General features: G+C 40.4%; 7 protein-coding genes and 2 long non-coding RNA genes across 12 annotated transcripts in view; 6 read left to right on the forward strand and 3 right to left on the reverse strand.

Annotated features, from left to right (window-relative positions):
• The first annotated feature begins 853 nt into the window (after positions 1 to 853).
• agxt2 (alanine--glyoxylate aminotransferase 2) lies at positions 854 to 14,720 on the forward strand. 2 transcript variants are annotated; one of them, XM_046067375.1, is made up of 14 exons: positions 854 to 1,127; positions 2,787 to 2,875; positions 3,122 to 3,312; positions 3,398 to 3,521; positions 3,623 to 3,717; positions 4,958 to 5,051; positions 5,501 to 5,594; positions 6,443 to 6,543; positions 6,775 to 6,867; positions 7,636 to 7,768; positions 8,299 to 8,387; positions 8,518 to 8,667; positions 12,625 to 12,782; positions 13,892 to 13,904. In XM_046067375.1, exons 1-13 carry the CDS (start codon positions 1,031 to 1,033, stop codon positions 12,769 to 12,771), a joined length of 1,497 nt encoding a protein of 498 aa, XP_045923331.1. In that variant the 5' UTR covers positions 854 to 1,030; the 3' UTR covers positions 12,772 to 12,782; positions 13,892 to 13,904. The 2 variants fall into 2 exon arrangements, with proteins under 2 accessions (XP_045923331.1, XP_045923330.1); XM_046067374.1 differs by lacking the exon at positions 13,892 to 13,904 and adding an exon at positions 14,071 to 14,720 and having other exon boundaries at positions 856 to 1,127; positions 12,625 to 12,723.
• A 7,615-nt stretch (positions 14,721 to 22,335) lies between these two features.
• Positions 22,336 to 30,402, reverse strand: dnajc21 (DnaJ heat shock protein family (Hsp40) member C21). 3 transcript variants are annotated; one of them, XM_046067538.1, is made up of 12 exons: positions 29,989 to 30,402; positions 29,221 to 29,314; positions 28,983 to 29,106; positions 27,868 to 27,999; positions 26,583 to 26,887; positions 26,339 to 26,505; positions 25,852 to 25,945; positions 25,110 to 25,274; positions 24,957 to 25,005; positions 24,700 to 24,836; positions 23,209 to 23,299; positions 22,336 to 22,977 (listed from the first exon to the last, which is right to left on the reverse strand). In XM_046067538.1, the coding sequence occupies exons 1-12, from the start codon at positions 30,083 to 30,085 to the stop codon at positions 22,816 to 22,818; spliced, it is 1,617 nt and encodes a 538-aa protein (XP_045923494.1). In that variant the 5' UTR covers positions 30,086 to 30,402; the 3' UTR covers positions 22,336 to 22,815. The 3 variants fall into 3 exon arrangements, with proteins under 3 accessions (XP_045923494.1, XP_045923492.1, XP_045923493.1); XM_046067536.1 differs by having other exon boundaries at positions 24,700 to 24,839; XM_046067537.1 differs by having other exon boundaries at positions 23,209 to 23,296; positions 24,700 to 24,839; positions 29,989 to 30,401.
• Positions 30,403 to 31,982: 1,580 nt separating this feature from the next.
• Positions 31,983 to 35,502, forward strand: bxdc2 (brix domain containing 2). The gene is made up of 10 exons (XM_046067234.1): positions 31,983 to 32,173; positions 32,543 to 32,654; positions 32,805 to 32,848; positions 32,932 to 33,002; positions 33,110 to 33,159; positions 33,250 to 33,323; positions 33,917 to 33,967; positions 34,341 to 34,442; positions 34,585 to 34,713; positions 34,835 to 35,502. Exons 1-10 carry the CDS (start codon positions 32,039 to 32,041, stop codon positions 35,075 to 35,077), a joined length of 1,011 nt encoding a protein of 336 aa, XP_045923190.1. The 5' UTR covers positions 31,983 to 32,038; the 3' UTR covers positions 35,078 to 35,502.
• On the reverse strand, positions 35,425 to 40,006 carry rad1 (RAD1 homolog (S. pombe)). Its single transcript, XM_046067235.1, has 7 exons — positions 39,835 to 40,006; positions 39,091 to 39,292; positions 38,691 to 38,799; positions 38,376 to 38,533; positions 38,036 to 38,136; positions 37,792 to 37,890; positions 35,425 to 36,224 (listed from the first exon to the last, which is right to left on the reverse strand). The coding sequence occupies exons 2-7, from the start codon at positions 39,283 to 39,285 to the stop codon at positions 36,047 to 36,049; spliced, it is 840 nt and encodes a 279-aa protein (XP_045923191.1). The 5' UTR covers positions 39,286 to 39,292; positions 39,835 to 40,006; the 3' UTR covers positions 35,425 to 36,046.
• On the forward strand, positions 39,883 to 42,635 carry LOC123981955 (UPF0729 protein C18orf32 homolog). The gene is made up of 3 exons (XM_046067236.1): positions 39,883 to 40,040; positions 41,367 to 41,582; positions 42,049 to 42,635. Exons 2-3 carry the CDS (start codon positions 41,403 to 41,405, stop codon positions 42,112 to 42,114), a joined length of 246 nt encoding a protein of 81 aa, XP_045923192.1. The 5' UTR covers positions 39,883 to 40,040; positions 41,367 to 41,402; the 3' UTR covers positions 42,115 to 42,635.
• A 1,743-nt stretch (positions 42,636 to 44,378) lies between these two features.
• On the forward strand, positions 44,379 to 98,389 carry dym (dymeclin). Its single transcript, XM_046066606.1, has 17 exons — positions 44,379 to 44,612; positions 45,698 to 45,904; positions 47,452 to 47,504; positions 47,713 to 47,806; positions 48,758 to 48,894; positions 50,144 to 50,216; positions 52,255 to 52,380; positions 54,600 to 54,739; positions 60,605 to 60,790; positions 60,925 to 61,103; positions 62,505 to 62,630; positions 62,771 to 62,884; positions 63,085 to 63,179; positions 69,475 to 69,574; positions 83,349 to 83,531; positions 85,354 to 85,467; positions 96,450 to 98,389. The coding sequence occupies exons 2-17, from the start codon at positions 45,765 to 45,767 to the stop codon at positions 96,597 to 96,599; spliced, it is 2,010 nt and encodes a 669-aa protein (XP_045922562.1). The 5' UTR covers positions 44,379 to 44,612; positions 45,698 to 45,764; the 3' UTR covers positions 96,600 to 98,389.
• Positions 48,556 to 50,587, reverse strand: LOC123981620. The gene is made up of 2 exons (XR_006827799.1): positions 50,533 to 50,587; positions 48,556 to 48,886 (listed from the first exon to the last, which is right to left on the reverse strand). It is a non-coding gene; the product is annotated as an uncharacterized LOC123981620 (long non-coding RNA).
• An 8,524-nt stretch (positions 98,390 to 106,913) lies between the features above and the next one.
• On the forward strand, positions 106,914 to 124,352 carry smad7 (SMAD family member 7). Its single transcript, XM_046067037.1, has 4 exons — positions 106,914 to 108,308; positions 109,272 to 109,325; positions 112,722 to 112,793; positions 123,698 to 124,352. The coding sequence occupies exons 1-4, from the start codon at positions 107,843 to 107,845 to the stop codon at positions 124,234 to 124,236; spliced, it is 1,131 nt and encodes a 376-aa protein (XP_045922993.1). The 5' UTR covers positions 106,914 to 107,842; the 3' UTR covers positions 124,237 to 124,352.
• Positions 124,353 to 126,958: 2,606 nt separating this feature from the next.
• The window catches only part of LOC123981541, a 78,815-nt gene continuing 62,012 nt past the window's right edge, over positions 126,959 to 143,761 (forward strand). Inside the window, exon 1 of the long non-coding RNA XR_006827788.1 lies at positions 126,959 to 127,254. This is a non-coding gene — a long non-coding RNA (uncharacterized LOC123981541). The remainder of the gene's footprint in view (positions 127,255 to 143,761) is intronic.

The raw sequence follows: 143,761 nt of genomic DNA on the forward strand, positions 1-143,761 counted from the left end.
GTGTAATTATCAGTAACGAGGCAAAAAGCATGCCAATCTGTCACTGATCAATAACATCTGAAACTACAGACAGCCACTGTTCCTCTACTGTATTTAACAAAAAAGGCCAAAAAATTGAAAGAAATCCCTTCATTTAAAAAGGGAAATTATCTTTTTCCAGACAGACACCAGTCTTTATGAATTGTTGTTTAATTGTTGTTTCTATTTCAGTGAATAACAAGAGAGAGCTAAGAATTCATTAGAAATTATACTTTAATTTCAGTCAATTAAGGCGAGACACCACTGTCAAATAGGCTTTTTTCTCAACTTTACTCATATCACAATGAAACTTTACAAGCTGAAAGTATACATAAATAGAAGATTTTTTAAAATTACAACTTTGTATGTTATTTATTTTTAATATGCAAATGAGGTATTTCCTCATTAAATGATTTTTGCATATCACACAAATCCATTTTCCAGCACATTGTTTTTGTTTTATTGTTATAATATACCAATAGGCCAGACATTTACAGAAGGGTTTATCAAAAAAAAAGAATTCACGGATTTATTAAAAATATACCTTTATATTATAGACCAGTTGAACTTTTTACATGAAAAATGCTAAGATGAATTTTACGCGATCTGCAGTTAACGGACTTGGTATTAAATAGACAAATAACTTTTAATAATTCAAGATTGTTGAATTCTGAAAATTGACAGATTTAAGCAAAATCATCATTTTGAACAGTGGTGTCTCGCCTTGAACGTTGTTTTTTTTTTGTTCTTGTTTATGTTTTTCTAACAATATTCGTTGTTAAAAATAGAAAATATCAGTTACTAAGCCTCCTTGTTAAGTGCGCACGCATCCTATGACGTAGCACTGGTGGAAACGGTTATGGACCGTGCGGTGGACTGGACACTCCCCATCCCACAAACCTTTTGCGGGCTATGCTTTTTAGAGAGAGAAAAGCTTGAAGTAGGTCGTGTGCTGAGTGTCAGACGGCGAAGTTAGTAGGATAGCCGTGTGCCCTCTCTGTACCTGCTCAACATGTATAAAGTTGTATCCAGTCTAAGTGGCCGCTGTGCAGTTTTAACAGGACAGTCCTGCTGTCGGCCCGGTTTGGCCAAATTCCACTTGGCAGGTGGTGAGTTACCGTGAAGAAGAAGAAAAACCAGAAAGAGTTAACGCTAGTTATGATCAGCTAAGCCATTTTACACAACCTGAACACGGGGTGTATTTAAGTTAGCTTTTAGGTTTGTCATAGTAAGGCAGTGCAGAAAAGGCACGGTTGTTAATAAGGTCGAGCTTCTTAATTATTTGACTTTAAACCGACCGGTTTAAAATGTTGTAAATGTAACTTTTGGAACTTAATAACCGCAACGAATTGCCCAGTTTTTAGCCTGTAACCCAAATTAACGTTAATAAATCCACAACGTTATCTAAAGTTAACTGGCGATATTTAAGTGGACTGCCAGTTTGGAGACTAATATTATTATACATAGCATATTATTGGAATTCTATTACTGATGCTTAATGCGTAAACAGCATTTTAATATTAGAGCTGGTGCATGTGGAGCCATTTTAACTACTTTAAATATGATCGGATAGTTTAATCTATAACACAGTGTAATATGTCTAAATTGACCACATGTTTTGTTTGTTAAATCCTAATCTTTAAAGTAACTTGTCCAGCTGTTAAATAAATGTAGTGGAGTAAAAAGATCAATATTTCACTCTGAAATGTAGTGAAGTAGAAGTAAATGGACTTTCTCCCACAGTTTATAGTGTTCAGTTTTTGTAGAGACTGTTTTACTAAGAGGGGTGTTGATTATGTGTTTTTGGTGCTGTGGGATGTACTGCCTATTAATGACAAAAACATCATTATGTTTTTATTATTTTGTTCACCCCATTCACATCAACAAGGGAAGGCTAAATAACAAAAACATCTCTCTGTATGCAATACAGTTAAATAGCATCACAAACCACATCCTCCAAATGGACCATGCAGTTAATAAACTCCTCTGTAAAACACTTTTAACAAAAACTTAACATTATTGCAGGGCCTTTGTATTAGACTTCTTTAGTTTTAGCTCGGTGCAGCCAGCTGAGAGTGCTGAAATCAGTGCAACCACTATCCAGTGATATGTAAATTACATTATGCAAACAAGGCGTATTTGATAGGGTGACCTACACATTTGAGTAACTACAGCAAATTATATTGCAGCAGATTACATTAAAAAGGTAATTGTAATACTAAATACAATAATTTTATTCTATTCTATTATGTCACCAGGACTGATTAAATTGAGGCTACAAAGAGGAACAGTTATTTAGACCTTAATCCCCACCATTACCCCATTACACCATTAAATAATCCCCACTCCTCTGTTTATAAGTTGAATGTTTCTCCAGGGGTGAAATACAGCATTCAGGGGGTTTTTTTGTCAAATAAATTGAAGAGTTGCCAGCCACACCAGTGCTCCAACCAAGGGTAAACATGCCAAACGTTATCTAGTGTTGCACAATGTGATGTCTAAGGTGAACTAAGTAAGTATCAACACTAAATTAAATGTGACATCTAATGTGTGTCTGTCTGTAGATAATAAGGGCGTAGAAAGAAATATAAGAGTTGGAAGACCTCTGGGTAAAATGTTACCAACAGGTTGTTTCATAAGTGACTCCAAAATGTCACAGAAATGTGATGTGAAGCTTTGACCAGCCTCGGCCAAGTTACGCAGTCAGCTCATGGAAAATAACTATCTTTTATTTCGCTGTCTAAACTTCAATGGCAATTATTTCACAGGTGCATTATGTCAGCAGTCAGCCTCCAAATACTCTCCCACAGGCGTCCCAGAGATGCCCCCATGCAATTTCAAACCAGAGGAATACAAGGTGATAGCAATATCCTGGAGACATACATTGTCTCTGTCGCGCCCTGTATTGTGTAATCACCTCTGTAATGGATATAAAATGTTATATGTCAAACTAAGTAAATATAAACATGCTGGTACATTTATTGTCAATATAAATTACATTGGTATTTTCACACTCACACCCACACAGCCTGTATCTTTGAAAGCTGTTTTCAAAGAAAAAAAAGATGATTTTCTCCTATCCCGTGTATTTGTCTTGGTCCAGGGTATGTCCAAAGAGCGGATGATGGAGATCCGCAGACAGAATTGCAACCCGATGATCATGAAGGTTACCTACTATAAGAAACCAGTGTTCATCCACCAGGGATACATGCAGTGGCTGTGGGATGTGGACGGGAGGCGATATCTGGATCTGTTTGCTGGTGTGGCTACTGTCAGTGTGGGCCACTGCCACCCGTAAGGTCATTTTTACTTTGCTGTGTCGCACAGTTAAAGCATATTTCTTTCTGATCACTTGTGTTCCTGACATCTGTGGGTACAGGAAAGTAACAGCAGCCGCAGAGCAGCAGTTGAAGAGACTGTGGCATACCACTAACATCTACGTCTATCCTCCTCTTCATGAGTATTGTGAGAAACTAGCTTCCTACTTACCGGATCCTCTTAAGGTACTGTGGGGGATTTGTTTTTTTGGACTGGAAGGCAGGAGGCTGGATAAACACGTAGGCTGTAATTAAAATGCTTGCTGGTCTGTGTTCCCTCTGTCCAGGTTGTATATCTGACCAACAGCGGCTCAGAAGCCAATGACCTGGCCATGTTGATGGCTCGACTTCACACAGGCAATTTTGACATCATCACTTTCAGGTACAAGTCTTTTTTAAGAATTTTGAATAGAGAGAGACATCTTTATGTGCTTCACAGTTACGTCAAAAGTATGTCATTTTTTTATTAGGCTGAAGATTCCAAAAATAGATCATTTTATGAAGCACAGATAGGAGAAGTGCACAGTTTGAATAAACACCAGATTGCAAGGTTAATTATTCTTCTACTCAGGAATGAGAAAAAATGTTCTTTGTAGACATGTCCCAATCATGTTTTTTTCCCCCCTATCCTGATCCCAGTCATTTAATATTGAGTATCTGCCAATTCCGAGTCCCGATCCAATACTAATGTATCTCTCCTTTTAAAAGTATCCTCCGGTGTGTTGCTTCAGTGCAGCCTTTGCCTGAGTTACGTGATTGAACTCACTGTATTTTGCTGGGTCAGTGCTCTAAGCTCACCTTTGTCCCAAGGAGCACATGTGCAAAGAAATTTAAGAGCACAGCGAAAAATGTTTAAGTTACACAGAGTTTATTAAAGAATTTATTATAATCACATTCATGCTGAGTTTGTGTGCTCCTTCGCCTAGTGTGTAACTAAGATGTGAAAACCAGTGGAGGACAATGGAAGTGAAGACCCTGATATCTGGACACAGCATGGGTCCAACATATTGTCAGACCTTTTTAAAATATAGAAACCATTTTTTTCAAAATTTGACACATTGAAAACTTTTTTTAAAACACTGATCACTGTCATGTTTTTGTATAACGAGTTGCTGAAGTGACCACAGCTCGACCCTTCCTGCTGGATTTCTCCCAGTGTTGCCGGTGGCAAGTCTGACTATGTTTTTAACTGATAGTTGTGGGGCGGGGCGTGGGGATTACATAGTAATCTTTACTCTCACTCTGTGCTTGTGAATATCTTTTTCCAGTCGGCACGTATCTATTTTCAAGGGACCGCACTGTATATTTAGGCGCCTTATCAAATTCGTAATGTTAGTGATGAACACAGGCTCTTTTAATCTCAAATATTTTAATTAAAAAGTAAATTTAATAAAATAAATTAATTTTGAGCTCCTCCGGCCAGTAAACGGCTCTGTATAGAGCAGAATCCGGTGCAACTGTAAGTATTTATTTGTACAGAAGCTCCGGCGATGCATCTGGCTCTGCCTGCTCCTCTGCACACACACACTCACGACACGCAAAGTTTTCACTAAAGTAGAATATTTTTCTACCACCTTGCAAAATACTGTCCAAAATGTTTCTGATTTATTTTTCTCTTCCAGAGGGTCATACCATGGTGGCAGCCCGCAGACTATGGGTCTAACTTCCAACGCAGCATATAAATACCCCATTGCCAATGGTTTAGGCTGCACAAATGTATGTATGTATTACAATGCAGTATCATAAGAAAAGTATACTTGACGATGCATATTATTATTTCTATTTTAATAAATGTAAATATATTATATGATGATATAAATAAACAGTTGTATGTATGGAAGATAAACATCTCACTGAAAACATCTGTGTTGTGTGAAAAGTAAATTGATATTTCATGTCCTCTAGGGCATAGACTTGGAAGCAGAAAGAACACACAAAATGTGTGATCTGTTTTTATTGTGTGCATTAATTGAACTAATTAAATTTCACATGTTTTGCATTAAACAGCTTCTTGACTTCTTGTTTTTGTATAGATTCCATAGATATCTGAAGTACAGGTGAATAATGCGGTGGCAACATTTCAACTTTCACGAGGATCTCTTTGTGCTGCGTTCATTATGAGTGATAATTGCTGTCAGCTGACTAGATTTCTGCCCAACAAACAGACCATGTGTCCTGATGTGTTCAGAGGTCCATGGGGAGGAAGCCACTGCAGGGACTCTCCTGTGCAGACCATCAGAGAATGTAGCTGTGCCCCAGGTACACAAACGCATGCACCCATGGCTCAGCCCACCCACATTGTTCTCATAAACAGGAAAAAACATGACCATTGAGATTAAGCATTATGAACCCTTTTGCAATATTCCTACAAACATTAACCTTAGTTTTTATTTAATCGGTTGTGTTCATGCACAATGAGGACATTGTGTTCTCATATTGTTCTTTTTCAATTGCATATGTATTTAAAGGCAGCACAACATCCACATTAAACTGCATCATTTGTAAGAGTGAATGCTTGACTTTTGAGAGTGTTTATCCAAGGTGGGGAAACATTTTCAAGTGTTTAGTATTTCTGTACCGAGCTCTGCAACACCTTAAAGGGATGTGTATTGTAATGAATTTATGTAGCGTTGCAATTCCCAAAATAGATTTCTTTCTATAAAATCTGCCGTAAAACAGGTAAGTTGTAACCCTGAAAATGAGACAAAAGAAGTATTGAATTGCCTGTATAGAGTTCAATGTCTCCTACTGTTGATCATTTACCTATTTTGACCTTTTACCATGTTCAGGTATTTTAGCAATGTAGTATGCCTGTGGCTCACCTAGAGAGTCTACCTGGAAATGAAATGGTCAGTACAGTACTTTCGCATACCTACGTGACTGCAATATAATATTAATATCAGTCACTAACAACCCTGCCGCTGTTGGTTAAATATAGTTGTTAGTTGATATAGAGGACAATATGGATATGGAATGAATAATAATACATTAAATAATTGCTCAGCCCCCTTTTGTGTAAAGACAGGCATTGGTAAAGCAATGTGTATTTGCATGATAATGTCTGTATTAGTTTAATATAAAGGACTTAACTTTGTTTGATCCCACAGGTCATTGCATGGCAAATGAACAATACATTGGACAGTTAAAAGAGACATTTGCTACGAGTGTCCCAAGTCAAATTGCTGCTTTCTTTGGAGAGCCTATTCAGGTACTATATGGTCTTAGATGCAGACAGTATGTTGACAGTAGATATTGTCTTTACAGTAATATTTGCAAGTAAATGGATTGAGTAAATTTAACTGATAACGGAAAGGTGAGAACAGAGTCCTTTGTTTTCACGCCATTGTTTTCACTCCATGTTTATTGTTTTCTCAGGCTCAGTGTGACGAGTGCTTGTGTTCATTAAGATGGGACTGTGGGATGTGTTTGATTTGTACAGGGAGTCGGAGGAGCTGTGCAGTACCCTAAAAACTACCTCAAAGAGGCTTACAAACTTGTAAGAGAGAGAGGAGGGGTCTGCATTGCTGATGAGGTTAGATACACATTTTTGTATATTTGAAATATTTTTATCCATTTACAATTCAAACTTCTATATTAATTGGAATAAAAATACTTGGGCATTACAGTGCAGTGAATTAACAGAGCATCTATTCTGCAACTATTTGTATGAACAATAATAAGTCTTTACTGTTTGATTGAATGTTTGGAGTAAAGAAACTCCTTTATAGTATGTTACTGTTAGTTCCTCTATTTTAACATCCATTAAACACTGAGCAACATTATCATTGATTTGGAGATTTGTTTTCGGCAAGTCCTATTCACTCTACTTATAGCTGTTTTGTTCTCCATCAACTCCTGAGGGAAATATCTGACTATTTAGATGCTAAACGCTCCACTCTGTTCACCAGCTATTCGCTAAATTTGTCTGTTGGCCTTTTGGTGCTGGGCAGGTGGTGTTCAGCGGGTTTATCAGAGCTTTTTCACTAAAAACAGCTGCCTGCTGCTGAGGGGAACTACAGGTGATAATTCTCTGTGGGTTTGTTCACATTACACATAGTCATTTTACCCATTTGTAATAAAAAATGGTCATTACAGCATGCTCATAGGACAACATGTCAGTGCAGAATAACTTAGCATAAAAGATAAGGATTTCTGCACATGTAAGCTTGCAGTTCAATGACAAAGTTGCTATTTTATGCCCAAGAGAGAGGCATATAAAGCAAACATCATATAACAAGGCTTTCTAAGGTTAAGCATTAATGGACTGCAATGGTGGAACTTGTGAATATACACCTGACAGGTCCAGACTGGATTTGGGCGAACAGGAAGCCACTTCTGGGGTTTCCAAGGTCATGATGTCATTCCTGACATGGTTACAATGGCAAAGGGCATTGGTAATGGCTTCCCAATGGGAGCTGTTGTTACAACACCAGGTGAGATAATACTTTAAAAGCCTTTGTTGAAAATCTGCTTCTATAAAAGTTACAGTTTCAAAGAGTGAGTATAGTGTGTTGTTATTTCCACTATTAAATTGGCGAGATGCATGGAAAGAGATGAGATGAGACAACATCTGTCTGGTTTCCCAGTAGTGATGGATGAATCATACAGATTAATTTTGTGAGTTGAGAGTTTGAATTAATTTCTCCGGTGACTTGATGTCTGATCACAGGTTGTTCCTTTTTTTTGTTGAGGTAGCTATTTGCTGCAGCTTTCTCACTTAATAATCAACCATTATATGTACTAACATTACTTCACTCAGAGAGCCCACTGTTGTTTTTTGATGTTGTTCTGAAGTCTTACTGGGTGTAATTTTCAAGGTTCAGAAACCATCGTGAAAACACTTTGATATTTCCACAAATCATTTGCAATGCATGCAGTCTGAGGAAATATATTTTTAGCTGAGATTTTAATTTGAAGAAGTAACGGGTGGGGGTGTAAGCTTGTTTACTCATGTGTTTTCCAGAAATTGCTGCCTCATTTGCCAAGGGGATTCACTTCAACACCTTTGGAGGAAATCCTGTGGCTTGTGCTGTTGCTTCATCAGTGCTTGATGTAAGAATCCATATTCTATTTGTACATCAGTCTTTTTTATCAGGAGAGAGAGTTCATTTTAATCAAAATTCAGTGTATTTCTGCGCGTTGTTGTTGTAGACTGCACAGTGAATTTATTTTTACCTTACAGACTATCAAAGAGGACGGTGCGCAGCAGATCAGTCTTAATGTGGGCACTTATCTGATGACAGAACTGGCAAAACTCAGAGACAAGTATGAGATTATCGGTGATGTCCGTGGAAAAGGCCTGCAGATCGGTGTGGAAATGGTCAAAGACAAGGTATTGAGTTTGTAACAGAAATGACACTCACTTCTCCTCACATGCTGGAACAACGTGTGTGTTTTGGGCCCCCCGGGGGTATGGTTCAGCATTGCCCCAGTTAACCATTAGCCTGAGCAGCAGCGACCATCCGTAATTGTGTAGAGAACAATCTCAGCTGCAGTACATGTACTATTGACTGAGGTTCCTGTTGATACTGGCAGATATTGTGTTTAAAAAAGAGCCAGCAAAGGGAAGAGTCAGTACAGAGGCCGAGTAGTAAATACATAGTAACATTCTGTGAAATGTTTCAGTTTTGGCTTTTTAAATCATTTCAAGCATTTTTGAGGCAATTGCAGTGCTGTTTGGCAAATATCCTGTTGTTGTTATTATGACCAATGTTACTCTTCGCCCCATGCAGTCATTGTGGTTTGTGACAATTTCCTACACTGCATAATATTTCAGTGTTTGTGAGTGTTGTGCCAGCAATATAGGTAGAAGGATTTTGGCCTCTCTAATGGGGCTGGGGCGATTTAGCGGGAAAGAAGTCGAATTACATAACATGCGTCGACACATCACAATGAAGCGCTGCAACAGGTTCTGGAGGGATTCCTCCAGAGAACAAGCTGCGGCTAAAAAATCTTGCCTATGACCAACTTAAGTTTGGGAGTATTTTAGACAGAAATCGAACAATGTGGTGCTCTGTAAAGCAGAACAACTTCTATGCAGCACAAACACTTGGAGAAAAAGCATCTCCAAGTGCTTTGTGAAGACGACAGCACAAATCCTGTTTACCTTTTGTCCCCAAGCAATATGTTAGAACTATCAACACGAGTAATATGTTTCTGTTAGAAGAAAACACTTAAAATGTATTTTTCTTCATCTTCCCCATGTTTAAAGTAATTTCTGCACCGCTGCTTACAGTATCGTAACGTTACACCATGCGTCATCTAATGTCAGGCCGTTTTATAATTTATGTTTACTTTTAATGGCCATTTATGAGTGAGAAAATGGCTTAAATGGCATAAGGACTGACAATGTGTGACTGTCACTGAAAACATCTGTGTTGTGTGAAAAGTAAATTGATATTTCATGTCCTCTAGGGCATAGACTTGGAAGCAGAAAGACTGAAGTCTGTAATCCGTTCCAATTATTTTCCTTGCCCCGCACTGATGAAAAAATGCATTTACCTGTGATTATCTTACTGCATATTACTCCAGTGATGAAATAAAGCCATGTTATAACCATTTTAAGTTTTAAGTCAGGTACTTGAGTAAAAATACTTCTGTCACTGCAATCCTTTTGAAATTGCGGTCCAGTATTTTTCTGATCCAGTATCGGACAAATATCATAAGACAGCAGTGACAAGGAAATAAGACACATTTTAAAATATGCTACTATTATCATTATTATAATGTGTTTTTTTACTCTAATTTTAATTTTACTAAAATATTGAAATATTATTGAGACACGTTTTTCATATTTATTTTGGATGAATTAATTGTTATATTAAAGTTGAGGTAGACAACATTGGAGAAACAAGCAAAAGACATCTAGATTTTGAAGTATCCAACTGAAAAAATCCTAAACCCCTACGCTCAAGCCTTCCTCTGCAGCCACCCCCAAAACGCATTTTCATTGGCAGTGAGTGCACTGGGCAGAGTGCATGCAGGTAGGCAGGTCAGCCCTGCCACAGATACCTGATTTTTTTCATTCAGAGCTTTTGATTTATTGATTGCTGTGAATGTAAAGAGAATTTCAACAAATATAACAATTGCTACAATGTAAAGTAGTGAGTGTACAGCTTGTATGACAGTGTAAATTTGCTGTCCCCTCAAAATAACACATCACACAGCCATTAATGTCTAAACCACTGGCAACAAAAGTGAGTACACCACTAAGACAAAATGCCCAAATTGGGCCCAATTAGCCATTTTCCCTCACCGGTGTCATGTGACTTGTTAGTGTTACAAGGTCTCAGGTGTGAATGGGGAGCAGGTGTGTTAAATTTGGTGTTATTGCTCTCACAGTCCCTCATACTGGTCACTGGAAGTTCAACAGGGCACCTCATGGCAAAGAACTCTCTGAGGATCTGAGAAAAAGAACAGTTGCTCTACATAAATATAGTCTAGGCTATAAAAAGGTTGCCAAGACCCTGAAACTGAGCTGCAGCACGGTGGCCAAGACCATACAGCGGTTTAACAGGACAGAACAGGCCTCGTCATGGTCGACCAAAGAAGTTGAGTGCACGTGCTCAGCGTCATTTCCATAGGTTGTCTTTGGGAAATAGATGTACGAGTTCTGCCAGCATTGTTGCAGATGTTGAAGTAGTGGGGGGTCAGCCTGACAGTGATCAGACCATACGCAGGAAACTGCATTAAATTGGTCTGCATGGCTGTCATCCCAGAAGGAAGCCTCTTCTAAAGATGATGCACAAGCCAGTTTGCTGAAGACAAGCAGACTAAGGACATGGATTCCTGTGGTCTGATGAGACCAAGATAAACTTATTTGGTTCAGATGATGTTAAGCGTGTGGGCGGCAACCAGGTGAGGAGTACAAAGACAAGAGTGTCTTGCCTACAGTCAAGCATGGTGGTAGGAGTATCGTGGTCTGGGGCTGCATGAGTGCTGCCGGCACTGGGGAGCTACAGTTCATTGAGGGAACCATGAATGCCAACATGTACTGTGACATACTGAATTTCAGAGCAGGATCCCCTCCCTTCAGAGACTGGGCCACAGGGCAGTATTCCAGCATGATAACCCAAACACACCTCCAAGACGACCACTGCCTTGCAAAAGAAGCTGAGGGTAAAGGTGACGGACTGGCCAAGCATGTCTCCAGACCTAAACCCTATTGAGCATCTGTGGGTCATCCTCAAACGGAAGGTGGAGCAGCGCCAGGTCTCTAACATCCACTACCTCAGTGATGTCGTCATAGAAGAGTGGAAGAGGACTCCAGTGGCAACCTGTGAAGCTCTGGTGATCTCCATGCCCAAGAGGGTTAAGGCAGTGCTGGAAATGAATGGTGGCCACACAAAATATTGACACTTTGGGCCCAATTTGGACATTTTCACTTAGGGGTGAACTCACTTTTGTGGCCAGATGTTTAGACATTAATGTCAGTGTGATCTGTTATTTTGAGGGGACATCAAATTTAAACTGTTATACAAGCTGTACACTCACTACTTTACATTGTAGCAAAGTGTCATTTCTTCAGTGTTGTAACATGAAAAGATATAATCAAATATTTACAATAATGTGAGGGGTGTACTGACTTTTGTGAGATACTGTATGTATGTATGTATGTATGTATGACATAGCAACCACTAAAATGTTCATCACTGTAATGGCAAGAAGGAAACTACAGCCTCAGATGTGAGCATTTAAAAACAAATTGACTCTGATCGCTGACAGTCTTAATAACAACACAATATGTATATATAAACTTGTCCACACACTTTAGATGCCCCTCACAAAGAAAGGGGATCTTATCTTGGTTTCCTAGACATTTTCTTTCGTTATATTCCACTTCCATTTCAGCATACAAAAAAACACAATTCGTGACGTATTGCCTCAAGTTGGAGAAATGTTACATCTCAACACTACATTTTAAAAAAATACAATTCAGTTTAAAATAGTAACTGACTGACCATGAGCAGAAATTCATCATCCCTTGAGGAGACCATTTTGTGCTGCCATGTTTGAACTGCATGTTTTTTACCCAACAGCTATAAAAGCCTGGAAATTGTAGATGTGGCTGACTAATAGTGGAAATCTTATGCACAAGTTGGCCTTGCCAATATTCAGATGTACAGCCTCTTAGCAATTAGAGGTTAGGTGCTTGAAAATTATTTGAATATGAATTATTACTGACACTAGCAGTTGGACTGTGCTCTTATAGTTAATTACTATAATTACCATGGTCACCTTAACACATCCAGCATCATTCAACCTTTCACCTCCTCTCTGTCCTCCACAGGCCAGTAGGGACCCGCTCTCTTCTGAAGCAATGAGTGAGATCTTTGAGGACGTCAAGAACATGGGAGTCCTGATAGGGAAAGGAGGAGTCTACGGACAGGTAGCAGCACTCACCATCTGTCCCCTCTGTCAGTTTATTTTTTGCTGAGTGAACGCATGGTATGAACACGGCTGGCATCTACATCACACAACGTGTTTTGTTGAATACGAACACGTTTGCATAACATTTTAAATAGAGCTTCTTTTTACCCTGCATCAAGAAAGATCCTCGTTGCTTTTGGTAGAGTCTTTACAAAAAGAATCACTCTGATGACATTTAAATTTCAGTATGGAAAATGTTGTCACTATTTTTTGATTTTTTTGTTTAGGGCTGTGCATTATGACCAAAATCTCATAACCCGATGTAGGTAATTTCATATCCAGGTAACGATACATATCACGATTTGGAAATTTTCTGTAAATTCAGTGTATAAATAATTTATATAAAATGACCACATGGAAAGGTCTATTACTTATTAAAAAAAATACATTATAAACTCGACTGTACTTTTGACCATAATCTCTCTACATACTGTTTGACATTATTCTTGCATAGTTTGAGTCTGTTGTGGGGACCTGTCTGCAGCATCATTATCAAAATATGGGTTTGGGCCCTCTTTAAGTATGAGCTACTCATCATGTCTTGGCTGATTGGAGTCCTTCTCCTGTTTGGAATTACCCTATTCTCTGTCATGTTCACTCTCCTCCATGTTTGTTTGTGTTGCCTTTATGAAAATTTCCTGCCTGCGTCAGGCACAGCCCTACTTGTGTGGAGCTCACCTTCTTGGGTAATTCTGCTTCTAGCTCTGCTCATCACTTATCAAAATTATAACTTTGGTGTGAAGCACTGGCAGTCTGAAATAACTGCACAGCGGCTTTTCTGGCTATAGAAAATAAAATACTGCAGGTACTTCACTCCTACTTCTCTAAATCCTACTAGGCTAAATTGTGATAGCACCACAAGATAAAAAACTGACGAAGTATTTATGCTAAGCCTCATAAAAAACGTGCATTGTATGTTTTGACACATTAATGTTGCTGTGCTAGTAGTTGAGGCCCTAAAGTATGTCTCAAATTATGTTTCCCTTTAAGAACATGAGAATTGTATATAGAACTCTTCAGAACATCCTCTTCTGTAATGTCTACTGCAATTACAGCACAATTGTTATAACGAAATAGGAAGCTTATGGGCTATTTCTACATTTCTGTACCTCCTGGAATTAAGTCAGGTCACAGAGCCGACATGGGCCCCGACTTCTACACAAAAGCGTCCAGTAAGGAATATTCAGGAAAATTCATGAATAATCAATGACTCTAAAAAGGAATGTCACCTGACCTGGTTACATTTTCCTTGTAGTCAGTATCCCTGGTGCACCATAATTTCCCCTCTTCTCTATTTTTCACATAGACCTTCCGCATCAAACCCCCTATGTGCATCACGGTGGAAGACGCAGATTTCTTCCTGGCAGTTTTTAACAAGTCCGTCCACAACTACATGGAAAGAAGATGAAAGTCAGCTGGATTGCTCAATGCCAAGGACAAAACCTGGAAACCGCAATGGCAGTGAATTGCATTTTTAAAATGTTACAAATGTCAGTATTAATCATTTTGACCTCATGAGAAAGACTACATCTGTTAATGCCTCGGCATAGCAACTGTTAAATGGAACTTTTTAAAACTATGTTATAATTAGAAGACTTAATTTATCTAATATACCTCACTAATTAAATTAGAATAACTTATCTTGTACAGTTGTCTGTGAAGGTTCTCAGTCATCCAGGTCATAGTTATCCAAAGAAGGTTAAAGTCAAGGGCACCTTCTAGTATCTTCAACCAAGTCCAGTTGCCCTTGACTTTAACCTTCTTTGGATATCTTGTACAGTGTTTCTTTCTAACAACTGACTTGAAGTTACTTTAGCTATTTTTGGATGTGCTGAATCGTGCAGATGTGACGTTGTATAACTGTTTTGTTGCTGATAATAGATGTGAATGTAATAATAATAATCTGTAAGCTGGAGGAACAGCCACTTGTGCTATTAAACATCGGTCACACTGCCACCTGCAGGTATTCATTTTATAGGTTCCACCTATAAGTTGAAGTTGAAGGAAGCTGAAGGCTGTGGTTTTAATTATCTTTTTAATCCCATATTATTGTACATAGATTATCCCTTTCTCTTGGTTCTGGATCAAAAGTAGACCCAAATGGCTTAATGGGTTATTGTCTGTAAACGCTCTACAGGGATGACTTACATGGGATGACCACAGCCCCACTAAAGGGCTACTAGTTTGAACTTCAAATGGCTTCCAGAAAATTTACATATTACAGTGGTTGAAAACTGTCTGTCCTTTTTGTACTTAGAAGTCTGAAGATTCAGTCAAAGACTTTCAAGCAATTGTGCTCTTTTTACCAACTGTGATACCACTCGATAGAGGGGGAATGATGTGTATTGCTAATCTAGCAGTGAATCTTCGATAACAATAGACTCCGTATGCAGAAACCACGCGCCACATTTGACTAATTGCTTACTTGCTTTTGAAAAACACTTTGAGAACTTTAGTCCCTGCTTATTCAGTTAAGAAAGTACTTCCTCATACTGCCTTAGATGCTGTTGCTGCACAAAAGAGGGTCGCATTCATAACCCAAAGAGTATACAAATATAACTCAAATATACCATCTGGGAGTAACTCAAGCCTCACCTTAAACAAAGGAGTTGATTTCAGAACTAGGGTTTCCCAAAGATCAGGGCTATATTATTATTTACTGTGTTGAACCCACGTCTACACTTTTACAGAAGCCTTGGGCTTTTTTGATACAGGATGGCTGTATTTGTGCCTGGGCTGGTAGCGTACAGTAAGAGCTTTTTAGCTGAAACGTAAGTGAGCTTGATGAGAAGGAGACATACAAATCTGAAAAAAAGAAACCCCCACGAAACTTTAATGACCTCAAACATAAATATGTTATGTTACAAACTTGACTCAGGCTTGTTGAGTCCACACACAAAAAGTTGGGAATGGCAATTTAGTGTATTCACTCAACAAAGTAAAATATGACAGGATGTGGAAGGAGTCAGTGTGGGAAGGTATGCCTGGATACATGTGTGTTATTTAAGAGGAAAATTTAAAATAAACAAAACAGTTGCCATTTGTGGAGACTATCCTCTGGTCATCAAAGCAGCTGCAACAGCAACAGCATAGAAAACAAGGAGGGTGGGCTGTTAGGGTGAGGCTGAGGCTACACTCTCCTCTGGCCTCTCAACAGGGAAGAACCAGCACCACCCAACACATCTGGCTAGCCTCCTTTCTAGATTTCTGAGCTCCCAATCAGTGAGCATTTAATGGAAATCTAGTGACCTGGTGCTAGTAGCTTGTTAGCTCATGAATTAATTAGCTAATTTAAGACCAGCTAATCTGTCTGTAAAACCCAGGAACCAGATATAGACATTCATCTAACTGTGTGAAGTTGCAGTATGGTCTACCACACTAGGTAACTTGATGTGGGATTTATATGGTGGCATAAAAATAAAGGCAACTGCATGAAATTAATTGATAGCAGAAAACGTTCTGCACACATTGCAGTAAAATACTTTTATCTCATTTGAAAGGAGTGGTTTTTACATAATCTCTTTTCTGTGGTCAAATTAAATGTTTCTACGGGAGGTAACAGCTTTAAATTATATTTGATCATAAAATATAATTTAATGCTGTCTGCCAGTCAGACCAGTTCTAACTGACCTTTTCCTGGCTGGGAAAAACTGGAACTATACTTTTTGTTGCACAACGTGAAGTTAATATGGTTAAACCATCAACCAGGTTGTAATTGGATAGTGACCGGATAATTCCGGATGTTGTGAAAATAATAGAACATACAACCATAAAGAACATCAGATGTGTATTTTTCTGTAGATAATAAGTAGCCTGGCTCCAGATCTCTGAATTACTGCCCACGTCTACAATTTTACAGCAATTCAATGGCAATTCAATCTGATTATCAGGTTACAATATACGGTTTCCTGCGATGGACTGGCGACCTGTCCAGGATGTACCCGCCTTTCGCCCGATGTCAGCTGGGATTGGCTCCAGCCCCCCGCGACCCTGTACGCAGGATAAGCGGTTGACGATGGATGGATGGAATATACGGTCTAGATTAGAAAGAAAGCAAAGAGTTTCAAAGTTAAGAGACAGATTGTCACAAAACAAGTCCTAAATGTCACAGAAATGAAACATAAAGGCTTTGAACAACTCATGGAGTTCTTCAAAAAAAAATCTCCTTTACATGTCTTTCTGAATTTCAATCAGAACCATGTCACAGGTTCAGGATGTCAGAAATCAGCCTTCAAATACTGCTCCGCACACCTCCCAGAGATTCCCTCATGCAATTTCAAATCAGAGCAGTACACGGTAAGAGTGATGTGGCATCCAGACAATGTCTGTCTTTGGGCTCGGTAATGGTTTGTCAAGTTGTTAGAGATGGTGCACTTAAATAGTCAGCCTAACTGAAATTATCGGCAATAGCCTTCAGTAAACACACCACAGTATTTAGATTGTAATTAAATGTACCATGTGGAGCTTTTGGCCACTATCTGTTAGCAAAGTGGTATGAGGGTGTATGTTTATAGACTGTTGGTGGATGTAAAAGATAGAAATGTACAAATAAACGAGTAGAAGAATTCTGTGAGTTGGTTTATATAAAGCAGGTTTTTAAACAATCACAAATACCATTTAACGTTTAATTTGAAATGCTTGTAAGGGCCTGTCGCTGCACAAAACTGACAATCCTACAGAGTACAGGGTTAAAACTAACTGAATAAACAATTACTTGATTACGATTACTGAGTCTACAGCTGAAATTAAAATGCCTGCTGGTCTGTGTTCCCCTGTACAGGTTGTATATCTGACCAACAGCGGCTGGCAAGCCAGTGACCTGGCGTTGATGGCTCAACATCTTATATCTTTAATCTAACATTTATTGAAAATGGCATCCCCAAAGTATGGAAGTCAGCCCATGTTAGACCCCTACTAAAAGGGGGCGTTCCCTCTATTTTAACCTGTTGAAACCTTTTTCCAGAAAAAACGCCTAAAATAACATACCCAAAATGAATCAGGAATAACTCCTCAACCATTTGGCCTAGATGCATAATTCTGGTCTCCTTTGAAAAGTCAGAAGCTAAGGAATATAAATCCATTGTATATTAATATATTTATTTTACTATTACAGACTACATGGAGATGCAATAAAGATATATGATATTTTCATCCTCGCCTGGTAAAAAAAGTTACATTTTAATGCAATAAACCATCAAAACCATCATAAGGAAGCTTATAATGCAACTGAATATCTTCTAATACACCTAGAATGCAATATGTAACTGTAAATCTGATGAAAATAAACTAAAATACAACAGTTATCATACAACATTTTCAAAATATACCAGGCGAATGTCCATATTTGGGCAATATTTACTGTTAAAATGTTGCTTTTATTGGTAGATATCTTTAAAACACTTTTTCTGTCCATACAACCAAGTTCCAAATGACAAAACAATGAAATATTGATAAAAACAGTGAGTATTCATCAACATTCCTGTCACCCCATGCTTTACAGGCCTGTAGATTGAGAACGGAACATCCCACAGTGATTGGGGGGGGGGGGTCATCAATCGATCCAGCTTGAGCAGACCTTTCATTCGGTCCGAACAGAATTAGGTAAAAAAAGCCTTCATGTTTGCTGCACCTTCTGCTAGGAACCTTCTTCAGAACTCGTTGAAATTGAATGCATTTATTCCTTAAAGACATTTTGTTTCAACTCTGAAGGTTATGGAGCAGGTGAACATTGGTCAATGTTGCTGTTTATAAAGTTGTATTCTGCCTTATACAACACAGGGGCTTGTCTTATATGTATACTATGTGTACTTGATGTCTTTCATATGTTGGAAACTGTTCTTTATGTTCTTTTATGCTGCGTCTTGGCCAGGTCTCTCTTGCGAAAGAGATTTTAATCTCAATGAGACTCACCTGGTTAAATAAAGGTTAAATAATTTTTTGTTTTTTTTTAATTGCTCGACTTCACACAGGCAACTTTGACATCATCACTCTCAGGTCAGGTCTCATTCGTATGTACTTCATAATAACATGAACATTTAGAAAGTGTTTTTTTTTAATCAATGCTTGATGGTAAAAGTAAACTCTGACAGGGCTTTAACACTGTAGAAGACTAAAATTCAAGAAATTCAAAGGCAAGGTTTGTCCTGTTGTCCTGTTTTTTATTGGTTTTGCAATGGTTTGTTCTTCCCATGAATTCAAGATTGTACTTAGATAGAAATAGATTCTTTCATTGGCCATGGATAGGGGAAGCACACAGTTTGACTCAACAGAAGACCGCAAGGTTGATGATTCCATTATAAACTAGAATTATCACCCCACTGCTGCATGTCTCCGCCAATTGGTGAAGTTGGAGTTAACATTTTTGTCTGTCCAGTCTATTTAATACATGCAATGAATACTTGGAAGGAACAGAATAAAAGGTATAGAGTGTATTTTATGGCTAAATGGAAGTTTTCACTATATTGATGATACATATGTATGATTCATGTGAATATATATTGTTGAACTGATTAATGAAGGATTATCTTAGTTGGACTGGTTAAACAAGTACACATGAACTCGGTGTGTGTGTGTGTGTGTGAAATCTGGAATAGTCCATTCTTAAATAAAAACCTATTTTTTGGTCACAACGACCTTTGAGTCAAAAGTGTTACCTATTCAGAGTCCAACCAACTGTGAAATATGGTCACAATCTCCCCTTCTGTTCCTGAGTAATGGTGTTGAATAACAGAGTCAAAAATGTGTTTTTCCAGGACATTATGATTTCATAGTGTTGGCCTTTTGGGTGAGAAAATGTCATCACTTCATAATTGTATCCTATTATTGTAAAATTGTGTCATACCACAACAATTCTTGAGTTATGTCACAGTGGCCTTAACCTTCCAGTAAAAATTTTCACCAATTCATTGTCCAACAAACTGTGAAATATCGTAATCAATTCAAGGAAGTTATGGTCAGAAATGTGATTTGTGAGGTCACATTAACCTTTGACCATTGACAACCAAATTTTAATCAGATCATCCTTGTGTCCAAGTGGACATTTGTGCCAAAATATAAGAGATTTCCTCAAGGCGTTCCTGAGATATCGCATTCACAAGAATGGTACAGATGGATGGACAACCTGAAAACATAATAGCGATCGCTGGCGCAGAGGCATAAAAATCTTGATAGCTTGATATCTCATACTTCTCATGAAGTAAATATTCAAAAAGCTTATTAGTGTTCCAGAGGGTCACACCATGGTGGTCCATATAAAAAACCCATCACCACTGGTTCAGGCTCCACAAATGTATGTATTCATTAATTTATTGCATTGAATGTCATGTGCAGCAATACACAATACAAAACACATTATAATTTATATTACTGAGGTTAAATATAATGCATATAACATGTATGTTATGTATGTGTATAACAAACATGATGAGAAGTTCTCTTGTGAGGATACCATGCGAAGGCACTGTGTAGCACAGTATGTTCATTAGTAAGTAAATGCAATGTTTATGCACTTGCGACATTCTCAGTCTTCAGTTCAGTAGTACCTTCAGTCTGTTGCTAGTCTATGTTCTGTTCAGAACAAACTAGCACAAGCACTGCACATAAGGTTAATAGCTCAAAAGCCTATTATTTACAGTTACTGATTGTTTCTGTGGCTTTTGCTGTCTTTTAGTAAGCTTTTAGCTACAAAGTAATGTACTGACTCAGTTACACCTGAGCTGTCAATTGGGCTCTCAGTCACCAGTGAGAAGATCTGCTAACTGCTAAAAGCTACTGATTTGTTCAGTGACAATGATGATTCAGTGTAGGCAGTTTGAAGATGTGCTGTTAGAGTCATTAGTACTGAATAGTAGAGAATTTAGATTATATTTTAATCAATCTCAGCTAATGCAAATGTACCATGTGTTCCACCCATGCTGCTACATATCATCCAAACACAAACCCAAACATGTGACACCCGCCACCAAACTATTTATGCAGCTTACTAGATAGCTAACAGTTACAAAACATTGCTTAGCATTAACGTTTAACAAGAACATGCCGCAGGCTGCTAGCCACTCAGACAAATAAAAAGGATAAGATCTACATTAATGCCAGTCTTTTGCTTACCAGCCATTTTAATGCTGTGAAAGCATTCCAAGCTTCATGATGATTTTTGCCTTGGTCCAAGGTGAAAGGACATTTGTAATGAAATGCATAATTTATGCATAGTTTTCCAGTTTATAGTTTATATTTCTGTAGACCTCAGTAACAACTTAAAGGACTATGTCCTCTGGTTAAATTACCTGTTGACAACAGTTAATTTGCCAAATGTGTCTATAGTTTCATGATTTTAACACAGATTTTAACTTTGGTGTTCTTTGACCTGAGAATTCACAATGTTCACAAATAACTAGCCACCTTCACACTAAGTGCTGACCTTGGAGAGGAGATTTGAAAAGCAACGGTGTGTATACTTGCTTATAAATTTAGTTTTTCCATTTGTAAGATGATGACTTTGTCATTTCTTCTTTCACAAGTCACACCATCTTGTTTGGAGTGACTGTATTTTTGCACATATTTTTTTACTTTTTTTGAAAAACCCATTAAACAAGTTAAAAATGTTTGCTTGGCATTTTTAATGCAACCCCTTCACCATGCATAAGCAAAGACTCGTGTTCCTATTAGTATTTGCTTGTGTTCAACGTGGCACATTTTGTCATCATTTTGTGATTGTTTGGCTGCTGCACCCTTTTCCTAAGACGATCTTTGATCATTTTACCTACTACTACAGCTTTTGCTAACTTAGGGAAATAAAATGATGCCAATATTTTTGCTTCTGTTGCCCAGCGATTATTATACTAGAAGAAAAATAGAAGAATATGGGGCAGATGTTTTTAAAAGTATATTCACTGCAAAGTCAACATGTCACCACTACAACTTCACACCTCCTCTTGCTAATCAAACAGAACATCAAGAATGTAAAAGCATTGCATACAAAACTTGTTCAGATTTATTCACAAAGCAGCACTGAATAAATCTGCAGTGCTCTTTAGAATTTAGTGTTCTTAGCTTTCACCATTTATCACTAAATTATTGCAACTGTAATCATTGTCTTTGAGAATGATTACAGTTGCAATAATTTAGTTTTCTACACATTAAAAAACTATTATGAGCCAATTCTAAATTTCAATACCTCCTTGAAACAATTCGTTCACAGAACACTAACACATTGCGCTTTGCACCGATAGATTTACTTTGCTGCAGGAATATTCCCATCTCCACCTCAAGTGCCAGAAAATGTCTGGAGTGCCTGCTCTGCTTTTAGTCTGCGACACAGAAAAAAGGTGCCTGACCTGGTTACGCTTGTCTTGTTTTCTCACCACTTCAGATCTTCCGCATCACAGTGGAGGATGTAGATTTCTTCCTGGGCAGTTTTTAACATGCCCGTCCACAGCAACATGGACAGGAAATCAAAGGGTCAGAGGAGTAACTCAATGCCAAGGACCAAACCTTGAAATACAATCATCATATGCCCTTTTGTTTTTTTCTGTCTCACCAATATAACAGCATAATAAAAAGGTACAGGCACATGTTTTGTCCAGACATACAACAGACAGTTGTTTATTGTTAATGCAAATCATTCCAGAGTGTTGGTATAAATATCAGCGTGCAGTATCACTTATTTTTATGATGCAGAAATACCACTACTGAGCTCTTCATGACAAACCAAGAGACAATTTCTGAAACAGTAAAGGATCTGTTAATAGGGATAAAGGCATGTCCTATTTTTCTACCGGTTTATCAGTACAGAAACACTGCGCAAAGTTTCAATCATTCCAATTTGGAAGACTCATAACTGCAGTCTTAAGTCTTAATCTCTCACAAATACACAACAATCTCACCGAACATGATTGTGTAACTTTAAAAAACAATCCGCTCTCAGTCAGCCAACCAAGTTTATTAAAGTCCACTTTCAAAGGCTTTTTCTGGTGTATCTTAGGTCTCAGAGCGTCGTTTCCTGTGTCCCCGCTGAGTAAAAGTTGGTCAGGTTCATCAGCCCATGAAAGATTTGTTATCTGTTCTTCTTCTTGTCTTTTTTGCTCTTGCTCACGGAGCTGTGAGCAACGTTTGAGGAGAGAGCGGAGGCGTGGCCGCTCGTCTTCAGATGGTCAAACAACTTGTTTCGTGTGGGGAACTCGTTGTTACAGGTCACACAGCAGAGGTTCACTTCCTTCTGGAGGTGGAAAAGGGGAATAAGTGGTTTAATAATAAAACTATTGATCACTGTCTTACAGTAAGTGCATTTTCAAAATATTCTAATGAGGTTCTTTAAAATAACTCAAAAAGGGATGCTGTTAAACTGAAAAGTGTGAAAGCATGTGTAAGCAGAAGACATTATTAAATGCATAATGATAAATACAAATCACACAAAATAGCATCAAGCTGTGGGTTTTACTGTACATACCTCAGAAAACTGCTCTCCTCCTGTGTTTGACTTGACATTTTTTGGCTTGTCTTTTCCTCCTCCCTTCTTTCCTTTTGTCTTCCCAGAGCTGCTGAGGCAACATTTAGACAACAAATAATTAGTCATATTCTAAAATGTTAAGGCAAACACCATTATTTTTTTTATAACTCAAATAATTCATGTTATCCTGCCTAATTTAATTCAGAAATGAACTGTGTTGCATCCCCTATTTGTCATTTTTTGTAATGCCACGTGCTCATGAAAGGATTTTGAAATCTATAGGATGAGATGAGGTTCCTGTTTTTCCAAAAAGGTTGTTTCCTCTGTTTTGAATAGTACCCCAAGAACTGAATGAGAACTTTTTTTTTTTTTTTTTAAATGCAATGTGGGCAAAATTATTTTTAAATCTTTGTTTGTCTGACATCAGGAACCTAATCTGAACCAAACAGCAATCAAAGGGAACAGGATCCCAAGTCCACAAGTCTAATGAGGGGGGCACACATTTTAAAAAATTAGACACTCAATTGAATTAACGCAAAATGTTTCTTTTAGCAATAGATCAAATATGAATGAATTAATGTGATGCGAAAGGTGTCGCTCGTATTGATGAACTCTCAGAGAATTTATCTCTTGACTCTGCAGTTCGCCTCATCCCTACCAGAGGCTGAAATTTTTACTGTGGGATTCCCGGGGAATGGGAGTCAATGTCACTCACATGACTGGGCGAGACAGGAAAAAGGGTCAACATTAGCTGGCAGGTCGCAAATAAATATGCAGTTCTTATATGTATAAACGCTATTTTCTGATTTTTATATCTTTTACTCTGTCATGGGAGTGGGACGGGACAGGCAGAGTATTTTTGTGGGAGTGGGATGAGACGGTCAAAATCTGCTCCCATGTCACCCTCTAATCTCTACGGAGCTTAACATTTACATTTACCTTTCAGCTCAATGTTTTGGTTTTACGACCCACAAACTCCACTCTCATCAAGCCTGTTTACACCAGCAACTTCCAGCAAAAAAAGCTCTAATAAACCAATTGCCCAGTACCAAACAGACAAAGTTAAACTAAATTGTAAACAGAGAGGAACATCTAGCAAGCTAGGCAGCTGCATATTTTTCCCCAAAACAGAGCAGAAAGTAAAGTAAATATTTGACTTATGTTTATCGGGATGTCAGAAACACAACTCCTAATGAATGCGAATGCTCTGTGGCTGCTGGATGTGTAAAAAAGCAATTGATTGCAAAAAATGCACGACTTTTCAAGATGACAAGTGTTGCATCGTCTGCTGCCCCCATGTGGCCAAAGCCCCATATCATTACATAGCCAGAAGTTGAAATCGTATAAGGAGAGGGAGCTTCAGTCTGGTCTAAAACTATCAAAATGCTAACTTTTGAACAAATCCAGACAGAGATAGAGAGAGACAGTAGCTGTATCTGTTATCACAAAGAACACTTTACAGATCTGGAGATGGCAAAAAAAATAAATGACCTCTTGACTTCTGTGGGAGGACGATCATCCTGCTTCTCGGGCTCTGCAGGGTCTGCTGACTTCTCAGGGGCATCTTCCCCGCAGGTCGTCAGCGTTGGTTTTGCCGCCTCCTCCTCCTCTTCCTCCTCCGGAGCACTCTGCTATAGAAGTAAAAAGCACGAATAGAGATGGGTTTTAAGAAAAAGGGACACATCACAGGCATTAAAGAGTACATTAAACCAGGCACAGCCACTGAAAGAACGAAAACTTTTACTCACATGTACTACTTTCTGCTGTTTCTTTTTCTTCTTTTGCTTTTTGGACAGCCTGTGTTGTTGGAAAGAAAAATGTGAAGAAATTATATAAAATCCAGCCTGACAACCAGGTCATTTACTACATTTTTTTCTCTCTGATCACATTCACCTACATACTTTTGCCTCGGCTTGTCTTCCTCCTCCTCCTCCTCCTCTTCCTGCTCATTTTCCTCCTCTCTTCCGTCCAGGTTCAAACCAAGTGAAACCTCTTCTTCCACTAGTTGTTGCCGCAACAAAGCCACCATCTCCCGGTGCTTTTTGGATTTTTCATGGTTTTTCATACTATAGAGAGAAAAGGAAAGAAACGATGAACATACTTGTAAAAGGCCTTAATAACACAGATTTAACATGTGTGAAGTGTATAAAAGCCCTTTGCAGATTTGTATAGTTACCAAAAACAGGTATTCATATAATCTCTAATAATGGTTATTTGACATTCCTTCATGTCCCATTTTTGCCTATGTGAAGTAGCAGTGAGTAAGAAAAAAAAAAAAAAAAAACAACAACTCACAAACAATAGCATAAACGGCTGCGAGCAAGTTGATGAGTCAGAACCGAATCGATAAGAAAATTCCCTCAACACATAAATAAGTGCAGACAATAGAAATGACTAACCTTCATCATTAAAGTTTGACTAATACAGTTTTTCCTCCATTGTTCAGATGCATTGTTAGGAACAAAAATCATTTTACAAATAGACAACAAAAAGAAAAGAAAACCATACATGAAGTCCACACGTGCAAGCATTTAGAACCCAAGATTGTTTTTTCTGTAATTTATATCAGGGCCATAGGTCACATTGCACCCGCCGTTTAAAAATCACTTACAGTTAAGTGAATGAACTTATTAAGTTACTCACGCTTTATCCGATTTGAAGGATTTGTCACAGGCTGGGCAGTACAGATCATCATAATAGTCAATTGTCAGTTCGTCGCCATCAGGCTGCTCTGCATCTGTGAATGAACATTTATGCATTGAAAAAGAAATTAGAGGCACTTCACACAAAGGAAAGAAAAGTACTTTATACTTCACTGATGATTAACTTCTATTTAAGCATTAATTAAAATCTGTGGCGATAACTTATGTGATTGACTTGCCTGAGGGTGTAAGCCGAGAACCACCTGCTCCCTTTAAAATGAATTAATTCAAACTTTAAATGCAACATTACATAAACTACCGTTTACTATGTATATACACGGCCTAACGGGATGTTGTGAGCACTTCTCCTTTGCCGAGATAATCCATCCACCTCACAGGTGCATATCAAGATGCTGATCAGCTGATCTGCTTATAACATGGACGGATATATCATTTGTGATAAATCTCAAACACGCTTCCTCACTGACCTCCTCCCTCTTCACTGTTCTTCTCCCGTCCGTCCATTTCCAGCTCTTCCTCCTCACTCTCTGATGCGTCTCCAAACTCCTCTCCATACTGAGCCTCTATCTGCTGCAGCTCCTTCTCTAGTTCAGACATAGCCGCCCAGCTCTGCTCCCTGTACTCCTCTGCCAGTCTTGGATAGACATACAGTACAGTATTACAAGTATGAAGAAGAAAAAACAAAATAAACACATTTATGCAACTACTTACTTGGCCTGGCTAAGCTTCTGTTTGCGCCTCAGCTCCTCCACCTTCTTGATCTTCTCAGCGTTCTGCTCCTCCACCAGCTTCTTGTGGGCCTGCACACGGCGGTCTCGCTTGCGAACAAAAGCCACGAGTTGTCGCACAAGCTCGTTGCGCTCCTTTCGAGCTTTCTCTCTGGTCTTCTTGTTCTCCTTCTCCATGGCCCTTTTCTCCCAGCGGTTGGAGGCCTGCCTGGTATCATACTCCTCCTTCCAGGCAAAGTTTTTACGTGTGCAGAAACTCTGCCAGTAGCCGTAAAACACATGCACTACCTGTAATATGTAAAATAGACTGATAAAGTACACAAGCCTACTTAAATACTTTTAATATTTTAGTTTTTACTCAGAGAAAGTAGAACAGAAAAAATGTGCTTACTATTTTATTCATGTAACTGAAGTGTATAAAGAACTCTTAGATCATCCAAAAGAGGAACAACCTTGAGACAAGTGTTTAAAAGGTTCAGTGTGTAAGTTTTAGTGGCATCTAGCGGTGAGTGTTGGTCTCATTTCCCAAGTTGTGAAGTCCTTTCTCCGACTTCAGTGTGTGTTCATGTGCTCTTACATCGGCATGTGGAATAAACATGGACGCTACTACAAAGATGTGTTGGATTACCATTTTCAGAGCATATAAACAACACGCATAAACATATTACATGTTTGCGAAATATATGTATGCAATATGTGATTTTGCACGAATCAAAGCTCTGTATACTTCTTTATGTCCTATGTAAACTTTATTTCTCTTTTTGCAAAAAAGATTTAAGAAGGAATTCTGATTATCCAAACACCACATGAATGCACCGCTCCCCCCTCCCTTTCTAAGCACACAAGAGAAGCTAAAATGGCCAACACGCTCTGATGGCTCTTGTGCTAAATAATAATAGCGTGGGCCTCCATTTGTCTAAATTTCTCTTCTTTTCTTACTTCTAATAAACCACTCGACTACTACTACTACTACTACTACTTCTTCTTCGTACGTATTCAGCGTAGTGATGAAACGCGCTCTGTAGAGCAGTTTGTCCATTCAGGCTACTGTAGAAACAAGGTGCCACAACATGGCGACGTCCATGTAAGGGGACCCGCGGTGTATGTAGAGAAAAATGGCTCATTTTAAGGTAACAAAAACATAACGGTTCACTATGTTGAGTCTTCATACACCACTGAAAACATAATTATGTATATTATATTGCTTTTCTGTCAATAAATCCTCCTAAATATTACACACAGAACCTTAAATTGTGGGGCTGACTTACGGTATCGTAGTCACTCTGCGAGTCTCCAAAGGGAGGAAACTCCTCCTCCTCTTCCTCCTCTTCCACCCTGCCATGCTCCTTCTCCTCCTTAACAATGGACTCAAAGAGATTCCTGTAAACTGTGTAAAAGCCCTAGGGAGAGAGAGTGGATGAAAACAAGAGGGAACAATAAATGAGAAAATAAATGTTCTGAGATGCCAGAAAGAATTTCTGTCCCCACAATCCCAAGGGTTGAAGCTGCCTCCACCAACCTGAACAACCTGTCGTTGAGGTGCTGGACTCTCATAGCTTTTGGGATTGAGACCAAAGAAATTCTGACTGGGTTTAATCAAATCGTGTGGGGTTTTGGTAGACTGGCTGTGTGTTCTTGCATGCTGAAAAGGTGACTGGATGTTTTTGTTTTTTTTAAGTAGGGCATAATGTCCAGCTTACACATAGCCTTGCAGCTGAAATTTATTTTGTCACTGTATTGATTTGCCTTTTGATAATCTCATTACTCCTTCCTTTACAACTAGGACAGACAGTCTGGCCTGTTATTTATTTGAGTGGTGCCACAACTCATGGGTTACATTGCCTTTTTAATATCAGGAGGCATCAAATGAAGTTGTTTGGTATGTGTTTTGATTTCATATATACGTCAGTCATACTTATCTCTGTGCTTGTCTCTGAAGATTCTCAGTCAACCAGGTCATAGTTATCTAAGGAAGGTTAAAATCAAGGGCAACTGGACTTCATCAGAGAACTGAAGAAGCATTTGGATGAGGGGCAAAACATCTTCAAGTATCTTCAACTATGTCCACTTGCCCTTGATTTTAACCTTCCTTGGGTATCTCTGTGCTTGTTGTGGATACACATGTACTCCTTTGGGAAAAAACATTTAAGTGTCTCCCAAAACCTTAACTGTTTCTTTTCCTCCCCACCTCAAAACATAACACGGACAAAGTAGAGAAGAGAATGTGTTACAAATATCATATGGTAATGTCACTTTGGCAGATTGAGATCATTGTTCTTTTGGTATTTTCTTTGTCTGTAGAAGATAACTAAAAAACCTGGTTTAAGTTGTTTTGTGAGTAATGAGCAACATGATCTTTGCACACATGACCACGCACACTCACCTTCTCGTCATCTCCAAAGCCAGAGTAGCAGGTGACTGTGAAGTACTGCAGCAGGTCAATGCTGTCATCTTCATAATCTCCACTCAGTCCTCCTTTCAGCAGAGCGTCCCTGTGGTTGTCATACCTGCCACACAGAAGGAGACAGAGGCACCAGCTGAAACATACTTAACCCACACGGTCTGTCCATAAAACAGTCAAGAAGAACTCTTTGCACATGTTGAAATAAATATGTACGCACCAAGCTCTCTCCTGCGGATCACTCAGGACATCATAAGCTGCCTGAATCAGCTTGAAGTGCTCCGCTGCCTCTTCAGCATTGTCCAAATTTTTATCTGGGAATTTCAGAAGGAAAGCACAGTTGTTGTTAGTGAAAACTTCTTTATTTATTGACAATTTTGTGAAGCTTGAGTTAACAATATGTTGATGCAAGTTTACTGAAAGTGGAAGGAATATACTGACAAAGCTGCAGTTTCAAGCATTGCCTATTTACAGTTTAGTAAAAAGGGCATAAGAAAGTTGCCAGGAGTTTAGTAAATAAACACAATGTATTCAATATGTAATGACTTGTTACAGACAACTACAATATCAAAAGTGGGTGCTTTATTTTAGTTAATCTCACTTGGAAAGCTTAAATTCAATACCTCCCCTTTATTTCACAGGCAAATACTGTACGTTTAACGTTACTATATTAAAGTTAACTTATCTGACATGTGTAGTTGCTTACTTTAGAGTATAAAGTTGTAATGTAAAACTAATTAAGTAATGCAATTCAAACTGCGTGTAACGTTACACCAGCCAATATAATAACTTCCCATCATAATGTAGTATCATATGTCACACCATTCACTTAACACTTTCAATTTACTAACAATATATACTTAAAATTACATTTATAGAAGTGATTTCAGGGATTTAACTTTAAATTAAGTAATTTTCCGATCTTCTGTTCTGCTTCAGGGATACCGTTCATTAACATTAAGTCTATAAGGTTTCTACCACTACTTACCTGGATGCCATTTCAATGCTAATTTACGATAAGATTTCTTCAAGTCATCGTCTCCTGCATCTCGTTTCACACCCAATATTTCATAGTGACACTTCATTGTTAGCTAACTGTAAAGAGAAACTTGTCTCAAGCATTAAATACTCAGTAAAATGTTGTTCACGTTGTACCCAGCGGTTAACTTTAGCATGTCGCTAACTGCAGCATGCTAGCGACAGTGCCGCATGTCTCTTCTATCTAAGTAATTTAGACTTTTCACGTGATAGCAACAATACTGTATTGTTTCGCCTTACATATTCAAATCTGCGCAAATCCCTTCATCACTAAGAGACAACATCTACACGATAAAATGCTTTAAAACCGGTTGTCAGGACCATATCGTTGCTGTATGGTGCCGCTACATCTCGCGAGAATAGTTCTTCTTCTATTTCTATTTTCGGTCAACTTTAAGCTAGTTTCACGTTTTTTCTGCCCTCTACAGTTCGAAATTAAATTGAGCTCTCATTCAATTGACATACTTCATATTTCTAAGCACTATTCGGGAAATGCCCAATGTAGTGGAATAAAACGTTCTTATATTAAATTATCTCAAAATGATCAATTATAATCTAATCAATTATAATCACACATCTCTCATCTACATTTTCAGTCTGCTAAACTGGTGGCTACATTTGCCCAACCTTTCACCCTCCTTCAGTCTTATCTGGATGTGTTACTGTTAGGTCGAATCTAGGTTTTGACCTTAACTGCAATGGCTCTACTACTGCTATTACACAACTTTTGAATGATTTTAACTTTTACTTTTTTGGACAAATAAAGAATAGAGAGTTCACATGAATGGTTCTCAGCTAGTAAACATTCATCCTCCCGGGGTCTCCTCAGGGCTGCATCGTTTACCCACTTTATACTTGTCTTGTACACAAACAACTGTTATTATAAAGACAGGTATGTTCTTATGTTTGCAGATGACTTGGTAATAGTCAGCCTTCTGCACAATGAGGAACATGGATTCATGACCCAGTGGTTGGACAATTTGTCACTTGGCGTGTCTTTTCTGCAGTTGAACGTGTTTACAACCAAAGATTTGTTCACTGACTTTCAAAGAAGACCTACTTCTCATTAAAGGGGAGTCTGTGACTGCAGTCCAGCATGTATTGTATGTATGTACTGTAGCGACTGCCATTTTTATTCATTGTTGTATTCATTATGTACTTACTTTGATTGACTGCTGTCTGTGAGCCAAATTGCCCCTCTGGAATATTAAAGCTTTATTCTACCGTCATTGGTTCTTCTATCTGATTCTTCTAAATTTTACTCATTAACACCTTACAACAACTTTTTAACTTGCAGTTCATTGGGTCATTACTGCTATGCCCATTATATTAAATAATATTACTTACCTGCTTCCATACCGTTACAACGAATCTGTGATTTTATATTACAAGGCTTCACAGATACCTGCATAAAGTTATCATACCATAGTGCTTTCTAGTGTTGACAGAGAGATTTGAAACGTCTTTGCAACTTTCTAGACATGGTGGGAAATTCTTGATCAAATTCTAGAAAATGTGGTAAAGTTATGAATAAACACTTAACTAAATACACGTAATATAAACAAAGCAAATAAATGACACGATTTAGACATCTTAATTTTCTGGTGAAACTTTTTAGATGTGTGTTGTGGGGGTGTGCTATACAGACTTGTGACTTCAGTATTTCACATATATACATATATATATTAACTTACTTTATGTTGATCTCTCTTGTTCTCTTGTTACTAATATTGTATGCTGCTAGGTTCGAGTGTGCTGTAGTTTCATTTCCACCATTTCAAATTACTTCATTTTCTTAATGGATGTGTACACATTCCCTAACTTGTTTGTATATTTTGTTACACTTTCAATAATAAGTAAGTAAATAAATAAGCATACTTTGTTTTTGACGCCATGTGTAGTATATGCAGTACCACCTCCGCGCCGCTAGGGGTCCCCCCCCCCCCTCTCTCTCTCTGCTCCGGACGGTGGTTTCGCGAGAGTTGTGTCGGTGTACAAACATGTCGGCGTTCAAGAGAAAACGTGGAGGACAGCTTGCTGGGAAAAAGGCGAAGAAAGTCAAATTTGTTGCAGATGCAGGTGAAGCTGAACAAGAGAAGAAAAATGAAGTCACAATCCCAGCACCGGTTTCGTCGGTAAGGGCTCGTGCTCGTTATTAGCCACTGAAGCTGGTGACTCGATAGCTAACTTAAGCTCACCAGTACTCTGGGGGTATATTTTCTGTAAATTACTTAACGTCATTGGTAAACTAAAACGGCGAACACCATGTAGCTGAATAGTGTAATTTAAGTTAATTTAATGTGTGTATGTTAAAAACAGTCCAGTCTGAAATCAATAACCGTTCATGCACAAAACAGGGCCAAGCACACTTTGATTTGTTCAGTCTGTTACTACTTTTAGGAATGAAGAGGTCCTCTGGATGCACATTGGAAATGTTTTAAACACACTATTAATTAGCGTGTTTTAGTTTATTTTGATCTTATGAATGAAATTCTCTTTAACAGGGTAAATGGACAAACAAGGAAAGGGTTCTCATTTTCTCCTCAAGAGGCATCAACTTCAGAACAAGACACTTGATGCAAGACCTGAGGACCATGATGCCTCATTCAAAAGCAGGTTAGTGCTGTGTGTCATTCATTTACAGTTTTATTTCAACCAACTACTACCACTACAAGTGCTGACACTTGTTAGATTGTTGCTTATTCTGATGTGGCAGCAGAGATATAAGTTTTGTCATAATAACGAGGTTTTTCTTTTGTCTGTTAGATACAAAAATGGACAGAAAGGACAAGTTGTTTGTTGTTAATGAGGTGAGATTCTTATTTCAAATTTGGACACATTTTTATATAATCACATGCATTACAGCATAGCTAAAGATCAGCTTTGTTCCCAGGTGTGTGAAATCAAAAACTGCAACAAATGCCTCTTTTTCGAGGCCAAGAAGAAGCAGGACCTCTACATGTGGTGAGCATTTGGTCTTCGTTACATTCTCTAAAATATTCTGCTGGCCTCTGTAATTACTGTTGTAGAACAAATTTAAAGTAAAATCAATAATGTTCTCACCTTTGCAGGATTTCAAACAGCCCTCATGGACCTTCTGCAAAGTTCCTGGTTCAAAACAGTGAGTTACTTCTGTACTACAGTACCAATGTGTTATAAACAACACCTGTCGTGTGCCATGGGGAAAAACTGATTTATATTGTCTCCACAGTTCATACACTGGCTGAACTCAAGATGACAGGAAACTGCCTCAAAGGATCCAGGCCGCTGCTCTCATTCGATCCTGTGAGTAGCACATGTTGTCAGTGATTCTGTCAATCATAATTAGGCTGTATTAGGGGTATATTTCAGTGATAGGCGGAAGTCGGCCACAAAGACCTGTAATTTTTTCCACACCACACCAGATGACTTCAGGGATTAGCACAACTAGGGCTGCAGCTAATCATTATTTACCGATTTGAATTCATTGTTTGATCTTTAAAAGGTCAGAAAATTGTGAAAACTGGCCATCACAAATTCCCAAATCCCAAGGTGATGTCAACCCAAACCCTAAACACAGTCAGTTATAAAAAGTATATATGATGTAAAGTGGGAAATCCTCATATTTGAAAGGCTGGTAGTAGCAAATGTTTGGCATTTATGTTTAATAAATTATATAGTAATTTATTTTTTGTTCTGTTGTGTAATTAAATAATCAACAGCAGCACAGATACAACTTAAGAAGACCAAATACATTGCTCTTTCCACTCTTGGTGCATGATTCTCCAGCTGTTCTGACAAACTGTTGGCCTATAATATGCTTTGGATGTAATAATGAAGGTCAGAACTTGTCAGACCTGAACAAGAGCTAAACTTTTTTTTGTTATTTCCTCCTATAGAAATTTGACAAAGAGCCCCACTATGCTTTACTGAAGGAGCTCTTCACCCAGGTGTGTATACAAGATGCATACGTTAATCCTGACCACACTTTTGGTAACAGCCTTGCAAAGTAGACTCAGTTGAGTTGAACTGTAGCCAGAAGATGACACTGTGGAAATGTGAGACGGAGCTGATCAGTGTTACATAACTTAAATATTCAACAATTTATCATTTAGTTGGCGCTGTGTATGTTTAAACTGAGAAAAACGGTGTTGGATTGAGCTGCTAAAACTCCCCAAGTTTACTTGTAATATAACTTGGACTTTGTCAACCCTGATAATTGTTTAGATCGAATGAGTAGGCTTAACTTTAGTTTAAAAGCTGAGTAGGTTGTATTTCTACATTATTTAATTTAGGAAGTACTCAATTTGTTTTCTTGTGCAGACATTTTCCACTCCACGCTACCACCCTAAGAGTCAGCCTTTTGTGGACCACGTCTTCACATTCACCATCGCAGACAACAGGATATGGTTCAGAAACTATCAGGTAATGTTTCATTACTCTTGGTAAAGTCTTCTATGCCTGCATTCTCATTTTTAGAAAATATTTCATTGTTCTTCTGTCGTGGGTTAGGGTTGTTCTTTCCGTTTATGTACATTTTATAATATTTTCTCTGTTCCACTTTCAGATCATCGAGGAGGATGCCTCTCTAGTAGAGATCGGCCCTCGCTTTGTTCTCAATCTCATCAAGGTCTTTCAGGGGAGCTTTGGAGGGCCGACGCTCTATGAAAACCCAGACTTCCGGTCTCCTAACATGGTAAAATCCAGTGCACGGTAGTTTATATTGTATGCATGGGGATGTTATTGAATCCCATTTAATGTCCCTGATACATTACCATGCTGCACCATCAGTCACTCCTCTCTTCACACACCCACAGCACCGGCGACAGATCCGACTGGCGGCGGCAGCCAGGGTGCGTGAGAAGCAGATGGTGAAGGAGATGCAGAAAATGAAGAGGACCGATGCGAAGGATGATTTGACCAGAGATGTTACAGCTGACGTATTCATAACACCAGCCGATGAGACGCCTGTTCACATTGAGACAGAAGCACCTGCGCCGAAACCGGTGAAGAAGAACAAACACAAAGCGTTCAAAAGACAGAGGATGGCACGCAGGTAACTGGATGGACTGGATTAAGCTGAGTGAATGGCTTACTGCTGCCGCGATGCGAAGAAAATGTGATAATGCTACGGTTCAGTCAGGTCTGAAGTCCAATATTATGAGCTTTTTGTCTTTTTTACAGAAAGACTGTGTAACACGTTATTATCATATGACAACACGAGAAAATCTTAAATATGCATATGTTGTGTTCAGTGTCTGTTGCCATAGTTTATGGATTCACACAATATATATTTAGCTCCCTCACTCAGGAGGATTGCAGTCTAGCTGCCATTAAGGCCTCTGTTTCTACAATACTGCAAACTATATTTGCCCATCCATTTTTGATAAAAGTAAATATTCCAGTGTAAAAAAACAAACATGTTTATTGCTTTTGAGTGATTACAGTTGTTTTGTAAGTCATGGAAATAAAATGATTTACATACTGTCAGTGTCATCTGCTGTATACTTCAGACAAATGGTTGTCAAAGGTGTCAGCATACACGTTCAACATGAGGTACAATTATGGCCATGTATGTGCAGAGAGACACTTTCAGAAACATGTACCAATGTAGCATTTCATAAATGTCTTATGGGTTGTTAACGGCTCACTGTATGAGTTAAAGGAAGGAAAGAGGAAATACTGAACGCAGACAGATGACTGCTGTAATCGGACTACAAACCATTTAGACTTGAGGGACGTCTGACGCAAAATACAGTAACTGTATATCACTTTCTGTATCTCTATGAAATTATAAGCTCAGCATTGTAGTGGTCTAACTACACACAGGCACATAATGTCACCCGTCTGGTTATCTTTCCACAAATCCAGTGACAAAGCTCTGCTGAAATGCAACCTTCCCACTGTGCCCATTACCCATTAAGTCCAGGTTTTCCTGGGTGCACCCACTGGCTGTACTGCCTCCTCTGGGAAACTGGCCACCACTGAAGTCAAAGTGTTTATTTAAAGGGGAATTGAGTGGACTGTAATCACTCCTCCTCCACGTCCTCGTCAGGACAGCAATAATATTCTACAAAGCAGATCTGTCCGTCGTCGTTCCTGACCAGGTACTGCAGAGAGAGGAAGCCCCTGCTGTCTGTCCTCACAGAGACTTTACAGGACAAAGCCAGGGCTTTTGTGGATGGCTTCAGCAGGGACATCTTGTACCTGTTAGCAGAGAGGACAGCACAGAATGTGGAGCTTTAATACAACTATTAGAAAACACAGAGACAAGAATATTGGCCAAAAGGTGGACATTATAATGCAAGGTGGACCTGGTGAAAACAAACAAATTGTCCTTTTTACTGGCAGATATTTTGTCCAGACAGAGTATGAACAGTACACAGGGGTAATTATTAATACTACTAATGGTTGCATGTGATTTAGTGAGTCAGGATGTCCATTTCCCAGGCATGAGGAATACAGTCCACTACATTCACAGAGCAACACAAGGCAACTAATTGAAAATAATTTCTGGGAAATAAATAGCACATAATTTCTGTTAATTCATCCACTACTTTCTCTGCCATTATTTTGTTGTGGATGTCATGTAACTTTCTCCAGTCCCCCTAGTCCATCTCATGGTTGCAACAGTACAGTTTATTATACTGTGCTCATTCGCTCGCGTGGCTTCTCACCACTGCTACGCAGACGATTCGCAGCTTTACTTATCCTTCCTGCCAGACAACCCCACCATCTCGGCACAGATCATGGACTGTCTCTCAGACATATCTGCATGGATGAAGGCTGGCCCCTTTAACTAAACCTCTCTAAGACTGAAATCTTGGTCATTCCAGCCACGCAATCTATAACATCAAACTACAAATTGACTCTTCAATCATCACTCCGATCTGGGTGGTGAGAAACTTGGGGGTCATGACTGATGTCCTTTTCAGACCATGTTACTGCTGTCTCTCGGTCGTGCCGCTTTGCTCTATACAACATAAGAAAAATCAGGCCTACCTTACTCAGTACGCCACCCAGCTAATGGTACAGGCCATGTTTTCCAGCTTGTGCAGTGAAACCCCTACAAATGGTTCAGAACACAGCAGCACGTCTGGTTTTTGATCAGCCCAAAAGAACTCATGTCACTCCATTACTGAGTGACCTCCACTGGCTACCTGTGGCCTCCCGATTCAAGTCATTAATGCTGCATACAGAGTGTCTGCTGGGTCTGCACCCATCTACCTAAACTCCATAATACAAGCTTACGTTCCTTCTCGGCCATTTTGCTCCTCCAACAAAAGCCGCCTGGCTCTGCCATCCCAATACACAAATCAATCTCAGTCCCAGCTGTTCTCATCCGTGACACCCCAATGGTGCAACAAACTACTATATGCCATCAGAGCAGGGGCGTCCCCTCTCTAACTTCAAGAAGCTATAGAACACATATCTTCCGAGAACACTTCCTCTTATAACACCTCTAACTCCTAACCTCTAACATGCACTTCCTGTGTTCTTCTTCTTCTATCCCCTTACAATTCTTTTATTGATTGCAATTTTTTGTTAACTCTTACTTCCTTCCCTAGGTATTTACCCCACTGATGCCATACATGCTATTAGCTCTTACTAGTATTTATTGCTGCCCTTACTAGTATGTATTGTCAGCTGTAGATTTCGTGCTGTATTGATGCTCTATTTGATGCTTGTATGATGTTCCTGAAATGTAAGTCGCTTTGGATAAAAGCATCTGCCAAATGAGTAAATGTAATGCATTGTAATGTAATATGCTAACCTGTTGGTTTGTGTCTTGGTGCATCCGAACAGCTCCATCATGTCAGAGTCTTTGGGATAATCATAATGGGCACTTCCCGAGTTCCCAAACGTCGACAACCTGAAGAAACAAACCAGATTTGACAGTTTAATTATTGAACAGATGATATGTGTATTTGAACATGGGTCTTTTGAGTTTTAGAAATATAATCATGAGCTGCATTATACTGTAGCTTTGAAAAGCTATTTTAGTTTTGACAACAAACCTGAAGTATGGCTGGCTGGGAGACATGGTGATCTGTAGCACCTCACTGGTCATGTCTAGCTCAGAGAAGGCTTCTTTCAGACTCTCGGACAGCAGGATCACCTTTGAAGAGATCCAAAAGATACATGAGTTGTAATTATGTACTGTTTTCATAGAACTTGCAGATATTGTCATATATATTCCTTATGGGTTTGTAAAGTAGTCATTGCAAGCAACAGAAAAGGTGTATTTTTACTGTTAATGTGTAGTATCTAAAGAGATGATGTGTATGAGTTTACTATTAGTTTTTTTCAAGTTGGCCACATTTATGTCTCTCATTATATGAAACACTGAAAGACCACCTTGTTTGTGACGTTGGTGCTACAGAACTCAAAGTCAATTGGCTCTTCTGGTTCTTGTGTGTTGATCTTGCACACAGTCACCACCCCACCCTCCTCCAGGAACAGGATCAGAGGGTAACCGTACCCCCTGTAGCACATCCGTAAGGCTGTGGATACTCCTGCAACATTACATAAGGGAGATAATGGAAATGCAGTGTCATGTCTGAGATGGATAATAATCTAACTATGGCTAAAGAGATTTACTGTGTTTAAACAGAATTTGGTTTCATTGTTTCCCTTTAGCTTACTCTCCATTAAGGTTTCTTTTGTCTTTACCTGGTACTGTGCTTCCTCCAAAGATATTAAGACAGTCCAGCAAAACAGTGAGGTTGACCTGAAAACCCACCAAATCTTCCCTTATGGTGAACTCTTGGAATATCTCAGCCTGGAATAAAGAGAAAGCATGTCACCATTATAGGGGATACATTTAATCGAAACAGCATTGTGGGTCAATCAAGACCCAACTTGATCACTTCCTTTGTGTTTACTCAATTATAAAGTATTATCATGTATGTAAATGAAGATGGGAGAAGTTTGCCTTCAGGGGGTTTGTCTTTTTTTTTTTTTTTTTTTTTTAACTTAACCTAACCAAGTAGTTTTGGTGCCTAAACCTAACCAGGAAGTAAGGCTTTCTGGCAAAAGGGCCTGAGGGCAAACATCTCCCAGGTACACACACCTGGATGAAGGCATTGGCTTGCAGACATTTGGAGTCCTCCACTGTGACCTTCAGGCCGTTGGGTGTGGCGCTGAAGATGGCATGGTCTTTGAAGGTGATGGCTTTCAGTATGTTGGAGAGATTGCGAGCATTATCCAAGCTGGCAACTAAAACGTATTGTTCACTGTCGTCTTGCGACTGGGTTGACAGAGGCATTGCTGCACTGAAATGAAGACGCGCAGGACTTTACAAGAAAAGTTTGGACGGAAAATGTTCTGGAAGGTGAAAAAAAACTGCACAAAACTATGAAATAGCAGCTAAATTAATATATCGTTAACATAGATGTCTCTTTCATTAGGACATGGATACTATTTTCATTTTTCCAATCAAGATTGAACTCTTAGCCGAAAAGGTTCATATAAAATGTACCACACATGCACAAAACTATGAAATAGCAGCTACATTAATATATCGTTAACATAGATGTCTCTTTCATTAGGACATGGATACTATTTTCATTTTTCCAATCAAGATTGAGCTCTTAGCCGAAAAGGTTCATATAAAATGTACCACACATGCACAAAACTGTCATTTTGCTGTCTGTTATTGACATTGTAAGCTAAGTTTGGCTATATGGCAGCGAATCACATGTTATTAGAGATTAACAGAACGTAAATAACAAACTGCCCAAAATTTCTATCTAGAATCCCGGATTAATACACTTTAAAACGTTTTTACTGGCAACTGTGATTATGTGTCACTTACAAAGTTGTAATTCAGACCCTCATACGGTTCTGTTTTGAAGAAAAGCGCCCTGCTTAACTAACAACTTCCGGTTCTGACCACGGAAGTAGCTTCTGCGCATGTGTGAGTCCATTCCAGAGACTTCGCAGCAGGGTCCAAAACACCTGAGAAATATCCTGGGTACAGCGGCAATACGTGACAACAGTGGTGTTTTGTGATCTAAAGAGGTGAGACTTATTACTCAGTTAAAGTCACATGGTTAGAAAATGTTGTGTAGTCTGCCGGTTAGTTATAGTACCTTCACCACCGAGTGATGGCAGTAACGTAAGCTAACGTTAGCTAACAGCTAACAGTCGCTCAGTTAATTAAGTTAACGTGATTTCTGTGTTCGCTGATGAGTAACGAGACAGATTAATAGCACACAAAAGGCTCTCTGTCTCAGGTTGGGGCCTCCACAAGGTTGACGATTAAGGTTGCCGAGCAGAGCTGAAAACACAGCCTCTCTTCTTCTTCGCTACGATTACTTAAACTAACAACGTTAGCTTCCAACATGAATTTCACTGACAGGTCGTGACAAACGTCACCGCTTTGTGAAATGGTATGGGAAAGCTTACTAGAATGATTCCGAGAATAAACCTCATCAAATACGCATCTTGACACTAGAATTCTGCTTGTTACTTTTACTTCTGAACTGTTGCCCCCTGGAAAGATCTAGTGTTGACACTGCAGTCAGGTTGGCTGATATTCATGTTTGTACAGCTCTACCATTCATTAGCTACTGTGAATGACCAGTGAAGTGTTTTTTTTTAAACCAGGCAAATTACTAACACATTCTTATTTAGGGACACATAGGAAGAAGGACAAACAGATAAATAAGAAAGAAACATAACAAGACACAAAAACACAACAAAGGGAAGCTGGGCAGCAAGGGTAACATATGATCAAATAGGACCATGGTGGAAGCTGTATGAAACACAATGTAAAAGGTATGAGTGAGTTTTCATAGAGGTGGACGCTACACAAATCAGCTTTAGGATCTATCCTCCTGTCCTGTGGTTGGCTAAATAATTATAATTGTTTCTCCAAATATAAGTTAGGATTGAAGTGATGTTATTTTGTTACATTATTTGAACATTGTTGCATCATTAATATTGAAATTGTATTATTATAAGTGTAAGTGTTATGATTGTGTGCACACCCTCTGTAAGTAAAAAACCCCAAACTGTTAAGAATTTACATCCAAATTTAATAACCACAGTAATTAATATTCAGGCCAACTCCTTTCAAAGCAGGTGGCACTGTAGACACACATGTGGGGGGTTTAACCAAACTTTTCAAATCTATTAAATGGCTACCTTATAACCCACAGGGATATCCATATTGACAATTCAGTTGCAGGTCTTGTCCAATAAAATAACATTTAAAATTAATCATTAAAAGTTTTACACCCCTGTGTTCATGAAGATTAGTTATTATATATATATATATATATATATATATATATATATATATAGACAACTTATGAATCTCTTTGTCTTCTTTCTCGGCTTCAGATTCATCATTTTCGGCGGCCTCTCTGAGCCACAGTCATGGTGTGCATTCCCTGTATTGTGATTCCTGTCCTGTTGTGGGTCTACAAGAGGTTCCTGGAGCCATTCCTCTATCCTTTCATTTCACCAATTATCAACACATTCTGGACCAAAAAAGCGGTCCAGGAGACTGGCACTACTGACCAAAAAGTTAGTGAAAAGAGTAATGGGACTTCAAAGGTAAGGGATAATAAGTACTAATGATTTTATCTTGTCATTTTAATAGTGAAACCCTTTTTCCTTTTATTAATTAATTTGTGTAGGGCTGGGCGATAAGTCAATATTGTATGTTTAATATGTAGAACAGTGGCATCCTGTTAAGTGTTTTATACATATATTTGTCAGAATAATATTCCTTTTAACACTGTGGTATTAATTCCAGCCGTGTTTAAGATACATTTTTTAAAAATCTGTATTTGTTGAAGAAAAACATAATGCTTCCACAACTCATCTACCAGGAACCACTTAAATACAGCTCATTCAGACACTTTGAATGTATTTAAAGTGGTTGAAGTTGGCTGGCTAAGTTGGCTTTCACTTGACCTAATCATGTCTAATAATGGTGTTAGTTTTGAGCCTCTTTCATGATTGCATGTTGTCGATGACGGCATTTTTTGAAAGACATTTTCTTTCTAATGTGTTTCAGCCTGAAATGAATGGTGAGGCTACTGCCAACGGATCCGCTTTGGCAGCAGATAAGAAGACAGATTGACAGCTCCGAATGTTTATGATGCATCTTACACAGTGTAAATATTTAATTAATATAATATAGAGAAACTATGAAATAACTTATGTCTTCTTTGAATAGAGTGGTTTTTATGACCTTCCAGCTTGTGTGTAACTTGTTTTAAATCTTCTCAGTTATATTTAAGTAACTGGTTATTGTTGATAAATTTTCCTTGTTAATCACAAATTCATACATGCATTTTCTGTATTAAATATTCAGTCTCAATGAAATAGTTTTATAAGTCAAACTCGCAGTTTAATGAATGAATAAAAGAAAACCTTCAAATAAAAAAAGATGCCCATTAATTGCTCTCATGCTTCCACTTCAGCTAGTTTGCTCACTTCATATTATGAAGTCATTAAGGGTTCAATTTAAGTTGTTATATAATACTAGTTGGTCTATAAAGCACTGAATAGTTCTGCTCCAACTCTCAGTCCTTTCAAATCAAGGTGTAAAACTTGCAATTTGCGTTTTATTAAATTAAATACCAGACTTTTCATTCCTAATAATTTGAATTGCCTTATTGAAATACAATTGCCTTGCTTTGAATGGGGTTTTAGAAGCTTCCCAAATTGTGTGTGCTTGATTTTGACTTTTTTTGTTAGTCACTCATTTTACAGTGACTAAGAAAATTGGCTGTTCTTTTCAGTGATTATCATGATACTGATACATATACATACATTTACAGCACCTACTTGGTTATTCTTGTAGTTTTTCACTCAGAATAGTATCTTAAGTCAAATTAGAGTTTAATCACTGAATTAAAGGATATGTTGTGTGAAGAAAAATGTTTATTGACTGCTCCCATACTGTCAAGTGCCTCCATTTCATCTAATTTGCTGAAAAGTGCATTGATGTTTATATAGAATATACTAAGACAGCATAAATGTGATAGCGGTGCCTGTGTAAAATAAGTACATCCTAGGGGAGTTACAACATGTTTTTAATGACTTCATAGTACTTGTAAGTACATAGAAAACCAAAGTTTAGATCAGGCACTTGGGCTCTATTAGCCCTATTTTTATCTGCAACGTCACAGAAGTAATCAACCGATTATGCACAGGTGCATTTGACACAACCCCAACGGCAGCATTACAGGTGTAGTGGGAGAAATGCCACTAGAGATAAGAAGTATACAGAATTACTGGGTTAATTTAAAGGGCTATAGTCAAGACCATCCAACACAAAACACTGTAAAACCTTGTGGGGAAAAGGACTTGAGGCTAAAAGCTTCAGATGGACAGTTACATTGAAAGGCAACAAAACTTAGGGTGGTAATATTTGTGATAAAGTAGTTATAAGTAAGCTTACCAACAAAGCAAAATGTTTATCAAAGATGTTTTGACAGGCTCTTTCAAATAAAAAAGTTAAATTTGTAAAGAAACTTTGATTTTTCTGAAAATAGTAATTTTAGGTACTTTTATATCTCGCTAAACCAGCAAGCTAAAATGGGCTGCGTACACACACACACACTCTTACACAGAAGTTACACAGAAACTGAGGGTAGAAAACAGGTTCATAGGTTTTTAGGCCACTTTTACATCCATGTAAAACCTAAATAATCTTTTACTTTACACAGAAAACAGACACAAAGACACCAGTGTGCACAAACACACACTCATACAACGCAATCAGTTCATTTTTAATATCTTTTCCAATGAAATAATTGTTCAACTTTTTATTGTATGAAATGTATTTACGGTGTTGTTACTGTGGCACTCCAAAGACATGTCAGTTTCCTGCTAAAATTGACAGCTGGTCCATTTTACCTGAGTTCAGCTAAAATGGGACAGAGGGAAATGCTGACACTCAAACTTCCAAAGCAATTGTAGTTTTTTTCATTTTTTTAGCAAATAAATATTTAAGAGACCCATACCAATTTATAAAAATATAATCTCATGCAGAGTTTCTTTTATAGTCTTATAACTCATTTACCTAAAAGTGGCCCATTTTAGCTAACTTCACCTACACTTTGATCTAATAGATATTCTACAAAAGAAGTGAAGAGATGAGAGTTATCGAATCTTATTTCAGTGTCTCAGACTAACTAATATGATTGAGGGGATATGAGTTGGGTTTTGTTGTTGTTCTTTTGAATAATTTAAGTAGGCCTAGTAGACAGTCTGATCCACATTCCATACAGTTGGTGGCGGTAATGCACCAATTTATTATTTGCCAACAGCCAATAAAATTAAAACAAGAAGAAGAAGAAGAAGAAGAAGAAGAAGAAGACGTAATGACGCCCATCTGTCGTCACTACGCAAGGGATAGCGACGTGGAAAACATGGAGGAAAGCACTATGTAGAGTAAACTTAATTGTCTCAAATTCCACACAATTTCAAGTATTTGACTTTGTAAGTTTCACATGATATACAAATTGGATTGAACGGGGGATTTGTGTAATTAAAAAAACAAAACACGTAGCCCCTCATCTGTCCTGGGTGCCGAGAGACCGCGGAAACTGCCAGAATCATTTATGACAGGTAAGCCGAGCAGTCAGCTGATAGCAAACAAGCAGTGCACGTTAGCTGCTTTTTGAACACGGAGTTATTTACCACAAGTTAACAGAACTCTGTCATGAATCAGAAATGTACCTAGCTTGGATTTCATGCTAATTTGAGAATGTCAGTGTACCGTGTTTGACAGTCGAAATTGCCAAAGCACTGAGTATTCTTGCTAGCTAACGTCATTCAAGTTGGTTAACTGAAGCAGCAGATTCAAGTGCAGTCTTTTTGTCAGCGGATACAGTTAAAGACGCATGAGATGGCGCACTGAATCAGGACACAACATTTAGCTCTGGCAAGGACATGGTAGTCTGTTCACCAGTGAACCTAAGCGCATAAGAAAATTGTCTGTATGGTGACCTGTACTATCCCCCTCTTAGCTCAGGTTTGTGCCTCTCTTTACATTATACATGAGAGGCACAAACTTCCCTGTGGTTTAATTGGTGCCTCCAGTGTGCTGCAGTTCACTCGGGCAAATGTTTGCTCGCTGGCTACACCTGTGTGTCAAAGGTGTGTCCTTTTTGAGAAGACAAAACACATGTCCTGGTTCCTTGTGTGTCACCCTGTAGTGAACTTGGCCTCTCTCATTGTTTTGCATTGACATTGGTGAGGACAGATCTGTTTTGCTTACATAAATTGCTCAAGTCAAGAATTTGATTTTGAAGTACATGGGTAGGGAGATCAAAGATCCATACGTTTATTTCCCATGGCAGCATGCCTTTTTTTATTGCTTGGGTTAGCTTTGCCAAGGAGTAGTGAAACTACTAGTGGCGTTTACTCTGAATTGTAATTATGTTTACAAGTGGTAAGTAATATAATGAATCTTACTGCTGTGCCAGTTACATGTCCTACTGGCCTTTATACATTAGATGAACTAAGGTCACTGTATTTATGTCAAAAAGCAGATTCTCCAGTAAGGTAGTGTATATGGTTATTGTGACTGCATGTTTTTACTGAGCTGATCAGACCTTTTCTGGAAAAACAACAACTGGCAGATTTGTGTTTAGAGTTAATAATTCATCTTTGTGATGGCGCCAAAGATAAAAGCTTTTCCTCTGCCCCAGGATTTGGCATATGCTTGGAGAAAAAGCAGTGAAGAGTGGTGAGTCTGGCTGAGTGGAGCCAGCAGAGATGGGTGCCAACACTAGCCAAGTCAGTGACCTGTCTGAAAACCCCAGCCTCAAGGCCCTGGTGGGCACGGAGTCCATATCGGAGAATGACCCTTTCTGGAACCAGCTCATCTCCTTCACCTTTATCAGTCCCACTAGCAGGTACTCAAACACACACATAGAAAGGTCTAGTTAGACATGTGTCTGACAGCAAACAACAACAATGAACTATGAAGGACGCCTCTAACAACATCATGAAAAGCCCTCCATTTTTGACAAATTTCCCCAAGCATCTACTCAACCCATCCAATGAGAAAGTCCTTCAAGATTAACTGTAGACAGGATGTTTGCAGAGCTTATTTCAGTACTGATCCAGCAGGGTTACCTGTTACTAGATCGACTAGTCAACATTTAGTCCTTTGTAAAACATTCTGAGAAGTAAAGACACTGCATTCCCTCTTGCAGCTGGACTGGAACTCATGTTACATATTCACATAGGAAGGGCATTTCATTCATCAATCTATGTAGTGTTATTAACACAGATGAAAATTAGCTGTTTAGCTAACTCTGGTATATTTACATTGAAGTCTATCTACGGTGTTTATTAATGTGCATTGTCCCTGCTGGTAGCTAAATAAATAGAGCTTGTGCTGTTATGCACCAATGCTGCTCAGTATTGGGCTATGCTTGCCTTTTATAATAAAAATGTGGGCATCTTACATATTTATTTGAACACAATCACAAGACATAAAGTGAGCATGTATGCACTGGGGACAAAACAAAAATTATATTAGGCTATTAGAGTGGTTTAAGTCAGGACTGCAACCAATGATTATTTTCAAGACCGAATAAACTGCCAGTTATTTTCTTGATTGACATCACGATATGAGGGCAGCACTGCTAGTAGTCTGTTTTTGTCTTTTTAAACACCACCATGTCCTTTAATCAGGAAGATCTCTGTAATTTTACAGCATTTAATGGCACTTTCCTCCTGCCTTTTCTCTTTCTGCTGTGCATTTTTTCTCCACACTGGTTGGCCACGCACACTCACGTACTGACTTAACGCTGTGTGTGTGTGTGTGTGTGTGTGTGTGTGTGTGTGTGTGTGTGTGTGTGTGTGTGCATGCGATCAGTCGCGTGTGATGACAGAGCTCACATCAGGTTAAAAGCAGGCGGGAGGCTGACGGTCTAAAGGTCTATGGGACTGTGGCTGCCCTGTGACAGATGCAACTTTATATTCTCATTTGACAAAAGTCTGGATGTTTGGCGAGTGCACCCTCGCACAGCGGCACTGAGAGTGCGACCCGCATGTTGTGTGGATTCTCATGCTATTAAAAAAGCTTGCTTCGTCATTACTTCCGCTGGTTAAGTTGATAATTAATGGCAGGCCAAAACAGTCCTAAGGCCACAACGGCGAGTCCGCTTGTTTAATCTCCACAAAGTCATCTTGTTCACAGTGTCGTCGGTAAGTAGCACGCCAGACAATAGGCTTTACTATTAGACCAATGAGTACTCATGGGAGTCGTAGCGTCACATCACAATTCGTTAAAACTCTGGTTGGAGGTTGTTAATGTCCTGATGACAACAGAAAGCAGATGATAAAAGCAATCATGTCCTCTGATCTGTCCTTTTTTCTTGCGTATATTTTAAGTATCTTCTCCTTTTTTTTTATTTTAACTCTTTTCTTCCCTGGTTTTCCTTTTAAACAGTGGGGACTCTAAGTTGCTGGAAGAGGCTGTTATCCCCCTGGCCAAGGTCCTCAGTAAGTTATCTATGATATAAACGTGCTTTGTGTGTGTTGTGTGTTTTTCTAGTCAGTACCTTGGTTATGATGAATATCAACTTCTCCAGAGTTGCATATAATAACAAAAGTTTTTTCTTGTTGTTTGCATGCCAAACTGTCAAATTAGCAAGTTTCTGTAGCTTACGTAATGCTGCTGATATGTTCTCTCCTTCTTCTCTCTCTCAAGTTGAAAACAATCCCAGAACGGGGAACTTTGGCGCACTTGTGAGAATTTTCCTGGGAAGAACCAAAGAGTTGAAAATCTCTACAGAATGCCAAGAGTGAGTACAATGAACTGTGTCAGTAATGATAGACTCTGTGCATGTCAGTGTTCGCTGTGCGGGAGTACAGGCCAGTTGTTGTTTGATCACAGGCAGTCAGGGAATCTTTATTTTTTTACAGGGGTGAAACACTGAAGTGCTTGTAGTTTCCCATGAGAAAACTGCTGAGGTATAACCATCAACACATGTGGCATTATTCTGGACTCCCTTCCAAGCTCCATTTTCCGCAGAGTCACCAAATGCCTCGGGTGGGAACTCCTCATTCTCTGTTAAACATCATTAGAGGTTGGAGATATCGCTCCCCATCTACATCCTACATTTCAGGGTCTGACATAATTGGCATGTGCAAATTGTCAATTTGTGGGAGTGATTAGACAGCCCCATGTTGGTGTTTAGCAGTTGTGAAACACTGTGGCTTGCGCTGGAAGGTTCCAATCATTTCTTGTTTTCCTCTTCACTTGTTTCTCACCAACACTGTCCCACATTTGTCTCTGTCATGTAGTGACTTGTGTAGTATCATTATAAGCTATGGTGGAGGCGACGTTAGTTAACAGTTTTCTTGGTTTTCAAAGTGAAGGCTGTAATGCAGTTATGAGAACTGTTTTTCTTTTTTATTTTCATCATGTTGGAGTTAGGCGAGTTTATTTGGACAGTTCCTTTCAATAACAAGGCAATTCAAAGTACTTTAAGCAAGACATTAAGAAAGGCATTCAGCAAAGATATAAAAAGAAACACAAGGCAACATAAAATAACAATATGAAAGGGGAAGTGTCTTTATTTTAAGAGCACCAGGGGGATGTTCCATATTACTGAAGAACATGCAACTTCAGCCAAGCTCGGACATAAACCAATGGAACATGGCCAGCCCCTTCACAGCAATTATCTTTGTCACAGTTCTACATTTGACCTTGGACATGGTGTCCTTTTTTTCTCTGTCTCTCTCTTCCGCAGTCAGCTGTTTATCTGGCAGGCCCACAATGCACTGTTCATGATCCGCTGCCTGCTCAAGGTGTTCATCAGGGAGATGAGTGAAGAGGAGCTGCACCAACAGTTCTCCTACCAGGAGAGGGCACCAGGCTCCTGTGGAGGTGAGCGTACCCATGTCACTGTCTGAGAAAGTTTATGAAAAACATCCAAGGAAGTGTTTGGCTCACAGTAGGCACATTATTATCCTTTGCCTCAAGGGTCAAATGTGTAACACTTGTTCATACCTAAAGAGAGATAAGGAATTGGCTTTTTAAGTCTGAATTTGCATCCACTGACTGCAGATAATTTTTTGGCCTCAAACAGCAGCCCTGTCTGAGCCTAGGTCCCTAAATAAATATTGCAAATGGGTGCCCTCTTGATGACCATGCTGAAAGTAAACACTTTTTTTGGTGCTCAGATAAAATGCCATCAAAACAAAAGCAAAAAACCCCCCCAAAACTTGAGCTTGTCCTTTTTTTTTTTTTTTTTTATCATTCTGCCATGGCTGCTGCTTATTCCTGTAACCAGTATTCATGCACACACTAGACATTTTCACAAAGACCGAAACACACTCACTCACTTGCAGCTCCCTACGGACCTTGGGTTATCTCTGCTGTGTTGGATAATTATGAGGATGAGGATAGTTACCTCCAATAAAAGGCCTTAAAGTATTAAAAAGTCTCAAATTTAATCCACAATAATCTTAAATATTTTCCCTTGCCTGCTGTAGGCAGTATTGTTAGTTATGAAATGTTGTTTTTATCTGCTAGCTGGCTGTCAGGATTGTGTTTGCACCATCAGACCTGTAGCAAACTCTGTTACTACTGCTAGCTACAGCAGGAAGCTGACTGTCACATAATGGGCAAGTGTGGATTTTAGCACTTAAATTAACTTAAAAGAACAAATCATTTTAAGTGGGTCCATCCATCCATTTTCCAGGTTGTGTTAATTTAATGAATTATATCCATTATATCATTGGGAATAATTGTTCTATTCTACTGGTAAGTACTGAAAAATGTGATATAGTAATGCATAGGTCTAGGCCACATCATTCCTTCTCTTTTTAAATCATACTTTAATACTTTGGCCAGTATGATTTGTGTAACCGGTCTTAAATTACATTCTATATGGTCTTCTATCTTTAAAAGGTCTTACAATGGGTTAGGGTTTGAACCCTGCAGAAATCCTGTAACCCCAACTAGCAAATTCCTCTGTACAGTGAGCCTGAAAAAGGGAAGATGGGAAGGATAGAGAAAGGGAATGGTACAGTGGGAGCAAAGACTCCCTCTGAGACTGACACACTGAATATGATCAACAGTGAGCTGCCTGTCACATATGTCTGTGTAATAACTCCCTGAACCCTTTATGTAGAAACAGGCAGCCAGGACCTCCTTGAAGAGCTGTTGTCCAACCTCGTTCACCTGATCGTCGACGTGCCCCTCCTGTAAGTATCTGCCTTGTTTGTGTATTTCCCTCACTGTCCCCACACAGCGATTTCTTAATATCACAATGCTAATAGTTCAAGATTACTTGTTTGACATTATACCATCAGCATAATATTAAACATGTATTTTTGATTTTTGTGCAGTTTCTCAGCCCCGCCCATCTTTTGGTTTCTTGTTTTTATCCATGTTTGTTGGTCGTTAATGTGTCTTACGGTGTTAGTCATCGAGCAGTTAATGAAAAGCAGTTTGTGAAAAGTTATGTGTAACTCTGTCTTTGCGTGCTCCGCTTGCTCATTCGCTCCTTGATTCACTAACCAAGAGAGGCTGAAATCCATTATGGGAACAAGGTTAGGCTCAGATGTGTCCATGTTTCACAGGAAGGGAGAGGACTATGAGAAATGAAGAAAGAAAGAAAATGTTGTTGTTTCGGAAGAAGAGAAAAGGCTTGAAATTAAAGTTGGATTAGGAGTGGTGCCAATGAGTGGGAGAGGAGGGAACATAATGATTGAAAAATGGTTTCAGCCTTTGCTCCTGGTGGGCGGTGTGCACGCTAACACACTCAGCTTTAATGACTGAATATTTTGGTGTATTTATTTACTTATTAATGGTACAATTATCTTCTGCCTGCCGCTCGGTCTGTCACAGAGAGATGAATATGCAGTATGTCCTCAAAATCTCCTCTGCAGTGTCAAAAGACGTTCCCAGAAACATGACTGAAATTGCTATTTCCTTGATGCAGCATCTTCCACTTTTCGTCTCATTTCCCTTGTGTGTATTGTGTCATTCTTGACGTCCCCCTGCCTGCCAATCTACTTTCTCTTTCTCCCTCCTCCTTCGTCTCTCCTTCTCTTCTGTTGTCTCCGGACATCAAACCCTGGCTCTTGTGTAAATGCATTCAGCATTCCAACATTATTCATTGTTCCAAGCTCCAAGACTCTACCTGTTTTTCTTCCCTTCAACACTTTGTGGCTGTCGCCTCATTTCCTCTGTACGTGCTTCTGGTTTGGAGGGAAATATTACCATTCTTTTAAATTTTTTTATAGCTCCCCCAAATTCCTAACAGACCTCTGTGCTGTGATTGTAACCTTTTGGAGAAACTTTTTGTGAAGAAAGACAGATGTCAGTAGTTCCAAACTGTCAAATACTATTTTTGATTTAAGCCTTTTCTGTGGCGTGAATGTCTTATTTTTATAGCAAAAGCTATGTGAAATATTTAGTAACCTAACAAACCTGACTATTTAACATGTGCTTATTTTTAATTTTGCTTTTTATTTAGTAATTTTGATAAGATTATTTATACCCTGACACAGAAGCAAAGCAAGGCAAGTTTATTTGTAAAGCACATTTCAACAACAAGACAATTCAAAGAGCTAATTAATTGCATAGGAGACACTATGGTGGCTCTTTGGCTCTTGTGCTAAATAATACGTCAGGTCCTCCATTTGTTCAAATTTCACTTTTCTTCTTACTTCTAATAAGCCAGACTACTACTACTACTGCTACTACTACTACTTCTTCTTCTTCTTCTTCTTACATATTCAATGTTGTGACGAAACGTGCTCTGTAGAGCAGTTTGTCTCTTCGGGCTACTGTAGAAACATGGCGACTACCATGTAAGGGGACCCGCGGTGTATGTAGATAGAAATGGCTCATTCTAAGGTAATAAAAACAACGGTTCATTATGTTAAGTCGTCATACACCACTGAAAACATAGTTGTGGATTTTAATTTGCATTTCTGTCAATAGATCCTCCTAAATTTTACACACTGAACCTTTAAACACCTCTGAGGGTTGTAGTACAAGAATGATGATGAAAGTGTGAAACATGCCTCATAGTGTGTATCTGTATTTGTACTGTATTTTTTTAATGTTTTCTGTATGCTGGTGTTATGTGCCTATCTATGCTGATGAGTCTAACTTTGTAGAGCCCAAGTCAGATTATCCTGTGGGGACAATAAAGTATCTAGCTGTCTATTTAAGAAATTACTAAACTATACTACATATATTAACTCCCCGTGCATCTGTCTTTGCCTGTAGTGACATCACCTATAGCATCCTGTTTGAAGCAGTGACCACGCTGCTGGTATTCTTCTCCTATCAGCTCTTCCACAAAGAGATCCTCCGAGATGGATTAATCTACCAGCACATCATGAAGGGACGATGGTGAGAAAACACACACTCAGTTTGTACTGTACTGAAGGCCACCATTAACTTAACGCCGCAAACAGAACTATTAAACATATATGGCTTAATGTATCCCTTGACTCTAACTTTAACCCAAAAACAAGCATCAAAATATAAAAAAATAGAAGTACAAAATGTGAAATAAACTCATAAAGGTGAAATACTTTCATAAACCTTCGACTACTGTATGAGTTACTCCCACTTGCCTCTGTAACTGGGACGTCCACAATCTGTTGACTTCTTTTTGGAACGCAGGCCCAAATGATTTTGGATCTTCTCCTACCCAATGTGACCGCGTCTGATTCAGCCTTCTGTTCCTCCATCCATACTCTGATAAAGTTAACCTCTGTCTGTGTTTCCAGTCAATCTCATCATGTTCCAAACAATGTCTTCAGTTGATACTAAAAGGAGGAAAAAAAGGAAACAAAATCTAGTCAGCCAAGACCTTTGTATCCCCTGCAACCTTGTAGTCTAATATGCTGAAGGAAAGTGAATCAGCAAGTCTGATGATAATATGAAAATTACAATAACCATAAACTAAAATAAAAATATATTAGCTTTTACTAAATGATAGTAAAAGCTAAAATAAAAATAATAATTAACCTTTTGATGTTGACCTGTACTTGTACTTATCTTGAATAACAGTTAATGCAGGTAAATTCATTTTGAAGTGTAGTTGTACTAGTGGAGTTTAGATGGGTGGACAGAGGATGGAAGTAATATTATTTTAAGGTTCTCACAGCTTAAGGGCCAAATGAGAGCACTCTGGATTTATTGCCAAGGCTTCCAAGTAGCTGGTGTGGGTCTGTTGAGAAAACAGGCTGCGTGGAAGTAGAAAAGCAGCGATATTGTGCACAACCAATTACATGTATGTCACTCACTGGGAGAGAGACGATCTGATGATGTGGATGAGCAGTCTTTAAATTGACAGTAGCATCTCAGTCTCTTTGGATGTGTACACACACACACACACACACACACACACACACACACACACACACACACACACACACACACCTGCATGTACATGTCATAAGAGGTCCTGTGTCCGGGCTTTGCTATTTTAATTCCACTTTGACTGGACTGTCAACACCCAGAATTACAAAGCATTAGTGGCAGATAATGAGGCAGAGTTAGCAAATTAACTGAACTTTTTTCCCCCTCTAAGTTCAATAAAGGGAATAATTCAGATCATTGTGTTGATATTCTTACTTCAATTTTGAGCCGGAATTATTTATCGATTAATCAAATTTAATTAATCGTCAACTTTTTTTTCTGCAAGTATTGTGATAATCCATTTATTGAGTCATTTTTGTTTTCTGGTTTGTTGCCTCCTCTATGACAGTAAACTGAATATCTTTGGGTTGTGGTCAAAACTCGACATTTTTCACCATTTATTGACATTTTCTAGACCAAACAACTAATCGGTTATTCGATAAAATAATCGACTGATTAATCGAGAATGAAATAATTACTCAATCAATGAAATAATAGTTGCAGCTCTACTTCAGTTGTATGTAGTCAGATAGAAGTGAGGGACATCTTTTAAACATTTAAATTAGAGGAAGACCACAGGACCAGATTACCTACATTTCAGTGTTGTTTAGACATTCACATAATCCCTTAAATGTTGAAGGCCTTACATATACCTTTGCCAACAAAAGCATGTCCCAAGGAAGCCACTGATTATTGTCCTGTAGCCGTAACCCCTGTTTTGATGGGAAAATGAGGGTGAAAAAAAGTTTATTGCATTTCACTAAATCTATAGGTGGCAAACTGGATGCTTATCAGTTTGCACATAAGCATTTAGATGAAGTTGCAACAACAGCTAGGGCTCTCTTCTTACATTTTTCATCTGTGTTCAACACTTCTTGTTGGGAAAGATGATTCAACTGGAGGTTAACACTCAGTAGGCCAGAATTTCTTTTACATTAAGATCTGTGCACCTATGAGTGCTGAATGATGTATGCAAGCAATGAACTCTAGTGTTGTTTTTGTTTTCTCGCTAAATGTTGTGATTTGTAATCTCTGTGAAACTCTATGCTTTGAAATCAAAATGTCCTTCGTTTCAAGAGCACTGAAACATACATTTAATACATATACCTTCATTTTCCTTCATTATGGTGCACTCAAGTAGGTTTCCAGCTGGTTTTTCAAACCTCTTTTCCTCTCTTTCCATTTGTCTCTCTTTTCCCCAGTTTGTCTTTAACTAGTCGACTGGTGAAGACCCTGCTCTATAACTTCATCAGGCAGGAGAAATGTCCACCTCCAGCAGCCCACATCTTTGAGCCGAAAGATGAGGGAGGCCTGCTTTACGGCCTGGCATCTGGGGTGGCAAGTACGAGTACACACATCCACACACAAAGAAAACAAAAGCAAAATGCATTGTTTTGTTCTTAAATTTTGATATTTATTCGTATTGCTTCTGTTAACATTTTACTCGTCACCACAATTTTTCAGGTCTTCCCTAGATTTTATTTGTAGTTGAATTATTTGTGTTTAATTTTTTGATGCTGAGTTGAGTATTATAAATGGTTTCTTAAACTTTGTATTAAAGTTTGGGAGTTTACATCTTGCATTAGGTATAAATGCCTGTGTTTTTATTGCATTGGATGACTATAACTGACATTTTCCAAGCTATATGACATACATCAGTGGTGCCCAACCTTTCTGGATTATGATCTCCCCTAAAATGAGCAATTCCTGTTTAGGACTCCTTGTCACAGTTTATGGGCTTGACTGGTGAGCAGTTGAAACAAAGAGTGATTTTTCCTTCTAAGATTGTTTCATTTAAATGAAAACTAAATTTTAGGGGCTTAAAATAATTATTTATTATTTCACAAGAAAACTTATTTTGAGAAAAGTTAAAGTTAGAAAAAATCAACCTAATATTGTGTAATAAATCTAAATTAATATAAAATATATGCTTTTCTTTCTTGTCCTTTTTCTTGTCCATCTTGTGACCCTTTAGATTTATTTAAGACCCACTTAAGGGGTGTGAGCAGTAGGTTGGGAATCACTGGCTTAGATAATATGGTAAAACTCTGGGTCTGCTCATTATTTTACCTCTCGTGTTCTTTGCTCCTTTTGCACTTTGTTGTAGTTATGTTGCAGGTGAAAAAATTAAACCCTTGAGTAGAAATGTTATCATCAATTTATAGGAATGAATTATAAGAGCCACACAATTTAAAAAAAAATACAGTTGAGTGTCATTTTTAATTCTTTGAGCCAACAAATATGATTAATCTGAGAAATGAAGGTGCGAGTCATGCTGACAGCCATGGCTTGGTGTGCATAAAATTGATGAGTCAAAAATGAGCAGAGTATTAGACTGTGCTCTGTGCGTGCGTGCGTGTGTGCGTGCGTGCGTGAATATAGGGCTGGGTTTCCCCTGCAGATAAATGCTTTTTGTCGGTTGTTGGTGGCAGATTCCTATCAGTGAGCCATCAGCATTCAACCCAGCCTGTCTGTCTGTGGCCAGTGATCGGCCCGATGAGTTATGGTGCCCTGTCCTGTTCTGTAATCCCCTAGAGCCTGTCTGTCTGCAGCCGCCTCCCTTATACACACACGCACAGATCAACAAAGACACAAGCTCTCTTATACCCAGAGTTCAGAAACAACACTTGTTTTCTTTCTCTGTCTGTCTTGTATGCACACAGCCATGGGGATTGACAGAGTATACAAACAAGTACGTTTAATTTGAATGTTGAAAGTGGGTGTATGCATGGGTGTTGTTCCATAGTAAGTTTCAGTTGAATTACTTTAAAATTGCAGCATGAGCAAATACTCATTGGAGAACTCCGCCAATTTTACACATGAAGGTCAATTTATCTTAACGCCTGTGAAAACAGTTGTATAATGTGCTCTGTGGCTCTGGAGGAGCTTTGTCAAGTCTGAGAAAATAACCCTTGTTATATCATCAGGGTTGTCTTAACATAAAAAACCTGTGTTACAAACTGGGCATGTACCAGGCAGTGAAGGTCTAATAAAAAGATACTATTGGTCACATTATGGGAAATGTAGCAACTACTGCATTATGTCATGTTATCTTTGTAAGGTCTCATAACTACACATAACAAATGTTAGGGATAATTGTTGTTTATGTTATGTGTTTCTTAAAAGAAAAGAATATCGGGCCGATATATCAGATTTTAAAATCCTCAAATCAGTATCAGTCTGAAAAATCCTATATCGGTTGGGCTCTAATATTTACTACAAATCTTACAGATCAGTTGGTATCTGTTAGTTTCCTCCTTTCTGTGCGATATGAAAATAAATTATTCACCCCTGAGACATGCTTGAGTTGTATAATCCACTTCACTGTACATGTTGTCTGCATTAAATTACTGTCGTGAGGTCATGGGGTGCGCCCTTTGAAAACGGTGAGTGCACTGGACTAGACGACACTACCACGACTTCCTGTACACTGCGTTACTTTTTATGAAAATCAAAATTCCTTACGTTAGAAGCATGTAAAAATCCCCCATTCCTACATGCTCACATTGGTGAACTGTCCCACATTCACATAAACATTGGTCACTGGCAAAGCAATGCGGTGCTGGATTTCATTTTAATGTCAGAGCGGGATCGGATGTCTCTTCCTCTCTTGCTTTAACACACTGCTGTTTTAGCGAGTGTCTGCAGGGGGGATTATAACCAGAGTGGCAACTCAAAACTTTTTAGCCTCCTCTCCTTTCTTCTCCACTATTCTACGCTCCTCAACTCTACCTTACTCTCCTGTCCTCCATTCGGCTCTACTCAACTTTACACTTCTCTCCTCTCTAAGACGCTTTAGTCGACTTGACTCTCGCTTACTCTAAGTTACTCTCCTCTCCTCTATTCTCCTCTGCTCTACTTCACTCCACTTTACTCTCCTGTCCATTATTCTCCTTTATTCTGCTGTACTTTACGCTCCTCTCACATGCACTTTTTGTATGTTTTGTGTTTTCCTGTAACCTTTAACACGCTCTCTCACACAGACACACAAACAATACTAGTTGAGCCACCATGCCTAAAAGCAGACATGTATAAAGATAAATCCTTTGCAATCCCTATGTTTCTCATTGCTGTCATTAGTACAGCATACAGCAGAAAATGTGACACACTGGGAAAGGGTATCAGAAGATTAATGTAACGGCTTATGGATGAAACTTTGTTACAAAATCATTGTAAGTCTGTGGAATGTTCTCATATTTTGTATATGTTTATGTTAGAAGGGTTTTGGATTGGGTTTGGGTAGAAGTGCTTTGAGCATATATTTTGATTTGTGTGAGATAATCCGAATATTGTTTGTTTATTGTCTGTACAGCATGTTTCCCTGTGTGTGCTTGGCCAAGGCATTGGCTTGAAGCCCTGATGTCATATTTCATTCACTGTTATGCAAGTAAATAAGTAAGTAGCACATTCTGTCTGTCCCTGCTCACCCGGCGTTCACATCTCTGTCTGCACTGAAGCGTATGTTCTCAGCTGTAACTATGAGAAAATATTTCCCACCTCAGCTCCCTTCTCTAGTGTCTCCACAGGCCATCAAGATGTTCACAATGGTGTTCAAGTGTACGCTGCGCATGGCAAAGTGATATTGAAAACCAGATGTCTAACCCACTTAACAGAGGTTTGGTCTCTTTTGGTAATATATATATATTTTTACCCATGATAGTGGCGTGACTCCATTGATGGCAGTCAATGTATCAAAAACCATTATTGTGACTTTTAGCAGCTGCATATAGTGATTTAAAACAGAAAAATAAGTGAACATTCCTCAAATAGTAATTGGGTACGTAACAACTTTATTCAGGCTGAAAATAAGAAGTACTACAGTGCTGTTTAAGGAAAGGAAAGTAATAATATTTCCCCAAACAACAGTCTAATAACAGCAGTGTCATTAAGAGTGTGTTTGATGATACCCATTATATTGAATCTGGATTTGGTACGGGGGGGGGGTCAGGGTCGATTGAAGTAGATGTCAGGGGGCAGATCTGGATGAAGAAGAGATTTTCAGAGACTCGGATATACTGCAGATATTTGGTTGCGTGGCAATGGTTTAGTTTGAATACAGGAATTGACTCAGTGCCAGCAGTCATGTCTGATGGGGGTGGTCATTATGTAAGACTATAATATGGACATCACAGCCTTCTATCCTAAAACCAAGGCTTAGTCGAACAAAAACGTGTTTTGGGCTCGTTTTAATGGACACATTACAGTTTGTAAATGTTGTGGCCTGTAAAGATTTGTAGGTCATGAGGAGTTTTCAAAGATGAAAAGATCAATTTAATAGGGTATTGTGGATACAGGCTTATATTCAAGTTAAGCCTGACTGTGGTTGTGTATTTTCGTGTCTCACAGTACGATACCTTCCCCGAGTCCTTCAGTGTGCCAGCCTCCGTGTCCGCGTACGACCTTCTCTTTTCCTCACTTTCCCCTTCCCTTTCCTCCTCTTCGTGTCCTCCTCCTCTTTTTCCACTGGGCAGCTGGCCAGGGCCGGAGCAGCCTAAGCAGTGTAGCATTATTGGGTTTATGTGGTGGGCAGGCAGACAGGCAGAGGGAACCGAGCCAGACTGATAACAAACAGCACCCACTAAGGTAAAATAGAGGGGTGTGTGTGTGTGTGTGTGTGTGTGTGTGTGTGTCTGTGTGTGTGTGTGGGAAATGTGGCTGCCAGACTCGGCTCTCTGACACTGTTGGGCTAGTCACTGTGGTGCCAGTGATGAGATGAACAGGGCTCCGTCAAAACTTGCCCCCACCCTCCCCAGATCTTGTTTTCTCTCACACTCGCTTCTCTATCTGAGCAGTAGGGGGGAAAAAAAGAGTATCGTGTGTGAGGAGGGAGACAGACTGACCGGTGCAAGTGATGTAATATCTCTCCCGGGGATTTCTGCAGTTTGTTGATGTCCTTTTGCTCAGATATAAACAAATCCATTCCCCTCCTCACTGGAGTTGCATACACATTCATACACAAAGTCATACAGAGTGTTGGAGAAGCTCTTTACTATCCATTAGTGAATTTAGAAGCAAACCAACAAATAAACCATGGTTGTTAATTAAAATAGTGTAAACCGTCATGAGTTGCTGAAAAGAAACTCTTAGGCAGAGCAAGTAGGAAAGTATTTTGTCATGCATAATGGTTTAAAACTTTGAACGGTTTCAACCTTGTGTGTTCTTTGTCAGTCACAAGTTGTTCCTTTATCCTGTCAAAACAGTAAAACGAGTACACATTGGGACATGGCCTCCCATTTCATCCCTTTTAATATTTAAACTGTCTCCTTGTTCGATTGACTTAAGTCTTTTTTGGTTCGGTAACCAAGCGTACTGGTGACCCAAGTGTGTCATAGTTGCATCGATCCAGATCAGGATACTCTTAGCAAGAAGAGTGTGTGCAAGTTCAGTCAGAGGGGTGTTGCGCTCTTCTGTCCTTCACCACCAGATGGCAACAAATCTATTTCGCCTCTCCTCAAATTCAGTAGCTTGATTAGTGTGGACCTACAACACACTCACACTGTGTCTCACTAGTGTTTGGTTCGTGCATTGTGTGTGGCTAGACGAGCAGGAGCCAGAGACTGTCATCTGTGTACCTTGGTGTTCATGCTTCTCGTGCTTCTTGTGACGCCTGAAAGCACCAGCACTTCTTTGGAAATTCGGCTCCCCCTCGTCCCCCAACAAGAAAAACGAACACCACTCCAGTTAGTCAGTAGTTCCAGTTTCTCTTTGTTCTGTGGCGCCGTCTATGTTGTTTCAAATTTCAGGTGCTGCAAACCATCGTGCGTGACTCCATTGTGCCTATTTTGGCCTTGATTACATCAGTCTGACTGCACACAATCTTGCATTCATTTGTCTATGAAGTGTGTATGTGTATATGTATATAGAAAAATATCATCTGAATCTGCAGCTCCCCTCTGAGCTGTATAGTGAGTTTTAGCTCATTGTTTTTTAGTCCGGCCCACAACTTTACTGTCCTGGTTTACTTTTGCTGCCCTCATAGCGTCGTTTTCGGCAACAACAGGCAGCTGTTTTCAGAGAAAAGGCTAGCTAGTGGACCTTTCAGCAGCTAAAGAGCCAAATATTTCCCTCCTGAGCTGAGACCAAAATTTTATTTATTGAATATAAACTCAATATAAGTCAATTATTGCTTTTAATGCAACATTGTCTGCAAATATTTCTCATATTTGTAAAATTGTATCTGTGTCTGTATTTGTGTGTCTGTCTTCAGGTGGGCTGTGGAGTGTTTTCACATTGGGTGGAGCTGGCAGCAAAGCTGGGATAGACCAGGAACACAACCCTTTACCTTTGTCCAATCAGAGCCTTCTGTTACTGCTTGTCCTAGCCAATCTGACGGATGGGCCTGACTGGCCCAACCCCTACCGCCAGGCTATTACTTGTTTCAGAAACACACAAGGTAATATATTTGTTTTATTTTAATTTATTGTACATTTATTTGAGAGTTTGGTAATGTGTATGAAATGTACCAGAGGCTATTGAAGTATTGTAATAAAATTCTAATCCTGATTATATTCACCTCTACCCATGTAGACACGTCATCGCTTCCTGTGGAGCAACCTCACACTTTCCAGATCAATTTCAACAGTCTGTACACAGCGCTGTGTGAGCAGCAGCGCTCTGACCAGGCCACACTACTACTGTACACCCTCCTTCACCAGAATGCCAACATGAGGACATACATGCTCTCCAGAACCGACATGGACAATCTGGTGGGTAGGATAGCAATGAAAAAAAGTTGTTCATTTACAATGCGTGCACATTCATAAAGTCTCAATATGACATTTTGTGTAGTTTATTTGCAATGCAAAAGCAAAGAACACTGTTAAAAAGTGTGATCCTCAACAAAACACATTATTCAGTCCATCCTTGCACAGTATGGCCATGAAATCGTTTCATCTAGGACCATGAAACATGGACAGTGACAGTTATTCTTTATAGCAGAGTAGTGTATGTACTGAGGCACTTATTGAATGAAAATCAATCTTTAGCTCAGCATGTCAGATGGTTTTCCATGAGTGTTAGACAGTCATAAATGAGTCTCTTTCACACAGAATAACGCAGAATGATTTGGTCTTATTGGATAGGAATAGAAGTAGGAGTTAAAGTTGTGTACTGTATATGTGATTAGCCTTTGTACCAGGTTTATAAGGAGCAACAATATAAATCGAACTAATTGCACTATAAATTCTTGACAGTAGCCATGCCTAGAAACTGTCATATTTTGAAACTGGAGGTCAAGTAAATCCCTTTATGTCAGTATGAACTATCTGTGTTGTTCCCTATGTATTGCTGCTATAATAAAATATTATTCTTAGCAGATCTAGATTGAGCTTGTTATGTAGGGTGCCTGCTAATGAGTCTAGCCACTTTATCTGCTGCGCAATAAAGCACAGATGCATGACTGTGTAATGTGGTAGCACCGCAACGATTGGTGTTCATCGCTCACAATGTTAGCTGCTAACTGCTTCCACTCTGACAGCATGATTCTGAGAATTAAATCTTTTGCATTTGTTTCTCAATAGCTGATCACTTTAACCATCTGTTCTGTATACTTCTGAATATAACATCTGCATATAATTATATATAAAATAAATAGCAGCCATGATTCAGAATTTAAAATAAAAAGTAAATAATGAAAAATTGTGTCTTTTCAACTAGCATATGCAGTGCTGCATTTCCACTTTTATTGTCTGTTTTACTTGATACTCAGTGTACAGCTCATGTGGAAACAAGAGTATAGTAACTATAATGACTTGGCTTTATATAGTAAAGTAGTAATGTAATTTTATTGGGCTAGTTGGTAGATTAAGCTTTAACAAAGCCCCCTGGCAAGACACAAAAAGCTTCCTTTCCCTAAATAGAATAACACAGGTAATACATTTTTGAATTTGCATACCTCTTATGTTTGTACTCAGCTTTTCACTGGCATCTGTTGCAAGATTGATATTGACATTTTTGCCCCCTCATGCTGTTTGATTGTCCCACCTCCATGGCCTTAATCACAATTTGCCAGAACATCCACAAATTCTCCAGTCATAGGCACCAAAATGAGAAAAAGACACCTACACACATGTTCAGCATTCCTCCTTCTCTCCCACGCTTCCTCTCAGGTGTTGCCCATCCTTGAGATCCTTTACCACGTGGAGGACAGAAATTCTCATCATGTCTACATGGCCCTCATTATTCTCCTCATCCTTACAGAGGATGATGCCTTCAATCGCTCCATCCATGAGGTGGTGGGTAGACATAGTTTAATTTACATTGTTGACATTTCAGCTACTGCCACTGAAACCTTCCATTTATGGGAATAAGAGTAAATCATTCCTGATGTTTCCAACAGGAATGATTTAGTTTTGATGTCTCTCTTATTTTGCAGGTATTGAAGAACATCTCATGGTACACAGAGAGAACACTGACAGAGATCTCACTTGGCAGTTTGCTCATCCTGGTGGTCATCCGCACCATCCAATTCAACATGACCCGGACAAGGGTTAGTTTAACACGTGTCACACACACAGTGTGTACACTTGCAAAGGAAACGACTGTACATTCAGAAATACATCAACAGTAGATGCCTTTATAGACCCAAATGTGAATTTGAATGTCATGATGTAACTTTGAAATAACAGTCAAGTGCAGGTTAACAGCAACATCAGTTAATGTGTATGTTTGCGTGTGCATCCTCCCTAGGATAAGTACCTGCACACCAACTGTCTGGCTGCACTTGCTAACATGTCAGGCCAGTTTCGATGCCTTCACCAGTACGCTGCCCAGCGCATCATCAGGTGAGGACTTTATCCTTCCATCTAACCATTTTCTATACGACCTACTACAGTTCTCAACTTACTCAGGTAAATCTATCCTTTGGAAGAATATTAAGTGCGATTTTAAACAAAAAGTACTAAGTGACTTTTCCTGTTTGACATTGAATAGGTTCTCTTGACTGGTTTCAATTAGAATCTGGATCTCTTGACCTTTTTAATAGTTTTTGATAATCATCCAACTAGGAATGGGATATATGGACAAAATCCTCATTATGTATGATTTTGAAATCACTATCAATACATGTTTAATTTAATAAATTCAGTATTTGTTCATGGATGAAATAACCAGACGGATATGTCTGTTTTGGCTAACACTGCCTTAAAACAGTTGTGCTCTTTGATTTACAGCCTACCCAACAATGGTCTAATACACCTAGGGATGATAAAGCATTTCTACCACAGTATACGTGGTATGGCAAAATCTCTGACAACATCGTCTTATATTGTCCACCACTACCAATTCTAAATTGTGCTGAATGGTGCTCCCTTTCTGACCGACAATTTGAATTAAATAAAGCACTCCTCAAAGAGAAAGTAGGCGCTCAACCTCAAAAATACTAATCAGTTATTAAAGTAGAAAATAGTGGCACACCACCAAAGCAGTACTTGTGTTTCAGCCAGAGGCCTTCCCCAGAGCATGAATGTGAGTAAAGTCTGCCGAAAGTAAGTGGCATCTGTGTGAGGCAAGCAAAGAAGCCACCAGCGTATGTATATACAGTACATCATAGATACATTATATGCTGTATTTTGAGTTTTTGTAAAAATGGTCTAATTCCCTGTATGGTTACACATACTTGGCCAATAATTCAAAACGGATACAAGGGTGGGATTTCTAATTCACACACAAGCAGACTCATTCATTTTAGTGATTCACATCGAATCAGCACAAAAATATTTAGTGTTATAGTAACTTGGCAATGGCTGCAGCAGAAGAGACTAAGAAATGAAATATTGACAGACTGATGTGCCTGTGTACAGAAGAACATTATGCAACGGAGGGAAAGGGTTTGGCCTGTGAGGAGATGGAAGACTTGAGAGGGCAAGGTCCAAACCGCAGACATACACACACAAACATCAAGTCATTCGTGTCGTGTCTGTTTGTTAACTCCAGGCACACAGCAATGAATGTTTCCTTCCCTAAAGATGTGCACACATTCATGCTCACTCTCAAGGATCCTCTTATCTCCCTGCCTGTGTCTCTCTCCATATCTGTAACTATCTGGTGTTTTGAGTTTGAGAGGAACACTGTCTGTGAACGTGTTCATGTCAGTCCTGTAGTGATGGAGAGCAAATGACTACATGTCTGATGATAATGGTAATGATGATGACTGTGATGGCCAGGGCTGGGCTAAACTGGCTGGCTGGCTGGCTGGCTGGATAAAGGGAATTTCCTGCCAGGAATTTCCAAATGTCTGCCAGGCAGTGCTGAACTCTGCTCCTTAATTGACTCTCGGAGAGAATCACAGTTGGTGCTGTTTATTTACAGGCAACAGTGGGTTTGAATAGCCTCCACCACCCACACCTTTCCATATTATTTTATATTCATCCTCTCTCTTCATCAATATTCCCTTTCTGTTGCATTGTCACCACACATGCCCATGTGTCCATTCATTCACTGATTACTCTAAAGCATGCTGACTAAAAGGATACAGCTAAGTTCACAGTAGGACTGCAACTAACAGTTATTTTCATAATCGATTAATCCACCAGTTACACACTCATTTAATGGATAAACTGTTTGATCTAAAAAAATGCCCATCACAACTTTGTAGAGCCATGGTGACGTCTTAAAGTGTTTCGTTGGTTCTGACCAACAGTCCAAAACTGAGAAAGATTCACATTTGAGAAGCTGGAACCAAATAATCTGACAACAATGACTAGGATGACAAATGAAATATCAAAACAGTATTTTAAGTATCATTTGATCATTTCAGCTCTAGTTTGCAGTGGAACACACTTAACTAACCAAACATTTTTTTTGTTTTAAGACAAAATGTTGCAGTAATGGTTTTTCGCTTGCCTGATGTATAAAAGTTTTGTTCATTGTTGTTTTGGACAAAAGCGTAAAAATGTAACTGCAAAAATTGGCATATTAGAAGACTATTTGATGCGGTAACTGCTTTTAAATCTTCTACTGTAGAGAAATTATTCAGGTCATGTTACCACTCACCGTTGCATACCTCCACTCCACCAGAAAGCCAAAAAAAAAAACATGTCAGTAACAAGTTACATGGCTGGTGCCGTTTATTTACAGGCAATAAACAGTGCCTGTAAATAAACATCTTTTGTCTTTTAGAATATATATCACAAAAGTGGTTGATACACTAATTTACATTTTACTTAACAAAATTTCAGAAATTGTATAGCTGTATACATACATACATACATACATACATACATACATACATACATACATATAGTCCCCTCAAAGAATATTGGAACGGTAAAGCAAATTCCTTTGTTTTTGTTGTTCACTGAAGACATTTGGGTTTAAGATCAAAAGATGAGTATGAGACAAGAGTTCAGAATTTCAGCTTTTATTTCCTGCTATTCACATCTAGATGTGTTAAACAACTTAGGACATATCACCATTTGTATTAGACCACAGCATTCTTAGGTGAGCTAAAGTAATGGAACAGATAATCTTAAAGTAAAAAACAGTTAATATTTGGTGGCATAACCTTTGCTTGCAATAACTGCCTCAAGCCTGCGACCCATCGACATCACCAAACTGTTGCATTCTTCATTTGTGATGCTATTCCAGGCTTTCACCGCAGCTTCTTTCAGTTCTTATTTGTTTCAGGGTGTTTCTCACTTCATCTCCTCTAAAGGAGGTGAAATGCAGCTCTGTTGGGTTAAGGTCAGGTGATTGACTTGGCCCGTCTAAAACCTTCCACTTTTTCCCCCTGATGAAGTCCTTTGTTTTGTTGGCAGTGTGCTTTGGGTCATTGTCCTGCTGCATGATAAACTTCCTCCCGCTTAGTTTCAATGCATTTCTCCGCAAATTGGCAGACAAAATGTTTTTTGTACACTTCTGAATTCATTCTGCTGCTACCATCATCTCGCCTTTGTTTGGTTTTCCACTGTGGAAAAGTTGTTCTTGTACCGCTGCAGCAACAACAGCAGAGGAAAACACAGCTGTAAGGTGTTCATGCTGCTCATCTGTGTTTACATTCTGAGTAATGTTGAAATGTTTTAACTTAAATAAAGAGAAAGCTGTGTCGCTTTGAACATTACATCACGGCAGTTGTGTGTGGCGTCGCTATGACGACCAGCTACATTGAGGGGTAGGCCTACTATCTCTGGATAGGCCTACTATCTGCAATGGAAAACGGAGCACGGCCAAACAGAGTCTAGTATAGTTGAGCTGGTACTGGTAATGGAAAAGCGGCATATATTTCTGCTCTCTGAGTCTTCATCGAACAGTGGATTGTGATACCTTCACCCCTGCACTGTGGAGGTCGTTGCTGATGTCACTTACTGATGTTTTGTGGGTTTTCTTCACAGCTCTCAACGATATTTCTGTCATCAACTACTGTTGTTTTCCTTGGCCGACCTGTTCGACGTCTGTTGTTGCTCAGTACACCAGTAGTTTCTTTCTTTTTCAGGACATTCCAAATTGTTGTGCTTGCTATGCCCAATGTTTGTCCAATGGCTCTGGTCTTTTCTCAGCTTGACAATGGCTTGCTTTTCTCCCATAGACAGCTCTCTGGACTTCATGTTGGTTTATCCTCTTTATCAGGGTTCCAGTTATAATCTGAGCTTCGTGGAGGTCTCTAATTTACTACCTAACGTTACCGGCGGCATTTCCCTCTCTCTCACACACGCCAACGCACACACAGCAGTCCACTACTTGCCCCAGATGTCTGTGATATTGCAACAGGGTGTAGGTCTACTCACACTAGGCAAAGTTTCAATCGCCCTGCTTGTCACCGGCACACAGTAGCAAGCATATTATCGTTTATAGCGCTGTACTAATTGGAGGATGCATCAAAAAGCCATTAATACTAAACAAATAAGGTGCAGTCAATACAGAGTAATAGGCTACAATACAACTGAGTTTATTTTCACGGGTTGCGGCCTCAACTTGTTCGGTCAAAACTTTTGCGCGAGATAGTGGAGAAGTGCAGCCATCATGTCAGTCATGCGATGCGCAGCGTAGTTCATTAGGAAAGTGTGTTCATTTAAGTCTGTTTATCTTGTTTAATGTGATGATAGTATGTACTAATTATAATGAAAAATACATTATTGATACAGTGTGATTCAAAATAATAGTTGTTGATAAATGAATTCGAGACCCCCACAGATGCATGATTTTACAGCTTCCACGGGAGCTCAGACCCTCCTTAACGCGAACCTTGCTCTTTAACAGGAAATGCAGTCTTTATATGTTTGAACCAAGGATGAAACCTTAAGACTAGTCATGCAGAGCTATTTAATGTTTGGACAATCAACCTAAAAGGCAACACCTTGGCAACAAGAAACATCTGTCAGTCACATGTTCCAATAGTTTTGCTCACTTAAAAAATGGGTAGGTTCAAACAAAGGGTGGCAACACATCTAGATGTGAGTACCAGGAAATAAAAGCTGAAATTCTGAACTCATACGAATACATACATACAAATTCAGATTTTGAAGAACCGCACACAGCTACCCGCTGTGTGTGTCCACATAAAAAAACAAAAAGCGTCCTTTGAACTGGTAGAGACAGAGCACCTTTACATCTTCAGTGTGTCAGGGTGGACCATGTCTGTCATTACTTCAGCCTCATAACTGATTTTGGGATCAGGCCAGCAGTGTGGAAATCCTTCTATGTAGCTGTTTCTTGGGCCGTGTCCGTCACTGCTTTGGCATAAATGAGGGATATGACAGAGCGACTAGTCACAGTGCTTTTCTTGTAGGCAAGCGTCCCAGGTGGTCTCGCATTTGAAATAGAAAACTAACTAGATAGTACGACAGGCTCTATTAAGTCGTCGTGGCCAACAGAGCCTTTGACATTAGGTCTGTAGATATCAAGTAGACCTCCTCAGAGCTGCTCAGAAAGCTCCATTCAGCCATCATTTGGCCAATTAGCCTGGATCACGGATGCTGAGAGATTTTGTGAGTATGTTTTCCAGTGCTGACAGATGGACAGGTGTAGCTGTAAGGGGCTTAGCTGAGCTCTATTCATGCATCTGACTTTCCCTCAGCCCTTTACTGTCATTTAACTGAATTTATTCTGCAGCTTTTTTCCATGATTGACGCACAGATTAAATATTCAACACCCTTGGGGGTCTAGAAAGACTATTAAAAGTTGTAATTAAAACAGAAGGTCAATAATAATTATAATACTAATCACCTCAATAAATACCATGAGCCTCTGTAATAGATAATATAAAATGTAATAAACAGCTCAAGAAGGGGAAAATATTACATTTTAGACAACCAGTATAACAGAACTTTTTAAATATTTTTATTTATTTATTATTTGTTGTTGTAGAGTTAAAAACAACTACGTATGTCAGCGAGTTGTTCTTTACACGCTACGCAAAGCTGAACATAGAAAATAAAAAAGTGGTTTTTTTTTTCTCAACTCTCTTGCTTGACCAGACATGTCGAGTGAACACCGTGCCTTTTAATGGTGTCTGACCCATGTGTGTATTGACTCGCCCTATTGCAACCCAAGGTCGCCCAAGCATACTCTAGGACTCTTGATGTATGTCTGTGCCCATCCATCACATGCAATCTTGCGATACCATCCGGACAAGCGTACACACACAAACAAGTGCAATAAGGGTAAAGCAAGTCAGCTACCTACAATGACAACAACAACACATACATGTACACATAACATTTTTTGAAAAGTAACCAAGGCTGTGACCTCTTCAGGCTACTCAAAGCCAGTTTAGAAAAAGGAGTTGTGATTGTAAATTAATGGTAAATTAAGCCTAATTTTTAGCATTTTGACACATCATTTCTAAAACAGTCTCCTGCCAATGTCATAATTGTTTTCTTATTCTAAGAGTAATTATTTGAAAGGCCTCATTTAGAAAGCAAAACAGGCCCGCCTCTAATAATAATTTGTCTTAAATAAAGGCTTTGCTCTTCAGTTAAAGTGAGTGAAGGCCATTGAGAATTTACAGCACATTAAATACTGGGCAACATGTGCAGTGTGACGACGATGTGTAATTGGGTTCTTCAGTCTTTGTAGAAGTGTGTCATTCATCTGTCGTTGCTGCTCTCACTTCTTTTCCCCTTTCTGTTGTCTCTCCTGCAGTTTATTTGCTTTGCTTTCCAAAAAGCACAACAAGGTTTTGGAGCAGGCGACACAGTCTCTGAGAGGCAGACAGGGAGACAACACAGCCTTGCCCGACTATGTGAGTAATCTCTCTGTGTGTGTGTGTGTGTGTGTGCACTCAGTTGCCAAGAAGAAGTTGCCAAATTATGTCTACTTGGATAAGGTACAGAAGTTGACGTGTTGTGTAAGGTTACATGAATTTGCACTTGAATTTTGACTGTTTTATATATCAGGTTTAGCATCTAAAAGTTCTGATCTTAATACTGCTACTAAATATGATCCAAGTAGTGATAAATCAGTGGTTACCGAAACTTTGTGTTACAGAAATGGTTCAGGATTTTGGCCACATTCCCTTCTTGCTGACTGTTGGACAAGACAATTGATACCGGTCTCTTATCTGCCCATTAAATATGAAGTTATAGTTAGCTTAGCTTAGCCTAAAGACTGAAAACAAGGGGAAACAGCAAGCTTGTGCTTATGTACGGGGGAATATTTTTCCCTGGGCTCAAAAGACCTGACTGTGGCAGGCGAGCTGTTTCTAGTCTTTATGCTAAACTATTCTAACCAGCTGCTCAGTGAAGCTTCAGATTTAGCATACAGATATGACAATGGTATTGATCTTCTCATTTTTTTGACTATTTTTTAACTATTTTTTGATGATTTGGAAAAACAAGCAGTCCTCATACCATTTAAATTCAAACCTACAACCGCATTTTATTGAATACATCACTCAAGCGAATAATTTAGCATCTAAATACATTTTCAGTTAATCCTCCAATACATACATCAACTGTTGCTATAGTAAACAAGAAAGAACATATTGCCATGTGCTTCCACACTTGATTTAGTCTTCCTTGTAGCATCTTGTCCATCAGGGATTTTGAAACACTTCTTGATGTCTCTCTTAGTCAGCTATAAAAGACTGAGACAACTCCACATTTTGCTCTTGGCATCAGTTACGTCAACCGTTTTAGGTACTCACTGGGATTCATTTGGGGATGGGGTGCACTGTTTGATGCTGTTTGTATGTTTTCAGCCGCTCGAAAGCATCAAATTTAAGGCCTGTTGCTGCAGGCCCGCTGTGAAGTGGCAGTCTGCAGTTCTGTCTACTTCAATCCTTTTTTCTTGTTCTCATTTGTTTTCCAGCCCACGTCCCACTCATTTAATTTGTACTGAAATGGAGTCTCCACTTGTAGAATAATATTTGATGAAAGTATTGAGTGTTTATAAAATTGAATGTTAAAATTAGTCATTCAGAGTGGCACCACAGTAATATTGAAATTTCTCTGAAACATCAGCGTTAATCTGAAATTGAAATCTTAACAGCATCAGAGCAGTAACTAAGTGGGAGTATCAACCAATAAATTAATCAGGATGTTGTCCCAATGCAATCAAGTATCTATGGATCTTACTAGTAGCCTCACCAATGAGTGCACTCTGCTGACCATTAACTATGTATAATTGTCTGTATTTGTGTTCATGCACCTCTGCCTTCAGGTCTGTCTGTATACGTTTCAGTCTGGCTGTCTCATTAGATTTGCAGGGTCCTGTGTGTGTGTGTGTGTGTGTGTGTGTGTGTGTGTGTTTGGAGATGTATTAGGAGGTCCCCATAGATGCCCTAAGGTGTTTGGGGAAACGTGAAAGTATTTGAGTGCTCCTTCAACCGTGTAGAGACTGTCTGATGAGGCCCCTTACAGACAGACATCTATGTACATACATAAACATACACACACATAAAAACCTATAAAATTCAAATAGCCAACTTTGTTTTGATGCTTCAGGGTTTATTTTGATGCTCAGTTTTATTTATATACATGCATAAACGCCCACTATATGTGACTAAAAATGGAAGAGAAAAATATAAAGAGAGATAGATAACCTTGCTATGATTAAATCTTTTCTGATCAAGATATCAGTCCAGCCAGCTGTTGTCCATAGAGAGTGCACTCAGAATGAATATAGTAATACAAACACACGGTATTGCTCAAGGGCACATGGCAGATCTCCAGTATGATTATTTCATGGGAATTTTACAATGAGGTTTTTTTTTTTTCCTAGAACACTGTGTGACATCCAGTCTGGGTCATAGACTTTTTAAGCCCGAGCTGGTCAACTTTTCTGATACCGCTGTTATCCTTGAGCTCAGACTATACTAACTCAATGTGACATTAGTTCCCATGTCTACAAGGGTTCCGGTGAGTACTGTACAGAGCTAGAAGTCAAATTTTTTGCTTTATTGACATGCATTGATTAAAAGGAACATGTTGTATTGTTTTCCTTCTGAGCATGTGCACACACATACACCCACATAGAGAAATACACATTCAGTTTAATTGTGTCTTGGACAGCAGTTGAGTTTAATGTGAGCTCACACAAAAGCACACAATCAGCTTTTCCCATGTATTAAAGTAGTGAATGTCTCGGCCCTCATCAGTGTTTTTTTTCGAGTGTTTGAAGAAACTTGGAAGCTCCCCGTTCAGAGGGCTGGGGACCTTACGGCCTGGCCTTGATTCTGGCTTTTGTTATCACTGATTGTGCTCAACTTGTCAGCCTTTGTGAATTCCTCCTCAGGTTTTTTTTTTAAATTGTTATTAGCCATGCAAGTGGTGTAGCTCTATAGAGGGCACTGCCTACCACTTAGGTGCCACCTGAAATATTTCAATAACTGTTGGATGGATTGCCATGTCATTTTGTACAGACATTTATATTACAGAGAGGATGTTTCTTATGACTTTATTGATTACTTTTCCTCAAGTATCACACATTCATGTCCACTTCAGGATGAATTAATAGAAATATGTGGTAAAACATTGAATGTGTCGTCTATGACCAAACCTGCAAGAATGAAATTCCCATCAGCCTCACCTGTACTTTGTGTTTAGTGCTAATTAGCAGATGTTAGTATTTAAACATGCTAAACCAAAATGGTAATGTCACCTCAAGGCGCTGCTACCCCTAAGTACTCTGTAGTGTCTTTTATTTTTTTTCATTTGAATTGAATTACATTTGGACTGAATTTTCAACGCTGTGTGACGAGCCCTTAAACTTTCTTTGCATATAGACTAAATTTTAAGCAAATGTCTGGCAAATGAAATTAAGGTTATTCCATACAACTGACATTAATGGTTTAAAATGTTATCTATCAACTAAACATCAGCTGACCAGCCATTTATTTCTATCCTATGAATGAATCTTAAACTGAAATTTACATAAAACCTTATGCATAGCTTTTCTTATCTTTATCTGGCCACTTGTAAAGACCCCACTCACTGGCTACGGTCCGTGATTGGCTTTGGAGATGTGACATCTAAAAAGAGGACTTCTGTCTCATCCTGTCGAGTCCTTTTGTTATCTCCATCTCTGGTCCTCCTCTCCTCCTCCAGTCGTTGTGTAGCTGAAAACAGCCTGTTCTTGTGGTATTTACAAATCTGCATCTTTAATCAGGAAGGCAGGAAGTGTGGGGAACTATAGGGAGAGATAAACAGGAGCAGAACATGAGTAGAAGAGAAGAACAATGGAAAGAGGCAGAAAGAAGCAGCAGGAGGAGATGAGAGGGGGTGTGCAGAGAGGGTGGGTTTGTGATGGGCATCTGGAAACAATGTAATTTGGAGTCTGGCTCTGGAGAGAGAACTAATGTTTGTTTAATGTGGGATTGTCCTGGTCATGAAATTGCTCTCTTTACGAGGGAGCGACTCAGAGGAGGATATGAAAAACATATAATGTTCTATGCTGTGGGTTAAAGCTGGGTGCATTATGCTTATGTGATAATGCCCCCCCACCCCTGCTTTCTGCCTCTTGGTCAATATCTGTCTCTGTATCTCTCTCTCACACACACACTCTCTCACACACACACACACACACACACACACACACACACACACACACACATACCCACCCATCCCTGTATGCGTTTGTGGTGCTGTGTCTGGTTATTGTCAGTGAAGAAAGAGTGAAGGGCTAGGGCCTCCAGGGTACATCCAGAGGCTCCCAGTCCAAGCACGGCAGCTCTCAAGGGGTCCCATGGTTCCTCTCTACACTTCTGATTGCAGATGTTTTTTCTTACCTGAGATATGTGCAGTGACATACTGTATAAGCTGGTACACAAAAACACAAAAAATAGGAGTGCTGTGCTGTGCATTATGTGTGACTGTTTATACTCCCAGCCGGTGGTAGTGGTAATGTTACTTCTCTGCCTCTTAGTCTGTTTACTGTTGCATATTTCTGGGAAGAGAGAGACACACACACACACAGCCAGAAGCATGTTGGACCACCCTGTCTAAGTGTTTATGTGCACTGGTTGAGTCACAATCTGTGATCTCTTTTTAATAGCCAGAGTAGACACATGCATTAGCTTTGTAGCACCATTCCTCTTGTTTAGCGAAAAAGCACAGCCCGAGGATATATCAACAGATAATAAACATTATGCCTTCTGTTTATTATCAAGCCTTCCAGGAATTTGCCACTTTTCTTATTAGGCTACAAGATTGTGTTACAAAATCTACAGTTTCCTTTTAATGCTACAAGAGCTCATAGAAATTGTGTCATTGAAGTTGATATATTGTACTGTCTCTGAAGTATGCGTAGGTCAACAGATAATTTCAACCAACAGCAGTTATTGTTTTGAGTTTTTTAAGTGGAATTCATGTTTGTGTTGATCATTTGAAGTGGCCTGCATCAGATTACTTTTTCTTTGCTTTGTTGTAATTTTTTTTGTTGTCTGAGTGGGCTTTACATTGTCAGTTGATGACTCAAATAAATACGACATATACTAATGCAGTCTTCAAGGTCCCAAGTGGAGTTAGACCGATGAATTAGCGTATTGCAGATATATTTGTGTATATTTTGGCTGATAAACAAGAAATTCCAAAACCGAAATGCCCAACTAGGTTTGAGGTCATTTAGAAACAGTGTTACATGGTTTCTCAACCAGAGAGCACTGACAGGTTGACTTTTCAACTGTAAAATTTCGGGCTAAGTATGTATCTTGGTCATAATTTACTTTGTAAACCTAAGGAAACCCTATCAAGATTTTTTTGTTGGAAAAAAATGCAGTATCCATGTCATACAACAAATATCTATATCAGTATTTGTCTCAAATATCCAGTATTGGTTGGGCTATAGTCACATGGAAAAAGATTTTGAGTTCTATTATATTGAGAGCTATGCTCTCAAACCAGTGTTGTAAAATTGGTAAAATAGATGCCATAGATGCTAGGTTAAGATTTTACTGTAACTTCCCCTATTTAGCTTTTTTATGCAGTATATCATATTTAATATATGGTTTGTATAATACACTATAATGTAATTGTAAGCCGATATAAAGGCATTTTAAGTGTTTATTAATGTACACTATTTTCAACAATTATAGCTTCTCCTATGAAGACATATATATTTTATCACCAGCCTCCACTGGGGACCACAGGAGGACTTACAGTTGATGACAGATACATTAAAAATACTATCTGCTTTTATGTACAGCTTAGAGACGTTAAAAAGGGAGACTTTGCTGGGAATATATTTCTGTCCTCTTTTGATCTTTCTCCCCTCTGCACATTTTATGTGAAATGTCTATGATCAGTGTCACAAATGGGAATCTCGTGTAATTTCAGCTTTTACTTCTCAGTCTTCGAGATTGTTAAATATGGCAGTTTTGCCACGTCCATTTCGTCTAATACCATGGTGCTGATGTAGACTCTGGCACAACATCACGTGCAAGGACAGGGATCAGTGTCTCCCTTCATACATGATTTCATACCTGAAAGTAGGAAGTGATTGAGTGAAGTGTGAATGTTGCATTATCCTGACACACACACACACACACACACACACACACACACACACACACACACACACACACACACACACACACACCTTCTTGTCATTTCATGTGAAAATACCCAGGGTGGAGAGATGAGGAGAGAAATGAGGAAGGTGAAGGACGCCTATACATTTTACCTTTCTCAATTCATTACCAATTCAAACCTGGAATGTATTTGCCTACAGTTGATGATTTTGCCTCGTAGTCTGATGGTGCAGTGGTTTGCGCTGTCGCCTCACAGCAACTGTGCGTTCGAACCCTGGTCGTCCAAGACCTTTAAAGGTGGGGTTTGCATGCTCTCCCCGTGTCTGTGTGGGTTCTCTCTGGGTGCTCCGGCTTGCTCCCACCTAAAATGTCCTTAATGTGAGTGTGAGTTGTCGTTGTTGTTGTTTGTATACAGTATCTCACAAAAGTGAGTACTCACATGTTTGTAAATATTTGATTATATCTTTTCATGTGACACTGAAGAAATGACACTTCACTGCCTTGCTAAAGAAGCTGAGGGTAAAGGTGATGGACTGGCCAAGCATGTCTCCAGACCAAAACCTATTGAGCATCTGTGGGGCATCCTCAAACAGTAGGTGGAGGAGCGCAAGGTCTCTAACATCCACCAGCTCCGTGATTGTCGTCATGGAGGAGTGGAAGAGGGCTCCAGTGGCAACCTGTGATGCTCTGATAAACCCAAGAGGGTTAAGGTAGCTGGGAAAGAATGGTGGCCACACAAAATATTGACACTTTGGGCCTGATGTGGACATTTTCACCGTACTCACTTTTGTTGCCAGCGGTTTAGACATTAAATTGACACTGTTTGCCCTGTTTGCCCCCACCCCCCTTCCATGACCCTGTACACAGGATAAGCAGTTGACGATGGATGGATGGATTTTAAGTCCTTTGCACCCAACACTGGATAGTTACACTTTCCAACAAAACCATCATTTTTGATTGCACAGCGACTTGCCGGAAAGAAATGATGGAGTAGTCACTTGTTACTGTTACGTAAGCTTTAATCAAATATAACTTGCTGTTTCTAAGGCTGCGTTCACACAGACATTAGCACTGCTTGGAAACAATGCAGCTCCCTCATCCATTTGAATGGGACCAGAACATTGACACAGTGGGGATGCCAAGACCGAGGGCTCAACTTTTGCTGGAACACAATATGTAAGTGTAAATATGTGTTGGCCACTGTAAGACTAAAGATTTACACATTGTACTATAAACTCTCAGTAGATTTAATTTTACAAAGCAATTTTTCTATCTAACAGAGATCTTCATCAGGCAAGACAATGTGAGCTATCAGTGCAACGTTTGCGTGCATTTGGCCAATCAAATATATGCAAGCACACATTCCTGGTAGATTATTTTGTAACTTGAACTCCATATTTCTGCTGTTGACCTTGTGGTTACCACAATGAAACATAAAGCGATTGCTACTAAGATAGCTTTCCAGAGTAGCAAAATACTTCCTCACACAAATGACAGGGATTTGGTGCCTTCAAACTCCGGAATCTACCTGGACTTCCTGAATCATATTTCATTGTAGCAACACACGCCAATTGATGCAGCCCCCTTTACACAGCTCTTGTTTAGCTCTGCACGCCCACGAAGGTTAGTAACAAGCCCCAGTAAATGGGGAAATAAATAGATAGATAAATCTAAAGGTGGTCTTTATAAAAGTTAAGTGACAAATAAATAAAATGATCTATAATGAGGTTGACTTTAACAAATTCTAAGGAACCTCTTAGACTGATACCAGTCAGACTGATGCCTTTTTATGTAGCTCATTATATCAAGTCTGTCTCCTTGGGTTCCACTCATTAAGACCGTATCCTGCTGAGAGCTTTTAGTCTATTTCGAATATATTTCCTCACCTGCCTAGTGAAGACGCTGCTAGGCTTAGCCACCTAGGTGTTAGATTACTTGTTAGCCTGTCTCTCTGTATATCTGTCAGCCTCTTATGATCTCTCCCCCTGGTGCTCTGACTCTTTCTGTGTTTATTCTCGGGCAGTTGGGAGTGCCACCCCTGCAGGCAGCAGGTGCTCTGGGGTCCTAATGACTGTCTGCTTCCAAATGGTAATTAAGGTAGCCCCGCTGTGCCCTGGTCTTTTCCTGGTCGAGGCACAGCACAACAGAGCACAGCTAGCAGCAGATCAATTAGCACTGCCCACCTATCCGCGTGTGAGAGTGCTGTTGCCACTGTTGACGTCATCTTTTATTTTATTTTTTATTCCATTATCCCTCGTGTCATCACCGACACCACTGCTGTTTTGCCCCCAGCTCCCCTGCTGTTAGTGCTAGCCAAGATAATAAGGTGTCTGTCTGCAAATATGCTGGACTTCCCCTCCACACAGAGAGTGATGCAGCGATTGTCTAACAGTCTTTCCTAAACAGATCCTAGACGCGGACTGGCAGTCTGCGTTGTTGCTGTAGTTCTGGGAGCAAGCAATATCTTTTGCGTGTGTGTGTGTGTGTGTGTGTGTGTGTGTGTGTGTGAGAGACGAAGGATGTTTTGTGAGGCTATGGGGTAATAAGAGGCCGACCTGGGCACAATGCCCTACAAAATGGTGTGATTATGACATGCCCGTGGTACCATAATGCAGGTCAGACAATGACCTATTTAAAAAAACTCCCAAAAGGCATGGCAGGCTGCTGCTACTCAGCCAGTCTGCCCCTCTCTCTGTCCATGTGGTGTTTTTTTTTTTTTTTTTTTTTTTTTCTTCATGCTTTCCTTCCTCCATCTTTCTTATTCATATTCATTTTTTTCCTCATTGTGCTTTTGCATCTAGGATGAAAAATGCAAATATTCCGTCTTGTATTCTCAAAACAGATTTCAAGCTGTCTTATAGGTGTGGCTATTCACTCTTTCTGTTTGTCTCACTGTGTATCTGTCTGTGTTTATCTCCATGCCCTTGTCTTTGTCAGTACTCTTTCTTAATATGTCTGGTTTGTCTGCCCTGCAACAGCCTGCAGTGAGCAATGGGACCAGCCAGGGAATCACTAAGCTATTGGTTTAATGATGCCAGCTCCTACTTTACAGGGATTTACATGTCTGTGTCTCTAAACACCCTGTCCACGCACGCACGCACGCGCGCACGCGCACACACACGCATGGGTGTGATAGACACACACATACACACACAGATGTAGTGTTGGCACTGTCCTTCCCAGTCACTGATTGCATCTGTAAACTCTATAATTTCCCTTGTCAGACAGATAGCAAAGGTCAAACATACCTGCAGACATAACACATTCGTGCCCAGCATGTTGAGGTGCGGCAGAATGAGAATGTGAGAGCTTTCAAACACACACACTCACACACACAGAGGTGTATAAGTACACAGCCTTCCTGTAAGGTTTGTGTAAATGGTAAATCAAGTAAAATGGGGATCATTGCGACTAATTATATAGCTTATATCTGAGGCCTGTGTTTTTCTGGGTGGAGAGAAGACATTAAATAGCGGCATGAGTGGTTGTGACTAAATGACAATGCAGGAGGCTGGAAAATAGCACATGACTGGAGGAGAAGGAGAAGAGGAGGGGTGGGGAAGGAAAAATCAGGAAGGATGAGCAAGAGAAAGAATGGCTGTAATGGTTTCATGCAGTCATACAAACACATGTCAGGTGTTTTCTGGCTGTCTAGCATTTTTGTGGGGGAAACAAGTGCAAGCGAACAGAGTGGGAAGTGGAAGAGGAGGAGCCAGTATATTTAAATCCTGTCTGGGTTTCAAAAGTAGACCATGGACCTCTTAATCTCATCCACTTGACAAACATACACACAGGCAAGCAGACGTCTAGCTAGCCTATTTTCATGTGACCTGAATTCCCCAGTGTGGCATTTTTTTTCCCTCCCAGGCTAATCTCATTAAGCTGGGTGCAGAGCTAGAGAACAAACACACTAGGCATTCCTCACTCCTACTCGGCCTCCCTCTCCTCCTTTTGTCTCCTCTTCATCGCATTCACTTTCTCCATCAACTGTTGTGCTTCCATTCTTGCCGCCTTCTGCTGCCTCCTCTTCCTCCTACTCGGTTGTCTCCAATATCTATCCCTGCATTCTGTCTAATTATGGCCTGCCACAGTAGAACAGAGTAGAGCAGGTCTAGCTAGGCAGTGGATTTGAGCTCAGAGCCCCCTGTGCTTCCAGACACACAATCAATCCTCATTATAGCCAGCTCTCCTCCACTTGCCTATCCAGGTCTGCCTATTAAAGCTTAACACCACCGCACACCTTCCTCCGCCAGCCTGTGGAAGTCAATGCGATGCGTTATTGAGTGTGGCAAGCCTGAATCATGGTAAACGTGCAACAGACTCACAATCATGCTAATCCCCCTGCCTACTTTCAGATGCTGGTTCTGTGTACATGTGATTGTGCATATGCTGATATGTGGCTACCAAAAAGCAAGCAAAGGTATTTATAAGATAAGGACTTGTTTCCAAAGCAGGACACCAAAGATGGAATATAAAATGCTACCACATACACACGTCTCGATACAGATGGTTAGCCCAGATTAGAAGTGGAATCTCAGCTTCCAATCAGCTTGTCATTGCAGTCTCGCCTAGCTGCTGTTTTGAATCTGGTCTTAGCTGGTATTAGCAAATTCTTGGTCAAAACAGGTCATCATCACAACAATGATGTGTCATTAAAATGAATCCTTTAGGATAAGTCTAGCTGTGGAAAACATAAAGGCCTGTATTCTTTTCTATGGTCTTGTTTGTTTTTATGGTAACTTGTGGCTAAACGGATTTGAATGTTCTTTATTACATTTTCTAAGGGTTTAAATGTGTCTCATAGTGCAGGAAACAAGCCTTTGTTTATAAAGCTTTACTGATTTTATAGATTAAAGATTCAACTGGCCTGCTCGGCACTTTATTCTAATGTATTTTACAGGAATTGCAAAACTTCCAGGGGAATACACTTTTCTCATTTCAAGCCTGAAATGAGCCAGGATGTAACCTCAGAGGAAGTTGCTGATGAGTACTCTCTAAGGCGAGGCTTCCTGTAAAGCAGAAATGGTGATTGAAGTTTTGGGACCAACGGGCTCAACTGGTCAATTAAGCATTTAAAGTTACTTCTTTCTTTCACAATCCCACAATTTGACTAATTATGCAGTTGTGAAGTTATGTAATGCTTATATACTTGTTCTAGTGTTATGTTAAATGTTACAGTCTTTGATTGGTATTCAGTCCCTTTCTGAGCTACTGTCACATTATGATCAATAGTACACTGTCTGCAGGGGATCGTCTGTATGTAAGTTGATGCCCACACACTGCAGGAAAGCTACCCATCTGCGTTGAGGCAGGTATTAACAGAGTAGCCAGGCAGTCATTTAGACTAAATCTTTTAATATATTTGTCTGGTCATAGTCATGCAGGAAACATCATGTCCACTTGTGAGTGGACTTCTAATGCACAGCTGAGGGACACAGGCAAAGCGTCACCAGGAAGGCAAAAGTAAACGCTATTAATCTTGTCTTCGGATCCTATGTGTTGTGTATTCCAAAAAACTAGATGCCTTAAAATAATTTTCAATCAGACATTCATTGATTTGGGGTATGTGTACAGAAATGCCAAAAATATGTTGTATATGAAACAATGAAGTTGTAAAGTGTCCTGCTCCGTACATATCTTGGTCTCAGTTGGGGTTTTTTTTATTTATTTTTTTTAAGGGATTCAAACAAAAACTGTGTTGTCATGTGTTTATGTAAAACAAAAAAATGGATTTAAGTCTCTATATTGGTGACAGATTTACTCACATGCATAACACTTTAAATGTGACTTGGTCAGTGCTATTCCTGATAATCATACAGACTCAGGATCAGCACTGAAACAGGCTGGAGAGTCTTTGCCGTGTGTGTTACATTAGATGACATTCTACCATTGGAGTTATTTCATCAGTATACTATGGCATTAAGCTAAGCTGCTTTCAATGTTCTTGACTCCTGCATTCTCTTGGTCTGTGTTTTTGTCTCAGCTTCTTCTTAGCTTTTTCGCTCTGTTCTGCCCAACATAGATATACGGTTTAAAGAGAAGATACATCTCACGGCAAACATTCACGGTACACTTAATTAAACACTTTTTAAAATACTCTTGTAATAAATTAGACAAAATTGTATGGCATTGTCATACTTCTTTTTTTTTTTTTTTTTTTTTTTTGCTTTTTGGCAGGTGAAAAACATTTACATTTGCTTGCAGTATTTGCTTTCATTGAGATGAAGCGTGCTACTATTCATTGTTTTTGGGTTTTTTTAGATTGATTTGGAAACTGCAGCATCTAGGAATCTTATCTATAATACAATCAGTACATGATAGATTTTGCAGATCTGTACCCACAGTAGTCACACTACGGGAAATCATATATGATCTCTTGAAATGTATTCTGCAATTCATTGCTGCCTGGTTCTTATCTTTATAACGATTATTCATTTTCCCACAGTCTCTCTGCTGTTTCCTTTGTGTACCTCCATGGAGCATACCATGTGGGACGTTATCTCGTCATGGTGGCGTCTGTCTGTCTGTGCGGACACATTGTTGTGAGCGCACTAACTAAAAAACAATGCATGATAGAATCTCTGTTTGTAAACAGCAGGTTCCCGAAATAGAGCAGATGGTCTGATCAGATTTTAGAATACCTTGATGCTTAGATTTCCATATTAATGACGAGAGCGATCTTCTTGGAACTACCAAAACTCCTACGGCTAAATAAGTTAACTATTTCAAGAGCTACACTTGGTGGAACAAAGGTTAAAGGTTTCGTAGCACCAACCTACAATGTCAGCAAAACATTTTGATCTTTACAAATGTAGAAATCATTATTAAAATTTTTATAAAATCATTATAAATAATCATTTTAGCTTTCGACTTCTTAGAAGTGGATGTCCATGTCTCGAGGTTATCACGGGTCCACCCAGTTCCCAGTAACCTAGACCCAACTGGGACAAAGTCAGGCTGAATTCTAAATTATATTGAGTTTAATTTGCGCAAGGTCCTGTTACATTTCTGAAATTCTCGGTTATGTGCATTGATATGTCTAATACTTGAGTGATTCTAAGCAGACTTAACTGTGATCACATGATTCAACATAGTCCATAACAGGAGAAAAAAATGTTTCTGAAGCAAGACTTAATATGTAAATTGTGAAATGCTACTGACTGTTGGTGTTCTTCCACTGTTCAGGACAACATTTTGGATTGAGTTTTTCTCAGGTCAATTTGGACCAGGTCTCTCTTATGCAAAAGTAAATTTTTACACTTTCCCACGTGACTATAAAGACCTCAACAACTAACAATACGGCACAGAAAACATTTTTCAATATTGTAATGTAAAGACTTGGCTCTCTAGTGCTGATTTAATTTACTACAAGAGATGAATAAAAGGAAGTGTTTTTGAAGGGCATGAGAATGGTTTGGTTATCACATGACTGAATAAAACTACGACAAGCTTATGATGGACAACATATTTGTCTCACACACACAGACACTCACACTCTCTCACTTCTTGTTATAATAATAGGTCCACGGTTGGTAGGCGGATTTTGTTACTTACAGACAGGTCAAGGCTAACTCTTTTCTCCTGTTTCCAGTCTTTGTGCTAAGCTAAGCTAACCAGCTGCTGGTGGTAGCATTTGAGCTTAATTGCTTTACATTTTGATCTGACTTTGTGTGAAGAACTTTTGTAAGTAACTGATCTTGTCAGCCACTCAACACCCCTTCATCTCTCCATCGTTCCGACACCCCTCTTTTCCCATACTGTCACCCGTCACTAGTGACAGTTGTCTTTGCCCCAAGAGGAAACACACTGTGACATGACCTGTTCTGTGGCTTACAAGGTCACCTATCTATCCCTCACTAAGACCTTGCCTGACAACTTTGTTCATTCCTCCATCCTTCCTTTCATCCATCCTTCTGCCATTTCTTCCACCTTTCTGTTCCCCCCTGCTGATCAACCAATCAGGAAGCAATCGTTTAAAAACATCATTATAAGTGAAACCACTCTAGTGGGAAACCAATTAACCTTTTACCATCCTCCCTCTCCCCCCCAGGCCCAGGATCTGAATGTGATTGAGGAGGTGATCCGCATGATGCTGGAAATCATCAACTCTTGCTTGTGCAACTCTCTACACCACAACCCCAACCTGGTGTATGCGCTGCTCTACAAGAGGGAGCTCTTTGAGCAGTTTAGGATGCACCCATCCTTCCAGGACATCATGCAGAACCTGGATACGGTCAGTCTGCTTTTTTCCCTGATAGGCACCCAAATATCAGAAGTGACTTTAAGAGAAGCTTGAACCTGGGAGCACTTTACCTCATGCTGTTGGCTGATTGGTGGTAATTATTCCATAGATCAAGGTTATACAGATTTTCCCTGAATGTCCTCCTTGTCTGCAGGGGAAGGCACATATGCAGGCTGCATCATTAACATATTGTGCAGTTGGACTGTACGGCATGCTGAGAGCTCTGTGAGCTTAAGTTGTATTGATGAATTAATCAGTCCCCTTGTGTCGAGAGGCTCTGTGTCAAATATTCATTGAGAGTGTTCGGTGTATGGGAAAGAAAGGAACAGAGCAAGAGAAAGCTGTCATTCATAGCTGTATTAGTCATATAGAGGAGGAAAGGAAGCTTTGGTGTGTATGAGTATTTATGTGTGAGGGATGGAGGCTGCTGCATACATTGCCATGGGCTTTGCTGGTATCCATAAATATGAGGGGAGCACACTATCTAGAATCCCTCAGTTGTCAGTCTCCCTAAGGATATTCTCCGAAGCCTTCCCTGTGCTTGCAAATCTCTGTGTGTAAGTATGAGATTCAGGATGAGGGGCCTGCTTAGCTCCTCCAAATTAACCCTGGATGGGATGCCTTCAGAGTTAATGAAGAGATTAGTATTAGATAGATGTAGACCTGCACACATGCACACACTGCTATGTAGGCTCTGGTGTGTTTGAATTCTCTTAAGCAACCACATAATGTGAGCAGTGAAAACATTGCCTGTAGATGCATTTTTCACTGTTGGTTTGACCAAAAAAGAGCATTAAAAAGAATCTGTAATACTTAGTTTTTTAATTATCAAATATCAAACATTTCTCCAGGGAAGAACATAGCACAGAAGTGAGTGGAAACACAGTTTCCTTGATCCCTTGTTTGGGCTTAAACCCAGAAGGCATTACATAATTTGAGCTTCAGTTAAGTGCTTATTTTAAGTCGGATGAAACATGCTCAAACCCTATGGTGAACTAGTCATTTAAAATACTGTATGTATGTTCTGAGTATGTAGCCCACAGGCATATTAACCGAGCCTATGTTCCAGGGTGTAAAATTAACATTTTAAAATGTGAACATCTACCAGCCACTGACAAATAATTGTTTGAATTCACCAGCTACTCAGTAGTATCTCATTATTATATTTCTGAAGTCTGCCAGCTGTTGAATTTTTGCAGGTTTCCACACTCTGAAAGCAGAAATCAATTAGTTTTATAGTCAGTTCATCAACTTTTATTTTTAGAAACCGATCAAGCTAGCTTGTTTTGCTGTAAACAACACGTAATGTTGTTAAAAGCTTGTAACATTCACCAGTATTCTTGTTCATAGCATGATGCCACTTTGTTCTAACTTTGATCTCCATGTTGCACCCAGTGTCGTCATATAGGGTGTGGCTACTGCAGTATCAATGTGACAGCTGCTTACAGCAGGATTAGAAGAGTCAAAGAGCTTCATGACAGAACTGGGAGTTGATATCAGTGCGATCAAGATGACATGAGATCCTGTGTATTTAGGAACAGGATTTAGACTACAGCCCGGCCGACACTGGAAGTTTGAGGCAAATACATACATTGAAAAGAGTCAAGCTATCTGTTTCTACCGGTTCCCAGTCATTATGCTAAGCTAAGCTAACCGTTGCCTGGCTGTAGCTTCATATTAAACTGACAGAAATTAGAGTAGTATCCTTCTTCTAGAACAAATCTAACTCTTGGCAAGAAAGCAAGTAAGCATATTTTTGGCAAATTTGGGTTCTGTATTGTGATTGGCTGTTTCCTCTCGTGTGACCTTTTAGGTGATCGGCTTCTTCAGTCAGCGTCTGGAGCAGGCTGGAACTGACCTGTCAGTTGAGAGGGTCCAGGAGGTCATCATGAAAGGAGCCCAGGCCCTGCCCAACGACAGACTGAAGGTAAATCTGCGTTGTCAAAGGTTGTAAGGTATGGAAAGAGGAAAGAGGTATGGGATATGGATGTGGACTTGGGGAGAGGGTAAGATCGAATGAGCCATTGGGACATGAGACAAAAGGCTAAAGCCCAATTCTCATTACCATTAATGCTCATCTTCATTCCATCGCTGCTGGCCTGCTACATGCGAACATGTAATGACATTTCAAGGAGATGGGATTGGGGGGGGGCACTTCGTCATGGGCGCGTAAGATTGGGGGGAGGGGAGGCGGAGACATAAATCTGCCACCGCGCCTCGTTACCCAACACCCCCAACACTCCTGACTGGTTCACTAACCCCCGCCCTTCCTAGCGCTCCTCCATTAATCAAGGAGGAAATATGTAACCAGCGGTCTCCCCACTCTGCTCCTCGCCAGCACTGAAGCTCTTAATTGCATGTTTCATCATGTGTTTCACATTCTATACTTGGCGGCTGGCTGCAAGGCATTTGTCTCGGTAGCCGATGTTGAAGAGGGATGGTGCGTGGTCACGAGTCCATGTGCATTCTCTGTCTCGCTCTCATTCGGCAGCTTGGAACGTTAATGTGGCCATCGACCATAAAGCCGTAGAATTACACATGGAGACGTGTGGCCATGTCCTTCAGCAACAGTGCTATGCCTGTAACGCACGCTCATGCAGTCAGCTATACTTGGTATATGTGGTATATGAATGTGTGTGTGTGTTTACAGATGGCCATTTGTGCTTCAGGGTCACTGTGTTTAGACGCATAACCGTGTGCCCCTTTTTATACAGCCTTTTCAAGGCGGGAATGTTGCACCGGCCAAAAATGTTAACGATAAAAAATTTCATATCATTCAATATCGATCATCACGATAAATGTCAAATTTCTTTCAAGTTAAAGGCTGATCTTTGCTCCTGGTGAAAGTTGAAGGACCCAGATTGTAAATTGTGGTTTTGAACTATTCTTTATGGTCAGAACATGACAAACACATGATGCCAAACAGTGGATCACTTAACAAACCTGATGTAGAACATTCAAAACAATTATGATAAAATCTTTTTTTAACAAATATGCATGAGTAAAGTTAAGTAAAAAAAAATTCCGTCCCTTTCCCTTAACAAAATAAATATCTTAATAGAAAAATTAAGTGCTAATTTGTTTGTAATTCCATCCATCCATCCATCCATCCATCCATTGTCAACCGCTTATCCTGCGTACAGGGTCGCGGGTGCTGGAGACAATCCCAGCTGACATCAGGCGAAAGGCAGGGGTACACCCTGGACAGGTTGCCAGTCCATCGCAGGGCCACACATAGACAAACAACCAGTCACACTCACACCTAAGGACAATTTAGGGTCACCAATCAACCTAATCCGCATGTCTTTGGACGGTGGGAGAAAGCTGGAGCACCCGGAGAGAACCCACACAGAGACGGGGAAGAACATGAACCCGCGACCTTCTTACTGTGAGGCCACAGTGCTATCCACCGGACCACCGTGCCGCCCCTGTTTGTAATTCAAATGAATTAAATCATATATTTAACATTTATTGAACATTTGTTATATTTTTATTAATTAAAATTATATTTCAATAGCATTATTGTTTTACTGCCGTGACGTTTTGATGACAGGTTATATGTGTGACCCACCACCGTGGGGGTTTAAAATGCAGCTAGCACTGATTAGCATCAAACCAATCGCACAAACACGTTGCTTGCATGAATCTGCCATTGTTTGTATAATGTTGCATGGGATGCAGAGCAACTTTAATTTTGTTTGCAGAGTGGCATTAATGTGCACGGCTAGCAAAATCAACTCCACACTCACCTGCCATCAGTATTGTTTGGAAAGCGATATCACTGCCCTATGTGGATACCATATGCCTATGTTATGTCGCACTAGAGGCTGATGTCATTGTTACATGTTGTTCACTCTTTTGCTTCCAGAATGCTAATCGTTAATCTAAAATCATGTTGTTTGGTTCACTGTAAAAAAAAAAAAAACAAAGGTGTAATGTTTGGACTTCTTTGCAGCAGTATTGCGGGATCTCTGCTTAAAAATAGCTAATGAGTGTGCAGCCACGTGTGTCCGTCTTTGTTTTTGGCTCTCCAATATCTGAGTGCTTTCCAGCTCTACAGGGCGATGTGAAGCAAAGAGAATATCTGGACTATTTCTCCTCTGGGAGAAGTGCCCGCTGATTGATGCTCCCATCACTCAAACCAACAGCTGTCTCTCTACCTTTCGCTTCCCTTCATCTTATGAGCTCATTCTGCTCTACAGCTCCCAATGCGAAAATCCATACGTTGGATTAATGTTGTGTGGAATCGCCAATAAGTTGGTAACTCTCAGTAAAAGCTTGTGGTGTCTTAATCAGTTGTGTGTGTGCATGGTGAGTGCTTACAAAAAGAGATGTAAGAAGTCCAGTCTGAGCATGTTATTCCGCCTGGTTTTTCATTTAATAGTGAGGTTATTCTATCCTGGAGTCATTTTCATGTTTAATAGTACAGTGCATTTCAATGAACGCTGTATAAAATACCAAATGATTGATCTTACAAGTTCTGTGTTGAAATTTTAATTACTGGCTGGCTAAATTTAAAGCCCCCTCCAGCCAGTTTTAACTGCCGTTTTTGGTGAACGTTCTTTCTCAAACAGAAAATGGGGGTGTGGTTAATAGTCGGACGTATACATTACCATGACAACCAAAAACTGACCGGCTGGAGTGTTCACTAACGATATGCGGTGTTAACATCACTACACTGTAAAGTTTAGTACACTTTACTGTCTGGCAGGAGTAGCCATTACTTACCCGTGATAGAAACTAATGTGCACATATCAGCTGTTGTTAATTATACAGTCGATGGTCCTATCACGCACTGCACACGATAACTCCCACTACGTTTCACGGTGCGCTTACTTTACCGCGGGGGTGTGTGGGGGGGTACCGATGCATTGGTAAAATGGCCGTCAGTAAAATGCATGTTGCAGACTATAGATGCTTTTAACGGTAACAGCATAAACAAACGGTACTGCGCACGTGCAGGCCCAAACTTAACTTACGGCAGACTTCCGCAAGCAATCCATAACAAGTAGCTGCCAGTCGAAGAAAAGAAACTGTACTTGGCCAGACGGATTTGTGCAGTGGTGTTCATGATACTAACCATTCAATACACAGACTGGTCCGCTGTCAATGTGTTTGCGGGAGAGAGGGAGCGAATGAGAGGAGGTGCTGAGCGAATATGCTCTGCGCGCAGCTTTGCAATCAAATACAAGTTTTCCCATCTTAAATAATAAAAAAAACAGAAATCAATATGTGGCGGTCAGCGCTGATAATGTGGTGGGCCGCCACAAACAAATAAATGAATGCGAAACACTGTACTGGATATCACTCACCTTATTAGCCAGTAAACACAAACCTAGTGTTAACAAACAGAACGTAACGTTAAGTTAACATCTAGCCGGGCGCGTCACCTTGGCAACGCGTTCGATGAAAGCCTCTGTATATAAGACTGTGGCAGGTGAAAGTGCAACGCGTTTTCTGTCATCTGTCATCCAAAACCGCATGCACAAATACCATAATTAAAATGAAAGTACATTAAACCAAGAAAAAAATAAAATGAAGACCCTCTGTTAGCTAACTTTCTGCAATAACTATGCTAGCTAACTACACCCGGCTAACTACTAACTAAGTTAACTTAGCTAACTAAACTAGAAAGACAAACCGACCATCAGACACAGAAAGACATACCTACTGTAAGTTCTAAGTAAGTTACATGATAAATTGGTTAGCTAGCTCACAACGATGTTTATCGGTTTGATGCTCTGACTTAAGGAGGCGTGACGGCGTGACAGTTTTTTAAGGAGAGATGACGTATGACTTATGGAATTACTATAGTCCTCACAACCCCGTTTTAACAACTAAGCAATTCTCACAACTTTGAGTACAAAATTAAGCTATTTGGCAAACTATGTGGGTAATCAACACTGTAATGAAATGACTCAGAAAAATATGAAATATCATAGAAATGTCAAAATACACTGGAGGGGCCTTTAATCTATTTTGGCTTTCTGTCTTCCACAACCAGAAACCTTTTTGAGGACAATATCCAGAGTAGAGAAGTCTGACAGTGCTAATGTTGTAGTGAGGCTGCCACAGACTGTTAGTTTATTGATACATACATATACAGTATAGAAAATATGTTAACATTATCAAATAAACATTAGGTCAAAAATATTCCATACACAATAATTCTGTTGCTAAAATTACCTAGCAACAAGTTTTGCTTGCATTTTCAGGCAACATAATTAAGACTGCATCTATATTAAGCTGTCTAAATTTTAAAATTGTCTTTTTGTATGAAAATAATTTGCATCCATATTTGCGTGTCCAGGTTGTTTTAGTAGAGACTTGTGTCCGCAGTGAAACAAAAACAGCTAAATCTCTTCTTCGTCCTGTTTTTAGTTGAGAAACAACAAAATTGCATTACAGCCAACATGTGAGTGGGACAGACAGCTCGGCTGACCAAATACTTAGTTTATGGTGAGGATGTCGTCTGATAAAATCACATAAATACCGGTTAATGACAGCAGCTGTGCTGCATCATCAGGTATATCGACATTTAAAATGAGTGATCACAGACAAAGTTAGAGACGACAGACAGTTGTGTTAACTTTGCTGCTTCACAGTCAACTGTGACTTGGCAGAGTGCCAGCCCTTTACTCCTCTCTCTCCTGCTCCTCTCTGTGGTCACATACTGTGTTTTAATACAGCTGAATTCACAATGTAGTTGTTCTCATTTACATCATTTTCTGTGTCTATTGTGAGACTGTGGAATGGGTATGAAGTTGTGGTATAACCACTGCTCATAAATACTATATGTTAACCAGCCATTGATCCCAAGCTGCTGTGCTGCCAGAATAAAGTCACACAGGTTAATTACAACAGCTGCGCTGTGTGTTGGGCTATATTGACATTTAAAATGATCAATCACAAAGAAAGTTAGAGGTGACAGAAAGTCTTTCTAAACTTTACTGCGACACAGCCTCTGGTTCTCACCGGACAGCTTATGTCATTGTTTTGATAAAGATCTGTTTCCCCTCTACATAGTGAATCACCAAGTCAGCATTTTAAGGTTTATACACTCAGGTGACAGTTTTGGCACAAAAAACACTGTATTACTCTGGACAGAGGGTTTACTTTTACAAATTTAACCAGCTTACTGTGAACATACTCTTAGCCTTTTTGTTAATGGGTAACATTCATATTCAGGTATTGACCAAATTATTTAACTTTCAGTTGTCTGAGAAAATAATCAAAAATATTCAAAAATGCCAAGGAGAGTTCCCAGGCTATGTCTGTCCCACGCTTCAACAGATGTTGGCTGGAGGGCTGTAATGTACACTTATGCCATGTGTCAATATAAAGATAAAGAGGATGACATTTAGCTATTTTCCTTTATTTTTGCATTTCAGTTTGGACAGAGAGGTTTTCAAAAACAACTTGAAAGTACTAGTGTGGGTGCATTTCATTTTCACATATAAACAGCATTTTCACATTTATCCACTTTAGTATGGACATGGCTTAAATTTGCAGCCTTGAGTACGTTTGTTAGGAGGAGCTGGCAGTTGTAAAGTAAATAATTTTGTTTAGATTTTACTAACAGAACAGAGCCATGTTGTTTTAGGTGAGGGGAGCACTGTAGACACAAGATCACAGAACGCCTGTTTACACAAAGGACTTAAAAGCATCTACTCAAAGACGTAGACATGCAAATTAGGTCCCAACTGAAAGAAATGGTTAAAAGAAGGTGGTAAATACCCCAGGGACGACCCTCAGTGTCTCCTCACTCAATTGTCCTTCTCTCATTCTTTGTGTATGTGTGTGTTGTTTCAGGGTGTGTAAGGCTGAGTGGCTCTCATGGGCAGTGCCTGTGGAATGTGTTGTTTAGCCTGACCAGCTGAAATCTGCCTTATTGAGCAGTGATAGCTTGCAGACTCTCTGGCTCCTCAGGACGGGATGGAGGGGGGTGGGGGCCTACCAGCTGTTAATCAGTACCTGGACCTTCATAGGTCTGATGGCTAGTCAGCACTACTTTCCCACACATTCACAACACAGGGAATATGCATTTCTCACTCTAAAGCCTCTTCCAGACCGATGCAGTAACATCAGAAAAACATGTGTTTAAGATGGTGTCATTGGGTTGTGAATACATCCTGTCTTAGCAACTGATCTTTGGTGCCGGGTTTAACAAACAACTGACACAACTGAATTTTAGGGTGAACAAGGCTTTGTGTAATAATAACAGGGTTCATGTGCGGTTACTGTGGAATTATTTAAGATTATTGTAACCATATAGTAGAAGTTAACCTTAACCATAAACTTTGCTCCTGTCAATCTTCAATACTTTGATTATGTGAGTCATTAACATTTCATGCATTAACCAAATAAATAAATAAAACCTAACTGCAACTATTTTAATTCCAAGCTGATTTGTCGTTTTGTCTATAAAATGTTTATAATGTTAAGAACACTAAGAGTCTACAGCCATGCTAACAGCTCTGTGAGGCTGTATTGTAGCCACAGCAGTGCTTTGTGTTTTGACCTAAATGCTAATGTCTGCATGCTAACGTGCTCACAATGACAATGCTAACATGCTGAGGTATAGTGTTTAGCTTGATCAGCGTCTTAGCTTAGCACATTAGGATGCTAATATTTGCTAATTAGCACGTGTACAGATAAGGCTATTTGGAATGTCATTATATTTGCAAGTAAGCTAAAGTACTGGACACATTTAAACTTTGACCTGCTAGTGCTCCTGGAGAAAAGTTCAGGGGATCATCAAAGTCATAAGGATTCATTCTCCGGGGCCCATTTATGTCTATACAAAATGTCATGGCAATCCATCCAATAGTTGTTGACAGTTTAGTCTGAACCAAGGTGGCAGACAGACTGTTATAAACTCATAGATAATCAATTTTACATGGATAGAAAACAGAAAAGCAACATATCCTCCCTCACATTTGAGAAGCTGGAACTTGATATTTATCAACACATTGTGTTGAATTGGCAGCGTAAATTTAGCTGCAAGTGTGGACAGGAAATGAAGACAGTGGAGTTATCTGAAAATATTAGGATGGATTTTCTGTATCACCACTGTGTGAAACAGTGACTATTGCAAACACTTTGTTTACAATGATACAATATTTTTAAATAACAGAATTTGTACATGATAATCATTTTATCAAAAGACTAATATGTTGCGTTTTTGAAATGTAACCTTTCAATGTGTGTGTATGTACCTGCATCTAAGTGTGTTTGTGTGTGTATTTAGTTCATATTTGCTCCCTAGCCGCATTCTTCCCTGTCTGGCCGAACTCTGAAAACACAGCAGCGTGCAGAGGAGGGAAGGGAACACAGAGTCCTGAGTGTAGATATGAGGCCAGCCAGTCAGTCTGTGTTCAGGGGCGAGGGCCTGACCCGCCAGGACCCATAACTAACTGATATGAGCCCTGGCCAAGTGGGCCCAGACAGCTGCCAGACTGAGAACAAAACAGAGGAGGGGAGCAGGGAGAGGCAACAGAGAGCCAGATGAGATGTGTACAGAGAGGAAGCCACAGTATAGACAGGATTAGGTGCGGAGATAATGTTGGGGATGGGATGCAGCAGTCTGGAGATGCTCTGATTTTTTCCCAGAAAGCAACTGAGCATTGAAGGAACTTTTTCTCTGTGAGGCATGTAGTGATACCCAAGACTTGGTGCAGCACCAACTCCCTTGGTGGTTCTGTCTAATATAGGAAAAATGTTGGCCATTGTTATTCAAGGATCATTTTTATGTTTTCTCATTTTGTGCTCGTGAAAATGGTCTGATGTACATGGGGTACGGGGGAGTATACCTGCCGTTTGGGTTCATAATTTCTTCTCCAGTAGGCACTTGTCTCAGTGAGCTCTCATTTGGATATAAGATGTCTGTTTTAGTGGCACAAGGTGCATTCATTATTTTTCAGTCTCCTGACAGCTTGTATGACTATGTACTGCCTGCTATACTGATGTGATGTCGCACTAACAGCTCATCACATCATTAAAGGAATAGTTTGACATTTTGGGAAACACACTTATTCGCTTTCTTGCTTAGAGTTAGATGAGAAGATCAATACGACTCTCTTATCTGTACTCTAAATGTGGAGCAGGAGACGATAAGGTCAGCTTAGCTTATCATAAAGACTGGAAACACGGGGGAACCGCTAGCCATAGGGTTGATGTGCAGAAATTTTTAATAGCTGGGATATATAACATGTTAGTGAGCTTTAGAGGTGCTGGTAGGTAGATTTTGTTATCTTTGGACACAGCCAGTCTAGCCATTTCCTCCTGTCTCCACCCTTTATGCTAAGCTAAGCTAACAGGCTGCTGGCTGTAGCTTCATATTTAACATACAGACACGAGAGTGGTATCAATCTTCTCATCTAACTCTGGCCAAGAAAAACAAATCTGCGCATTTCCCAAAACACAGTTAGAAATAATGTGATTTTTGATGTTTCTTTATCTCACAGTAACCCTTCCGTGACACAATAAAACAAAGAGGCCTGAGAGAAGAACACACTTGATTTTAAGAAAAACATTTGAAAGGAATGCTCTGCCTCTTTTGTTTTATTAGGCCACTCATACCTGCATTTACAAAGGCACAAATGTATGAAGTAGTTGTGGACCATTTCTGTGCTCATACCTCTGAGGGTTTTTTTCTTGTCACTGTGCTGTGAGTGGCCTATGTCTGTCTCTAAACATGTTCTTACATAGACAATAACTTAAAAGCAACACATGACAGTTACTGCTTACACCACATTTCCTCATATGAATGATCTGCTTAGTTTTTGGAGCACTGTTCAATATATTTGCAAATTAATGAGGGTAACTTTTGATTCCACAATGCTTAAACATAGAAACAATACCACACATGTGTTTGAAAGTGTGTTGATATAGCAGTATTTGCTGATTAATGTCTCAATTATCTTATTGCCATAATTAGCATAACTGGTTATGTTTCATTTATCAAGAGGCATGGCAGGGCATTAATCAATTCGCCTGCCTCCTGTTTTGGTTTGTTTGTGCTCATGAGTCAACGAAGCAGCTGAATAAAAGCTAAATAATTTCAACCTTTAGATTAAAATTTATACTACATCCTCTGTGCTTGCCACTAAAAGTGAGCCTGGGTTGAGTAACTGTCACTGTCAGTCATATGAACAATTGATGAGTTGGTCAGCTTGTCTACGAGACAGTCACCTATACACAAATACCAGCCAGATAATACAGCTCCTGCATTGTGTCTAGCCATCACAATGGCGGTGGTGTGTGTGGTCTAGCCTCAGTAGCCTGGCATATGTCCTGTGACCCCGTAGCCCCTCTGTCTGTGTCATTATGATACCGATAGTGTGGCAGTGAATAGAGCCAACCTGGGCTCAATAGACCAGACTGGGACCATCACAAAAAGGCCCCCAGCATCTGTCTTTCAGCGCAGACTGATTACAGTCTGTGTGTGTGCACATACATGCATGTGTAGACAGGAGGATATAATGAGGTACCCCTGTATTATTGATGCTCTTCTTTTGTTACATATCTGCTGTTAGGTGGGTTTGCTTCTAGTAGCTTTGTAAAAAGACGTGGACATTCAGTATTTCTTAGGCAGACACTTAGAGAGGAGCTTAATAGCTGCTAAAACAGGAGATTGTGTCCCTTTTCAAGCACTAATGTCCAAGAAAATTACCATTCTCTGATTCCAGCTTCTCAAATGTCAGGATTTTCTGTTTTATATCCTTGTAAACAGAAGTTTTATATAATTTGAAGAAGTAACTGTTGGCTGTCGGGAATTATAATGGTCAATCGAGAAAATAATCTGAAGATCCATCAGTAATGAGAAGAATCGTTAGTTGCAGCCCTGGTGTCAAACACACCTTACAAATCAAATTTTGGATTCATGTTTGCTAAAATGTCAAGTTAAGCTCAATGTGCTAAAATGGGTTTATGGGTTCATATGCAAAAGATAGTATACAGGCCATATGTTGGTCGTTTTTTTCCCCCTTGGATATAATCAATATTGAGGCCCTACGGTATAAATTGATAACCTCTCCCCGTCCAGCTCAACAAGCCATGTCAAGACAAGCTGAAGCTTGAAGAGTCTAGTGGCTATTACCAAGTAATCAGGTTACTCAGGACATCCCCACGTGTTTGAACAATACGGTCCAGATTTCTGACACACTGCTCTGTAAAATTACACCCCTATGTTTTATTTCACTTTTTTACATTACGGTTTGTTCTTTATGTATTTACTTGTTGTGTATTGAAGTCAGACAAGTCAACCCCTTTCTGTAACTGAGCCATTTTCTCAATTATCTCTGGGAAGTTTCTGAACAGACCATGACAGTTAGGCTGCTTTATTTACCAAACAGTAGCTGCTGATATCCAGTCGCCTGCTGGGGTCAGGAGGTGAAGTTGGCCCATTAGCCAGCCCTTTAACAGGTCAGTGGTCGGACCACAGAGTGATACCTGTCCCGCAGCTGTAAGCAATTTTACTTCACAGATGGATGGAATTACATCTGCCAACAAGCTACTGTACCTGATGAGGAGTGATTACTGAGAGGCCTGAACAAGTTAACCTACCTGTGTAGCAGCACCTCTGTCCATGTGAGAGATGTCACTCCGTTGGTCACAGAACTTTTAGATCCAATGTGATTGAAGGTGTATTTTTACTGTTTACCCAGCAATTGGTACAACAATCAAGAACAGGGCTGGACTGGGAATGAAAAATGGTCTAGGACTTATTGACTTAGACCAGCCCACTGAAATCCCACACCCCATATATTTATTATATAATTCATAGTCAGTGACTTGTGGTCTACAATTGATACATCACAGGAGGCAAAACTCAGGTTTAAATAAAACATTTTTCTTTCCCATTCCTTGCGCATCTTCACAATCTTCTTTCTCTTTTTGTGTGAACAGAAGTTTCCGGAGCTCAAGTTTAAGTATGTGGAGGAAGACCAGCCCGAGGATTTCTTCATCCCCTACGTCTGGTCCCTGGTCTTCAACTCTGGAGTCGGCCTCCACTGGAGCCCGCATGGCATCGAGCTGTTCAGCATGGACTCAGGCTGAAAGACCTGCTGCAGCAGAATGCGTGTGTCTTCATCCCCGTTCAGTATGGGGGGGAAAAGACTGATGGCATGTGTGTGTGTCTGTGTTTGGGCGGGGGTGTGTGCATTGCCCTTTATAGTATGTGCACGCTGCTTTGAAAGTGCCTCGACCTTGTACAGAATGGTGTTTGTTTTTTCTTTTCATGCGGCACAACCTCTTCCCCCCTCATATCATAATAACTCCTCTGCTTCGACACTGTGAAGCGAACAGTTCACACAGTAGCGCCCACTCATGTACAGTCAGTCCTGTTAGGGAATTACCTATTTAACATTTGAGCAGCTCCACCTGGTTCCACAGCACATGCCGAGTTGCATCTCTTCTGCAAAGCAATTCATTATAGTGAGGAGCTCAGGACACTGGCGATGGATAATCCTGCGGGGGTTTTTTCTTGCTTATAAAGAAAGGTCAATTAAAACACATGCACCTAAGTGTTACACAGCTCTGGTAAATGTTAATTTACAGCTGCACTGAATGCTAAGAAATAGTACCAACTTAATATTCAAGAAAGGCCACGTCTTGGAAGACACAGCATTCATCTCATAAATAACTCTTATATGATATAAAACTTTACGTGTGATTATCTCACAAATTAGTTTTATTTTGACCAACATTGTCCTGTGAATACAGTGGGTTTGTATAAAAGGGGTTTGTGAAATAAACTAAGGCCAGAAAAAGAGACAGAAAGTTTTGTTGTTTTCAGATTTGAGTCCACCAGTGTTGCTTGGTGGCCACCCCCAATAACCCACTTTGAATTACAGTTTAATTAATGCTTAATTTCAGTCCCTGGATAATATTAGCAGTCCACATCGCTGTGATGCTTCCAGCCCATTTATTTGACTTTACCCTGTCTTTGTCGTTTCCATTTTTTCCTGATGGTAACCCAAGGCAAGTACTTAAACTAGGACAAGTCATTAAACCTCCTGTCCTGTTGTGCATAATTACATTTGTCTCTTTTGATTTGTCAATTTATTTGCATGTTTAACTAGAAACTTTGTGTTAAATTATTTATTTTCATGTATGTTGTTTTTTAATATATATTCAGCCCCCCAAAGTGTAAACGTTAGTAGTACTGAAATGACTACTACTAGTGAAAGAAAAATGGTGGTAGTTCACTTTGATTCTTCCCAGGTGGAAAACTGGCTTTATATTAGTACATATTATATGACAATAGCTGTCATTACATTGAAAATAGGAGTTTAAATAAAAATATGATATCAAAGCGACCAAAGTGTTACATGGTTGGTTATTAAGCAAGGTGAAATACTGTACCATTCAGACAAGAACATAAACATAAAGGGGAATATATTTGATTTCCTCTGTCGATTGTCTACCTCTGCTCCCTGTTGAACTGAAGCAAACACACCCTCTGTCTCACACTGCACATTCATATGAACCTTGATATAGACAGAGCATAAACCTGTAAAGTAAAGTAGACAATTTTACATTAAATGCTCCTAAAACTGTGCCATTGATGCAAAAAATAGTCCTATGTGATAAAAGGAATTGTTATAGGTTATCTGGAAGAAATCGACATTAATTTTTGCAGCACAAGACAATTGTTACTTTTCACAGGTACAGTTGGTAGAACAGAGTTTGTACATGTGGCTCAATTTTTTTCTTTGTGTACTTCATCAGTGCTTCCTTGGCTCATTTCAACGGCAGTTTTTCTTAAATCTGTGCAGCCAAAACCCCCAACCGTCACATGCTGTTTATATCTCCAACACAAAATATTAATAAACTTTAGCACTGTATGTGTCTCTCATGTCTCATTGTTGCCTGTTGTGGTCATAGATGCAGGAGCAGCAGAAACAGAGTTATGAAACTACTTCGGGTTGGAAAGGTTTATGGCACAATGGCACCCACTGTGTCGCTTGAGCTCCCACTTCCCAAGGGAATTTCATGCCTTTCGTCTCCATTGTATTGATTTTCATGCCTGAAATTCTCTCATTCTCAAGGACAGTATAATGGATGTAATTTGATGTAAAGAATGGCCCATTTTCAACACGGGGTCGTTGATAGGTTACAGCTCGAGGACAAACCATCCAGAATGACGCTTTCTTTCTCTCTCTGCACCGACTCTCACCTGTTTCCAGCTCAATTATCCCAGTGCCAGATGGGTGAGGAGAGGTTTTCATAAAGTGACATGGCCCTCCTTGTTCCTTCATGGAGTGGGGGGGTCACCTTACCATGGGCTCCTGTTTCAGGTGACAGCAGGAAGATGGATGGAGCATGGGATTCTGGGATGGGTAGTTTTTCTTTTAGAGGCTGATGTATTTTCCTCAAGGTCTAGGTGAGATTGCCTTTCAGTCTACTGATGCAGAGGTCATACCCAGATCAACATCTATTGAGTGATGTAAAAAGTAGGGCAATGGAGACCAGTTTGCTGAAGTAGCTCTGTACTAAGCATGGGTTGCCCCTAGTGACATAGAACTCATTAATATGACAGATCACCACTGTAACGATGGAAGGTCGTTAGGCTCAACGGTTTTAAGATTAGGTCATAGCAAGGGGAAGCTCGCTCACAGCATTGAGCACTGAGAGTTAGTATAAAAATAAATACAAACATTAGCTAACACTCTGTTTCACTTACTGACATTCCTCCCTACAAATCCTTAGTGAAATAAAAAGTCTAAATGGGCTGGACTGTGAATGGAAAAACAAGCATAATTCACAAAGAGATATAAAGAAGAGACAGACCATACAGCATAATTGTCTGGATGTCTGCAAGATAGCAGCTACAGAAAGTGTACTTACATACTTTAAAAGTCGCATACATTTACTGTAGCTTATCTCGTCTTAATATTTCATGCTGGAACATTTTTCTGTTTTTTAATTATCAAATTACTTTGCTCAAATTCTTTCTAGGTCGCCACTCATTGACCTTTTTACATGGAGCTGCTTAACATATCATAAGATAGAAGCTGTCTAAGTCAAGAAATAAAGAAGCTGAGCTAAGAAGAAATGTAAGAGGTGATTTTTTTTTTTAGCCACGCTAGCAGTGTGGCTTTAGGGATAACAATTCAGGATGTACCCTGACTTTACATATAGCAGCACCAGCAGGTCAGAGTTTTCACTTACCTTGGAAAATATCTCAATATCTGCTCAATGGATTGGCACAAAATGTGTTTAAGACATTCATGGTTCCCAGAAGATGTATCTTAAAACTTTTGGTGATCCTTTCTTTTAGCGCCATCATTAGGTTGACATTTATGGTTTTGAGTGAAACTATTGGATTGATTGCAATGAAACTTGGTACAGACATTCAGGTCCCCATAAGGATGAACTGTAACAACTTTGGAGAATCTCTGACCAAAGCCATTGTCAGGTCATATTATTTTGTCAATACTTACAAAACTAATGACTTTCTCATCAGCCTCATTTGCACTTGTGTGTTTAGTGCTAATGTTAACATCACATGCTAGAGAGCTAAACTAAGATGGGAAAGATTTTTGTGAACGTGTTAGCATGCTGTTAGCAATTAGGTCAAAGTTCGTGATAAAAATACAAAAGACCAACAATCATTCCCCAAAACTGAAAAAACATTTTTGCTTTAAGAGTAATGGGGCCATATTTTGTATTTTTTGCAAGGCTGATATTTTTGCCAGAGGGTACTTAAGAGGAACATTTGTAGAAGAGTATCAAGATGGAAAGGATTCATTCTCTGGGGGGTATGAATATGCTCATTTCATTTGATGGCAATCCACCAAGTACATTTGGATGTTTCTTGTGTATGAGTAGATATTCTGACATGGCGGTGAAGCCAGGGGGATCTTTAAGAGGTCACCAAAAACCCTGATATCATTCTCATATGATCCGTAAGCATCCAAACCACATTTAAAAGCAATCTCACCATTACATTATGTTGGATAGATAAAGAGACTGTCTGACATTGCTATCACCATTTGGCCTTGGCATGCTTGTATGTAGCCCAATTACACATATGCAGATCTTCAAAATTGTTTCACACTAATGGCCTATAAAGAGAACTGGGTCACTGAGGCCTGCAGCTGCTTGAAATAAAATGTCACAAATCTAATCCCTGAACAAAACCAAAGTAAAGGAATATTAATGAAAATGACCTGTTTTCTGCAGGGTAAAGACTGTGAAACACCACCTGATAGACATGAAAAGATATTTTAACAAAGAAATACCTTGAATAAGAGAAAACCTCATACAAAAAAGCTGATGAAGAAAGAAAAGATATTCATGCCCTCTCAGGCAGCCACTTCAGTGCACTTGTTGTTTGTGACTACATATAAATTTTTTGTACATACATAAATGTATGTTAGGGGTATTTATATTTATGATAGGGTGTAAAAAAAACAAACGTCGCTATATCACAATGCATCAGTCTGAATTTGACCCATTTGAAAAGTTTGGATCAATTAAAAGTATTAAGGTGTGTCTTCGTATTGATAGACTGCTGCCTGCAGGCTGTGGCGTGTGTCCATCTCTCACATAACAGAACATTACTGAGTGGAAGTTTTTAACTCGTCCCTCATCTCTGAGTTGCAACACGTTTTGGAAGTATCACAATGAGCAATGCTGAACTGCAGAAAAAATAATTAGTTTTCTGTTGTTTTAAATCATCCTCATCATCTATATGAGGTCTTTCTCAGAAAGAAAATAACGTACACTGGGTTTACTTCTTATTTTACTTTTGTGATAAAACCACTGAAGTATGTGTGATTTGATAAAATATAATATAATATAACTGTAGCACAAGTAGAGAAGAGTCATAAAGTCATCAGTAAGATCCGCTCTACAGCAATACTTTTCTAAAGTTACAGCATTAGCCACCATAAGCTACTGGTCATACCAGACCAAATTGGGTGTATTAAACTGAGCAAGGTTGCATTTTATTGAAGAAGAATGTGTTATTTCTTCTATCAAAATTTACATAGACTAGCTTTAGATCTAAGAAAATCCTCCTCATGAACCCGTGTCACACGTTGCAAACGACTGTCTATGAGTTGTGAGAACTTTAATCAAAAAGGAAGAATGTTTTGTTTTTTGAGGCTCAAAGAGGTAAAACTATCCAGTATTTTAAATCACGAAAGGAAAATTGTTGAAAATTCATTCCCCTTATACTATTGATCACCTCAAAGCCCCTCATATGCATCTGCCGAGCTCTTGGGGATTCCCAACCTCCTGGTTAGTGGCCACTGCCATAGGACACAAACATTTGCATTCCTTTATGACATTTTGGTATAACAGTGTCATGCTAATATAGACTTATTTGATGAGTGTCTGGCATTTATTTGCATTCAGCACTTTCTCAGAATAGCTTTTTGAATGTGCTTTGCTATTTGAATAAATTAATCCTAGATGTTACTGAAATTACCCTCTAAAGAAGCTTTGAATTTAAAAAGTCCCTCTTCCGAAACTGCTAAGATCTTACAATTATAAGATGTATTCTTCTGCTTATAAATATAAATGTGTTTCATATGCCTCCATTTTTTATATTCTGTGGATAATATTGTACCTTTCATTTTCATATTACATTGCACTGCTATGAAAATACCAAACATTCTTCAGTTCCTGCTGCTCATTCGTGAGGATTTGCAGCTTTTTTTGTCTTATATGACTACAAACTGAATTTCTTTGGCATTTGAAGTGTTCATCTGACAAACGAACTAATTGTATATCCCCTTAGGCTTTGGGAAACTGCAATGAGCATTTTCTTTGCTATTTCTGACATTTTATAGACCAAATGATTAATCGATGATGAAAGTAATCATTTGCTCTGCTGCTTTTCTTTTAAGGCCCCCCCTGCTGTTGAGACAATGTCCGTGATTTGTAGCTATGGTATCTGTCTCTCCCTGCACACTGAGGTGTAATATCATTGACCAATATTTTCTGTTCCCTTGACACTGTGATGTCTCACTTTGTGAACTCATGAGATGAGCTTTCAGACCTTTATTGGCTTCATTTCCAGTTGTCAGTGGCAGCTCATTACTGTGGCGTCAGATTACATTTTACCTGAGTGACCCTTTGACCTCTAACCATTCACTGAAAAGTCAGCTTAAAAGAGTGGAAGACAGGTAGATCTACAGGTAATATGTATAATTGGTTAAAATCTGTTTTGTTTGACATGTTTCGGGACATCACATATCTCCTCTCTCTATCTCTTTCATTATGGTGAAACCATAGCTGGAGACGTTGAGAAATGGTAGATTTATTTCAAGACAATGAAATGAGCACATGAGCAGATCCAGCTTCTGTTTTTTCATCCAAGGATTTTGTAATTTTCAATTATGCAGTGACATTTACCAATGTGGGTGTTTTTGCTCTTTCCTGATAAGCTATCAGATGTGCAAGTGGTGAAAAAAGTCCTCTCTGTCTTTTTAATTAAAGTCGTCTTATTTTTATTGTTCTTATCTTAACAATCACGAGCTTCCTGTGTGCCATCTTCCCCACATTCTGGGCACTCTGGTTCCAACAGAGTAAGCCCCTTTAATTGCATATGCACGACCCCTTGTCTGAAAGCAGTCACTGTGTCAATAAATTAAAGTAAAGACCAGGACTACTATCTAGAATATTAATAATCCTTCTTCCTCTATAATGCTGTTTTACTCCATTGACTTTGAATCAGCTCTGTGAGCCACTTGATAGAATATAGCAGGTGCAATTCGATGTTTTATGCTGAGAACATTTTGCTTGGGAGCACCAGTAACATGCAAAGTAAGAAGATATTGTGCAACACTCAACATATGAAAATTAATAATTAAAATCTGAACATTAATATTTTTTTCCTAACTAAAAGAGTTTTAAAGATTTGCATAGCTGAATACAAAACTGCAAAACACACCAAAAACATGGATTATGCTATTGCTCGATATGCACAGGCTAAGGATGGCTCTGCATCATCATTACATCATATACAACTTGATGGAAGCAGTACACACACACACACACACACACATATATATATATATATGTGTGTGTGTGTGTGTGTGATAAGATAGTGTATTTTCTGGAAAATTGAGAAACAGTTTATAATATATAAATACCCAGACAGGAATGTCAATTTAATTAATTAAGCCATTAAAAGGTGGGGTAAGCGATTCTATAAAACGCACCCTTGCAATACACGTCTTTATGTGAAATTCAACGAATATGTCCTCAGCGTTCACTGTCTGTCTGTTCTGTGCTCTTGAAATCAATTTGATGTTTGTAATCTGGCTCTGTAAATGGGAAACAAACTGGCTCAGACCACACAACACTATTCCAGCCGATCCAGTCATGATTTATGCGTCAGGTTTTGTTAAATATCTTGCCAGAGGACATTCAGCTTACTTTCTAGTTTACCAGGACATGCTGTTGTTGTGATGTTAGCTACAGTAGCAGGAGAATTGAGTATCGGTATCTGGAGATGGTGTGCTGGCTCTGGGGCCGTCTCGTCCTTCCTGCATGTCAGCTTTGCAGAAGCGACTGTAGCGACAGTTTAGCTAACGTTAGTTACATTACTTGCTGTGTTGTTTGTTGCACAATATCATGATATGTGGCAATGGTTTTTAGATTTCTCCAGAATCGCCTTACCCAACCTTTAAGCAGTGCTTCTCACTAATCTCAACATTGCTCACAACGGCCTGCTACAACCAGAGATAAAGGATGAGATACCTTAAACCGTGACAAAATCTCTTATCATTGACTAATTCATATGATCTTACAGGACATATCATCATATTGCCAGGCCCTAAGGGACTGTGTAAAAATGATTAGTAGGGGTCAGAAAAAGGGGAATACTAGTGTCATTATTCTTTAGGTTGAAGGTAGGGTAGTCTTTTGTTGGAGAGCTTTTATTTTTTTCTTGTCCTAATGGTGTATTTCATTTAATCCTTCCTTTGCACTATAGTTTATATAGTTAGTTCAAAAACACAGCTTTCACTTGTGCCATGACAAAAGTTCTGTACCTGCATCATAATTGTCATGTGCACAATGGTGGCACACATTAGGAATTCCATTATATTATAGTTTATAGTTTACTTTAAAGGAAACAATAACCATGAGGCCCTTATTTTTCTACAAAGTAAAACATAATGTTCAATCCCCTCACCACCTCAATCAATTTTCATTCAGACCCTGATATATGTCAGGGACCACAAAAAATGGGGCTACAACCCCTTTTTGGTCAGGACCTATAGTTTAGGAAACACTAAAATTGCAGCTGAATGCACCAATGAATGGGCATTTCTATTTTCAAGGTGGGGTTTGAAATAAGTAAAGACAAGTGTGGTGATGCAAAATGTTAAATAAATCCGTGACCTGTGCCTTCATGCAGGCTAGAATTCAGCCAGACTCTTCCAGCGAGACTGAAATGGAAAACGGTTAGATAAAATTGGCTACTTCCTGGAGTCTGGAGACAAGTCTAACACACAAACGGAAGGGCAGGGAGATGTAGAGAGAAGGGGAGGGGACAATGTGCATCTGCAGCCACTTCCACCATGCCTCTGACCGACCTTTTCCCCTGAGTGATCTCTTCCAGACTACCTACTAAAAAAACGGCGCAGTCCTCTGAACCGTCAGGTCTCTTGCGGTTCGCTCTTGCACGGCGCCAGTAGGGGATCCTGAGACAATGTGGGGATGAGCTATTGACTACCCCCATCCACACACACGCCGACCCCGCACATCTCTCCCATCATCATCATTACCGCCCCCGCCCTGCAGCGACACTGGCTCTCTCTATATCACATTAACATACTGACTGCACCTCCTCCCCTGGAGGTCCTTCTGCCTGTCTAGGGAACACAATTAGGCTACGAGGAGACACACACGTATATGCTATTAGAAAAAAAAGCATTCGTGCTGATGCAGCTCAATGTGAGGCTGCAGCCACAGATGTTGTGGGCTCTTCTGTTAGGCCTATTTAAAATTAGATTATTCCAACAAAGTTTGTTATATTTTATAGGTTCATAGGCCTACAATTCAATATGCATCATTGCTGATAAGTTAATAGACGTTTTATATGGGAATAGTGTGGACATTTATCAAATCATCTATAGCCTATAGGCCTAGCCTTTTTATTATAGGCCTAATTTTACTGATAAATGAAAAACTGGTTGCGTTTGTCTCTCAAACTGCACATAATACCATAAATTGATCAAATCAAAGCATTGCGCCTGTCACAATAAATATGGATTTAGATTACAAAGATAATAAATAAAGTGGGATCCTGTTGCGGATCTACTGTCAGACAAGAAAGGAAAGTGAGGGAAACTGATCCTCAGCCGATGGACTGTTTCACCGGGAAAACAAATAAGGGTGGAAACTGTGTTGATAATTAAGACAGACATATTCAACGATACTTATGTTTGTCCCACCTGAAAGCTAAGCGCCCAGAGGGCGGCAGCAGCGCGCTCTCGTCTGTGTTTTGGCCTATAGTTTCAGCAAATGGTATTTTGTCCTTTTTTACCCTAAGTGTAGACTCGCAGGCACAAATCCCATCTGCCGGGTCCCTCGTTTGTAGTAGAAGACGCCAACTACAGTCTTTAAATCCTAACCTGGACACGGTCCTAATAAAACCTAAACACTTAGCCCATTTCATAATTAGTAGGCCTACTTAATGGTTGAACAAGCACAGCCTGGGAGAATGTGACCAGGGAAAAACCACTCATTACAAAACCGGGGAAAACTATCCTGAGTGATCAACACGACAATAGCAAATGTCAGACAACTGTAGAATTAAGCAGACGAGCTCCAATCAATACACACGTTTAGCATAGACTACGTGCTTTCTTTAATATGAATAGACCTGCTGATAAAACACAGATTAAACGGGATCAGCCATTAAACATACTAAATGACCAAAAGCTGCAAATTGTAGGGCTTTGGCCTTTCTCTATTTCCAGGCCAGTAAAGCCCGTTGAATGAAGCGTTGTAAAGAAGGTTAAATTAAAAGGTACAGAGGGCCTACACTCGATCTTCCTTAATTTGACCATTTATACCATTCAGAATTTTAAACAGAAATTAAATTGAGAGTTTGTATCTTGTGGCCAGACTGATGTAGTTTCCCAACCTAGTCCTCCTATTCTCAACGTTACACTTTCTCAACTTCTCTGTGAAATTTTAACTTTCCTACTCCTACTTTACTTTCCTAATTTACTACTTTTTTGTGCGTCTTTGTGTGTGTGCGTGCGTGCGTGCGTGCGCTGTGGGCCACGCTTGATCTGTTGTTTGCGCAACACAATCACATTTCTTTTAAGCGACAGGGTGTCTAGACACACACGTGACCGGGCGCGTCAATGCGCACTGGAGACGGAGCAAGGGCACCCAAACCATCCGCCTCATTTACAGAGAGACTTCTGCCCCCCTCGAGATCACTCGTCGGCTCGCTTTCTTCCACTGTCAGACACGGAAACTTCGTGTGAGATACGAGGTTGGATTATTTTATTTTAAGGGATTCGGCTACTAAAATAGGTCACGGCTCGGTGCGTGGACGTAACCCGAGGGTCTCTCTCGGGATTTTTTTTTATCAAACGCAACTCAACTCCGGTGAGAGATTCAGTCCTGGATTTGCTCCCTGGCTCTTTGGACGAGGCTCATTTTTGCCAGCGGAACACATCCTCTGCAGACGAGTGGCATATTTAGACGACAACGGATAAAAAGGCTCCGCAAGCCTGGTTGAGAGCCCTATTCTGTGCAGTCGGATCAAGGATTTTGTGGATTAATGCTCTTGAAGACACCACGACGAGCTTCGGTTTTCATGGGATAATTGGGAAAGCGTTTAGGCTTAATTAGGGCCCAGTTTGTCTCATTTCCACTACAGCTAATGTGCATAGAAAGGAAGATGTTTTGACAATGTTCATATGCTGAAAATCGGTGTTTTAAAAGGGACCAGTTCATATCACCGAGTGAATAATAGTAACACATTTAGGCTACATGCTGCTGTGTTGTAGCAGAGGTGTATGCTGCTAGAATCATTATTTTCGGCTGGTCTTAAACGCCTGGGGGTGATGGTTATTTATCCCCTAAGGAGAAGCTGACTGTCCCGCGAACCTCGACTGCTTTTCGTTGATCAAGTGTGCAGGAGACGGCAACAGAGACTGGCGTATGCTACGGATTTCCTCTGCTTATCCAGCTCCCAGTTTTTCCACCGTATTTTCTCAGGCTGCTTGTCATTGCCTGGACTCGGCTCCCGGAATCTTCATGATTTGCGGACACCATGCTCGTTTTTTAGCCGGGGAACCCTCTTTTCGTCCCGCATGTTTAGGACCAAACGATCGGGGCTCGTCCGGCGACTCTGGAGGAGCCGTGCGCCCGTGGAGGGCGACGGGGAGGCGGATAGAGGAACGCATGGCTCCGGGGGCTGCTGCATGGGCAAAACGACAAAGGTGGCCAAGTCCAACGCCGGGTCCGAAGCTGAATTGAAGGCGTTGACCCACTCGATACTGAAAAAGATCAAAGATAAACAATTAGAGGTGCTTTTGCAGGCGGTAGAGTCCAAGGGGGGTGCCCGAAGCCCTTGCTTGCTCTTGCCCAGCAAAGTGGACGCCAAAGTGGGTCAACAGTCTTACTCTCTCCCCATGCTGCTCTACAAAGTGTTCAGGTGGCCGGACCTCAGGCATTCCTCGGAGCTGAAGAGGCTGTCTTGCTGTGAATCCTACGGGAAAATAAACCCAGAGCTCGTTTGCTGCAACCCGCACCACATGAGCAGACTTTGTGAACTCGGTGAGCTGGATTGTTCTAATAACCTGCATCTTTACAACAAAAGTTCTGAAATAGCGTTTTATTCTCTGGTGGTCGGGGGGCCTAATTTTAAATTAAGTAGCCCACGGATTCAGACACCGTGTCATTGTGTCAAAGAATTACTTAAAGGAATAATTAGCCTAATTGAAATGGCATCACCTCTCCTGGCACAAGTTTGAGTTTCCATAAGGTCAAACTTGACCGATGTGGAAAGCGTGCCAAGTGGTCCTCTTTATCTTTTCGGTAGTGTGGTGTCATTCAATTCGGCACGTCGCAGATCTTTTTCCCCCTTCCAGTTGTCCAGTTTTTATAACCATGCTTTATCGCTTGATTATGTTTTTTATATGCTAAAAATGTCGATGTCTTAATTTGCATCCTGACTTGGTCATCCTGACCAACATGGGTTTTTGGCACTTTAGAGGCGCCAAAGCACTTATGAACTGTTTATTCCAACTTAAATCAGGATATTTTCTACTTCACCAGAGTCTCCTTTTTTGTTTTTTTGTTTTTTTTTAAAACAAACTGTCCATCTGGTATTTCACCATTTCACTACTGGCATTCAAAGTGCAAAGAGACTCATCCCGGGCTTTACAGTCTTTCCACGGTGAAGTTTCCAGGGCCTGTGTGTGTCTCTGTGTGTGTGTGTGTGTGTGTGTGTGTGCGCGCGCGCGCGCTTGCTTGGCTCCTCGGGCCAAAAGAGGCCCGTATCTGTAGTTTGTCCTAGACGCTGATAGTGGCCCTCCTGGCGCCAGGCGGCCCCCTGTTTATCTCCCTGCCAATGAAAGGCAATAGCCGCCCAGCCAGCCTCACTGCCTGCCTCTCCAGGCTGAGCTGACAGACACAAAACCTTTTCCCTGAAGAATGACAACTCTTATCATAAAGTTCAGATCTCTCCCTTGTTTTTTTTCTCATGCTTTGCCTTTGTTTTTTCCCCCCTCCATGCAGAGTCCCCTCCTCCTCCATATTCGCGCTATCCCATGGACTATCTTAAACCACCAGGTGAGCTTCAGATATAAGTATTAATACATTTGTATTTTTATTGTCTGAATCACATTTGCTTTGCTAAACATGCACATCAATCAGGCCATCTTATATTCATGAATGCATATGTGTTGTCTATATGTCTGACATTACATGTGCATATTGTCTTACACTACTCCTGCAGTATGTGTGTGTGTGGGAAATGGCTCCATGTTATGTTGTGATTTATGATAGCAGTAGAGTGGCACGCCTGGCTGGCTGGGCAGTTTGGGCATGGCTGGCAGCCAGGGGCAAAGCAGCACAAAGTTGAGATACAGCTATAGACTGACTGGCATGTCACCAGGGGCATGGGGGTGGGGGTGTATGGGTGTTTGTTTGTTTGTGTGTCCATCTATCTATTGTGAATCGCACCACATACAGTGGTGTGTCTCTGGAGCCAGCCAGACTTTATCAGCTGAATTAATCAACAGATTAAGGTTGAGGACCTGTTTGTGTGGGCATCCCACATGTCTGTTTGGGTGTGTTTGTTTTAGGGACTGGGAAAGAGCATTTGTGTATGTGGTGCTGTTGAATTTCTTCCACCGATCTTCTGACAGTTTTTACTCTCTCCCATTGGTCTTGCTTAATTCCTCCACCTGTGCCGGACCCCACATGCTGCTGTGGTTGTCATCCTGTTTCTCAGTGCTGGAAGTGGCGTTAGGTTATATCATCGCCTATTAAGTCAGTTTTGAGTATGTTAAATTTCAGGCTATAACCAGAATAACTCTGTTCAACAGTTTATCTTCATGCCACAGAGAGTGTAAAGAGAGTAAATGCAGTGATTGAGTGAGGAACTGAGTTGAGATCAGTCAATCTCATCGCTTCTTTGCTCATTTACCCCGGTGTTGCTGTCAGTGCAGGAAGGGCTCAGAGTTAAACAATGACCGTTCAGCCAGTTAGTCAGGAGAAGGAGAAAGTGGCTTTCAGTGAGTGGAAACAATAGGAAGTCATTCCAGCTGCAGCTGTGGTTCTTCAAAGCCCCTCGTCTCTGTTGTCTGTCTTTATTTGCCAGGCTTTAGCTATATCATGTTACCTGTTGTAGCCTTGCACACAAGCAGAATGTATCTAAAATGCTGAATATGAAATGATGAACGGTGAAATCCTCTTCAGCCTTCCCCCTCCTAGCATACTGTCTTTGCATGAGTTAAGTTGGAAGCATGCCCGTGATGAAAGGAAAAGAGAAGGTAAATAGGAAATGCACGCTGGATGCAGACAAAGGAAATGATTATACAACTCGTTACCACCCTGTTTTCCCTCTGAGTGAAGTGAAAAAACTTGTATTGGTTTGACTGTGTGGGAATTAAATGTTGCCAACAAGAGCAGAACAAGGCGAGGGAAATATGACCAGGTCGCTTGTTTGTCTCCCAAGTAGAGTTTTTATGCTTTTTAAAGAAAGGCAAATTAAAACTTTTTAAAGTCATATTTATTTAAGTATTTAATTGAAAAAGTGCAGCAGTCTCGAGCTCACCTGCCACGCTATTTCCTCCATTTGGTTGCATTCAGTCAGTGCAGCTGCAGTTGTGGTTATTCAAAGGAGACTCTGTCTGTCTATGTTTTGGCGAACAAGGTTGAGAGACAACATGTATTAATAGGACAATGGAGTAGGCTGCAGGGAGCACACATACACACAGGACAGATGAGCTTATCATGCAGAAAGACGGGTTTTCCCCCCAGTGCTTCGGGGAGCTGTCAATCATCAACTCCTTCCCATGACTGGAAGCTATTATAATTTTCTATACTATGCTCCATATTTGCTTTAAATCAGGCTGTGTTAAATCATTGTGAAGGCAATCAGATGTTATAAAAATCTGCATGAAGCGGAAGAGCAATGGATTTTATGATGATGGTTTTATGATTCCAGTGAGCAGGAAGTGGGGTTATATGTGTCAGGGTGGCTGTCCACTCCAGCAGCAGCGGTCAATATGAAAGCAGCCGAGACGTAAAACGCTACCTTGTTTCAGCTCTGGGGAATATAAATCCCGCACTGTTTTTAGCTCTTTCTCTCTGATTCCCCCTCAGCCCTGTGGTCAGCTGTGAACTGTTGCCCGGGAGACCAGGGCAAGGCTGCTGGCAGCCAATGAAAGTGAGGCAGGCTGGGCTATGCCCGTGCATCTCGTTAATGCGGCCACAGCGCCACGGTCTGTGTCCGGACGGGGGTAGGGTGGCGGGCTCACAGTGAAACCGCTCTGGTTGCTGTTTCTTTATTACTTCATAGCTACTACAACCCTGCTCGGTCAACCAGGAGGCCAATGAGATGATCTGTTAGCTGGAGAGTGGGAGTATTCATTAGAAATACCACCCTCCACCTCGCCATGTGTGGATTAAATCCTCACTGACCTAGTACTACTCACTGTAGGTCTTCTTTTTGCATCCACTGGAGTTGTTGCAATAAACCTCATATTAGAGCACCTTCATTTAAACGTAACCATCAGAAAAGCTTCAGTAAAAAGGAGTTGACCACCACCACACACTGAGGTTCAGTGGGACAGTAGGTGTAGCGCAGCGTTGACATGCATCAAGGGGAATGTATCACTAGTGAGTACCAAGCTATACCTGCAGCAACACTAGCCTGCTCCCAGCGGTGTGCGGCTCCACTCAACACACGCAGCAGTATTGTCAAAGCTCCATTTAAGTATCATGTTGAAACCAGTCTACATTACAAGTCTTAGTGGGAGTTAAGCATTCAAATGCAAAGAGAGAGATAAAAGGGTAGTTTTCTCTCTTGTCTGAAGAACATTTATGGTGAGCAGCTTTCAAGGCATTTCTAAGCTCTGTCTGCCAAGGCAGACACATATATAATGTATTTATGATGTAGAAACATTTCTGATACACCTTTTGCTGTTGGTGTAAAGGCTCAGATTTCCAATTTAACTCATAGGTGTCAAATTTGAATCTCTTTCTACGGGAATACTATTCAAAAGGAAATTATCAGACAGGTTTGGATCTCTATTAAAAGAAAAAACAACGTGTTGCAATCACAGTAATCACGAATATGTACAATATTTGATCTTTATTTGATTATTGAGCAGGGATCAGAAGTCCCCGGCCCAAACCCTCGCATGAGTCATTAGCAGGAAGAATACAGCTCTTTCCAGATCAGCAGCTTGTCTGTGCAGGGCTAACGTTCCTCCTGAAGCAGTGGATTATGGGAGATTATCAGGGGTGTAAGAAACTCCTCCGTAAGTCTCCTCAGTGTGTGTGAGAGTGTGAGCTTCGTCGTCAGCGTCTTCATTAGGCATTGATTTCACCGGGTTGATTGACGGTCTCACAGCTGCTGCTTTGCCTGCTCCCCACAAACACACACACACACACACACACACACACACAGGAACACACACGGTGCTAATTCAAAGCCTTTTTTTCTCTCTCCATTAGATTCTCCAGACTCTGGACCTTCATCCAGTGATACGGGGGAAACAACATACTCGGCCCCTGTGGGGCTTTCAGGTAAATGATTTTTACGAATAGATTTCTTATTTCTACTACCCATTTTCTAGCCTTTTTTTCTACCGTTCCTTCCTTTTTCCAGTCACTTCTTTTCCTTCTCCTGTGCAATCCTCCCAAGACACACACTCTCCATACTTGTGATGATGAGGCAGTGATTGTGGGGGCCTCTGCTTCCCCTCTGTAATAAAAAAAAGACAGAGAAGGAGGGTGCTGTATTTCTCCCACATCCACATAAATTCCTCCCTCCTGGCTCTTTGAACAACGCTCCCCTCTTCTCCTCTTCCCGTTCCCTCTCATCCCTTTTCGTGTTATGTTGTAATGGAAGACAAACACGCCGAACAGTTGTTTGGAGAAGAATATGCTCCGTGCGTGCAGTATTGTGGGGAGGAAAAAAACGCAGCAAAAATATGCTTGAACTGACATGCGAGTGTTTGCTTGGGTGTGTTTGTACATACAGGGGACGTCTTTGCAGACAGTTAACTCTCCTCTGTGTGTGGATAAGAGTGAGACACAGGCGCCTTTCTTTCTGCCATCTCTCATGCAGGACATGTTTCGGGCTTCCTCAGCTTTTCTCCCATAATCCCCCTTTGGCAGTGTTGCCTCCTTCCTTACCCAGCGCCATGTCCGCAGGCTACAGAATAAGATGGTGAGAGAGAGAGAGAGAGAGTTTGCTCTCCACTGCCTGAGACTGCTCTGCTTTCCTTTGCCTCAGATGGTTCTCATTACTGGGCCTTTAAAGCCTGTTTTATGTCAGTTGGTGTTGGCTGCCCATTCCCCCCCCCCCCGCCTTTTTGGTGGTGGTGAGGAGGGGTTAGCCTGTGTGTGTGCGTGTGCATGTGTGTCCATAGATGGGGGAAGAGACTGGAGTAGTGCTTAACAGAGGAACTAAAAAGCAGTCTCCCTTTTCCTCTTCTCCACACCTTCAGATGGACAGTCCTCCCTGTGAGCATTAACTAAAGACACGTTTTAGACCCAGTTCAAACTGTGAAACCCAAGAACTGGAGTCTTAACAGGCGCCCCCATGCTCCCTCCCATACTACTTCCCTCCCTCAGCAAAGGGGAGGGAAGGAGTACATGCTATGCCTCCTCCTCCTCCCCTGTTTTCCTTCCTGGCAAGGATGACATGGCAGTGGCAGCCAGTGAAAGGGCTCCCTCAGTAAAAGCAGTAGAGGTAGAAAGATGGGGCGGGATGGTCGAAGTGCTCTGCCCAAATGATTTCCCTGGCAAGCCCAAAAAAATGCTCCATTTCCCCCTCTCATACTCCCTCCTTCCCTCCTTTGCTCCCTCCCTCTGGGGTCCTGACAAAAGAAACATGGCTCTCCCAGAGGCCTGCTGCTGACCTTCTAATTCACTCACTCTGCCCTTTTTATGTTCTTCTCCAGACATATTTACAGAGAGGAAGAAGCAAGGGAAGAGGGAAGGAGGTTGGCAAAGACTTGAAGTCAGCAAGAGTTGTGAACATTACTTTTTTTGCATAGTGGTAGAATAATTCAGTGCTCATCGACTTTTAGAAAAAGTGTATTGTTCAGGCAGCCCTGCGATGGAGTTGTGCCTTAGCAAGAGTGGAAAATTACATAAAGGAATTCATCTTATAAAAAAACTCTAGACAGAGCTGATGAGATGAGGTTAGAGATAACATCCTCCTTTCCCATCTTGCCTTTTGTTTTTATTCTCCCCATTTATCCATCTTGGAAAAAGCAACCAGGACTGTAAGGAGTTAAGTGAGCTGCGACAGCGACAAGCGCAAATGCAAACTAGGCTGCCTGCCAGGCTACCAGCTCCGAAGCTCCTCTCGCTGGCTCACGTCATCAGCTTGGAACAGAGCAGAGGAGGGAAGAGGAGAGGAGAGGAGAGGGGGGTCGATGGCTGGAGGCCTGGAGCCGGGTGTCAGGGTGCTGATCTTGGTTTGAGCCGGGGCGAGGGCTTAGCTCACGGGTTTAGGTTTGCCCAGGGACTGAAGAGAGCCATCAAGGGACGGGAGATCAGGGTCAGGGTTAAGAGAGCGCGGGATTGTTGGCTATGAATCTGAAAAGGGACAGCTCAGGTCGCACCCAAATAGCCAGACGTCTGTCTTGTGGAGCTCAAAGGGGTCAAATTTTTTGAGAACTGTCTTAAAACTGGGGAAGGCAATGTTGGACCCCCCTCCCTTCAGGCCTTCCTCCAGAGCCACTACCGCAAAACACATTTTCATGCTCAGTGAGTGCACACAGGTAGCCAGGTAGGCCTATTATGCTTATTATAGCACTGCAACAGCCACAGATATTGGATTTATTTTATTCTTGTGTCAAAGCATTTGATTTATTGATTGCTGTCGGAAGGTAAAGAGAATTTCAACAAATATAGTAATAAAATGTTTCTGAAATAAATTGCCTACCCTAGCTTTAAATAAAAGACCTCTGTGAGCTTGACAAGACAAAGGGTTAGGCTGTGACAAGTGGATGTGTGTGTATTCAGGCTGGGTATTATTTAAAATGTTTCCATGCTAGTGCTGCTACGATTCTGTTTTCTACAAGTTTTGGTACAGAAGGTACTGAAACAGTACTGAGAGAGATTTTCTGTTCTTTCACCTAACAAAAGAATCCAAATGATGTATCATGTTAAATGTGTCTTTGAATTGAATGTGATATAATCTGACCAAAGAGTAAGTAAACAGGATTATGAATCTGACCAGACATAGTTTTTGATAATCTGTGATATTTCAGTCAGTCCAAAGAAGCACTTAGGTCAATACCCAGCAATAGTGTGTACATGCATGTACTCTTAAAGGCAGGTTATAGACGTCTGTTCGTGCCTGGCTCTTATTGGATGTGTAGCATCGGTGTGTGAATGTTGGTGGCGTCCCTGTTGGTGCCATCAGTGACTGACCCGAATTGCTTGTGTGTAAGAGGATCCAGTTGGGCTGCGGTGACACGTACGCACACGCGCATTTTCTCACACATACACCAACACATACACACAGGCAGGCAGATAGAATGACCTGGTGCGAGCTCTGGCGCATGGCCGACTGTCACACAGGCGCTTCCTCCCACTGCAGGTTAAATTTAGGCTGAGTTGTATTCTTGTACCACCAGCCAGTCACCTCACTCGACAGACAGTCGGGCAGCCCTTCAGTCAGTCAATTAGTCATCCAGTGAATCGGCTGGAGGTATAACCTTCATCAGGGGCTCTGACAGAGATTAAATTTAGTCTCGGCATGTTGGCTCATTAAATCAAACTACTTCTGCTGTCATACAGACGGCCACAAAGAAACGGCCCATTTTGGTTCAAACCCAGTGAGAAAAGTCGTGTGTGTGTGTGTGTGTGTGTGTGTGTGTGTGTGGTTTTGAATTTGTTTGTCATTAGTTATTTACAGTGAGTGAGGTTTAAGTTGCATATCACCAAAGTTAAGACACAATCTTACTTCCAACAATCAACAGCTCCAAGTCAGAAACAGAGCACCCTCAGTCTCCCTCCTCTCTCTCTCGGCATTCCTGCCTTGTTTGGGTTAGCAGGGAAAGGAAAGGGCTGCGCAGGATATGACCTCATGTCTTTGAGGAAAAGGCGAGCGGACAGGGAGGCAGCCGAGGCCTCTTCTTGACAGAAAACAAACACAGAGGGCACCAACCAGAAAGAAGGAGGGAGTGAAAGAAAGAAATTGAACATTTGTTTTACTTCTACAAAGATAGAAATGTATATGTAGGCTATTACAGCCAGCTGACTTGCTACAGAAACTCATTTAGGAGACACTTCACTATAAAGCTGTTTCTTTTTTGGCTGAATCTTGATTTTCCTTTTGCTTGAACAGTAAGAGGAAGGAATGAAGAGGGAGAGAAGATGGCGGCTTTGGGTGGAGGGATAAATGGCCAGCAGCTCTGCTCTGTTCTCTGTAATTTGGAGGCTGTGTGTTCAGCCAGCGAGTTGAGCAGAGCAGAGCTGGGCCGCTCCGTGCCGGGCCAGGATCTCTCATTACTCCCCACTTCCTCTCCTTGCGCGGCAGCCAAGCCGCCTCTTGGCAAGGGACTTAATTTTGGTTTTGGCCGCCCTCTCTTCCCCACCCTGTGTCATTATGCTGCACAAATCGAAAAAACAGAATGCGGAGAGACGGTGGAGGATGGAGAGAGAGAGGGAAAAACAGAATATAGCAAAGTGTGCCTAGCATGCGTGTGTTTGATTTTCTCAGACCGAGAGGCTTTACGCTGTGTTGTTCCTAGCGTAGCATCAAAATAGCATTTACAGTTGAAAACATTAGCCTACCTTAGCATGGCCAGTTGATTAAAAGGAGGGCTATGCAGATTTGGCTCTGAGCCAGAGCTGGAGGGAAGCCCAGAACAAGATGAACATTGTTTTGGTTTACAGTCACTCTGTGGAAGTGGATTTTGACATTACCTCAATGTATGAAGATATGAAAGCGAGACAGAGGGTGTGTGAAGGAGAGAGAGGAAGGGAGGGAGACCCCCACCTCCCCACTGCCTTTTAGCAGGATAAAGACGGAAATGGAAATAAGTGGAGACACATTCCTGTAAACCTGTGTGTGTGTGTGTGTGTGTGTGTGTGTGTGTGTCTGATTTCTTGTGTGACACACAGTACTGCCGTCTCCACCCTCCCGTCTGCTCATTCATGTAGTCAGTTTGTCTTTTGTGCACTCAGACTGGAGGGGTGCGTGTGTGTGTGTGTGTGTGTGTGTGTGTGTGTGTGTGTTTTATCTCAGCGCCAGGCTCAGCCCTGTCAGTAGCCACGTCTCCGTTACAGACCACAGTGCTGGAATAACCACACACACACACACACACACACACACACACACACACACACACACACACACACACACACACACACACACACACACACACATTCACAGACATATAGAGGTGCATAATTATTAAAAACAGAGTAACAACGCAACAAAAGCTCACGCCGAACACAACTGGCTCTACTGGTTGTCGGCCTCTGTTTGTATTATTTAGTTCCCACAGCGCCACAACAATGTAGGTGATTGTTCCGTTTGTCTGTCCACCTGTCGGTCACACTGCGCATGTATGCAAATGGTTCAGAGATATCTTCTAAGTGATCTTCTGACTTGTGTGAACTAATGACATCATTACAGCCTGCCTGGCACCCTGTATCCAACTGGCCTGCGTTTATTTGTCCTGTCACCCTTGAAAATCGGGCGTTCGGGGGATCGTTGCGTGTGAGGGTCGGCGTGATGAAGTGTTGGAAAAATAACTCAGCAGGAGCAGGAAGGATATGTTCCATGGGAATAAAATGTCCTTCAGTGGAAAAGTATCGTGCTGCAGTTTTGTGATAATGCGGATCCAAATGGAAGACGCTGCAATTAATTATGAAACATTTCTGTATTTTGATCTCAAATTGAGAAAAACACCGTGTCTGACATATGTACCGTGTAATTATAGCAGAAACTTCCACTCAGACAAAATTATACTGTAGATGGAGGCATTAGGAAAACAAGCGCCAGTTCTTCTTCTTATCTTCTCCCGGTCGTGGCCGGATGGTTCATGTTAGAGATGGCGTGTCTGCAACTCATTCTCTCTATCTGTGTTTCTGCGAGGAGCCCGATCTGTAGATAGCAAAACTGTGCCACTCCCCTGTGTGGTTTTCCTGCCATCAGGGCATATTTAGGTTTCATGAAGTGTGAGGGAGGGACTTCACATCCTCTTACGTAACCTGCTACCCTAAAGAGGCACTTTCTCTGTCAGCTACTAAACTCACTGCAATCTACGTGTCTGTCTGTTTATCAATTAGGGCTGAGCAATATGTTATTTCTTCTTCAAAGTTCAGGCTTTACAAGAAATCCACATTAATATGGCACTTTTGAAATCATTTTACAGCTTGATAGACAATGGAAACTGCCAAACTCTGCTTGTGTGTGACTAATATTGAAGAGGAACTAAACTAGTCTATTTGCAGGTAAAAACACGCATGTGTGAAAAATGCTGTATAAAGGCTTTTGTGGCTCCAGAAGAAGCCGCGCAAGGTCTGATCGATTGCCTCGTGGGTTGGGGCCGAAGACTACAAATTTGAAAATGAACAAAAATCATGCGGTGTGGAGTGAGAAAAGAAGGGAGCTTATCAGACCTCTGTAGCCCGCTCCTCAAATCTGGTTGAGGCTAGACGCTTAAGGCTACATTAGCCCCCCACAACTCACCTAATCTACATTTAATGACATTTTGCTCACAGGTTGCATGCTCTTCTGCATGACAAGTAAACAATCGCAATCATTTTAAGAGCAGACTGAGACATTTTCAACAGTGGGGAGACAAAAAAAAACAACAAACCAGACTGTGTACAGTCAACAGCCTAAACTTACAAGGCTATGTTGATGTGTTAATGCGAGACAAGGACACGGCTGACCCTTCTCTTTCTGAAGTGGTGCTGCCTGTCATTGAAGTGAACACAACCAACAGCAAGCCCGCTGTTGAGGACTTTTAACGTGTGTTAACCCAAAAAATATCAATGAGACAAAATATTTCTGTGAACACACAGAGAAATGCGCAGGCTTTCATTACAGACACGCGCACACACAGCTGAACATATACGGCATGGCAGGCAGAACAAAAGGAATGCCTCCAGGGTGACCCTTGACATTTGGAATAGACTTTCCCCGGCTTGAGAGAGGGTGTTGACTTAGAAAATAAGGCACCATGAAGAGTCCTTCCTTCCCTCTTGAGCTGTTTCCTTCATCCCCATTGCTCTCCTCAGCCGTTGTGTGTGTTTGACTTCATTACAGGTCTGAGCTGAGAGAGGCGCATATATATATATATATATAAAATATAATATATAATATAGGGCTCTCAGGGATCGATATGAGACAGTTCTCAGGAGCCTCCTCACTATTTGCTGATGTTCATAGTGTTGTGCCCAGGAGTGAAGGTTAAAAATTGTGTGTGCATGAGGGTGTAGGCGTGTTACTCTGTGACTCTGTTGACTATAGTAGGGAACTGGTGTGTGTGTGGAGTCAGACAGAGGTAATGATTAACCTTTCCAGACTGTTTCTGGCCCTGAGAGAAGCACCCAGTCTGTCGCTGCCCCCCCCCCCCCCCCCCCCCCCCCCCCCCCCCCCCCCACAGCCATCCCTCCTCCCTTCGACCAAGTCCAATTGTCTCAGCTAGCGTTGCGTCCACTCTTTAAGACCTGTGTCTATTTGCAAGTCAGCTCTCCCCGTGCTACGGTTGAAATATTTTGCATTCCCCCCCCAACAGAACCTCACAGACCATAAGCCAATCATCCATTAAATACCTAGAAGACATGGGAGCAATATGCTGTTTTTGTTGGCACAGTGTGTCTAATGTCTAACATCCATATTAGCTCTCACCAGCTGCTTCTTACACTTTCTTAAATTGTAAAAAAATGCTTTTAACAAGGATCATTATTATCATCCATGATCACATGACACACTCCACACGAAAAAATTAATTTTTTTTATTTTTTGGATGGGGGTTTACATGTGGGCCCATGGGGCAAACCAGACAGGGACAGACCAGCAGCAGACAACTGACTGGAGCAGAACAGAAAGGGCCGGAGTGACAGATGGCCTCAGGCTGCCAGCTAGCCCGCTTATCTCCAGTGGGGAGAAGCCTGAGACACACAGGCTGAAAGGCTGCAGAGCAGACGAGCGGGGGGGGGGGGCGGCAGACAGATAGACAGACGGACTAATGCTTCGATAGGCAGACATCCAGAAAGCAGACAGACACGTAGACAGATGTACAGACAGAGACTACAGACAGCTCTGTAAGTGTTCAGGGGCTGAACTGATAGAAACACAGCTCTCAGAGGACAGACAGACTGGGCGCAGACACTGTGACGACACCGTCTGAAACACACACACACACCCACACCTACCTACCTACCTACCTACCTACCTATGTGACAAGCACCTGAAATAGTGTCAGACCGTAACCTGAGCAGCATGACCAGCAGACACCTCGCACACAAACGCACGATGTGTTTAAAAATTTAAATTCAGTTAAATGAGCCTTGCACCTGGAACAAGGTGTGTTGATACAGGGCCACTCACATTAGCGCGTGTGTGTGTGTGTGTGTGGTTGTGTGTTCAGCAGCATTACTCATGAGGTGTAAGCTCATCTGCTGTCAGGACAAGCTGTGAACATAGTCTTCACAAGGCGGCGTCCCACAGATGGAGTCTGCCTGTCTCGTGTACTCTCCGCTCATATACTGCACCGAAAAAGTTTGGTTTTCTTTACTTTAAGGTTTTAGTTTGAGCTGGGCAGAATCCTGTAACCGTATTTATTTTTGTCATTGTTTTGATGGTCTCTCTCTCCTTCCCTCTCTCCCTCTTAAATTGGCTTTCAGCCGGTCTCTTATCTAACTGTTGCTGAGGAATGGGAAGAATTCAGAATAGCCGCTGTCACACTGGTGGTCAAAAAGTCCCAGAATCACTTGACTGCAGCGCTGTAAATTTACTAAGTACTCAAGTACTTTCTAAATTCCCTTAATTGCTAAATAATTTTGTTGGGATTACATTTCACTGGAAATTATTGTACTCTATAGTTTATTTTACAGATTCCGATTTAACATACAAAACATTGAAGTAGCTTCAATGACCTACACCATTAAAATGGGTCTTACATGTTAAAGGGGTACACCAGCTACATGAGGAGTTGCATTGTAGAGCTTGACCGATATATGGGGCTAAAAGTCAGGATATCTTGGCTCATTATCGACTTTTTGTTTTTTAATCGGTATCTTGCAAGACAGGACTTGTAGTGTTTCCAGATTGTGGTATTGCAACTTTTTCATAAGAAAAGGGTCTGGAGACTTCTTAGATCACAGCTTTACTAGCTGACCCTTTCTGCTGCCTCTCTGTTTTTCTGTCTCTCTTCAACCCTTTGCTTTTATCCTTCGCTTTTCTCTCCTCTGTGGTTCTCACTTGCTACCAGACTGAGTTTCTGAGAGAAGAAGAGAGGGGAGGAGAGGCGACGAGGGAGGGGAAGCGGGGCAGTTAGTGTAGTCCTGAATAGCAGGGTGTTTTCAGGCTGCAATGACAGGCTCAGACAGGCAGCCGCTCTAATGACCTCTGACGCCAGGCCCTGTCTCTCTCTGCAATAACAAACACACACAGGGCCCCACAGGTGAGCTACACCAGCAGGCCCTCTGTCAGCTGTTAAGAAAATCCAACGCATCCTTCTCCTGATCATACCCGGCTGTTCCTGTACGTACATCAGACCTGAGAGCAAAGCTCAGCCAGGAACGGAGCCTCTGTGTGACTTCAGCCTGAGACACAAAAGACACTTTCTGTCTCTTATCTCAAAGATAAATGCTTTTTTCCCCTCCATTTAGTCTAAGGTAGATAGCTGGGTACTTAGTTTCCCCCAGCACCCCATGAGGAGGGATTTACGATAAACTCCCTGAGGCTCAGCTCTGACCAACTTCAAAGAACACAGCCCCTCTTGTTTTATGGAAGGCATGCTTTCAGTTTTGCTCCCCCCCTCCTCCCTCCCGTCCTCTCTGTTTCTGTCTCTCTTCTCCCAGTGTTGTCTTTTACTTCCCTCTTCCCCCTCCTTCTCGCTGCGTCTAATGAAGGCTAATGACAGGCCGCGGTGAGTCCGCTTGGGCCGGCAGAGATCCTGCTGCATTAACATTGCAGTTTGTCTCAGACGGGACCTTCCAAATTACCGGTTACATTCACAGCTACCGCCAGATGAAACGAGGAAGGGAGGGGGGGAGAGGCTGGAGTTTAGATGGGAAAGACGGGGGCAACTGAAATGGCTCTGAGAGGGGGCTCTGTTAATTTTTCCCCCTCACATATATTTCCCCTCTTGAAGCTTTCTCAACCCTTGAATGTGTCTTTCATCAGGCCTGGACTTGAATGTTTGTGTGTGTGAGGAGAGAGGAAATATAAAAGATTGTTGGGCTGTTGATGGAAGTTGCAGCAATTAAGTGAAGACCCTAAATTCACAGGAGACGCTTAAAAACCAGGAGAGGAAGCAAAATTGCAAAAGAAACAGTCAAAATATGTGAAAAGCATTCCTTCTCTTCCCCACCCCGCCCCCTCTTTCTTTCCTCTCGCGCTTTTTCTGTCTCCCTCTATTTCCCTTGCGCCTGACTGGCTCCCACTTTTCTAGCTGGGAGCCAGATTTCTGTGGAATAGAGATATGAAGGGGGAGAGGGACGGCGCAGGAGGCACACTAAAGGGAGGCGAGGAGAGAAGGTGGGGGGGGGGGTTGGAAACTGGAGCATGGCCAATGCTACACTTCTTTTACGCTCAGGGGAAACTTTAGACTGGAGAGGCCTAGCTTGTCAACGATTCAGACGCCAGGGTTTGAGAGTTAGCGGCGTGCCTTGCACGTCAGGTAAACACCATGTGCTTCACCGTAGACTGGGGGATCACTTGTCTTGTTGCTCAGTTACTGCGGCCTCGTATGTTTTGAGCATGAATTCAAAGATAGTTTATAATTTCCCTCAACAGGGTAAAGCATGTTGCTGTATCAGGACAGTCGGTTGACGTCACTGGATTGTTGGCCACGCTGCTACAAAAATACAGCGGGCCAGACAGAAGATAAGCATTTAATGCCTAGACAAATATTGTACTGCGTGTGGATACTTGCCTGACAGTGTCTCTGAGTTGCTTCTCTTGTCTGACGTCCAGGAATTCCAACATGGTTTTCCTGTCTGGCAGAAATTGAGGATGACAGTTTAGTTTTGGCTTTTGACTAAAGCAAATTCTCTATTTCCCAAAACAGGGATATGGAAGAAGTTGTGAAGAAGTGGCAATGTTTGAGGCGTTTGGTTCTGGCTTTTGCTTTTTTATTTAAAAGCCTCACGCACTTCTTTTTCTCCTCTCTTTACTCTGTTATCTCTGTTTTACTGTCTAATGTTTCAATGTCATCATGTATGCTGTGAACCTTCCCACGGGTCTAACCATCTCCTCCTCTCTCTGTTTCCTCCTTCAGATTCCTTGGCGTTGCAGGAGTCTGGCGATCGGGCCCATTGGTGCGTGGTGGCATACTGGGAGGAGAAGACACGCGTCGGGCGCCTCTACTCAGTCCAGGAGCCCTCTCTGGACATCTTCTATGATCTACCTCAAGGGAACGGCTTCTGCCTGGGCCAGCTCTGCTCTGACAACAAGTCCCAGCTGGTGCAGATGGTGCGGGCCAAGATTGGCTATGGCATCCAGCTGACGCGTGAGCCAGACGGGGTGTGGGTCTACAACCGCAGCTGCTACCCCATCTTCATTAAGTCGGCCACACTGGACAACCCGGACTCACGCACACTGCTGGTGCACAAGGTGTTTCCTGGTTTCTCCATCAAAGCTTTTGACTATGACAAGGCCGGCAGCCTGCAGAGGCCAAACGACCATGAGTTCACGCAGCAGCCTCGCACGGGCTTCACGGTGCAGATAAGCTTTGTGAAAGGCTGGGGACAGTGCTACACCAGACAGTTCATCAGTAGCTGCCCGTGCTGGTTGGAAGTAATTTTCAACACCCGATAGCAGCAGCCTTCCACTTCTTCACCCTCCTCGCCTCTTCTGCCCCCTCACAAACAGACTACACCCACTTTCCTTTTTTTGTTCCAGAGGTTCAAACAGAGAGAAAAAACGTTTGAAAAGAAGAAGAAAGAATTCTGACGGACTTTGTGTAATAAATGACTAAGATTTAATTAAATAAAATAAGAAGCGAAAAATGTATTTTATGTTATATATAAATATATTATTAATTGTAAATATGAAGACGTTTTATATGCATCATTATTTATGTATTGTGCAATGTGTTGATGAGAAAAAGAAAATAAGATGCACTTTGCTTAATATAAATGCAAAACAAAGAAATGCCAAAATAAAAAAAAAAATACAAATAACATTTTTTGTCCGGTCTTAGTTTTATCTTGGTTTGGTTTGTGGTCGTTCAGTGTTTTTTTTTTTTTTTTTTTTTTGTTTTGTTTTTTTGTGTGTGTGCGTAAATTTCAAGCTTATCTACGTGTCAGTTCTCTAAAATCCTTCTAATCTAGTTTTGGTGAAGAACATTGTCTCCATTATTTCCAAAGTCAACATTGGCTTAACTTTGTGTCACTGAAGGACTTGGATGTCATGACTTGGATCGTAAAAGCATTTCCTTTTGAGACAATATGAGTCAGGCTGTGACAGAGTCATAACTAATTGTCCCTGTCATTCCAGGCACATTACGCCTTTTAAAATTGTCTGTTTTTTCTGAGCTATTTTGGGACGAATGTCTCTCTTCCTCTCTGTCATTAACCAGCCGATGACATCACGGCCAGGAAGCAGTAATGACACATTTCAGGAACCATTAAAGTCAACAGAGGGTCCGGCTTCCTGGAGGAGCCTCTTTATTTTAATGGCTGATAAAACAAAGGAATTTAATGTATCAAATGATCACACAAAGAATTTGGTGGCACACCTGAGGAAATGAACACAAACTGGATGAACTGGAAGATTACAACTTCATTTAGACATATTTCAGAGGAATGATCTGAATATGTGATTAGAGACGGTGGCCTGCTGATGACCCATTGAATTTCTAAAAACAAGACACAACAAAATAGATTTCCTTCTAACAAAACCTTACTGCATGTGTGTTTGTGCATGTGTTTGCGTGTGCCTGTCTGGGCCTCGTCCTGTTGCTAGTCAGATGGGTGTCTGTGAAGAGGATTACTACTGTAAGCCTGCTTTACCCACACACACTGTCTCAAAGACCTACATTCACAAGACCCACTTTCCACGCCATCCAACCCCCACCCTCTGCTCTAAGCGCTTTGAAAAAAAACTTGAATTTTATTTAGAATAAGCGAGACAAAACAACATATTTAGTGACAGTGACTCAGTGGTGGAGGCAGGACTGAAATGGAGCATTATGTATCCCTCTAACCCGTTTTTAAAAAAGGGTTGAAGCTATTGCCCAGTACAATTGTTTATTGCTTGTATATATCAGCAATGGCAAAATCCTTACTATGTAACACTATTTATTTTGAATATTTGAATGGTATTAGCTGTCACATATTATAACTCTGACTAAGAATAATAAACATAAATCCACACTGAAAAATATGGCAGTCAATTTGTGGCTGATCACTGAAAGTATCCCCCTGTAAACAGTTGTCCAAGGATACATAGTTATATTTGTTCCCTTCTGTTTATTAATAGGACATACATTACTGTATGTATCTTTGTATTTACTATAAAACCCAGAAAGATAACGTTAAAGATAAATTATGCCAAAAACTATTAGACTATTAACTACAGCCCACCAGGGGGTTGTGCCACATGGTGGGACCCTGTTCCTTGACATCATGCACTTTAAACTCATGGCTGTCTAGATGCCTTCGCAAGAATAATCCCTAACCCTGCTAATATAACTAAAGCGGCTTGAAACTTTGTGTGTGTGTGTGTGTTTGTGTGACAGAGAGAGAAAGAGAGAGAGAGAGAGAGGGGCCTTATAGCCATGACTTCTCTCAGACAGGGTGACCTTGATTCTGCCCAGAAATAATAAAACTATAACAGGTTTCAGCAGCATCTCTAGTCCACATATACATACCACATTACACATGAGAGCTGTTTTTATGAGCAGTTCTAAGAAAAATGCTTGGGTATTTTATTAGCTGTTTCGGGCATTGTTGGATCAAAATGTTTAAATTTGACTATTTTGGGGTCAGGAAAATAAAGCATTTTTGGCTGTGGCTGGTGTGAAGAAGACCTTGAAACACTGTTTTGACAGTCATTTGTCATAAAATATAATTCAACACTTACCTGAATAAATAAAATATTTAAAATCCAAGTAATGAAAAAAATAGTTTAGTTTAATAGCATAGTTTGTGAAATCCTGGCTACAATCCTTCTTCACCCCTCTTAAATGCAGCAGTATTTTCTCTCAGGAACTAAGGCTCCTTTATTATTTAAACTAACTATCATTGTCATTTTAATAAAGATATAAACTAAAATTATTTTTTTCATCAGTTTCTTCAAACTGGTTAAACAGCGCCCCTCTGGATTGTAACGGCTGGTATATGTTAGTCAGTTTGTGTGGTGAAAAAGGGTTTACTCCTACAGTCGAGTTCATATTGGAGTCTACGATGTAAAGCACTAAAGCAGCCAAGGGAATTTGGTATGGTCCTATATATATATATAGTATCTAACCATCAGATGCGGTCAAGCCCTTGTGAAACTATTCATGAACACGTACCTGGGGAAGAAAAGTAAGACAAACTGAAGTAGCAGCTCAGAGACCTCACACCAAAACATATGTTGGACATTAGCAACATTCAAATGTAACAACCGGGAGAGTTAACTTTGTTAACTTGTTTAATTATATCAGCTGCCGCGTTTTTGTAAGGCTAATTAGTTAACAGCGATTGAGAAAAAGAGATGGGAAGCGCTCTCAACAACGAAACACAGTTTATCAGAGCAGCCAGTGCGGTGGGACATGACTATTACCCGGATATTGACGGCTTCACCTCCATGACGCAGGCTACAGGAGAATGGGCTTCGGCGTCAAGTAATGTGAGCCAAATCGCACCCTGTCTGTCTGTCCGTCTATGTCTGCTGTCTGATGCGTAATATGTGTATTTAACTACTTGGTGTGTGGCTGCAAAGTTGTTTGGTTTAATGTAGTGTGCCTTGATTGTCTGTGCGGCCTAGACTCTTGTCTACATTTGAGTACGGAGTTTGGATTTATTGGCTGTTCAATCGCCTGTTATTGGCAGTATGTGGTTGTTTGTAGCCAGTGCAGATGGACTGGTAAATGCTTGTGAGAGATTTTTGTCCTTCAGTGGTGTTGTATATTACATAAGTAGCTTGAATAAGTAACAAGAACTCTCTGGTCTATGTAGACTAGGCTCACAGATTACTTGTTTAATATACATTGTTTGATATTTTTGTGGTTTGTCCATACTCATTAGAGGATTTTAAGATTTTTTTCAAGTCTGTCTTAATGCTTAATTCTATTGTGAAATTCTATTGTGATCCCTTCACTGCAGTTTAGAAAAGAAACATTATAGGGAAGAAGTCATGTGTACTTCTAAAAATTGGATTGCATTTGGAGAGGGGGATGACCAATAACTCTTTTAATGTACAAATGGGCATGTGACTATTGTTTTAAAATTGGCCTGAATGTTTTTTAAACCCATCCTTTTTAACAAGAAAGTTTCTCCATATCATGTTGAAAAAAATGCCACTTTTGTTTTTACACCAACTTATTCCACAATATAATGAAATACTATCAGCCTGGTAGCTGGACAGTCCTTTGTAAGAGTCAAAACAGCATGCAGTTTGTCTGTGGTCAACCTCTCATGCTGTCTATAGCAGGTTAGCTACTGTGCATGTTTGTGTTTTTATTTATATTTATGTGTATGTGCAGACTTCGGGGGTTGGGAGGATGAACATGGTTGTGGTCTGTCGGTGGGTCCTTACCGGCCTATCTAGGTGGAGTGAGTGAGGATTGCTTTGGCCTGTTCTTTGCGCGTGAATCTATCCTGACCTTTTCACTTCAGGACATAAACATCCTCTTAAATAATGTGCTGTGGATTTGTCTGTAGTGTGAGCCGTCTTAAGCTGCAGTATTGTTTGAGACATCCTATATATGCAGTATAAATAGATCAAAGGATTTTTATGCTTTGTCCTTGCATTTGTGTGCTGTGTGTCATATTATTTGCTTGCTTGTGTATGTGTGTGTGCACAGATGGGTGACAAATAAAACGAACAAACAACCTGACGTGTCTCAGTATGGAGTCAGGCCACTACTAGCCCCATAAACTACTTCAGTGCTCCTTGCAAAGACTTTGGAGGGATGAACACCATTCCTCCAAAAGATATTCCCTAATTTTTATGTACAACCTTTTATAATAGGGTAATCTCACCTAAGAACAGCAGAGACAAAGAAAAACAAACCTCAGCTTGACAACACTAAATAGATTTGAAGATGAATGTTTATATCATTTAGTCTTATGGAGATGGTGGTGGAGAGCATTTTCTTACACTTTGATCCGTAATCTTCCATATGTGTGAAACTGGCTCTAGATCTGGTGACTGCAAAGGCCGTAGCATTTTATTCACATCATTTTCCATCTCACCAAACCCTTCAGTGAGCCCTGGTGCACGGAAGCATCTGCGTTTGATATGTTTCTCCACTCTTATATTCAGGTTTTTCCTTTTAATATGTCCCCACGTTTGTTTGTCCGTGTATTCCTGCACACGTGCCTACATGTGTGCATGTGGGGATGAAACACAAAGTCCTTGTCTGTGCCGGTAGACACAAAGCCAGACCCATCAGGGAAGAGGAAGAGGAAGGGGGGGGGGAGGAGAGATAAGTCAGTCTGTCTATCTGCCAGCAGGAGGGGGGCTGGGGCCCGGGATGGGAGGTTATGGAGGTGGTGGGGTGGGGACAGTCTAGCCATGTTTACAGGCTGGATGTGTCGGTTGGGGGTTTAAAGAAGAGGACAGTCACTTCTGGCATTCTTATGCTTATTTAGCCCCAGCATGGCCTGAAGACGTGTTTTTCTAAACCTGAATGAATTGCAGGAAAAAAAAAAAATCACAAAAAAAAACACACACACACACACACACACACACACACACACACACACACACACACACACACACACACACAGAAATTAGTGTCTTTGATCTCTGCAACAACAACAGCCTCTCTTATTTCAAAGTTTTTATAGGTAGTCAGTCAAAATTGCATTGTGGTTAAGTAAAAGATTTTGATGTCGTATTAACCACTGTAACGGAAATTAGCTGACAGTGGCAAGAATACAGCCAGCTGATCATCCATAGCAAATTGTTTCAAGTGCTGCATTTTTCATGTGGTGAATTTTGAGCCAATATTGATCTGTTGCTGGGAACAGTCACGCACAAGGCTGCTTGCCTGTGCGCTGTTTGCAGTTTAGATGCCAGTACTTATTCATCTCCATGCCAACCGTTGGTGTGCCGCCACACGTGTTTGCACATAGAGCGTGGAAAAACATGGATGCAGCATCTTTAGTAAGTTTCGTAAGGAATTTTTGGAAGTTTTTTTTTGCTGCACTCAATCATCTTTGTCAGTTATTGGAGCCAGAATACCAAAATGAACAGGAAGAAGGCCTCTTTTAAAATATAAAACCATTTGTGGGTTGCAAGGGCAGAAATCACCTCGCTGCAAGTGTACTAGTGTAGACTTGAGGACCAAATGTAATAAAAATAAAATTGAATAACCAATACTGTACATTTTCATCATCCATTACTATTTCTTGCAAATGTAAATTATTCCAGCAGGCAAGTTCATCACCATCCAGTTTGATACTTTTTAAATAGCTCAGTGGTAGATCCTCTATTGGTATTATGCTGAAGTGTCTGTGAGAAGAGACGTTATAGGATTCAGGAAGAAGCGTTGATGTTTTTTCTTTTCCACTGTGTGACCACCATACTTTTAGTGCAATTAACAATAGCTCTCTAAGAGGGAAAAAAAACAAAAACGTTAAGATTAACATTGTTGTCATTTTCAACAGGTCAGTAGCTCAAATTTACATTCACATATGGCTACAACTATCATTCATTATCGATAAATATGCTGATCATTTTCGCATTTTATCGTTTGCTCAATAGAAATTCAGAAAATCGTGAAAAATGCCCATCAGTTTCCTGAAGGCCGATGTGAAGTCTTCATATTGCTTGTTTTGTCAAACCAACAGTTCAGCCTCCAGAACTATTTATTTTATTATCACTAATCCTCAAAACCGTGAAGCTGGTACAGGGCATGTGTTTGGTAGTTCCGCTTGAAAAATGAACAAGAAAAAGGATCTGTACATTTTATGCACACATTATGCAGCATGTATGTCAGCCAAAAAAAACCACAAAAACAGTAGACAGTGATGCGGAGAATCACTGCCAGTTCAGATGTGTCTTCTGAGAGAAACAAGACGTTCTCCTTCTGTCCTCATCAAATGTTAAATATTTATCAAATTTATCACCCCTAGGATGAGACCTCATACAATATCTAAATTTCATTGTTAATTTAAGTGTCTGTAGCATCTTTTTGGCAGCATTCAGACTTTCAAAATATTGACTTTGTGTGTAGAGCTGCTAAAGTCATGTGTTTTGCCAAAGCTCAAATTGGTAAACAACCCCAACTCAATAATTGATTGATTTGATTGTGGTTTATTTAAGCAATCAAAGTTTTAACAGAAGCTGACTCTTTTATGAATGAAAGAAAATTAACCTTTTAATGAATATCTTGTTAACTGATACTCAAAATCTGTCTTTTTGAGTATAAATATTTTCCCTCTGCAGTTACAGGCCACCACTTTCAAAGTTTTGTGCAGTAGTAGAGAAGGAAAAACATTGGAAAACCATGAAATTATTGTTCCATTGTGACTTGTTTACACGATACAGTAATCAGATGCTAAGTTATTACACTAAGTTATTATTAGTTATGTTCTCATATATCAACACTGCAATTGTTTTTTTGCACATTTTTGACACATAGCCTAAGCATTCAGTGAAATGCCTCTGTTGTGTACTGAATTCAAATTCTGATGCTTTTCCATTGACAGAAGTGCAAGTGAATCTCAATTTTTACATTTAAAGTGTGATTCAAAAAACCACAGACCCGGGCCTCTGAGCTGGCGCTGTAAAAGTAAACTTCACTTATTATTCATTGTCAGAACACAAATCATGTAATTTCAAAAACTATAATGCCAAAATGATACTTATTACAAAGTTAATGTAATTTCTTTTGGATCCACCTGTATCAAACTAATGCATTTTTATAATTGCTTTGATATTGCTGTATATTGTCCGCTGCATGGCAGAAGGGAGTTACAAACTCAATTTCACTTTACAACCTGTTGTAATGTGACAAATAAATCTACCTTGAATCCCTCTTTCTGCAGCATGACACATTCAGCTTAGTCTGGGGTTATGGTGGTTTGTAGCAAAGCGATTCACAAACCATGTCTAGCATCCAAACTTAAAAACCCCCAGATTGGTCAGTCTGTCATCATCCATGATAGATCTCAGGTGTGTCTTAATCAGCTCGAGCATTGAAAAGCTGCGTTCACAAGCGGCAGCACTCACAGGTATGGCAATGACAATTTTGCATAATCTAAAGAGCTCATGGAATACTTCTTTACATGATTGTGGTTGGTGGCGCGGTGGTGCAGTGGTTAGCACTGTCGCCTCACAGCAAGAAGGTTGTGTGTGGTTCCTGTGTGGAGTTTGCATGTTCTCCCCTTATCCGCGTAGGTTCTCTCCGGGTGCTCCGGCCTCTTCCCACCATCCAAAGACTTGCAGGCTAGGTTAATTGGTGTCTCTAAAATTGTCCTTAGGTGTGGATGTGAGTGTCAGTGGTTGTTTGTGTATGTGTGGCCCTGCGATGGACTGGCGACCTGTCAAGGGTGTACCCCGCCTTTCACCTGATGTCAGCTGGGATTGGCTCCAGCCCCCCGCGACCCAGTGTGCAGGATAAGCGGATGGCGATGGATGGATGGACGAGATCTACTATGAGATTCTCTATGCCATATTTCACTTTTTTCTCTAGGATTCCTTTCATTTGGTGTACCTCATGCCTGAGGTCTTCTCTGCATTTAAAAATGGAGGCAAATGGAAATGGTCTCCTCTTGGCAAGGATGCAGGATTTAAGGCTTGGCTACCCATCATTACTTCACAATTTGGTTTTGTCTATTTATCTCACTCAGCATGTTATCAAGGACAGGGTAGAATAATCTGCCATCAAAGTGTCCTTGGTATGCTCAGAACGCTCACCTAATGGAACTGCATTATGTCCATCTAGCCTGCTGCTCTGTTTTGTCTTTCTTACTGGAATAGGATCTCTCTCAACATTGCATTGTTCAGCAGAATACCAAACTTCTTTCCAGAGTCCTTTCATGTAGGATTCATCCCTGTAATCTTGAAAATTCTGCACAAGGCTGAACCTATATCAAGAGATGGAGACTGAAGATTATCAGAGAGACATCTTTCATCACCAAGAACCTCAGTGCACAGCACTAAAAGTCTAATGAACTGCAGGTCAGTTTCAGTGAGCAGGTCCGTGCACCTCTTCTATTTTTCTGCAGCTATTGCCTCAAGGATGCGGATAAAAGCAGGTAGTCTATGTTTCACTTAATCTTTGAAACTCTCAATGTGCTTCGTCATACATTTCTTTCTGTATGTTAAGCCACTTGGTGTGATTTTTAAAGCCAGACATATACATATATTCTCTGCAAGAACGCAAAGAAGCATTCAACTTGTGGGATGCTTGGCCTATGTTAAAAAGAACCAGAAGACAGCTATGAACACTACAATGGACATACAAAGGCATGCTTTTCCACCTCCTTTATACGAGATTGAAAACCCCTCAGACAGAAGCGCCATCGTAGGCTGGCGCAACCAGTTTACCTCTGTACTACAGGCCACATCTCTCAAGGACCTGGATTATTTTTCAGTCAGTCCTACAGCATCGAGGTGGTTTGCAGCTTCAAAGTGCAAGAAGCTTTCTTTAACAGCTCCCCTGTAGTAATAGCTAAGCACTAAAGAGACTTTTGCAATAACGATATTGTCTGATCAGCATCTTGATATGCCACACCTGTGAGGTGGATGGATTATCTCGGCAAAAGAGAAGTGCTCACTAACACAGATTTTGACAGATTTGCGAACAATATTTGAGAGAAACAGGCCTTTTGTGTACCGGAAGAAAGTCTTCAGCTCATGATGAATTGGGGCAAAAACAAAAGTGTTGCGTTTATAATTTTGTTCAGTGTAGAAGAGTACAGGAACACCTGGAGGTACTCTTGGGTCAGTGGGGGGCCTTTGTCTCGCCTGATGTTCTCCTTGGGATCTTTGGGAAACACCTAAAACAAATTTGTGTCAGGTCATCGTGTATTAACACCATGATAAATTGAGGGAAATGTCAGTGAACAGACACTATGAAATATGATTGATAGGTGCAAAATTGGCATCAGTCAAGCTTGAGATGACTACAATATCCTTTCCCTACTTTTTCAGTTATGTTACACAAGAAGAGCCATTTCCTTGCCTTTCTCTTGATTATGAAATGCACTGTCCTCTGTCCTATTGGGCCTTCCTCTCAGGGGCCAAAATCCCCCACAGAGGAACAACAGTCATGTCAGACTCACTGACCGAGAGCTGACTTTAATAAAGCAATAGGAAATTCATTTTCAAAGGAAGGAAGCGGCATGTGGAGACGAGATGACTGTCAAATACGAGTCTGAAGGCACGGCAATGCACACAGGGCAGGATGCACTAAAGATACCCTGCTCCCATTCACACACACAGAGCACAGATATGTATGCAAACACTGATGTCATGATTTGGATAGTCTCTGTGAAAGTGCGCGTCCTATTGCAGCATCACATAAGAACTTTGCAGCATGTGGCCCTCTGAGCAGCTGATTGGGAGCCCAGTCTGTAACGGCATTCCTTCCAGCAGGAGGGTAATGGACAAGGTTGAGGGCTAAACCACCACATTACCACTGCTCCCCTCACAGTTTGGTGTGAAGTGACAAACGACTCCATTGTGGATTACAGCATTTCTGGCATTTTACAACCAGGTTAACACTACAGCAGCAACACAAACCTCCGGCACAGTCTTGAGTCGTTTTCTAAACTCTCAAGTTATGTTGCATTTATTGATGGACAAAGAGATTGTGACATGGAGAAAAGGAAGGGAAACTTTGAAGAAGTGGCGGCGACGTTGGGTTTGCTGGTTCCGTGTGTGTGTGTATACACTGGTTCTGTGTGTAATGCAGACTTTGTAAGATTCCTGTGTGGACTGGAGCAAATGAGGGCTATGGAATGTGAGTGGAGGGTAATCATGGCAGACCTACAGGCGTAACCAGATACCGACTGCCAGACTTCAGAGGAGTGGGAATCCCTCCATGCCGACAAACCACCTCCTGCAGGAGATACTTTGGCTGGGACCTAAAAACTTCCCCCTCCTTTTAACCCAAACCTGGCCCTTGGTGTCCAGCCTCCCGCCCTGTTATTTTTTTTTTTTTGTCTTCTTGTTTGTGTAGTGTTTTCTGCCCCTAAAATGCACATGATACTGCTTTCAAGCTGAAACGGTTACAACAGTCTGCAACTATTTTTAAAAATTATTTATTGTTAAAATATTTTTTTCAAGCAAAACTACCAACAGTCACTAGTTCCAGCCTCTCAGTTTTGAGGATTTTCTGCTTTTCTTGTTCTTACGCATTTCAGACTGTTGGTTGGACAAAACAAGATATTTAAAGACATCACTTCAACTTTTAGGAAGTTTTTTTGGCCAAATGATAATCGCTTACAAAATAACCAGCAGATTTATTGATAAAGAAAATAATTATTAGAAAAATTAGTTGTTCTTGCTCATAACACTTTAAACTGCAAAAGTTGTCCTAATTAATGGCCTATTAACTGCACATCTAAACACTTTTAAAAAGTATACCCGATTACAGTGGCCTGAAAAGTCAAATAACTTGTTGGAGTTTGAATTTTCTGACATTTTTATAACATACCTCCACCTCCGAAACCATTGCACTGGTGCATTTCAGTATCAAACTAGTGAGTATTTACATTTTAAGACATAATTCTCATTTCAATAAACTTCAAAAGGCTAGATGTGAATACAAACACGCACACACATGATACAAAGGAAATGGTGGATCTTTATCAGACTTTCTGGATCAGACCATGACCCGGCTGTCTTCTTCCTGAAAACATCCTGTTGAGAGAGAGAGAGAGAGAGGATGGGGTCGATGATGATATTTACAGTAGCAAAGGGAAACAAACTACCAGAAATAGTACCAGCTCTAATTGTGGAGAACATACTGTCCTTGTCTTGCAACTTTCCACTTTTCTTTGCATCTCCTCTCTATTCATAAAAAAACATGGTATGTTTAATCGACAATCCCCAACTTTAAAACTCTCCCGAAATCCGGAAAAGGTTCTTTATTTTGCGGAGAATTGTCCGAGTACATTTTATAAAATGTGTTTTTGTGATTATGGCAACAAAGGAACGACAATGAGCTACAATACAATGACCACTTTATCTTTTCTCTTCCGCCCAAATTTCATGGTTACATTTCTACAGTTAATGTAAGGAAAAGTAATGACATTCAATTTATCACCTTCTGCATTGGCAATTTGAGATCCTTAATTGGCACTTTCATGCCAATTAAGCATCCACAGAACTGAACTGAAAAAAAAATCACTAATAGACTGCAATATCCTCTACTGATAAAGTAAAAAAAAAAACTCCATGAAGAATTAATCCCTGAAGGAAAATTTGTGTCTGACACAAGACACTCAACACATACTTAAAATATGTATTCTCATACACACATATGTGCATGCGCACATGCACAGACACTCGTGCTGGACACTTTCTGCTGTCTTGTACAGTAGACCCTGGAGCCTGGAGCAAGATCAAAGTAATAGTGCTGATCCAGGCAGGAGAAAGAGATAAATATGGTACAAAGAGAGAACTATAGAGAGACTACTATAACTTCTGCTTTTACACTAATTATCTCCTTGCTCAATACCAGAAAAACACACGTAGCACAGAAACTGCTGCCTATTCATCCTTAACACTCGACTAAGAGCTTGGAAAAGATCCAGTCTCTCTTGTGCTACTGACTACCACCTACTCGGCCTACAGTAACAATACTGGCTCACTTCTATTGTTTCTAGGCATGAAGACAGTTTTGGTTTATTACTTTCTGCCTCCAACCCGATACAATTGCGCTGAATCACATTATTCAGTTATTCAAAAGCAATATCTCTTTCCAAAAACTGTGTCCTTTTAAACTCGAGACAATCCACATACATTGCTGTGATCCATTTGCATTGGAACTAAATTAGGAATTAGGAAACTCAGTGATTTCTGTAGGTTATAGAGTAACAAGTTACACAGTTTTTGGAAAAAGTAGTTACTGTAGAATATTTTAGATGTTTCAGTGTTTGAGCACCACTGTGACATTCCATTGAGTTCTGTTGTATTGGGGTTGAGGCAGCTAAACCTGGCAACCTCAAAACATGGGCAGATGAAACAAAAACTGTGTGGCTACATACTACTGATATCAGTGGTGCAACGGATTGTAGTTGATCCACGATCTGTACGGAACCCCCCTCGTGGTACAGCATGCAGGTGAAATGCGCATTGATTGCAAAGTTTAGACATCACAGTATGGGAAACAGTTTTACTGCCGGTGTTGCGCTTTAAAGTAATAAATATGTACATCGCGATGCAGAGTTGCAGAGATAGAAAAGACAAATGCATGCTATGTTTAACTCTGAAACACAGTGATTGTTTAGGGCAGAGGGACTGTTGTGAAAGCCATTGCTTTCTCCTTCATTGAGTGAAACCCCCGTAGGCTGTGACGTCAGGCATTTTCAGTGTTGTAACAGGGACACTGGGCTGCTTTTTAAGAATGGGATATTTATTCCCGCTTCAATAATATCTGCTGCCTTCACTTCGACACACAGCTCTGCTGGTCACAGGAGCAGCTACGTACATTCTTGTACGTAGCTGCTCCTGTGACCAGCTCCTGCTGCTGCTCCTTGTAAGTATTGATTGGCATTTATCATGACGTGTAACCAATCAGATCAAACGAGACTACAGACGGAGAGAGGCAACAACATCAAAGCCAAAGTAGCACATTTTAAAATTAATTTACCCCCAACTTTTTTGTCTTACTGACCAGAAACCATGAGTTTTGTGATCCTTTGCACCACTGATATGATGAAATAGATTATTATTATTATTATTATTATTAGTGTAATACCAGCTCCTACAGAGAGTGTTGCATTATGGTTTGTTTGTAGCCATAATGTTGTTAGGCTAGCGGGTTTCTTCAAGTCTGTTTATAGGGCATCTATTAGAGTTAGCCAACACTAAAAGTGTTTTTTATGAAGCCCAGTATAACTTATAGGAGTTTCGGATGGCTCGGGGAACATGCTTTGCATCAATAGAGGAAATAAATTCCTGATGATGGAAAACCTCTCCCGACTTTACTGGTGTCACAGAAAGTCACGATGAGGTGCTCAAAAGGACAAAAAGACATCTGCCCGTTTTACGAACCTGACAGGCGAGTGTAAGTGACTGACACAAATGTTCTCTTATGTGATGCTTAAATAGGAGTAGGTAGAAAAAAAAAAGTGTTGGAGAAGGGAGGGTCATCTTATATTTGGGCCGGAACATCAAGTAATTCTGTAATTTGGGTGAACCCACCCTTCAACACATCTACCCATCACCCACATGCATGGTTTGGGTTGTTTTGGAAAGAGTTTCAGAGCAATGAATCTGTTGGAGAGGGCCTTGAAGGAGCAGTCAATAGACGGAAAACAAAAATCATTAGGATGTAATACTGTTATCAATGTCCTGCATGCTAGTGCATCACCTACCAGTCCCTCTCCTCTTCTGTCTTTTCAACTTCACCTTCCTTCGCTTCACCTCCCCTCCTGTCTCCTTTCTCTGAGTGCATACTTCCTGTTGTCTTTTTCTAAGCACGAGCCAACAACGCTGACGTACTTCCATGTCGTACTGGGTGAGCTGTACTCTTCAAACAAACACACTGAGGCTGATAGAGCTACTCTGGCAGCAAGAAGATCAAGATAGCGATGAAAAGAAATAACCACCAGGGAGAGGCTGTTTGTAAAAATGAGATACCAGAGAAAGAAAAGGTCTTTAGACAGTTAGATTTAGTTGTGCTTTATGCAGTGTGCTACAGACAGTAGGTTACTGTGGTAGATATTGAGCTATGTTATCAGCAGAATAAATAGATATTTTCCCCAAGTTTCTTATATTAAATAAAGTGCATAACCCAGTTTTCATTCCTGATGTCTTTTAACATTGTGCTTCTGTATAACTGTACTGTAGCTTTAAATTACAAGTCAAACCAGTGCTTTACTTTGCATTGATAGAGGATCAGGATAAATCGTCTGCTGGTAGATTTAGTAAGGGTGTACTTATACTAAGTCACTTTGGACAAAAGCGTCTCCAACATGTCCTAAATGAATATATCTGTAGCTGCTTTTAAAAGTTCACATAAAAAGTTGACTAAAATTTCTTTTGGTCTGCTTTTGAACAGCATGACAAACACCTCACTTTAGATTACCTTGGTCACACTTGATAGAGCTAGTCATATGTAAGAAACTGGGTGCTCTTTCATCTTAAACCTTTTTTTCCTCTCTATTCTCTCACATGACTCTCTGGTTTGTGCCGTGATGCCTGATATTGAATGGTACTGAATGAACTGTTGGGGGGAGAGAGAGACTTTTAGATGGTGGAGCAGATGCTGGCTTTCATCCAGTATCTGCCGTCATTCATCTGGGCAACAGGGTTTATTGAGAACAATCACAGACGGAGAGAGAAGTGCGCTGACAAGCTTTATGTGCGTGATGATGTGTAGGTCTCTCTCTGAAAAGAGCCGGAGAAAATGTTTTTCATTCCAGCTTTCTGCCACTGTTACTCACTGCAAGCTCTCACATTACAGGAAAGTAGACGTTTTTAATGAAAAACCAAATAAGATAAATACATAGGTCTACTGTTAAAAGCAAAACCTTAACGCAATCCAATAGTGTTTTACAGTAACTGAAGTAATGCAATATGTCTATCCTAGAAGAAGTATGTAGAGAGGAATCAATAAATGGACTTGCTGGATCTTTGGGGATGTTAAACTTCCTATCGTAAAGCTCATTTAGGAATACTTTTTTTTATCTCAGCATTCAATCAAGTAACTCGCTGTATTTGATTTAAATCCCTTGCGTTTAGTAGAAAAACCACAGAGATGAAAACTGAGCTTTAGAGATGTTGGAAGACTGCTTTGAGCTAAGCTAGGCTTAACATGTCTGACAACTGAAACGAAATTGATATTGATCCTCTCGTCTAACTCCTTATAAGACGGCAATCAAGCAGAGCCCTGTCAGAATATGCCTTCAAATAAGTCAATAGCTTAATTTCTCACTTGACTAATAAGTGAAAATGACGAGACCAATTACATTGTATGATATATATGTATCATCATACAATGGAGTTTGTGATGGAGGAATGTAATCATGACATAGTTTGTGTCCATATCACATAACCCGTGTTGAGAGATATCATGTCTGAGGGTTTTGTATGTCCTTGTTGAACTGTAAGAACTGATGGCAGTTCTTTGTTGTAAGAAGTATGTGACAGTGGTTGTAGACCTTGTTGCAGGTTGCTCCCTGTTTAGTCTGAGAGGAAAATACAGAAGGAGCTGATGTATGTTGGCAGCCATGTAGTAGCATAAACTGTGGCAGGACACGCAAAACGGTGTTGCAACTTGAATTTGTTGGTTAACTTCTAATCGTTAAAGATTATATTTTTTTGTTGCTTCTTGTTTATTAACCACACTAACATATCCCAGAAACAAGCGCTGCCATCTTGCGCTGGTGTCGTCATTTGGAGCCAGAGTCGGCGTATCAGTGATCGGGGTTGGAGCCGCCACAAGGGGGGCGATCGAGATGATTTGGCTTCACTTTTGATGAGCTGTCATTTCGTCCATCTTTATGTAGAGTCTTGTGCTTTGGACAGAGCCATGCTAGTCGTTTCCACTTGCTTCCAGTCCTAATGCTAAGCTAAGCTAACTGTCTCCTGGCTGTAGCTTCATAGTCAACAGACAGTAATGAGAGTGGTATCAATCTTCTCATTTAACTCAGCAAGAAAGCAAATAAGCCAACACATCCTTATACCTAAAAGACAAAATAGGTGGATTGTCAATTGTCCCACAGCAACATATGATTCCCTAAAACTACATATACACTTAACAAAATTTTGTTTTTGCCCCCATTCATCATGAGCTTAACTCAAAGATCTTAGACTTTTTCTGTGTACACAAAAGGCCCATTTCTCTCAAATATTGTTCACAAATCTGTGTTAGTGAGCACTTCTCCTTTGCCGAGGTAATCCATCCACCTCACAGGTGTGGCATATCAAGATGCTGATCAGACAGCATGGGTATTGCACAGGTGTGCCTTAGGCTGGCCACAATAAAAGGCCACTGGAAAATGAGATCCGGGGACTTGAGTCCCAGTATCTCTTTTCAAGGAACATGGAACCAGTAAATGCAATTGGTTGCTGTTTTGTTAAAGTTCAGTGCTTCTATACAGTGTAAGCATTGTTGGTCAAGTTTGATAACTCAGCAAACAGCAACCTGCAAGAGTGTTATCCCATTATGACTGTTTCTGTAGATTTCTTTCTTTCATTCATTCAGAAAGCTGATGAGGAAGTTAACTAATCACAGCTTTGCTAAAAGGGTGCTTTCAGTCACCAATTAAGAAAATCTTCTAATTCAGTCAGTGACACACTGATGATTCAATACACAGTTCAGCTTGAGAATTCAGTGTAAAACTGTGTTTATTTATGTATATAAACATCCCTAAGGAGGAGGCAACACAAGCCCCAAATGCACAAAAAGGAAATTCCAGCCCTGTTTGCCCATTACTAATCAGATCAGCATACAAGCAGTTAGAAAGCTAAACCAGCTGGAGAATCAGCTAAGGACAGTCATTCAGTGTCTATGTGCGGTGTCGGCTTTAATGAAGGTCTAATAGCTACAAGTCTTCTGTTTTTTTTATTCACATCCATGTCAGTCTGAGAGTCATAGTGGTAACAAGGCCACTAGTCTTTGTACAGCTCATACAATCGTGCACACACAGACTTAAACACATGGCCTTGCTACGTTTGGCCTCCTCTCCTTCACGTTTCAGGGCTGCAGTGGAATTTTCTTTCCCCTCATGTAACCCCCCGCACAAACATCTATACATTGACACACACATCACTTTTCAGGCGGGCTTCCTCTCTTACGTCCAGGGCACCTCTAAGATAGGCGCGACTTTGAAATTAGTCCCCAGGAAAATTGGATCCCGTCCACTGTTTAAATTCCATGGACTTTGAGGCATGCAGTTGCTTAGCAACAGCAGAGCTGTATCCCCTTCTCTGATATCCATTTTGGTTTAGTTTCTGCATATTCCAGCTTTGACTTAGACCTAAGTTAAGGATCTTAAATGACTCTAGTTTGTGTAAATACAGCATTAGAAGACGAGATGTAGCAAATCAACAACTTCAAATGAAACAATTTCTAGTTATGATCAATCATGTTTTTATTTACACTACACATTTATGTACACTAAATAGTTTGATTTGTAGATGGAAAGGCCCCATCATAGAATACTGAGTTTTTAAAATATACTCGAAACATTTGACTTCCCTGTGTGCTAACATGTCAAGTATAAACTAATATTTTACAGCACTGGTATCTGTTTAATTCATTACACAGACTCATATTTAATCAATATTCTGGTGCTGTGGCCTTTACTGAGCATATATTTCCTTCAATACTCTAACCATACGCACAAGAGCACAGTAAGTGGACGAAAGTGTGTTTCTGCTCTGATGGAGGTCAGTGCATATTTTGATTTCATGTCTGATGGGACTGTAAAGCTTAAAGAAACTGTGCATGAGTGTGTATGTGTTTTTTATCCACTGCTCTAATCACTATAATAACCTCTGCTGGACATCACAGCCCCTAAGCATGTTGTGTTTGTGCATGAGAGACTAGTGTACGTAGGTGGGGGATGAAAACGACTTGACTGCAAGTTTTTTTCTTTTCTCTGTTTGGAGGTTCCTCACGTCCCCCTGTACATCAACAGTTTTTTCTTCCCTTCAGCTCTCCACATGGTCACAATCAAAAAAGCTCTGTCTGGTGTTTTGCCAAATATTTGATAAGGCTTCACATTGCCCAGATAGACTCTGGACCTGTGGACAAATTCCTCTGCTAACAAAAGGGGATTTCATTACATTGGCCGTGTGTATGAGCCACTTTGAGCGAGGAATTGAATCAAGCCAAGAGTGGTCCAGTAAATCCAATGTGTTCTCGTCAACACTGCTCACTAATCTTACCATGTCTGTCTCTGTTGTTTAAGTTTTCAAAACGTTCGCAATTTTATTTTTGTGTTTCTTTCTCTGTGCTGGAGTTATTTTAAGAACTTGATGGCTTTGTCCTGTGTGTTGTTAAATTTGTAACAATCTTTATCGCACATCTCTCCATTATACTCCCACACAAAAAATTGTTTTTAATGGTCAAGCATAGACTATAGTTTTTCATTATATTCCAATGAAATCTGAGGTTCATTTATAAATTTTACTCATGGATAGTGGTTACTAAATAATGATGGCTGTGTATTGCTTTGTACACCATATACGTCAGCTAGGTAATTTGCCTAATCTTCGCATGTCTTTAGACCACGGTGGAAATGCACACAACAATGGGCTGAAAGAAACTTTTAGGTCCTTGAAAAGAGATACTAGGACTCAAGTCCCCGGATCACATTTTCCAGTGGCCTTTTATTGTGGCCAGCCTAAGGCACACCTGTGCAATACCCATGCTGTCTGATCAGCATCTTGATATGCCACACCTGTGAGGTGGATGGATTACCTCGGCAAAGGAGAAGTGCTCACTAACACAGATTTGTGAACAATATTTGAGAGAAATGGGCCTTTTGTGTACACAGAAAAAGTCTAAGATCTTTGAGTTAAGCTCATGATGAATGGGGGCAAAAACAAAATTTTTTTAAGTGTATATGTAGTTTTAGGGAATCATATGTTGCTGTGGGACAATTGACAATCCACCTATTTTGTCTTTTAGGTATAAGGATATGTTGGCTTATTCGCTTTCTTGCTGAGTTAAATGAGAAGATTGATACCACTCTCATTACTGTGTGTTGACTATGAAGCTACAGCCAGGAGACAGTTAGCTTAGCTTAGCATTAGGACTGGAAGCAAGTGGAAACGACTAGCATGGCTCTGTCCAAAGCACAAGACTCTACATAAAGATGGACGACATGACCGCTCACCAAAAGTGAAGCCAAATCATCTCGATCGCCCCCCTTGTGGCGGCTCCAACCCCGATCACTGATACGCCGACTCTGGCTCCAAATGACGACACCAGCGCAAGATGGCAGCGCTTGTTTCTGGGATATTTAGGCTTAATTTGTTTTATAGTGGGAGGAAG

Source organism: Micropterus dolomieu, linkage group LG13 (genome assembly GCF_021292245.1).
Source record: "Micropterus dolomieu isolate WLL.071019.BEF.003 ecotype Adirondacks linkage group LG13, ASM2129224v1, whole genome shotgun sequence".
NCBI lineage: Eukaryota > Metazoa > Chordata > Actinopteri > Centrarchiformes > Centrarchidae > Micropterus > Micropterus dolomieu.

Coding starts and splice junctions, on each gene's coding strand:
- LOC123981955 (XM_046067236.1), top strand. CDS start 41,403: ATGGTGTGCATTCCCTGTATTGTGATTCCTGTCCTGTTGTGGGTCTAC. Junction 41,583..42,048: donor AGAGTAATGGGACTTCAAAG/GTAAGGGATAAT, acceptor AATGTGTTTCAG/CCTGAAATGAATGGTGAGGC.
- agxt2 (XM_046067374.1), top strand. CDS start 1,031: ATGTATAAAGTTGTATCCAGTCTAAGTGGCCGCTGTGCAGTTTTAACA. Junction 1,128..2,786: donor CAAATTCCACTTGGCAGGTG/GTGAGTTACCGT, acceptor ATTATTTCACAG/GTGCATTATGTCAGCAGTCA. Junction 3,522..3,622: donor ACTTACCGGATCCTCTTAAG/GTACTGTGGGGG, acceptor CCCTCTGTCCAG/GTTGTATATCTGACCAACAG.
- smad7 (XM_046067037.1), top strand. CDS start 107,843: ATGTTTAGGACCAAACGATCGGGGCTCGTCCGGCGACTCTGGAGGAGC. Junction 108,309..109,271: donor GAGCAGACTTTGTGAACTCG/GTGAGCTGGATT, acceptor CCCTCCATGCAG/AGTCCCCTCCTCCTCCATAT. Junction 112,794..123,697: donor GGCCCCTGTGGGGCTTTCAG/GTAAATGATTTT, acceptor TTCCTCCTTCAG/ATTCCTTGGCGTTGCAGGAG.
- dnajc21 (XM_046067536.1), bottom strand. CDS start 30,085: ATGAAGTGTCACTATGAAATATTGGGTGTGAAACGAGATGCAGGAGAC. Junction 26,888..27,867: donor CGCAGAGTGACTACGATACC/GTAAGTCAGCCC, acceptor TACATATTACAG/GTAGTGCATGTGTTTTACGG. Junction 26,506..26,582: donor CAGAAGCTTAGCCAGGCCAA/GTAAGTAGTTGC, acceptor TGTCTATCCAAG/ACTGGCAGAGGAGTACAGGG.
- rad1 (XM_046067235.1), bottom strand. CDS start 39,285: ATGCCTCTGTCAACCCAGTCGCAAGACGACAGTGAACAATACGTTTTA. Junction 37,891..38,035: donor CCCAGCCAGCCATACTTCAG/GTTTGTTGTCAA, acceptor TTGTTTCTTCAG/GTTGTCGACGTTTGGGAACT. Junction 36,225..37,791: donor ACCAAGACACAAACCAACAG/GTTAGCATATTA, acceptor CTCTGCTAACAG/GTACAAGATGTCCCTGCTGA.
- dym (XM_046066606.1), top strand. CDS start 45,765: ATGGGTGCCAACACTAGCCAAGTCAGTGACCTGTCTGAAAACCCCAGC. Junction 61,104..62,504: donor GAACCGACATGGACAATCTG/GTGGGTAGGATA, acceptor GCTTCCTCTCAG/GTGTTGCCCATCCTTGAGAT. Junction 69,575..83,348: donor ACACAGCCTTGCCCGACTAT/GTGAGTAATCTC, acceptor TCTCCCCCCCAG/GCCCAGGATCTGAATGTGAT.
- bxdc2 (XM_046067234.1), top strand. CDS start 32,039: ATGTCGGCGTTCAAGAGAAAACGTGGAGGACAGCTTGCTGGGAAAAAG. Junction 33,160..33,249: donor AAAGTTCCTGGTTCAAAACA/GTGAGTTACTTC, acceptor TTGTCTCCACAG/TTCATACACTGGCTGAACTC. Junction 34,443..34,584: donor TATGGTTCAGAAACTATCAG/GTAATGTTTCAT, acceptor TTCCACTTTCAG/ATCATCGAGGAGGATGCCTC.